General features: G+C 35.9%; 1 protein-coding gene across 1 annotated transcript; it reads right to left on the bottom strand.

Annotated features, from left to right (window-relative positions):
- Nucleotides 1-18435: 18435 nt before the first annotated feature.
- NAF1 (nuclear assembly factor 1 ribonucleoprotein) lies at nucleotides 18436-61013 on the bottom strand. Its single transcript, XM_063108389.1, has 8 exons — nucleotides 60476-61013; nucleotides 56825-56996; nucleotides 43167-43260; nucleotides 40140-40222; nucleotides 27838-27998; nucleotides 24934-24985; nucleotides 22635-22737; nucleotides 18436-19266 (listed from the first exon to the last, which is right to left on the bottom strand). Exons 1-8 carry the CDS (start codon nucleotides 60835-60837, stop codon nucleotides 18809-18811), a joined length of 1485 nt encoding a protein of 494 aa, XP_062964459.1. The 5' UTR covers nucleotides 60838-61013; the 3' UTR covers nucleotides 18436-18808.
- Nucleotides 61014-144179: the final 83166 nt, after the last annotated feature.

The following is a 144179-nucleotide window of genomic DNA, read 5'->3' on the forward strand; positions in this document are numbered from 1 at the left end:
ATGCAGAGATGTAATCCTTACATTACTTTCACACATTTCTCATTTTGCCTTTGGTTACTTCAAGTAATATGTAAAGTGGCATCCTGCCCATTAAGTCTGCAGATATACAGATCATTAAATAAGAAAGAAGACAGCTTTTCATTATTTATTTAGCAAGATCATAGAGTACTTGAAATTTGTGGGTTGCAATGGGGTTTCCATGGAAACTATTCTTTATGTAAGAATGCCTGACTAGTTTGGCAGACTTGCCTTTACCATTAAGAGCCAAGGCATCATTTGCAAATACAACCATCTTAATGTTAAAAGTAACATGCGTGGTAAATATATTCTACCCTCTCACTGCTCTGGAAATCTGAGGTCAAGCAAAAGTGATGTATATATGTTTCAATTCATTTCTACTGGAGGAGGAAAGGAACTAAAGAGATTTTAAGCTGACTTTTAGTTTTGCTTTGGTTTTCCTACTTTTGTTTACATCAAGTTAAACTCTAATACGGATTTTTGGAACCCACAATTGATGAGATCTAGTGACTTTATAACATAGATTTTTATATTTGTAGTCCCAGGAATCAGGAGCCACAATCTCTAGGGATTTATTTATAGTTAGAAAAACTTTTAATTCATGAAAATTTATAGAGCTGCTTGAGTTTGTTTCTCCCTCTACAATAACTAGAAATTGTATTTCTTTTCACATACTAAACCCCAGAAAACATTTTAAAATGTTAAAGCCCAAAAATTACTTTTTGAAGACTCTTCACAAAACTCTTTATCTAAGCATATCTGGCAAAAATTTCTTTCTTTCTTTCTTTTTTTTTTTTTGGTAGATGTATGGATACAACTCTAGCTGTTGCGTACCCACCCTTTATTGTTTTTCCAAAGTGACAATTATCGAATATATTCTTCTACATATAAAACTGTAAGATTATTTGATATTAAGCAATAGATGAATATGAGTCAAGTGAGGAAGGAATGAATATCAGGGGAGACAGAGAAAGAAGAGAGTAAATTCCTTTGGTAGTTATCAACCCATTTGAAATATTTAAATTTAGAGAGTTATCCCTAGAAAAATTGGAAAGTAGGTTAAGTCTCTACTTTAACCATCACTATTTTCTCCCCATCTCCAATCGTAAAGTAAAAGTAATACACAACCTTCATTGCTTTTCTATTTTGTTTTGTTTTAATCAGGTATCTAAGGCTTGAGCAACTGGAAGGATGAAGTTCTAATCAACCAAGAGAGCAAAAACGTCCAGTGGAGAAAGTTTGGAGTGAAAGTTTAGAATTCGGTTTTGACATATCATATTAGTCATCTACTAGTCATCGAAGTAAAGGTGTCAGGTGGTCTGTGGATTTCTGAGTCTGAGTGAAGTCTGGAAGAGAGATTTGTACATAAAAAACAGAAATGCACCAAGCACTGAGCCCTGCAGGACTTCTACATTAAGAGACAGGGGAAAGAGAATGAACTAGAAAACGAGACTGACAAGTAGAACCATCTCACTGCATAACTCCAGGGGTACCGTTTGAATTTTGGTCTAGGTAAACGGCATCTCTTGGAATTATGCAATAGGTCACCATCTGAGAAAGAGTGACCAGTGAGATAGGAGAAAAACAACCAAGAGAGTCTAATATCCTGAAAGCCAAGTGTAAAAACTTTCAGGGAGTAGAAAATTTTATCAACCATGCAAAGAAAGTAAGTCTGATGAAGACTGAGATCAGACCATCATAGTTTGCTCTGTAAAAGCCACTGATGAATTTGACAACAGCAGTTTCCCCTAATCAGTGGGAGAAAAATTCTGATTACTATAAAGTAAAGAGAAAATGGAAGAGGATTTAGAGACTGGGATTATAAATATTTTTTAAAGTAGTTTTTTGGGGGGGTTGGATTTTGTTTGTTTGTTTGTTTTGTTTTTTTCCAAAAGAGACCAGAGAAACAGTAGTTGGTGAAGTGGACCAAAGGAAAGATTTATTTTTTTTATTTTAAGATGGGAGAGATAATAGAAATTTTCCAGTAAGAAAAAAATGATGACATAGGAGGGGAGAAGGGAGAATTGATAGAGTGAGTCTTTCAGTAAGTAAATATTACGCACAGTGAAGTGTTTGGCTTTAAATCAAATCACTCTCTAGAGAAGACAGTAAAAAGATATTGGAACAATGGCAGGTTGGTGGATGAATATGGTGATGGGAGTCTGAATGTTTTTAAGGTGTCACAGGTTGGGATATTCTGGAAACAAGCACTGAGATGGAGTATAGAACACTGAATATTATTAGGGATCAAAACCTGTGGAAAGAAGAGCGAGGAAACAAATGGATAGAGGAAAATTCAAACCACAATATATGCCTCCCGAAGCTTCACCAACCCCAGAAAGAGCTCTGGATTTGTCCCTCACTGCCTTTGTTCTGCCCTCATCCACTCCAGCTGGAAACAGACATTAGATTTGGGCTTCCCTTGGAGGGATGGACTCTTGGGCTCTCGCTTACTGAGGTGGACCCTAGAGTTGCTAAATGCTGGAAGACATGTGGTGACCCCAGTAGCTGGGGTAGCAGCTCTGCCTTCAAAGGGAATGCAGATGATGCATCTCTGTATCCACTGAGCAGAAATGTTTCCCTCTTCTCAGTACAAAGGGGAAAGCAAAATTGATATCTTGGAGTGAGGAAGAAAAGTAAAATTGGGGGCCAGGAGAAGTGGAGGTCTTGAAGATAGAGATGAATTGTGAAACTGTCACCTAGGTGAGTGACAAGTGAATGTTCTAGAGATACACAGTGTATGTCGATTCTAGGTTTAGTAGTTATGAACTCCAAGTTCATAACTTGATATCAAACAGCTTGGTTGTTGGGTTGTCTCCAATCACGTTCAACTATATACATGTAGTTGAAGGAGCAGAGTGAGAGAAGAGAATAATTGAGAAATCAAACAGTTGATACGGAGCCAGATCATTTAGAGATTTGCGGGCCATTTAAGGACCTTGCCTTTTCCCTCTGAGTTAGATGGCAAGACCTTTCAGTGTTGTTCATTTTAATCCTTTTGATTCTGAGAAATGATACACATATAAAAAATTGTACAGAACAGAAATGTAAAGCTCAGTAAATTGTCACAAAGAGATTATCCTTGTGATGGAGTTTGGATGTGTTGCCCCCTCCAAAACTCATGTGGAAATTTGATCTCCAATTTGGCAGTGTTGGAAACTGATTGAGTCATGGGGGCGGATCCCTCATGAATGGATTAATGCTCTTCCTGGGGGAGGGGGGAGTAATGAGTGAGTTCTCCCTCTATTATTTCCCATGAGAGCTGGTCGTTTACAGGAGTCTGGCACCTCCTCTGTCTCTCTCTCTTACTTCCTCTCACCATGTGATCTGCTTGTACCCACCGGCTGCCTGCCACTTTCCACCATGAGTAGAAGCAGCCTGAGGCCTGTGCCAGACACAGCTGTCCCAGAATTGTAAGCCAAATAAACCTCTCTTCTTTATAAATTACCCAGTCTCAGGTATTTCTGTTATAGCAACACAAAACAGACTAAAACAGAAAATTGGTACTGAGGTGGGGTGTTGCTAAACAGATTCCTGAAAATGTGGATAGATCTTTGGGTAATGGATGAAGGTTGGAAGAGTTTGGAGGACTTAAAAGAGAAAAAGATGAGGGAAAGTTTGGAATGTCTTAGAGACTTATGTGGTGGTGAGTAGAATGCTGATAGAAATGTAGACATTCAAGGCCATGTGGATGATGAGGTCTCAGATAGGAATAAGGAACTTATTGGGAATTGGACAAAAGATCACCCTGCTACACCATAGCAAGAAAAGTGGCTGCATTGTGTCCATGCCCTTGGACTTTGTGGAAGTTAGAACTTAAGAGCTGTGAATCAGAGCATTTGGCCAAAGAAATTTCTAAGCAGCAGAGCATTAAGGAAGCTGCATGGTTGCTTTTAAGAGCCTACTCTGAGTTATGGCTGCAAAATCATGACATAAAGCCAGAATTTAAAAAGGAATCAAAGTGTAAAGATTTGGAAAATTTGCAGCCTGACCATGTGGTAAAGAAGTAGAGAGCCCATGAACAATGGAAGGGTGAAGCAGATAAACTGGTTGCTGAAGGCATTATTTTGGCTGTGAGGCAGCCAGATGCTAAAAGTGGAGAAAGTGAGAGGAAAGCCCCACAGGCATTTGAGAAGTCTGGAAGGTTGCCCCACCCATAACAGACCCTGAGGTCTAGAAGGACTGAGTTATCCTGGATGAGAGACTTGGAGCACAGCTGCCCTTGGGATCCTGCTCCCTGCATACCAGCTGCTCCGGCTGGAGTGGCCCCAAGTGGGGTTCATGCAGCAGCCGTGGAGAGCAGAGGCCTGAAACCTCAGTGGTGCCCATGTTGTATTAAGTCTGCAGGCCAGCAGAACATGAGAGCAGTGGAGGTGTGGCAGCCTCCACCCAGATTCCAGAGGATGTATGGAAAAGCCTGGGGGCCCAGGCAGAGACCTGCGGCAGGGGTGGAGCCACCACAGAGGACATCTACTAGAGCAATGCCGAGCTGGAAAGTAGTGTCAAAGCCCCCACAGAGAGCCACCACCAGGGAACTGTCTAGTATAGCCAATGCAGCAGGGCTGCCACCAGGACCCCCAGAACTTCAGGGCTACTGGTAACATGCAACACAGGCCTGGAAAAGCCACAGGCACCAACGTGGCCCACTGGGCTGTGCCTGGCAGAGCTATGGGAACAAGGCTGCCTGATGCTTTGGGGGCCCAAATGCCCCATTGGGCCCAGGATGCAGGATTTGGAATCAAAAAAGATTATTTTGGAGCTTTAAGATTTAACATCTGTCCTGCTGGGTTTCAAACTTGTTTGGGGCCTGTTTCTCCTTTCTTCTGGCCTATTTCTCCCTTTTTGGAATGGGAATGTGTAGCTAATGTTGGTTCTACCATTGTATCTTGGCAGTAGATAAATTTGGTTTTGTTTTTCAGGTTCACAGCTGGAAGAACTTTTGCTTTTGGTCTAGGATAAGACTTTGGACTTTGGACTTTTAAGTTGGTGCTGGAGCAAGCTAAGATTTTTGGGACTGTTGGGATAGAATGTATTTTGTATGTGAGAGTGACATGAGTTTTGGGGGGCTGGGGAAGAATGATGGAGTTTGGATGTGTTGTCCCCTCCAAAACTCATGTGGAAATTTGATCTCCAATGTGACAGTGTTGGAAACTGATTGATTCATGGGGGCGGATCCCTCATGAATGGATTAATGCTCTCCCTGGGGGAGGAGGGATTAATGAGTGAGTTCTCGCTCTATTAGTTCCCGTGAGAGCTGGTTGTTTATAGGACCCTGGCACCTCCTCTCTCTCTCTCTCTTGCTTCCTGTTACCATGTGATCTGCTTGTACCTACTGGCTGCCTGCCACTTTCCACCATGAGTAGAAGCAGCCTGAGGCCTGTGCCAGACACAGCTGTCCCAGAATCGTAAGCCAAATAAACCTCTCTTCTTTATAAATTACTCAGTCTCAGATAATCCTGTTATAGCAACACAAAATGGACTAAAACACCTTGTAACCCTAACCAGGCCAAGAAATAGAGTATGGCCAAAATAGTGGAAGACACCCCACCCCTTTTGTTTTTCCCAATTATTATTCTCTTTCTTGCTGTTAATGGTAATTACTCTTCTGGCATTTGTGGTAATCTCTTTCTTGCCTTTTTAAAAAAAGAATTGTGCCATGAAAACTTATAAAATTTGCTGGTTTTACTTTTTTTATAATTTTTTAAAAAAATTTATTTATATTGATTTTTGTGAAAATACATGCATATACTGCATAATGATTCACTTAGGGTAGGTAGCATAGTACCTGCCAGTCTACCATTTTTCTCCTCCTATTCCCCCTACCCTGTCAGCCTCTGGTAATCATTATTCTACTCTATTTCTATAAGAACCACTTTTTTTTTTTTCTTTAAGACTTTCCAAATGAGTGAGATCATGTGGTATTTGTCTTTCTGTGCCTGACTTGCCTCACTTAATGACGGTTTCCAATTCCATCCATGCTGCTGCAAATGATAGGATGTCATTTGTTTTTATAGCTGAATAGTCCATTGTGTATAGATACCACATTTTTTTATCCATTAATCCATTGATGGGCATTTAGATTGATTCCATCTCTTGGCTGCTGTGATTAGCGCTGTGGTGAATATGGGAGTGTAGGTGTCTTTTTGATATATTGATTTCATTTCCTTTGGGTATAGACTCAGTAGTATAAACTAGGTCATAAGGTAGATCCACTTTTAGTTCTCTGAAGAGACTCCATACTATTTTCCATAATGGGTGTATCAATTTACATTCCCACCAACAATGTAGGAGGGTTCCCTTTTCTCTGCAACCTTGCCAGCATTTGTTAGCCATTCTAATAAGAGTGAGATATCTCATTGTGGTTTTAATTTGCATTTCCCTGATGAGTAATGATGTTGAGCATTTTCTCATGTGTTTGTTGGCCATTTGTACATCTTTTTTTATTTTTTTTTGAGACCTTTGCACATTTTTTTTTTTTTTTTTTTTGTGACCGGTAAGGGGATCGCAACCCTTGGCTTGGTGTCTCACGCACCACGCTCAACCAGTGAGTGCACCAGCCATCCCTATGTAGGATCCGAACCTGCAGTGGGAGCGTCGCGGCACTCCGAGCGCTGCACTCTCCTGAGTGAGCCATGAGGTCGGCCCTCCTTTGCACATTTTTAATTGGGTTATTTTTTTGCTCTTGAGTTGTTTGAGCTCCTATAGATTCTGGATATTAGCCCCTTGTCTGATGTATAGTTTGCAAACACTTTATCTTATTCTTTAGGTTGTCTCTTCACTTCATTGATAGTATCCCTTGCTGTGACGAAGCTTTTTAGTTTGATGTAGTCCCATTTGTTTATTTTTGCATTAATTGCCTGTGCCTTTGTAGTCTCATTCAAAAAAGCATTGCCCACTCCCATATTGTGCAGCATTTCTCCTATGTTTTCTTCTAGTAGTTTCATAGTTGCAGGTCTTAAATTTAGGTCTTTAATCCATTTTGAGCTGATTTTTGTGTATAGTGAGAGAGTGAGGTCTAGGTTCAGTCTTTTGCATGTGCATATCCAGTTTTCCCAACACCTTTTGGCTGTCCTTTTGCCACTGCATACTTTTGATGCCTTTGTTGAAAATTAGTTGGCTGTAACTGCATGAGTTTATTTCTGGGCTCTGTAGTATGTTCCATTGGTCTATTGGTCTATTTTTATTCCAGTAAAATGCCGTTTGGGTTAGAATAGCTTTGTAGTATATATATATGTTTTTGATTTATTATTATTTTTATTTATTTTTTTTAAATTTTATTTTGTCGATATACATTGTGGCTGATTATTGCTCCCCATCACCAAAACCTCCCTCCCTTCTCCCTCCTCCCCTCCCCCCCGACAATGTCCTTTCTGTTTGCTTGTCGTATCAACTTCAAATAATTGTGGTTGTTATATCTTCTTCCCCCCCCCGGTTTTTTTTTTTTTTGTGTGTGTGTGTGTGAATTTATATATTAATTTTTAGCTCCCACCAATAAGTGAGAACATGTGGTATTTCTCTTTCTGTGCCTGACTTGTTTCACTTAATATAATTCTCTCAAGGTCCATCCATGTTGTTGCAAATGGCAGTATTTCATTCGTTTTTATAGCTGAGTAGTATTCCATTGTGTAGATGTACCACATTTTCCGTATCCACTCATCTGATGATGGGCATTTGGGCTGGTTCCAACTCTTGGCTATTGTAAAGAGTGCTGCGATAAACATTGGGGAACAGGTATACCTTCGACTTGATGATTTCCATTCCTCTGGGTATATTCCCAACAGTGGGATAGCTGGGTCGTATGGTAGATCTATCTGCAATTGTTTGAGGAACCTCCATACCATTTTCCATAGAGGCTGCACCATTTTGCAGTCCCACCAACAATGTATGAGAGTTCCTTTTTCTCCGCAGCCTCACCAGCATTTATCGATTGTAGTATATTTTGAAGTTAGGAAGTGTGATGTCTCCAACTTTGTTCTTTTGTTCAAGCTATACAGTGTCTTTTGGGTTCCATAAAAATTTTAAGATCATATTTTTCTATTTCTGTGAAGAATGTCATTGGTATTTTGATAGGGATTGTGTTGAATGTGTAAATTTTGGGGATAATATGGACATTCTGATAATTCTTCCAACCCATAAACATGGGATATCTTTCCATTTGTGTTCTCTTCAGTTTTTTTCACCTATGTTTTATACTTTTCATTGTAGAGGTCTTTTACCTCCTTGGTTATATTTACTACTTGATTTTTTTTTTTTCTTTTTGTAGTTATTGTGAATGGGATTACTTTGATTTTTTTTTCAGCTATTTAGTTATTGACATATGGGAAGGTTATTGATTTTTGTGTGTTGATTTTGTATCCTGCCACTATACTGAATTTATTAATTCTAGTAATTTTCTGGTGAAGTCTTTAGAGTTTTCTGTGTATATGATCATGTCATCCAAAAATAGGGATAGTTTGACTTCCTCTTTTTGATTGGGATGCTCTTTATTACTTTCTCTTGACTTTTTGCACTGACTAGAACTTCCAGTTCTATGTTGAATAAGAGTGGGAAAAGTGGACATCTTGTTTTGTTCAGATTTTAGAAGAAAAACCTCCAATTTTTTTCCATTCAGTATGATATTAGCTGTGGGTATGTCATATATGGACTTTATTGTGTTGAGGTACATTCCTTTTATATCTCGCTTGTTGAATGTTTTTATCACAAAGGGGTGTTAGATTTTATCAAATGCTTTTTCTGCATCTATTGAAATCATCATACTTTCTTCTCCTTCATTCTGTTGATGTGATGGATCATGTTTATTGATTTGCATATGTTGAGCCATCCTTGCATCCCTGGAATGAATCCCACCTGATCACGGTGAATGCTCCTTTTAATGTGTTGTTGGATTCTATTTGCTAGTATTCTGCTGAGGATCTTTGCATCTGTGTTCATTACGGATATTGTTCTGTAGTTTTCTTTTTGTTGTTGTTGGATCTTTTTCCAGTTTTATTAAGAGGTTAAAGAATGTTGACCTCATAGAATGAGTTTGGAAGTATTCCACCCTCTTCAATTTTTTGTAACAGTTTGAGAAGAATTGGTGTTAGCTCTTCTTTAAATGTTTGATAGAATTCAGCAGTAAAGCCATTTGGTCCTTGGGTTTTCTTTGCTGGGATAAAGATCAACTTTATCTTTTCAAAAAAACAATGTTTCATTGATCTTTTATATGTTTTTAAAATTCCTAATTCATTTCTTTATGCTCTAATCTTTGTTATTCCTCTCCTTCTACTGACTTTGGTTTGTTCTTGTTTTTCTAGTTTTTTGAGGTGTAATACTACATTACTTGAAGTCTTTCTTCTTTTTTGATGTAGGCATTTATTGCTATAAACTTCCTCCTTAGAAGAACAGCTTTTGCTCTGTCCCACAGGTCCTGGTATGTTGTGTTTTCATTTTCATTTGTCTCTAGGAATATTTCAATTTTCTTTCTTTTTTTTTTTTCCTGACCCATTTGTTGTTTAGGAGCATGGTATTTAATTTCCATGTATCTATATGATTTCTAGTGTTCCTTTTGTTGTTGATTTCTGATTTTATTCCACTGTGGTCAAAGTACTTGACAGGATTTCAACTTTTTAAAATTTGTTGAGACTTGTTTTGTGACTTAGCATATGTTCTATTCTAGGGAATATTCCATGTGCTGCTGAGAATTGTATTCTGCAGCTGTTGGGTAAAATGTTCTATGTATGTCCATTAGGTCCAATCGGCCTAGAGCAGAGATTAATTTTGCTGTTTCCTGGTTAATTTTCTGTCTGGATGAATTGTCCTTCGCTGAAAGTGTCCTGTTAGTCCCCAACTATTACTGTGTTGGAGTCTATTTCTGCCATTAGGTCTAGTAGTAATTGCTTTACATAACTGCTTGCTCCAGAGTTGAGTACATATATATTTAGACATCTTATCCTCTTGTTGAATTTTCATTTTATCCCTCCGTATGTGTTTTTTTACTTTCCTTGGCTTTAATTTTATTTTATCTCTTATAAATACAGCCACTTCTGCTTTTTTGTTTGTTTGTTTGTTTCCATTTGCATAAAATATCTTTTTTCCATTCCTTCACTTTCAGATGGTGTGTGTCTCTGTCAGTGAAGTGAATTTCTTGTAGGCAGCATATGTTGGTTCTTGTTTTATAATCCATTAAGCCACTGTATCTTTTAACTGGGGCATTTAATCCCTTTACATTTAGAGTTACTGTTGATATTTCAGGACTTGTTACTGCCATTTTGTTACTTTTTTTCTGGTTGTTTTGTTGATCCTTTTTTTTTTTTCCCCTGATCTTACTGTCTTTTGTGATTGAGTGGTTTTCTCTAGCAGTGTATTTTGATTTCTCACTATTTACTTTTAGTATATATCTTCTAAGTTTTTGAGTTATGGTTACCATGAGGCTTACAAAGAATATCTTATAGTTATAACAGGTTATTTAGACTAATAACTCTGATATCAAAGAACAAAGGAAAAATCAAAGCCAACTCTATGCTTTGGTCTCATTCCCCTCCCCCCCCCCCCCTTTTTGACTGGAAGAGGAGGGTTAGGCAACAAAAGCAAGTCACTAACATGATAGTGGGTGGGTAGGTAGAAGGATGAAGGAAAATTCAAGAAGCTGTGTGTGCCTGGTCACTAAAGTATTACCACAAATGGGTGATTGCTGGTAAGGTCCTGGAGAAACTGCAATAAAGCACTTAGTGGTCAGTAGGGCTAGGAGCTGAGTAGAGCTAGCTGAGGCTACCTCTGTGTCTATAACTATGTCAGAAACCAGGAGCTTCCAAGAGTGTGTACCTCTCCTTTGCTTTAACCTGTCCAGTCTTGCCTGAGTGCCTTCCTTGATTAACTTTCATATAAAAAACCAAATAGAAGAAGGAATTCTGGAAAGTGTATTTCTCAGGCTTAGCTAGGAGTGAGAGTGCCAAGTTGTCAAGTTCACTATATCCTGTTCACCTGATGACTATAATTGATATTCACACTAAACCAACCTTCTATTTCTGGAATAAACCCTCCTTGACAGTTGTATCTTTTTCTAATATCTGCTGGACTCATGTTGTTAATTCACTTTGTGAGTACTGTTTTTAAATCTATATATAAGTGAGATCTTTTTTATAATGTCCTTGTCAGATTTTGGCATCAAGTTCACGTTGGCCTCATAAACAGGTGACATTGTTTCTTTTTCTGTTTTCTGGTAAAGTTTGTGTAAAATACCATATTTGTTTCTGAAATAGTTAGTAATACTCAATGGTAAAACTATCTGGGCCTGGAGTATTCTCTGTGGAAAGATTTTATTTTTTTTCATATCGTTTCCACTTAATTGTTGAAGAACTATTCTGATATTTTATTTCTTCTGTGTACATTTTCATGAGTTTATTTGTCTACAAATTTGCCTATATTATGCTCTTTAATTTATTAGCATGAAGTTATTCATAGAATCCTCTTATTTACCATTGCATTATGGTTATTTTAACTATGAATGTAATAGTCAAGAATTTTTTTTCATAATATCATCCTAACAAATTTCAAAAAGTAGAATTACTAGGACCAAGGGCATGAAAGACTATGTACACTTTACACAGTTACTTTCCATAAAGTTTGATAATATCAGTGGTATAGACAATGATAATTTTTTGTAGCCTCTGCCATATTTAGTATGATAATCATTTTTTTAATCTATTTGATATACTGAAAATAGTATTCTTCTACTTAATTTTATTTGCACTTCTTTATTTGGAAGTGCTAGCAATTTTTTTTGCTAATTTTTATTGTTCATATATATTTTTTATGAATTGACCAACATTCTGTGGGTTACATTTTTTATTTGTATAAACATTTTTAAACACTTTTTTCGACAGTTTTTTATTGAAAGATAATTGATTATATATATTCATGGGGTTTAAATGACTAAACACAAAATCTTCAAACAGGAAAAAGTCAAGTTCTTCACACCATAAGTGATAAATACTGTTTCTTTACAGATGACCCAGTTACAGGTCTTTCTGTTACAAGTAATGAAAACTGACTAATACACAAATTATACCTTTTCCAAAAGGAGAAAACCTCTCTTGAGAGGGAATCTTTTCCTGTCTCTAGTCCTCTTCAGATATTACTTTGAATACGATATGAAAGCCAAGAACTCTTTCCCCAATAAAAACATACATCTCCCAGATTCTCAGTGGGTTCCGAAAACATGGAAACATGTGAAAAATTCCAGGTCAGGAACCACATAGTCTACACTAAAAAACAGCAGTTTTCTAACCTAATACAGAAGGTTTAATACTTCTTCTGGCCACATGATCTTCTAATAATTGTCTTCTTAGCAAAACTTGAAGTATCTCTGAGAAACACGAGCTACCATGAGTTTGTCAGCTATCCTCTATGACAGTATTTCCCAAAGTGTGTTCTGTGGAGTAATGGTACAGAGAAATGTTCTATGAAGAAAAATAAATGTAGGAATATATTTTATGATCCATATACTAGATTGAACCTATTAAATTGCAACCTTACAGACAATTTTATATGGCTCAAACTAACAGGATTTGAATACATTAATAAAATTAATGCCCACAGCTATTTTCTTCTGTTCTTAAGTACTATTCTGCCCCTAATCTTGCTAAACAGAATTCATTTGAACTTATGTTGTCACCCACAAATATACCAGCATTAAACTTAGTCAAAAACAAAACTTAAGCTAAAAAAAAAAAAAAAAATCATTTGCTTTGAATAAATCAGCTACTATAAGACAGCTTACATAATTAAGTCCGACAGTGCCAAATCATGACTGAGATGAAACACTGCATGATGCATGATCAAACAGATATTTTTGCAAGAGCTGTGGGATAAAGGAGAGAGCAAATGCTTTCCTAGCACTCCTGTATGACACAGGAGCACACAATAAAAGGTTTCAAGAGCTGCAATAACAGGTTTTGCACACTGTAGTAGCTATTGATAGAGAACATTTTAGAAGTTCATCTCTACCATCCAAACACTACAGACCACCATCACCTATTTACCATATTTTAATAGGGATTCAATGCTAATAGATTCTATCCGTTTGTATTTGTTCTATTTTATTATTTGGGACATAACTTTATTAGAAACAATGGCCCATCTATCTTCAATATAAATAAAAGCTTCTACCACATAACCAAGGTCAGTTTTTTCTGCTTAGGGGATGGAATAATGCAGCTAACTACAAGATAAAGCAATTTTAAATTTCTTCCCATTTTATCAACCTTATGTGAGTAGAAATGAGAAGTAGTAAACAACTAAAATGTGTATAACACTCAGGCTTTTTGTACTAGCCTTTAAATATACATATATGGATATATACACATAAGTATATCTAATATATACATAATAGTACATACGAATACCTTTAATGAATGTGCAGAAGATATTTTATATTTTTCTTCTTTACCTATTTTCATTATTAAGTGTTTTAGCATTGAGACACAAATTTGTACCTAATTTCCAGGACAAGTTATTTTATATATCTAACCCACCAATAATAATTTAGGTACAGAGTACACACAGAGTCAAAAATGAGATGTAATTCCATTTCTGCTAGTAGCTCAAAGTAAGTACTTTGGTCTGATGGATGATATTAAGGAGATACTTGTCAACCTTAATTTCAGCCACACTACAGTAAATGTTTACTTGGTTTCTAGAACATAATTGCATACAATTTATATCCATATAAGATATTATCCACATCCTAATTTATATCCATATAAATTTAAGATCAGACTAGGTCACAAAATAAGAAAGATTTTCAGAATGCTGGCAGTTTATCTGCAGAAAAGATACAAATGTGTGTATTTTTTCATTTTTACCCTGAATGTATTAAATCATAAATAGTATAGATGCAGCATTATCTGACATGAATTTTCATGAATAGTCCAATTCTTTACTTTTTATATTTTCCAACTTTCATTCTACTAAAAGTATCTACATTTTTAAATATTTAGACCTAGATTGTATCATGTGATGTCAGAATATTTTATGAACACATAGTATGAATACATGAATTAATTCATCATATGGAATGTTAAACATTTTTGAATTTTTTTTCCAAAGGATGTAGTATTTGTAGAGGGTTAAAAATCTTGATTCTCATTTGATTTTTAGTATAGGGCTTTTAGGTAATTCATGGGACAAAAGGCTTTGCTTAGGGGGCAACAGCCTACAGCTAGAGGGCAGTGGCCTATTGAGTCAACTCTAATCACTGTTTAGGGAATGGGGTTGTATACTTTAATGATTTTAGAGCTAACAGGTGGTCGACATACCAATCCTATTAAGAGATTTTAAAGAATTGCTATAGGGAAAAATGTGAAAAAATGTCTGCTAAGGGCAAGCTGCTTGTTGGTAGAAACTTTAGAGACAGTTATACTTAGATTTAATCATAAGAATGTAACTCTTGCTTAAATCATTAAAGGAGCAGTTATATTTTAGATTAGATAATGATCACAGTTTGATCAACTTAGCTTTTCACAAATTGTACTTTGGCATGTCATGTTCTTGATTTAAATGATGTTACTAGTTTCCATTATTTAAGCTATACTTAGCCATAGATAACTTTTGTCACATTGCCAATGTCTTTGTGTCCTTACAATAAAAACAGAAGCTAACTTGGAATCAGGACGTACTCAGGTCTCTCCTTCTAACAGAGGACTTGCTGAGGTGCAGTCCCTTTGGGCTTCTCATTGCATTCATGGTGCTTTGAGTAATCCTTTTTTGCATCTGTTACACAGTGAGACGTGTAACAGAATTTAACAATATACTAATTTACTTTCTCTAGTACTTAATTATAGAAGTTCATGACTATTTACGTCAAGAAATTCTAAATACACGGAGGATGTGAAGATAACATCCTAAATAAAAAATTTTCTCAAGCCTACCTTAGGTACCTTAGCCAAATAGATTAGAAAAGAGTGAGAAACAGACACATAAGACTTGTTTCTTTTCTTTTGTTTATATTCCCCGACTTGAGTCATCCAGAGGTGAGAAGAACTGCCTTTTCTGCAACAGAACTCAACAATGGGAAGTTGTATATAAGAACTAGTAGAAAACGTTGAAACCAGTTAAACACACAGTCTCGATTTTTTTGTTTGTTTGTTTGTTTGGAGGCTGGCTGGTACAGGGATCCAAACCTAGAACTTGGTGTTATAACACCACGCTGTAACCAACTGAACTAACTGGCCAGCCTTGTCTTAAAATCGATAATGTAAACTTATAAAATCAAATCCCAATGCCAAACATTACTGTTAAAAAAAATACATATAAATGATGTATTATGTCTGAGATTCTGTCTCCCCAAATCACTATGATTGTTATCTTAAGAAACTGTCTTTAAAACATACACTAAGATTTTTAGCACTTGGGGATTTTAAATACTGCTTCATATTTATTAAATAGCTTAAAATTACAGAAAACTGGAACTCTGATTCTACTCATTTATTATTTATCAAATGGCCTGGATCTTTTTTTTAACGTACTTGGCATTCACCAGCTGTAAGCAAGCAACAAAAAAAGCAGCACAAAAAGGAGGGATGGAGGGGTGGAAAGTGACAAGTCACAATGTGGGTGGAAAAAGAGGAAAAGAATGAAAAAGCATTCTATACTCCTCATTGTACAAAAACGATGAAGACTTCTGCACACAGGTGCCCTGTCATTGCTTATTACTTACATATCCCTTATGTCCAATTAGTATTGATAATTTAGGTTCTGTTACTGATTTAGCTACACAGAAAGAATGGATACATTTTGAAATTTAACCATATGACAACTACATGGCTTTTAAGAAATATCTTGCTATGGTTTGAATGTTTGTCCCTTTCAAAATCCATGTTGAAATCTAATGGCCACTGTAACAATATTAAGACCTGGGACCTTTAAGAGGTGATTAGATCATGAGGGCTCCACTCTAATGGCTGAGATTATAAAAGGGCAAGTTTGACCCCCTCTTGTCCTCTCATCCACTCACCTTTGCCTTGTATGATGATGCAGCAAGATGCTGAATACATGATATTGAACTTCCCAGCCACCAGAACTGTGAGCCAATAAATTTCTATTAAGTTACCCAGTCTGCGGTATTCTGTTACAGCAGCACAAAATGGACTAAGGCATGTCTTTGAGTAAGTTCTAAAACTGCATTCTATTCCAGGTCTCCACTAGACAATCTCAACCCAGTTCTTACAGTATCTACTTCTAATAAGTACGTAAGTCATCCAATTACCATGAACCTCGCTCTTTCAAGTAAAAGACATAGTTGTTGTCTTAGTCCCTTTGTGCTGCTATAACAAAACACCACAGACTGGGTAGTTTATAAACAATACAAATTTCCCACCGTTCTAGAGACTGGGAAGTCCAGGGTGAAGGTGCTGGCAGGTTTGGTGTCTGGTAAACAGTTCTTTGCTTCCAAGATGGCACCTTGTTGTTGCATCCTTTGGAGTAGAAATGCTGGGCCTTCATTCAGCTGTAGGGACAAGGAAGGGCAAGAGGGACCTAAAGCGAGTTCCCTCCTGCCCTTTTATAAGGCACTAATCCATTCATGAGGATGGAGCCCTTAATCACTTTCCAAAAGGTTCCTTCTCTTAATACCACCACAATGTGTATTAAGTTTCAACAAATTTCGGAAAGGACACATTCAAACCATAGCACTTGGGTTCCTCCCCTTAAACTCCAATGATGTAGTTGACAAAATACACCTGTGAGACCCAAGTGAGATGCTAAGAATACAGTTTAAGTAGCTACAGTTTTCTTTTTTCCTTGCCACCAAACTACATCCTCACCACTACCACAAACAGAACTCCCTGAAGTTCCAGAGTGAATGGCCAAGAAGTTGGAATATATTTGCCCTGAAATATTTGCAGACTAAGAATAAACCCTGAAATTAACCACCTGGAGTATCTGTTAATAGTTCTCTAAGTCTGTCTCTGATCTTCTGAATTCAATCTTGAGATGAAGAATGTACCTTTTTTACAAACTATCCAGGGCCGAGCCCATGGCGCACTCGGGAGAGTGTGGCGCTGGGAGCACAGCGACGCTCCCGCTGCAGGTTCGGATCCTATATAGGAATGGCCGGTGCGCTCACTGGCTGAGTGCTGGTCATGAAAAAGACAAAAAAAAAAAAAAAACCTAAAAAAAAAAATACAAACTATCCAGGTGATTCCTAGGCACTTCAAAGTTTCAGAAGCCCTGAATTAAGTATAGGGAGGAAAGCAAATTGGACCTAACTGGTTAAGGTATCAATTAATTGAAAGCAGGGATCAAATGGTATAATTCCACCTTACAGTTCTTTGGATATTAAATATCCACTGTCAAATACCAGTACCTGAGGTACAGAAATAGAAAGATTTAAAAAATGCCATGGTGATTACAACAGCTTGATGACCTACCATAACACCTTATTCTTCCATTCTCTAAGTTTTTTTTTACTGCCTTTATATAAATTTCATTTAAGTCTTAGAATAGCCTACCAACCAGAAAAAGACCATTAGAACCTACTAAGGTAACTTCTAATGAGAAGCTGCAAACACATTTCAGAAAAAAATAATGAAGCACACACATGATAAAGAAAAGGTATATCAAGGCAGAGCTTCTCAACTTATGTACTAAGACTTCTGCAAAGCTCCTCAGCCCATGGGGAGACAAACTGGAGGTTGGTGAAACCAGGGTTCATGGTCCTATGATAAGTGGTCTCCAGGTTATTCAAATGTGCCATACAAACACTATTTTCTAAGTACGTCAAGAAGTGAAAATTGGGAAGTACCAATTTAGGGGAAAGTGCTGGTCTGAGGATCAAGAGAAATAGTTTCAATTTTTGCCATCTCACTAGCTGAATGACCAATGTAACCTCATTGGAACCCTTATTTAGGCTCCTCATTTATTAAATGAAAACTAATTTAGACTATTTCAAAGGCATCTTCTAGTTCTAAAACTCTGTAATTTCCCTTACATTATTTATATTTCATGATGTAAAATAAGTCACTGTTCATTTAATCAAAAAAATTTAAATTCATGCCATCATCCCATAAGTATTTACTAAGCACCTAATCTGTCCTAGGCATGTGAGATACTGGGAAACAGATACAGAAGACATAATCCCTAAACATATCTTATTGTGAATAATTGCTGTGTCCCTTTTAAGTGGCTAAATAGTAAAGCCTTCTAAATAGTGCCCAAATAATGGTAATCTGCATATATAATGACAGCATGCCTAAGCATAACAAATAAATATTAACTTTAGCTACAGTCAGAGCTTCTGCCAATATACAAGGCTTTTCTCCTCCATACCCTTCATTTGCTTTAAAAAAAAAATTAGGGTAACTTAAAGTAAATTGCATATATAATCAAAATCAATCTCCAAAGTATAAGTTTATAAAAACAGTTTATTTTAAAGACTCTCAAGAGCACTTCTACATCTTATTTTCAGATTATATGAAGAAGACAATATATTCAGTGTATTTTCATCCACGATGAAACTTGTTCCATACCCATTACTATATACATATTATTTAATGGAGTGGGGGAAGGCATGGATTCAAAGTTTTAATTAAATACTACATAACTGGATTGCCCCCAAGAATTTAAGCTGAAATTTTCATATGAATACAATTTGACAAAGGTTCCAAATATATATTAACTTACAACTAAAGGAATCACTTAGTATTTTACAGTGGTTTTAAAAATCTAGCTCCATAATCACTTTCTTATAAAAAAAACCAAATCCTTTCCATATAATATGGAAAGTCCACATTTCTCAGGAAATGCATACATTCATCTAATAGTAAGGTCCAAAATGAGAGTTACTATCTCCAGAAGAGGGTGCGGGAGGCAGCGGTGGAGGGGGAGGAGGTGGGGGTAGGGAGTATGGTAAATTAAGTAATGGATGAGATGCCATGTTAGGTGCAGCCCAACCCATGTGCATAGATGGGGGTGGCGGTGGTGGTGGCGGTGGTGGAGGGATTGCAAAATTATGCATGTCAAACACTGGAGGAGGAAAAAGATATTGTGGCATAATAGTATTATCTTGTCTCTGTGGAGCAAATCCTGAAGTCTCCTGAGATACCATATGTTCTGAGTTATAAAACTGCTGAGGTGGAGGCCTGCCACGGCAAGACTGAGGATATTTACCCCTGGAAAATCCTCGTGTGAATTCTCTGTTGCAATATCCTTTTGCATATTCTGAAGCTGAGCCATGAGCATTCCAATTCTGATGTACTTCAGCAAAATCTTCACCTTTGAGTGGGGGAAAAAAAGCATAAAAACAAAATGAGTATATCAGAATGCACTGTTTGAAATTTCAATAATGTCTTTTCTTTAATGCCTGGTATATCTTATAGCAATTAAAAAAAACTGCTGATCTTAAATGAATTGAAAAGAAGAAAATTAAAGCCAAAGGATCAGGAAAGAAAAGCCTAGCAAGACAGCAAACATTCAGATAACCACTCTGCTCCAGCCAAACACCACAGAAAAAACTGTGGCATCATCCCCACCCACACTCTAAATTTCTACCCTTGAGAGGCTATAATGATGTGCTCCAATCCTCCTGCCAGGGTAGTGTCAATAGCAGGTTGAGTAGGATGCCAGTAACAAGGCTCCCTGCAATGACAGTGGCAATCACATGGGGAACCTAGACTTCCACCTCTACCAGTAGTAGCACAGTGTTCTTTCCACCTCGTGCACTGAGGTGGTGTCAGAGAAGACTGAGTGAAGAGTCAGGAATTTCATCACTGCCCAAAGGCCATGCAGCACTTGTGTCAGTGGGTGCCATATGGTGAACAGGGATGAGGTACTCCTACCCCTATCAGGCACAAAAGAAGACTCAGTGGGGAGTCAGAACTTCTACTCTCGCCCAGCAGTAACAAGGCACCCCTTGGCCTCAGGTGTCAACAGAGGCTAAGAGGAAAACCTGGACTTCAATCTCCCCCCTTCCTTTCCCTGCCAGAGTGATAATTTAAACAAACAATCAAAAACCAGCTGAAACAAAACATTTACATAAGATCCAAAGTTTCAAAAACATATGTCCAGAGTTTCAAAAAATATACCCAATATATTTAGGTTTCAATAAAAAATCATTCATAAAGAGAACCAGGAAGATTTCAAATTAAATGAAAAAGGGAAATCAACAAAGATGTTTGAATTAATCAAGAAAGATATTAGTACAGTCATAAAAATGCTTCAACAAGTTATTATGACTATGCTTAAAAAATTTTTAAAAGTCTCAGCAAAAAGTAAAATAAAAGATATAAAATAAACAGAAATTTTAGAACTGAACATTACAATAATTGAAATAAGAAACCCAATAGGACAATATTAAAGGAGAAGAACAAAGTTGGAGGACTAAAACTGACTTTAAGACTTACTATAAAGCTACAATAACTAGAACAGTACAGTATTGGTGAAAGATCAATGGAACAGCATTTGGATTGATGATAGGACTACAAAGGGATGATACATGAAAGAAAGAATTAGTAAGCTGAATTTCATTAAAATTAAAATTTTCTACTCTGTGAAAGACACAGTCAAGAGAATGAAAAGAAAGCCATAGACTGGGAGAAAATATTTGCATAACACATAGCTGATATAGGACTGTTACAACCCAATAAAAAAATGGGCAAAAGGGCTGAACAGATACCTCACCAAAGGATATACAGATGGTAAATAAGTAGATGAAAAGATGCTCCATATCCCATGTCATCAGAGAAATGCAAATTAAAACAATAAAATACTATTACACACCTATTAGAATGGCCAAAATCCAGAATACTGACACCACAAAATGCTGGCAAGCATGTGGACCCATGGAAACTCTCATCCATGGCTAGTGAGAATGCAGAACAGTACAGCCACTTTGGAAGACAGTTTAACAGTTTCCTTCAAAACTAAACTTACTTAGTATGTGAAACAGCAATCTTACTCCTTGGTATTTACCAAAATGAGTTGAAAACTTATGTTCACACAAAAACCTGCACACGAATGTTTGTACCAACTTTATTTGTAACTTCTAAAACTTGGAAGCAATCAAGATGTCCTTCAGGAGGACAAGGAATAAATAAATTGTGCTACATCCAGACAATGGAATAATATTCAGTGTTAAAAATAAATGAGCCCTCAAGCCATGAAAAGACATGGAGAAATCTAAATGTATATTATTAATGGTAATATAAAATTGGGTGATGCATGGGTGGAGCACAGAGTAATTTTAGGGCAGTGAAAATACTCTGTATGACACTATAAAGGCAGAAACATGTCATTACACATTTGTTCAAACCTATAGAATGTACAACACCAAGAATGAGCCCTAATATGAACTATGAACTTTGGGTGATTACGATGTCAATGTACATTCATCAGTTGTAAAAAACGTACCACTCTGAGGAATGCTGATAATGAGAGAGGCTATGCGTGGTGGGAGTAGAGAGTATATGGTATATCAACTTTCCTCTCAATAAAAAAATAAAAAACAAAAGCCCTAAAAAAACCTCAATAGATGAGCTCAACAACCAAATGGAAGGAAGAGAGGAAAGAGACAGAACAAAGGAAAATACCTAGAGACAATAAACTGGAAAATATATAGAAAATTTATATTCTGAAAACTACAAAATGTTGCTGAAATCAAAGAGGGTCTAAATAAATGGAGATGACTACCATGTTCCTGGAATGGAAGTCTTAACATGGTTAAAATGTCAATTCTTTCCAAACCCATATACACATTTATCATAATTCCTATCAAAATGTAAGCAGGATTTCTTATTGACATAGAGAAGATTATTCTAAAATTTGTACTGAAGGACAAAGGAACTAGAATAGTTAAAATAATTTTGAAAAAGAGGAATAAAGTAGAAGGTTATCACTCTACCTGATTTCAAGACTTATAGCTACAACAATCAAAACCGTGTGGTATAGACACATAGATAGATGAAACAGAACAGAGAACACAGAAATAGATCAACACAAATATAGCCAACTGATTTTTGACAAAGGTCAAAATCATTTCATTGGAGGAACTACACCTTTTCAATAAATGGTATGGGAACAATTATACATTCATAAGCAAAAGAATGAAGATTGGCCTAAACTTCACATCCTATACGAAATCTAATTCAAAATGAACCAAAAATGTAAAATGTAAAAAAGAAGACTAAAAAACTTTTAGGAAAAAAATTAAGAGAAAATCTTTAGGATCTAGGGCTAGGCAAGAAGTTCTCAGACTCTCCAAAAGGAAAACTGATAAATTGGGCTTCCTCAAAATTAAAACTTTTGTTCTGCAAAAGGCCCTCTTTTTTTTTTTTTTTTTTTTTTTTTTTGTCTTTTTCGTGACCAGTACTCAGCCAGTGAGTGCACTGGCCATTCCTATATAGGATCCGAACCCGAAGCTGGAGCGTCGCTGCGCTCCCAGCGCCGCACTCTCCCGAGTGCGCCACGGGCTCGGCCCCAAAAGGCCCTCTTAAGAGGATAAAAAGACAAGTTACAGACTAGAAGATAATGGCTGAATGCAGGGAGGTAAATAGAGAGAACCCAGTTGTTTCCTTCAGTTTTATTATTGATGAACTTATACAGATGTAAATGAAGATTAAAAACGACTATATATTGTATTCACTCACCTGGCTCATTAAATTCAGACTTGAGTTTTTTCCGGCCTTGAATCTGAGATTTTTTCCTTTGTTTGGCTTCTTTTTCTTTTTCATCATCACTGAAATCTAAGGCCTTGCAGAGAAATGTATATGTTAGAAGTATTTGCCAATTCAATAGTACATAGTTGGAAGTGAGGAAAATAAGCCTATTATATTGACCCTGAAAAAAAGGTACCCTTTTCAGCACATAATATTTTCTACTAATATCTGGATTAGTTAGACATGGTAGAAAAACAAAGTATTTTTTGATAATTGTCTCATGATTCTTAATTAACACTGGCCAGTAATCAAGATGAGTAAGATCTTGATTTTTGTTTGTTTTTCTAATTCCTAGAAAGTTTCAGGTAGGTAACTTTAAAATGCCAATTTTTAACCACCTTCAGATATGGGTGTTCCCTGGCTAGAAGTCTGACTTCCAGCTTAGACTTAAGATTTGTGCCAGCTGCCAAAGGAAGTAGTCAGGACTTAGCAAATTACACACATTATCAGGTCCAATATAAAAATAAAATAGAAAGTCCTATGAGTATTCATTCAAAAACACACATACCCATTGTATGCCAGGCAATGTTCTAAATACTTTACAGGTTTAATTCTTTACAAGTTTACAGTATTAACTCTTTCAGTAATATAATTTCAGGTATATAGTAGGGAATATAAATCAATAATAAGACAAAGTAAGGGTATAAAAAATCATGAGGATGTTATTTAGATAAGACTGTAGAAAAGGGTTTTATAAGCAGATACATGCATGACCCAACTTCTAAGAAAAAAAATCATTTAAAATTACAAGTGAAAATTTACAAGTAATTAAGAATTAGAATTCACTGTTACAGCCCACTAGAAAACCAAGATGTATGAACTGTATATATTATGATTGCCATGATTTCCTGAATGGCATTTTATTATTCTATTTATACCCCAAAACAGAGATTATGTTTCATATAAAAACATATAAAAACAGACTCACTGTGTACACATATGAGCACATTTAAAAAGAAGAAATAAAATGAAATATGAAAGTGTTTCTATGGAATTTTCAGAATGGCCTTGCTGAAATACATTCTAGATCAAATCCTCCACCAACTAAGAGCCTATATACCTCAGTATCTATAATCAAATTAAAAAACACCAACTAATTTTAGTGTCTTCAAATGCAAGGTTATTACTGATCTTAATGTACTAAGATTTTTAAGGTCAAGTTAAATCTGGTACCTGCCAGACACTAGAAAGTACTGAGTTCACATAAAAGACATTCCTTTCTCTGAAACTATTCAGTCAAATGAGAAAATAGATAAACCAAGAATATAATAAATAAGTACTATTAACGCTATGGGCATATGGGACAGATATCAAAAATTTACAGTACCAAAAAACTTCATTAGAACTGCTGAGTACATTTAAAAACTCTTACATGTAATAATTATATTTTTTCTTTTAATACTATATAAATTCATACTATTTTCAAGAAATGAATAAACTCATTGCTGAAATTTTTGTACTTTCACGCACAGCTTAACAGGGATAAGTTCCGAGAATTGTGTCATTAAGCGATTTTGTGGTTGTGCAAACATCAGAATGTATTTACACAAACCTAGATGGTATAGACAACTACACACCTAGTCTATAGCCTATTGCTCCTAGTCAGCATCACCACAAACATGTAACACATGTGAATAAACATGTGCGTAACACTGAGATGAAACATGACATCATCACTAGGCAAAAGGAATTTTTCAGCTCCATTATAATCTAATGGGACCACCATCATATATGTGGTCTGTCATTGACTAAAATGTCATTACACAGCACATGGCTGTACTTACAATGCAAAAAATGGACAGGTAGGTAGATCCTAATAATTTTGTAACCTCCCAAAGAAGGACAGCTTATTTTTTAAAGTACCATAATAAATGTCTTCATGTTGTATATGGTGAATTTACTAAACTGAATACAATTTTTTTAAATAATGATATCCTACCTTTACTAGATGTCAACAAAGCTCATAAAAATAGGAAATTATAAGGTAAATAAGCTGATAAAGTGTTTAATAAAATATAACTGAAAAAAATTTTCTGGTCTAAAATGATCAACCACTTTTACTGAAAGGTATAAAACAGTCATCTAGGAAAGCAGGAGAACGCATGGGCTAGGGGAAGACAGCATGACTCTGAGGAGTATTAATGACCTCCTTAAGGTCAAGAATGATGAATTTTTAAGATTAAGTCCTGCTCTACTTTCTAAAATATTGTATAAAAAGGCTTATCCTTACATCTGGTGGTGGTTCCTGATCATTCTTCCATGATGCATCTGATCCCCTATCCCTAGAAAAAGAAAAAATGTCAAAGAAGTTATTTATTAAGATTCTATTAAGAGTTTATAACTTAACAGTATGGAAAACAAAGTAAAAGCCATGAGCTCAACCTTTAATTCTGCAATATCATGAAAACACCAAAAAATAAAAGACCAGTTATGTGTCCTTTATTTCAGAAGATGTGAGAAGCACATTTTAAAAAAACACAAAACTTGGACACATAAATAACAGGATTAGGGAATTAGAATGAGAAGCCAAGGCTGTGGTGTACAGATGAAAGATAACATAAATTCTTTCCTCCTCAATTTACCTGCAGAGTATTAACAATCCTCCTTAGTAAAGAACGCTTATTCCAACAGTGATTCTCAAAGCAGAGATGGTGAAATAAAGTTACTATTTTGAGGAGGAGGAGCTTTGAAGATTCTGAAGGACAGTGTAATCGCAGGTTTATGTGAAATGAGTAATTACAGCTGGAAATTAATTACCAGCACCACACTCTCCCGAGTGAGCCACAGGCCGGCCCTGGAAATTAATTACCTTTGGTGGGAGTTTTTACACTCTATGACCAACAAAAGTATATACATGGGTAATTCAAAAAGTTCGTGGAAAAACAAAATCAAAAGATAATACAAAGCTTTCCATGAATTTTTGAAGATCCCCCATATATCTAAAGCTCATTTTTAATCTTATTTTTATAATCATATCAACTTCATAGTTTTGGATAATGTCTTGTTATTCAATTACATTAAAATATTACAAAATATTAAGACTAGATGTCCTCACTGCTTTAAACCAAATCTCAAAAATAAATGAGATGTTCAGGAATCAATGCCATTAAAATCAATGTACAGATGTCAGTGTGCTGGCACAAAATGAAAATAAATCAAGTTTGCTTTAAATTTTTGATTCAGAACACTGACATTATATGAGGCATTATCAATGATTTTTCTATTACTTAAAATTAAAAAAACATTTATTCAATTGTCATTTTACACCTGTACACTTAACATAGCTCCAGTACTCCTTTTTGCATGATGATATCTCATGACCTGCATGCCCTTAGCCAGGAGTTTAATGACATAAATGGGAAAAATTCTGCAACTAATGCATTTACTCAGGAAATAAATATCTATTAAAGGAAAGATCAAGCAACATTTCAAAATACACTTTTAACAAGACAGCAAGTACATGGGAAGCCTGGAAAGGAGCTGAATTTCCCGACCACAAAGGCAAAGAATTCCACTGAGTTCCCATGACAGACACCAAAATACAGTAAAGAATAGAATAGTCTTCATCGGGTCGGGCTTCTGCATGATAGACCTAATTTTTCAGTTCTTTGGTTTATTCTTATTTCTTTCCAGAATTACAAATCAAAAACAAAGACTGTGTCTATTATTTAAAAATCTATTTAATGAACCTTTTCAGAAAAAACATTTTAGTTTATCTCCTTAAAGCTAAAATATTTTGTTAAAAGCTAAATATACAGCATATCCACAGCAGCATCCCAATATCCAAAGCAGAATGAAATGCCACTTATTTAAAGCATTATTTTAAAACATATTAAAATCTTTATGACTTAATGTCTATTTAATTCATCCTTCTTATCAGCGGTTATTTAGAAAAATTAATTTTACTTAGCCTGAAGAATAATTTAGGGAAAATGTTCCTTCAGATAATTTCATGAATTCTTAAACATAAGTTTAATCAATTATCAGCACCAAAACTTTCACCTCTGAAATAATAAATGAAATTCACAGACTTGATTTAATATGTAAGTGGTATAGAAACCTTCTTATGCCATGCAGCTAGGACTAGTACTTTGAAGTACTACCAAAGCTACTTACTGACTGAAGTTCTTTTTTATTTCCTGCAAAAACCACATCTATAAAAATGCATCACCCGTATTTGAAGCTTTCAATAAAAGGAGAGCAAGAACTAAACAGAACTCGTGTGTCAAACAGTGCAAAGCCTTTTTGAATTTAAAACCCCCCTTTCCACCCCAGTCATTTGCAGTCTTTTCTTCCACTCCTAATTTGACAATATTTTTAGCGGCACATATTCATTTCATCTTTCATAAGCATTCAACTTATTTTTATTAAGAAAATCTATTCTACTTGAACTTATATGCAATTTGTTTAAATAAAAAATTAAATTATATAATTATAATAACAAGCTTGATATAAACAACTCTATAGCTAACACTTGGCAACACAACTAACACTTGAAAAATACACAATTAACCAGCGGGAGCACAAATATGCAGAAATATCACTAGCCACATGCCACAAGCTTCATTCAGCATTTTTACAGACAAAATGGAGAGCACTAGTTTGTTGGTTATGCCAACCTCATTTACCATAATTTTATCCATAAACTTTCAGGGATACATTTTAATTGTTTCTTCTATAAATTTGCAATGTTTAAGCAACCTGAAATTTATTCATTTTCTTTTTCTCGTGAAAATTATAAGGTTATTAAATAGTTAAGTCCATGAATGCAATCCAAAATAAATTTTATTTAAAATTAAAAAGAAATTTTTAAAAAATGGTAATACTAATAGTGAAGTAGCATGTTTATAAGAGAAAAATATAATGGATAAAACAATGAAGTGGAATTCAGAATATTTATATGGTCCAAATACGCTCCTAGTGCCTGATCATGTCATTTTGGGCAAAAGATATAATTTCTACTTGTAAAATCTGATAACAAATTGTAGCTTTCAGAGATGTTATTAGGAACGTACATAAACTCTTTGGAAGACAGATACCATTTAACAATAAGAAACTACTATTATGGAGAATTATTCCCAAATATAAACATTAGATAAGTGAAGAACTACTAACATGTCAGTAAAGTACTTACTGTTTAAGTGTTTCTGTGAATATATATTGGGTGAAGTCTTTCGTTGAAGGAGCAAAATACAGAGTCTCCTTTATTTTAATGCCTTTACTCTCAATGTGATCTGAAGAATTAAACCGTAACACATAAAATGGATGTGCAACAGGTCCAAATATCTCAAATATCTATAAAAAAGAAGAAACATAAACATTTATTCCTTGATTGAGCAAGCACTTACAGAACACATCCCAGGATCAGGTGTAGAAACCAAGCACAGAGGTGAAGGTTCAGCTGCTGGAGACATGCAGGAGGGCTGTAGATGTCAGTGAGTGGGTCTACCTATATATAAATATTTTACATATATAAATATATTAAATAAATAAATATATAAGTATATAAGGGCCTATATATATATATATATATTTTTTTTACATATTTAACATGTAAAATAATGATTCAAAAAGTTAGCAATATTTTAAAAAATAAGAAACACTAATATTGCTAAAACAAGGTAATTTTGTCTTATGTTAGAGCAATAAAATATATTTTTATTTATATTTAAGTCTTGTTTATATACTCAAAGTCTTCATATTGTGATTACAAATGTATTTGTTCATTCTAGATTTCTTTTTTAGGAATTTAAAACAACAAGTTTGCTCCTTGCCAAATTCAAATCTTTTTGTTGGTACCAACTAGATGAAAATTATGATTTTTTAAATTACTGCTCATTAAAGTACAAATAAAAAAATTACAACTGGTAACTTTTGAGAAATAAGATGCTGTCTGGGTTTGGAATCTTATGACGGAAAACATAAAAGCAACCTTCTGCTTCAATAGGTATTAAATCACTTCTGCTGTTTCCATAGTGTGTTAACATTTCTGTGAAATTAAACTACAACTTTTTCTAATTTAAGAAGTAGTAAAGTCGATTTTAACTTAAACTTACTTATTTCTAAAAAAAAAATGTTATAAGCCTTTAACTTTTAAGTAAAAGAACTGCTGTTTGCACAGACCCATATTACTTTATTTCTGAAAATGTTTTACAAATGATGAAAAGAGACTTCCCATTTTCAAACTCTTCTCAAAATAAATACACGAATTTTAAAAAATGGTTCTGATAATAAACATATATTACAGGAATCAGATCATAACCAATGTCAGCGTAGATTTTTCTAGTGTTTTTCCTATAAATAGTTTTTTTGAGACTATATTGTAGTTTTGTATACTGCCCCCTTTAAAACCTAAACTTGTATTAAATTATTCTATTTTATAAACATTCTTCATGAGCATAATTTTAATGGCTATATATATACTCCTTTGCAGATTTGGCACAATTTATTTAACTTATCTTTATGGTAGGACATTTAGGCAGCTTGTAATTTGTTCAGTATAATACATGACACCATGATGAACATCGTTATATGTAAATTTGTGTACTTCAGATTTCCAAAAAATTGATCTGTAACAGGCAGGATTATTGGAGCCAGAAATATATAATTATTAAATTATACTGATGTAGCTCTCTGCTCCTGACTTTCTTGCAATCTTATACCCTGTGGCAGCACCAAAGAAGCCCTTCACCAGATGGGTTCCCTGGACTTTGGACTTCCCCATCTCTGAAACTAGTTTTGAGAAATGATCAGGGCCAGATGACTGGAAGCTGACCATGGGCACCATCCAAGTCAACAGATGCTCTGCAAAGTGAAACTACGCACAAGACTTTGCAAAAGCATTGATTCTACTCCGGAGCAAATCAAAATCTTGCAGCATCTTGAGATAAAAATGAAGATGAAAACAGAAACCAGATGAGGGCTTCATGAGACCTTGTGCCTGACTCAAAGACACGGACCCCTTAACAGCTCACATCTCCTTCTCTCCTGCTTTTCACTTCCCATGCTCCATTCCCTCACCTCCCCCCACTTTTAAAAACCTCTCAGTAAATCTAAGTCTTTGGGATGCGAGAGCCTACCATCTCCTTCAGCTAAATACATCTGTTTTTCTAACACCAACATACATTACATACATACATACATACATACATACATAATCCTGATGTAAATTACTAAATAGCATTCCAGTTTGAACCAATTTATATTAACTGCATTGAAAGTGCCTGTTTTATCACATCCCCAGTTCTTAATTTTTGATAATAAGTGTTCTACTCATTTTATGATTTTTAGTATAGCATTCAAGCTTTTATTACTTCTCACAAAAACATAAAACGGCTACCCATCAGGATACCACCGCTCTGAAGGTTACTATTACTTTAAAAACAAGTAGTGACATTAAAAACAATTAAAATGCCAGTGTATTCTGGAATAACGCTAAACAGCATTCAAATTTAAAGCTATGTTTTTACTTTAAAAGCAAAATGAATAATTTGAGAAAACGGCAAGAAATGTGCTTTGAAAAAGTTTAGATAAGAACAGTAGACTTCTTCCAATGAGAATTACAAAGGATGGAAGGGATGTACTGCAGCACCATGTTACATATATTATATTAATACATAGTCTTACTTTCACTATGAAAAAGTCTTAAAAACAATTCACAAAATTTTAACTCCTTTGATGAATACAGACAAACCCAATTCTTAAACTTTGGGCAGACATGCATCTGTGGGGAGGGGTCAATATGGTGGACTAGAAGCGCCCAACATGCAATACTCCCACAGAAGAGGTCCAGAGCAGGAAGTGAATAGCTGGTATCAGGTCAGGACAGATTCTCTCTTGCAACGAGAAGAGTCTATACAGCTGTGAGTACTTCCCAGCAGTAACCTCCAGTTTCTCCTGCCCTAGCTCACCCTCACCACTGCTGAGGTCACCAGCACCACTGTCTGGCTCAGGACAGGGAATCCATCTCACCCTATAGGAGTTCCTCGTGCTGCCTGCAACAGCAATCAGCCCATCTCTATGCATGGCCCATGCCACTGTGTGGTCCCTAGCCCCAGACATCAGAATGCTGCACCACCTGCTGCAGCCTCCAGAGTCCCATCCTACGTGGCTTCCATTGCAGGAGGCTGAAGCTGGTAGGCAGCAGTCCTCAGAGGACTTCCACTTGTGGCTTTCGCCACTAGAGACCATGATAGCCCCAGAAGCCCCGTCCCTTACAGCTTTTGCTGCAAGAGACTACAGCAGCTCTGCAATAAGGCTGGGAGCCCTACCCTTTGTGGCTCCACCCCCCAGGCTTGAGACACTGTGCAGCAATCTCCAGGGCACCATCCCTTACTGCTTTTGCCGAGAGAGACCTGACTGGCTCTCCAACAGCTCCTGGAGCCCTGGCCCTCACAGCTCTCACCAGGAGAGGCCAGAGCACCCCGCACCAGCCCTGGGAGCCACACCCCTTGAGGCTTTTGGCACAAGATGCTTGAACAAGCTGGACAGCAGGCCCAGGAGCCTGCCCTCAAAGTGTCTTCCATTTGAGCCTCCTGGAACCAGCCTCCAGAACTCCTCCCATTGTGGCTTTTGCCCTGGGAGCCTTGAGCCACTAGGCAGCATTGCCCAACATGGCTTCTTCTCAGCCATACCCTCTGTAGTGCTGCATCATACCTGTCAGTGCTCTCTATCTGCTGACTCTACCTGGAACGCCTGAATCTACCTGAAACTTCTGGGACTGACTATAGAGTCTACTTGGAACAAAAACTGAAACATCCCACACAACAGGCAACATAAAACAAATCTACAAGCAGGATTCTCTTTTCTCAAAAGCTATTTGAGTAACTAAAGAAGCAACTGCTCCATTGGATGACCAGACATCCATGTAGGGATACTAGAAATATGAAAAACCAAGTAACTGTGACACCCTCAAAGGAATGCAGTGACTCTCAAATACCACATCCCAATCTACAAGAAACCTTTGATATGTCTGAAAAAGAATTCCAAACAACAATCTTAAGGAAACTGAGATACAAGAAGTGTCACAATTAAAAGACAAAACAATTAAACATGAACAACAATCCAAGACATCAAGGAGGAAATTTACATTAAAAAGGAAATGAGATTAATGCCATAAAAAAGGATGTGGTAGAACTCTTGGAACTGAAGGACTCATTCACAGAAATAAAAACTACATTTGAGAGCTTCATAAGCAGGTAAGAGCAGGCAGAAGAAATAATTTCTGATCTTGAAAACAGTCTTTGAAACAAGCCAAGCAAACAAAAAAGAAAAAAAAAGGAAAAAGATTATTAAAAAATGAAAAAAATTTCCAAGAGCTATCAGACAGCCTCAAGTGTACAAACGGCAAATCACGGGTGTTCCAGAAGGGGAGGAAAAAGAAAAAGGCATTGAAAACCTATTCAACAAAATAATAGCAGGAAACTTCCCAGGTTTGGCAGAGAAATGGATTTCCAGATTCAAGAAGCTCAAAGATCCCCAAACAGATTCAATCCAAAAAGGTCCTCTCTGAGACACAATGTAGTTAAATTGGCAAAAGTCAAAGACTAAGAGAAAATCCTAAAAACAGAAAGAGAAAATCCTAAAAACAGAAAGAGAAAAATGTCAAGTCACCTATAGGAGAGTTCCTCATTAGACTAACAGCAGACTTCTCAGTGGAAACCCTACAGGCCAGGAGAAAATGGAATAATATATTTAAATTACTAAAAGAAAAGAACTGCCAGCCAACAATACTACACCCAGCAAGGCTATCCTTCAGATATGAAAGACAAATAGTGTATTTTCCAGATAAACAAAACCTATGTGAATTCAGTGCCACACAACCAGCCTCTATAAGAAACCCTCAAAGGAGTAAAAAAAATTACCACGATGAACACATAACGAAGAACAAATCCCACTGATAGAGCACACACGCAAAAGAGATAGAGAAAAAAAACTATGCCATACTACCTCAAAAACCAACAAACTCTAAAGTTAACAAAAGGGAAAAAGAGGAAAAAAGACAGGTAAAACAACCACACGAAAGCAATTAAATGACAGGAGTTAAACAATACCTTTCAATAGCAACACTAAATGTTAATGGATTGAAGTCCCCAATCAAAAGACATCAAACGGCCAAATGGATTAAAAATCTAGACCCAACTACATGCTGACTACAGGAAACCCATCTGACCTGTAAAGACTCACACAGACTAATAGTGAAAGGATGTAAAAAGATATACCATGCAGATAACCGAAAATGAGCAGGAGTAGCTATTCTTGTATCAGATAAAATAGACTTCAAACCAGAAACTACAGGAGACAAAGAAGGCCATTATACAATGATAAAGGGATCTATCCATCAAGAAGATACAGCAATCATAAATATGTAAATACATATAAATGGATAAATTCCTGGATACATACAAACTACCAAGACTGAACCAGGAAGACAGAGAAAAATGGAACAGACCAATAACGAACAACGAGATTGAAGCAGTAATCAAAACTCTTCCATCAAAGAAAGTCCAGGACTGGAGAGTTTCACTGCTGAATTCTACCAATCTTTTAAAGAAGAATTAATACCAATTCTTTCCAAACTATTCCAATAAATTCAAACAGAGGGCATTCTCCCAAACTCATTCTATGAGGCCAGCATCACCCTGATAGTAAAACCACACAAAGATACAACAAAAAAAGAAAATTATAAGCCAATATCCTAGATGAACTTCGAAGCAAAAATCTTCAACAAAATACTAGCAAACAGAATACAGCAACACATCAAAAAGATTATACACTATGGTCAAGTGGGATTCATGCCAGGGATGCAAGCATGGTTCAACATTCGCAAATCAATAAGCATAATACACCACATCAACAAAATCAAGAACAAAAACATTGTGATCATCTCAATACAGAAAAAGCATGTAACAAAATTCAACATTCCTGCATGATAGACTCTCAACAAATTAGGTATAGAAGAAAGGTATCTTGACACAACAAAGCCATATGTGACAAACCCACTGCAACTATCATACTGAAAGGGGAAAAGCTGTATGTTACAAACAGGAACAAGGAGGCCTGCTGTCACCACTCCTATTTAACATAGTATTGGAAGTACTTGCCAGAGCAATTAGATAAGAAAAAGAAAAAAAAAAAGGGCATCCAAATAGGAAAAGACAAAGTCAAATTATCCCTGCATGCAGATGACATGATTCTATATATAAAAAAACCTGAGAGACTGTCGCAAAAAACTCTGAAAGCTGACAAACAAAATTCAGTATGGTTGCAGGGTACAAAATCAATATACAAAAATCAGTATCATTTTTATAGTCCAACAACAAACTACAAGAAAAAGAAATCAAGGAAGCCCATTTACAATAGTCACCAAAAAAATTAAATTCCTAGAAATAAATCTAACCAAAGAGGTGAAAGATCTCTACAATGAGAACTACAAATCACTGCTGAAAGAAATTAAAGAGGACACCAAAAGGTGGAAAGACAATCCTTATTCATGGGTTGGAGGAATCAACATAGTGAAAATGTCTATACTATCCAAAGCCATCTACAGATTCAATTTGATCCCACCAAAAAACCAATGACATTCTTCGGGGAAATAGAAAAAACAATCCTAACGTTCATGAGGAACAACAAAAGACACTGAACAGCCAAAGCAATGCTGAACAAAAAAAGTAAAGTCAGAGGCATTACATTCATTGACTTCAAATTACACTACAAAGCTACAGTAACTAAAACAGCATGGTACAGGTATAAAAACAAACATGTGGACCAATGGAACAGAACAGAGAACCCAGAAATTAACCCACATATTTACTGACAACTGATCTTCAAAAAAGGCACCAAGAACATATAATGGGGAAAAGAGAGCCTCTTCAATAAATGGTGCTGGGAAAACCAGATATCCTTATGTAGAAGAATGAAACTTGATCTGTACATCTCGCCATATACCAAAATTAACTCAAAATGGATTAAAAACTTAAATATAGGACCTGAAACTTTAAAACTCCTTGAAGAAAACATAGAGGAAACACTCCAGGATGTAGGACTGGGCAAAGACTTTATGAATAACACCCTCAAAGCACAGACTACACAAGAAAAATTAAACAGATGGGGTTATATCAAACTAAATAGCTTCTGCATAGCAAAGGAAACAATCAACAGAATGAAAAGACAACCTACAGAATGGGAGAAAATATTTCCAAACCACGCATCTGACAAGGGATTAATATCCAGAATATACAAAGAGCTCAAGCAACTTGGCAGTAAAAAACCAAATAATACAATGAAAAACTTGGCAAAGGAGCTGAACAGACATTTCTCAAAGGAAGACATACAAATGGCCAATATGAAAAAGTGCTCAACATCATTAAACATCAAGAAAATGCATATCAAAGCCTCTCTGAGGTATCAACTCACCCCAGTTAGACTGGCTATTATAAAAAAAGAGAACAACAAATGCTGGCAAGGATGTGGAGAAAGGGGAACCCTTCTGCACTGCTAGTGGGACTGTAAATTAGTACAGCCATTATGCAGAACAGTATGGAGGTTCCTAAAACAACTACAAATAGAACTACTGTATGATCCAGCAATCCACTATGGGTTATATATCCAGAGGATTAGAAATCATCATGTTGAAAGGATACCCGGACTTTCATGTTAACTGCAGCTCTATTTACATTAGCCACACTATGGAAACAACTTAAATGTCCATTGATGAATGACTGGATAAGGAAAATGCAGTATATATACACAACGGAACACTACTTAGCCATAAAAAAGAATGAAATGCTACCATTTGCAGCAACATGGATGATCCTTGAGAAAATTATGCTTAGTGAAACAACCCAGGAGCAGAAAGAGAAATACTGCATGTTCTCACTCATAAGTGGAAGCTGAATCCACAAATAAACAAATAAACAATAAAGAGAGACAGAGAGAAAAGAAGAAACAACAATCACAACAGTATGTTGAAGTTTTAGAAGGAGAGAAAAGAACTGTGGCTACTAGAGGTGGAAAGGAGGAGGAGAGAGTTAAGGAGACACAAAGAAGGATTATGTATTGTAATGATCAATAAGCTAACTATCCTGATCTGAACATCACCCATTGTACACAACTATTGAAAGTCAACTTTGTATCACACACATATATATATAATAAATTTTCTTAAAGAATAACAACAACAACAAAAAAGCTTTGGACAGAGATAAAAAATATCTTTCACAAAGTTTCCTTGGTATCCATTAGTACAAGGTAAAATAATCACTGTTTGCAACCTGGTACACGAGACTGTTTCCCAGCGACTTGTTTCCTGGATAGTATGATAATATTTCCAAAGTGTGAAAAATGATTTCATTGGAGAAATTTCTTATCAAGTTCAGGTTTATGCAGAGCCTGGTTTGAACTAAGTAAGTGACATTTAAAATTCTTAGACAAAAGTAAAGCATATTTTTTTAGCTGCCTATTCCTAAATCTAACTGTTTATGAGCCACAGCTACAAAGCAATCAATACAGAGTTTTAAGTCAAATAACACTACATACAGCAGGTAATGGGATGCTACGTGATGGAGTTTGTACTTGTATGTGGCATGCACCAATATCAATAGGTACTATATTTATGGTCCTACCTCAAACGGTCACAGGAAAACTTGACTAAGTCTACGTAAGCAATTTAGCTAATTCAGAGCTACAGAAAAGAAGGATTTAACAATATTTAAATAACTACCAGCCTCAAAGTATAGATTTTATGTTGAGTAATACCTGAGAGCTAAACTGCGAAGAGTCAACAGCTCAGGCCAGCTCATTTCTCCTACAATTCCATATAAGGAACTTACATCCCTGCTCAGTCAGTCATTCCACACAACTCTGAGGATTTTGTAACTTCCATACTACCTGACTCGAGATAAAAGCAAAGGAAGTAACAGACTGCAAGGAGAGTATAAGAAAAAGAATTTAGGATAGTAACATCTGAGATATCTACTTTAAGGTGGGCAAGCAGCTTTCTTTATACCTGAAATAACATTCAATATTTTGTAGAATTTTCATATAAAAGTTTAATCCAAACAATGTTTTATACTTGCCCTGTCATTTGACAGGTGGTTTTCAAAGTGTCCTTTCACTTGGTTCTAGCTGAAAATGCTTACCAACTCTTATTCAAAAGCATTATCTTCCTGCTAAAAGACCCCAAAAGATTCCTGTCACATAAACACATGCCACTACAATAACATTGTACAGATATAACATACAGTCTACTGGGAAAAAAACAAATACACAGAGAAGTTAACAGAGTGTGTGCAGTCCCCCAAATTCTCACTCTACGGCATAGGCTGTTACATGTTCTGTATGCAACATGGCAAAAATTCTGAGTGGGGTGGGGCCCTGCCTGAGCCAGCAGGCTGGACGTGCTCAGACAGCATTCCAAAAGGGAGAATGACTGCTCTCTTCTCCCCTCCCACCTCCATACACCCCATGTCTCAAACTCATGGATTAGTCTAAAAGGGAGTAGGCATTTCCTAGTTTCTCTAAGTAACAAGAAATATATCAAAGAATCTCCAGGGCCAGGAACAATGCTGGAGGGCTGTGTGTAAGAAAGGCTAAGATCTGCATGCTGCCACGCAAGAAATAGCCTTGAAAGAATGCCATTAGCCAATGCCTTACTGTCTCTCCAGCTGAGTCAGCTTTTGGCCAAACTACCAAAAGGGGAAAGGAAGTAAGGAAATGAAGGCAAAACAACACTGAATCAATATCATATGGAGACCTTCAGAAAATCATCACACACTAACAACCAGTATTACCAGTATTACTTTATACTAAATATAACGATTTTTTTTTTGGCAGCCGGCCGATAAGGGGATCTGAACCCTTGACCTTGGTGTAACAACACCATGCTGTAAACAACTGAGCTAACTGGTGTGACTTTATACTAAATATAAAGGAATGTTTTTTAAAAAAGGATGAGTAAAAATACCCTATCCAATGATATTTGAGAGAGAAATAGATTTCACTACTTATCAAGAAGAACTAGTCATTATTAGGATTAAAGGACAAGCGTAAAAATACAAACCTGAGCTTGTCTTCCCTAAATCAGTGGGGAAGGCAGAGGGAGATGGAAAGGAAATGAACCTGGGTTATAATCTCAATTTTGTTCCACTTCAGCTTTGTGATCTTTTTAGCAAGTTTTCTCAGATTTAAAATGTAGATAATTCTAATACCTTGCAGGTTTTCAGAGAATTTAAAAAGATAAGGAATACAAAATATCACTGCGGCTAATTATTATAGTGGTTTTTGAAGAGCAGAGAGAAAAGAAAGAATGTGCAATGGTTTGCTATTGAAGGTTAAACTAATTTAGTGTCTACATAAGACATGGTAATGATTTAAAAAGATTTAATTTCATAATGTGGTCTCTAGTTTGTTTAATAGATATTCTCTAATCCTCCCTACCACCATCACTATTTTGGGGAATCATTTCAAAGGTACTTAAACTTATAATCAAATATTTTTAAAAGACTGCACTTCTTGAATTTACAATGATAACAGATTTAATTTTTGCCTCAAGGCTTATGACATAAAGTTAGAAGTATAAATGCTTCATTTTATATCTAACTCCTTTCAAAGCCAAATGACAGAAGAGCTGAACATTACTAGTCACCTTAAAGACCTAAAAATTCAAATGTATTGAGGGATATTAAAAATATCAGTTTAGAGGTCTTAATTAGCAAAAGTTGGGTATTTTGAAATTAAAACTATCTAAGTTAGCTACTAAGAGAAAAAGGCAAGTGCCATGAAAATCATAAATAAATCAAGGAAATAATCAGTTTTAATACCTTTACTTCATATTCAAAAATCAAGAAATGTTTCCATTGTCTCTTCTCCCTTCCTCTTCTCTCTGCTACTACTTGAGGACAACAAGAAATGTTTTGTTTTTGCCAGGGTAGAAGATTGGTTACTCCTAAAGAAGACCAATGAGCATGGAGAGTCATCTACAGGTTCCCAATTCCTTTTTTCGCTCAACTCCCTCTGAGGTTAAGCCCCTAGCATATATCTCCAATCCTTACAAAGGCAGTGGCAGTAAATAGAGTTTGTACTACATTACAGTACTTCTTCCTCTGAATCCCACACTTGTGCTTCCTGAGACTCACACTTGTACCTTAAATACTAAACATAGGTATTTTAAAGGGAAAAAAAGTACAGCACCATTCCTCAGTCACTAACAAATCTTTCTTCCCCTGCCTTCACAAACTTCCTTAAGAATTGCCAAAAAATATTAGTTCTAGACTTCAATTAGTTCTGCCACTGACTGCTTTGCAATCCTAGGTGACTCACGGTTCTTTGGTAAAAATGTCCTGTCAACCTAAAAAACATATATAGGTAGTGAAAGGTAGACCCTGATAAAAACTTGATCCCTTTCTAATTTGTGTTAGAATGGAACAGTAGGAAAAGGCAGAGAAAAGGTAAGGTTATGTGATTCAACCCAGTAACTAGCTTAAAAAATTGCTTTTACCTGATTAAACATGATTTAATTATATCTCCTGACACACACACGAAAGAAGTCAACTGCTGCTCATCTGGGAAAAACTAAAAGTCCAGTAAGTTGTTTCTCCAAAGATAGCAGCTGGTTTCTTATTTATTTGTCTGTTTTCAATGTGCATTTACTTAGCACATATAATTTACAGAGGACTATATCACATACAGTGAGAAATACTGAAATGATTTAAAAGACTGTCCCTATTGCCAGGAAATGAACACTGGGTTAGTATTTACATTATTGATTTTAGGTTTTATGTCCTCTGCTGACTGCTCAGAATTGCCTACCTGCTGGGTAAAGTGTGTGGTTTTCTGCATTAAGGATGGATATGCAGGGTTGTTCCATTAGAGAGATGTTAAAAGAAACCCAACCTCATGGTCATTACTGAAGTACACATATTCATAATTCTCCTGAATGTGCTTACAGTGAGACTTCACTGCTGTCACAAATATTTTCCCACTTGAAAAAGATCCCACTCTGAACTTCCACCTGAGGAAACCAAGGTCTAAAAAGTTTGAGAGCCGCTACTTGAAGGAAACTTACAAACCAAAAATAGTTAAGAACTGCTATACTGTGCAAAGTCTTCACTCAACTCTTAGTACCTGGACAGTAGGGAACTATGTAGTATTCAATATGTTGACCTATTACCTACAAAATACCTGACAAACATTAGGAAATAATTCTATTCATGTGTATTTAGTGGCTCGTGCAGCAAACAGTAATAAGCAGTATTAAACCAATTTATAGACAGACACAAAGTATTGAAAGAAATCAAGACTGCACTAAAACTTGAGAGCTCTAGACTGCTAGCCTACTAAAATTAATAAACTCATCTTAGGACAAACAAAGAAAAGTCAGCAAAACCTTTTAACGAATAAACAGAGTAATCTGTGGGAAAAGAATTATTTTTTACAAACCTTTCCTGCTGCTTGTCGATCACTTTTAAAAATCACAGTCTCTTCATTAACTGGAGGTAGGTTATTCATAGATTCAATTATTACTAAAAAATAAAATAAAAAGATCATTTCAAGATTTAATCAGAAGATTATGTAAAATTTTAATGAGAATTTAGGCTTTAATTCCAACAAAATTTAAAAGAAAATTTAAGGTGAGATAATATATCTCAGTAAATATTCTTCTTCAGTAAACAAAGTCTACTTATTACCAGATAGCACAGACAGATGAACTGTATATATTTTTAATACAAAAAGCTACAATTCTAAGAAAAAAAATTAAAATATAAATTCTCACAGAAAATTTGGATCACCCATTAAAGGGTCAACAAATTCAAGCTGTACATATTTCTCAAGCAATTTTTATCAAAAATAATATAATTAATCATACCTGTAAAACTCCTGTTTTATAAATTAGTCTTTTTCACTCTAGAATTCATTTTTACAAAGTATTGACTACTTACTGATATATGAAAAAGTTAAATTAAAGGCTTCACAAAAGCATCTTCCTCTGAACAGATGAAGTAAGAATTATAGAGCTCACAGTAATTTTTATTACATTGAACTTCCCTTTTTAAAAAGCAAAAGCATTATCCCACTTGTCTAGCAAAATCTCCAATTCTTATAAGTGCCACAAATGTAAAACAACTGACCTATCACAACAAAGAGAAAAAAAAAAAACACACAATAAGTCCTTAGAGAAAAAATTACAGCAAAAAGAAAGAATACTGTTACATTATACAGATAATGCTATGTCCACTTGGAAAATAAAATGTATTAGCTCAGATTATTGAAATCAAAGAATTCCTTTGTATCACAATGAATTTCAACAGTTAGTTCTTCTACATCCTAAACATACATTTAAGCGACAAATCATGGGTCAACATTTTTTTAGTTAAATATGTTTTTGGGATAAAAATGATAAGTAAAGGATGATAACGATTGTGAGCACTAACAGAATTCATTCATGATCATCACCTTTCCCTAATGACCTCCAGAAAGAGTCAAATTACATGAAAACTAAAAATCACTAATCCAATATCCTCATAGAAATATGAGAAACAAAGACTCAAGAGATTAACATTAGCACACGGCAAATTTCAGACAAAGTTATCACCAGAACCTGGATCCCTAGTTCTAATGCTCTACGACAATGCAAACTGATTGTGTTTCTACAGATCTATTCTCTTATTATGATTCTGGGTGGCAGGCAGTTTCAGGTAATTAAATACAAATAAACTTAGAGTTTACACCATACACCAATAAAAATTTTCAAAAGTTCTCAAACTAATATTCTGAAACTATGGACTAGGACGAGATCATTAATTTCATGACATCTCTGTACTTTTACGTAGATTAAAAAAATATCAAAATACCCTTTGTTTTTTCCAAATTAAAACATAACACCAGCATAGCTTGTAGAACTGGAGTGCAATGCCAAATCCTTTCTTTTCATATTTAGGTTTTCACTTGAATTCATAGATTATTTCTGCCTAATATACTAACATTTATTTGTTCACTTTTGTAATTTGGTCCAAATAGTGTTCAATATTTTAGGCTTTAAAACATAGTAGTATGCAATAGCTGATTTTGACTCATTTACTCTTTATATCCACCAGGTTGAGAATTTTGTTAGTCTATTACAAATAGTAAGCCAAGAGTATCTTTAAAAAGCATTATTCCAGATATATCATATAGTTTATATTTATTTCCCTGAGAATAACACATTATGACCTAACATTTTTTGGTATACATCAACTCTAATAAATGCTCAATGTATAGAGTTTTAATAATTATGATTTGGGGGGGGAAAAGTTTCACTTAAATCCCAATTCTGATTAATAAGCTGAAAAACTACAAAATTATGTAAGTATTTATATATATATATTAATATGGACACTGATAGAAAAAGGTCAAAAGATAAAGTCCCAGTTCTGCCACTGACTCACTATACAACTGATCATAAGAGCAACTGACTTAAATTTGTCTGTGTCCCTTAGGTCCTGCAAACTAAGGGGGCTGGCAGGCAATCTAGGTTCTTTTCCCAGTTCTAAAATCCTATGCTTTTGTCAGCTCTGAGTTCTATTCTCAGGTTTATTTTCCTATGAGAGTTAATGGTACCCATATTAATGTCAAGGCCTCTCACATCTTCCTCACATTTTGCAGCTAAAGAAATCTAAAACCTCCAGTTTTCATATAATCCAAAAGCTTCATATCTCATGCTATTAAAATCAGTATTAAATCACAGAACTTAGTAACGTTACATTTTTATAAGAAAATCAAAGATGATAGGCAGAATGGCTCCCCCAAAGATATCCGCACTCTAACCCCTGAACCTATGAATATGTTACTTTGTATTTAAGAAAGAGACTTTGCAGGCATGATTAAGTTTAAAGACCTTGAGATGGGGCAATTAACCTGGATTACACAGGTAGATCCAATCTAAGGTGTCCTTAAGAGCACAGAACTTTTCCAGGTTATGGTCAGAGAGAGATGCTACATTATTGGCTTTGGGGATAAAGGAAGAGAGCCATAAGCCAAGAAATGTGGGGTAGGCTCTAAAAGATAAAAGGAACAGGAAAATAGATTCACCCTTAGAGCCTACAGAAAAGAACTCAGCCCTGCTGGACACCTTGATTTGAGTCCACTGAGACCCATATCAGAATTGGGGCCTACAAAACTGTAAGATAATAAATGTGTGCTGTTGTAAGCCACTAAGTTTATGGTAATTTGTTATAGCAGCAATAGAAGCTAACACACGAAAGCAAATTCTGGAGAAAGTATGTCAGCAAAAGCAGACTCTTAAGTTTATACAAAGAAAATGTATTGATGTATTATTTGTGTAAGTAAAAACTGAATTTTATGCCTTCAAACTTAATGACTATAAAATGAAGTGTTACTACATATATCAAAAAAAATTATTAGTCATAAAGTCCCTGATTCCATTATTATTAGTGCATGCTTATAATTTTAACAAAATTATTTACATACCTAATTGTTCAATAATACTTGAAACCATCCCAAGAGGCTTTAATTCAATGTCCTCAGGTAGAGTAATAGTGAGTTCTTCAACAGAAGGTAGTTCCTATAATATAAAAAGAGCTTTAATCTTCCTCCAGCTTCAAGGACTTAAAAAAAAATAACGTATATTTCCCATTTGAAGTGCTATAAACATCTCTGAAGATGTAACATTAAGTGCTTAAAGCATCTCTTTAATGTTATCCTTTTTAGTATTTACATGGACTTCTAATAACACTTCTCCCATCTCCAACATCTCTGTACCTACATGACTCAGTAAGTCTAGAGCATATACCCTAAATCCAGTCAGACTAAGAATACAGACCTAAGTACCACTCTAAATTTCTCCAATCACACTTGAACAAGAGAACAAAAAAGAAAAAAAAAAGGGATATTATTGAGGAATACAGAGACATTCCAGTTGAAGAGAAATAATTCTAGTAACTATAATTTCTCCACAGAAAGAAAATTCTCTCTCTTAGCTATCTTATTAATTTGGTTAATTAATTAATTTGACTATAATTAAAACAGTAGAACACAGAAACAGCAATCTGTCCTGGGGCTACATGAAGAAAAGATGAATGTCTGACCTTTTTGGTAAAAAAGGAAATTACACCTATCAGTCAAATATAGAATTTTGGGAAACAGAACGTAAGCTTCAGCCTATAAAAGCTGTGATTGTGTTGCCTGATAACTTCTCTCTCTAGGTTAAAAAATACATTTCTTTACACCTAAAGATTTCTCTTTTCTGACCCAGTTGCAAGCTGTTCTTCAGTTGCTATAGAAACTAGATATTGAAGTAGGGATAAGTTGAAGAGAAATCTAAGAATAAAACTGAACTTAGCCTTCAGACTCAATAAACAGGGCTTCCTGTTCTTGACCAAATGATATTAACTCTCAGAAGGAAGTTTTTCCTCAAGAAGCCTTGAAAATGCAAAGACCTTATCAATGGTATGTTAGGAGTTAGTTTGGGAATAAACGGTAACTTTTGAAGAAATGTTTGAAAACATGGGAAAATCTAAATAATACAAAATATACTGCAGATGAATGTATTACTGGTGATCCTATAATCATATTCTCCTATTTGAACTGTAACAAGGTTTTTAAGAAAATCTTTTAACTAGAGTTGAGAAGCAGACTTCTAAAATATACTTTGCTTCTGGGACATGCTATTTTCTGATCAAGGATTACTTACAAAGAGCCACACTAAGGGTCTCAACCAACTCAATGCAGAAGAAAGTTGGTTAGTCTGCCTGGTGTTGGAGGAAATGATTTTATCTGTCAGAATTCTTTTGAGCACTTTGAGGAAGAGGACAACTACTTGCCATTTTAACTGCCTTCCATGTTAAATATGGAAAGCCCTTTTCTGACAAGACCAGGGTTTGAAAGTGGTCAGTGTGTATATCAGAATAGAGAAAGGAGTTCAGTTATTAGAACAAACTATTAAAGAATAAATGACATGGAACAGCCTTTCTTAAGAAGTTCTTAGTTACAGAAACTTCCATTCCTTGTAGAGAGACTGGAGAACTACAATGCTGTGGGACTGCAGAGAAGAGGGCTTAATGATATTTTACGGGGCAACTGTGAGATGAGTCTCACACTGATTCTGGTTCTGGAAGTAGCATCTATTACAAGTGGCAAATGACATTTGCTAATGCAGAAGTACAGTGATGAAACCTGTTTTAATGCCTAACCAAATTATGGTAAGATCTATAGCAATTTTTTTCATTACTTTTGGATTGCAATAAAGCCCACCTGTTCAAGTCAGGAGTGTGCAGGCAGAAGAATGGGTAAGGAAGTCTCCAAAAGAGGAAGTGCTATTATATCTTTCGTGAAAACCTCTGAACTGGGTGGGAGGGCAGACCATATGCACAAAATTAGCATTATTCTCATAAGTGCTATTTAACCACAATGAAAGGCTCCTGGTTTTGTATTTTTTATTATGAAGGATAAAGGCCCATGTAATACAATCTCTATGCTTTGACACAAATCTAAACTAGAATACTGTTTTGGGGTTTTTTTGTTGCTGTTTGTTTTTAACATATAAAAGTAATACATGTTCCTGTTTTTTAAAAAAGGAAAAACTCAAGTAGTACAAAAAGATACAAAGTAAAAAGCAAAAATTCCCCTACTCTTTTCCTTTCAACCACCCAATTCGAAGACCCAAAGATAGCTATTGTTGTCAGTGTTATCTTTCAAATACATGTACTATGCAGATATAAACTTTACATTTCCAATCTTAAAATATTTTTTACTTAAATGAAACATCCATATTGTAATGCAAGCTACTCTTTTTACCTATCATATCCTGCACATCTTTCTACACCAAAACATAAATATCTATCTTATTTTATTTAAATACTTATGGTATTCCACTGTATAGGTGTATTACGATTTAACACACCACTCACCTGATACAACATTTGTCCTGCCCTTTTAAAATTTTTGCTGTTATGCACAATGATACAACATTCTTTACATATGTCTTTGTGTAACTCCTGTGATAAATTCCTTCAAGTGAACCTGCTAGATTAAAAGTTATAAATATTTTAAATTTTGACAGATATATCTAAATTTCTTTTCAAACATGTTACATCAATTCATACTTACACAAACAATATATGACAGATTTTCCTACACCCTTGCCATTACTGAGAAGTAAACTTTAAATCTTTGCCAGGCTGACTGGTATAAAATAGTGTCTTACTTTAATTTGAAGTTCTTCATTAATAAGGAAGACTGAACTCACTTGTATGTTTCCTGGCCACTTGTACGGGTTTATGAATTGTTTGTATACTTTACACACTTTTCTTTTGGATGGTTGAATCTTCTATTAATTTATGAGAGAACTGTGGATATTTAAGAACATTTGCCCTTTATCAAATATGTAGTAAATACCCACACACTTACCTCCCCACATGCTTTTTGGCATTTGTTTAATGAACCTTTAGCATTTTAATTTTTATAGCCAAATACATCAACCTCTTTTTTTTTTTTTTTTTTGGTTTTTGAAACTTGCATCACATTTAGAAAGGCCTTTCCTATACCTAGATAATTTTTAAAATTCAATGATGTTTTCTTCATTTTTCTAGTTGCATTTTACATATTTGCATATTTGGTCCATTCACAATTTTATTCTTGTGTAAAAGGCAGAGATTGGAGTTATATTTATCCAAATTACTAGTCAGTAATCCAACTTTTCCCCCACTGAATTGAAAAACAAACAACACATACCAAACGTACTTATGTATTTGGGTTTTTAACTGAAATCTCCATTCAGTTTCACTGACCTATTTCAGTGTCAGTACTTAACTATTTTAACTGAGGCTTTCAAGACACATTTTAATATTTGGGAAGAAGAGCTAATTCCCCAACCCACTCTATCAATATTTTTAACCTTAGAATTTTTCTAGCTTTTCTCCCATGCTTAATTTACTAGGTAAAACTTTAGAACCATTCTATCATATTAGTGTTGTTTGTATTGAGGTCACATTTAATTATTTGTCTTTGAATAGGTACTACATTAAGTGCTTGGGCTTGGCCCAAACTATTTTATACCTTACTTGCTAGTATAAATGCCTAGATATGTAATATCTTTTATTGCTAAGGTAAATGGATTCTTTATAGGATATTATTTGAACGAAAGAAAGCATCATGCTGAAATTTATTTCTAGTAATTTTCTTGCATATCCACCACATAACCATATTTTCAAAAAATAAGTCAGCCTCCTTTTCAATATCAGTACATCATGTTTTCACTTTTCAAATTATATTGGTTTGTATTTTCAGAATCTCAAGTGTCAAGCAATTGTGATGATAGTGGCATGATGTCTGATTCTACTGTTGAACATGATGCATTTTGATTGGAATTTCTTTTTAATAACATTAAGAAAGTATCCGCATATTCCTATTTTATAAAGTTTTTAAAATCAGAAATGACTGTCTTTTCATCATCTTGAGATCATTATAACATAATTTTCTGTAAGTTGAGCAGCTCAGTCTGATGAAGTCCTGATGCTCTGCTCTAAGGAGTACCATGAGACATCCAGTGCGAAGATGACAAGGGAAGATATACAAAGCCAGAATATTTGTAGTAAGGCAGGGACTCACCCTTGTGGTTAAAAACAGAGACTGGCAGGTCCCTTTAATCCCTGTGTCTACCTAGTTTCCAACCTATGTATATATTAGAAGAATGAAAAGTTTTGCCTACAAATGTGGAGGATCTTTGATTTCATGTAGAACCAAACTTAGGGATAGAAGTAGACACAGACACTGCTATGTACAATGACTACCATGCTTCCAATTCCAGTTCAGTGATCCTGGTACCATGTAACACAGGAATGTATACACAGTTTCCTGAGCATTTCTTTAAAAGACCAAAGAATGCATTCATTAAGTTGTTTGTTGACAGTAAAAGGCCTACCTATAAAAGTGAAGTGCATGAAATCTCCATCTCAAAAATTCCACAGAACACAGAAGGTATATGAAAAACTAAAAGCTGCACACAAAACATGAAAGAGATAAGTGAAACCATCCTTGTACAATACCAGGTTGAGAGTCTGTTACAGAGTTTGCCTTTCAAAGTCCAGCTAAGTCAAGCAGTATATACCTGCTTTGAGAATGGCAGATATTTTGGGGACTAAATCAAGGGAAAACAGATTTATTTGCACATTTTAGATAAGCATGCTAGGAAAGGAGGATAAAGAGGGGAAAATATCTCAAACTCCATCAACAAGACTTCACCCAAGAGATGTGCTTCCCATGAAGATTTGTGGCAGGTTCAGAGACAGAGCTTTAGAAAGTTCAAAGGGGAAGTTCTTTGGATTGCCATGTCTTAATGTCTCGATGCCAAATATCATCATCTCTTCCCTATCTACTAAATCTAAAGTACTGCCTCACTACCGAGTCTAGTTATTCTATATCAAATTATCCTGCTACTTTTCTTTCTTCTAAACACATTATTGTCCAACATTTTGTTTGCTTAATATCCATTTCCCTAACTAGACGATAAATCCAGTAATAACTAGGACCTAGTTAGGCTTGCTCATTGCAATGGTACCCAGAAAGATCACTAGCACATAGTAGGTATTTAATATATATTTAGTAAACAAATCAACCTACCTCATCAGTCAAAAGTCATAGTCTTTTTCAGTCAGAGAAGAAATCAGATAATAAAAATGTAATCCAACACAGAATCCTCAAGGAATAAAAAAGATCTGAACCCAAGCTTCTTAAACATAAAATGGCAGGCTTCCAAGGAAGCTTAATTGTCTAGGATTGATGCACAGATGCTTCTGGTTTGCAGTAGCAAACATTATTACAATTATTAGATTAACACGTGGCTCCCTGATAACAAAGCAGCTGCCCCTTGTAGGATAATGAGTAAATCTCCTCAGCTGCATAAACTCCTTTAAAGAAATAAAAATCACTTTGTTAGTCCATGTGTGAGGAAAGGGTGTGTACACGTGTGACAAAGAAGAGAAATATACAGACACTCTAAAAAAAAAAAAAGGCCAGAATACATATTGGGGGCTATTACCATTTTGACACCGTATACAGGCTATAAAGAATCAGAAGTAAAAGGCATACCGATAACCTGAAAAAATTAAAGGTCAAGGTTATGAAGGAGGCCTGGGATAGAAAGACCTTATTCATCATATAATAAGCAAAAAAAAAGTATACTGAAAATAAAAGACAAGAAGGCTATTTAATATAGGTTAGGAAGATTTCAGTATGGGTCTGGTTTACACTACAGCCCTGTGGAAAGAAGAATGAGTGGCTGGGAAAGACCCCTTTCATTTACTTATTCAATACTAGACAGTAACTATATTTGGCTATGCAACTTTATATATAATTGGTTAAAATTAAATAAACTGAAAAATTCAGTGTTCAGTCACACTAGCCATATTTCAAGTGCTCTCAGTGGCTACAGTATTAAGACAGAATGGATATAGAACATTCCCATCACTGCAGATCTATTTACAGCACAGCTTTACATCACACATCAAAAGATCCCTATAGTACAAAACAGATACCCAGGTATTAATAGCATCAATCATATTACTATGAAGTCTTAATGCTAACCTGAATACTCCACTTGGGAAATGATGATTTGTGATAAATCTACATTTTCATCTTGTTGTTATTTCTAAAAATTAAAATGAAACTAAAAACCAATCTTCGATGTACATTACTTACAATTAGGGATAAATATCTATGTTACCATTTATATAAAATTAATATTAGAAATGTTCACTGTCTCAAAATCAAAGAATAAAAATAGTTTTTCTGGACATATTTATTCAGTACGTCTATATGTAATAAAAATGAGTAGTCAAGGAAAGGAAGAAAAATATTTCTTTCATATCATCATCTTAATCAAAAATAGAAAAAAAAAAAAATGGCTGCATGGAAATAAAAATCACCAGAAACATCACAGAACTTGGCAAATGAACTACTAAAATTAAACATACTAAAGAAATTCAATCATTTATTTCCTACACATTCCACGGTTCCAAGTCAAAGGCTTTAGTAAGACATAACACAGTCCAAGCAAATAACAATTTAAGAATGCTTACATTAGATGATACATTCATTCTTCACCGTGGCAAAATATGCTACATTATTATTATTCAGGAACCCAATAATCACACAGTTCAAATGACCAGATTCCAATGTTGCTATGCACATCTCCACAAATTCTAAGAACAGCAGCCTCGAATGTACCTATTACTGGTACTGAATCTGCTCCTCCCCATTTATACGAGCTCAGGAAAGTCACTTTCTTTCTGATATCATTTTTTTTTTAACCTATAAATTGTGAGGAAACTGAGAAAAAGTTCTAAGCAGTTAATGCAAATCGTTAATTAAAAAAATGTTAAAAAGACAGCATATTAATACAGAAATTATATACTAGACTCAAAATACTTACTATGAATCTGTGATAACAGATACTCATAATGACAGCATTAAAGAAATCCAAGATCCTAACCACACTTCCAAAATATCCATGAAAGAGCAATTATTGTTTGTGTTGTAAGAATACTATTATATTCTGATTCTCTGACATCTGTATGGCCTACAAGGTTACTCAGTTCAGCAAAATAATCAAATAAGTAGCACATGACATTAAAAATCCATGCTATTAAAAATTAGATTATAGACGTACCAGTCAAAAAATGGGTGTCTAAAACCTGAAGTGCAAAAAATGGAAGGAGCTGATGTGTCAAAAGTGGCCCTCTGAGAAGATGGCATTATCACTTTACAATGACCTTGACTTCTCTAGCTCTTTTGAAGTCTTATTATCAGGCAAGAAAAAAGAAAAAAAAATCAGTAATTTGATGATCTTCTAAGGCAAAACTATCTAAAGAACCTTGATGTGGACTTTTATTCACAATACAGAAAAAGGGCAGCAAAAAGTAGGGGTGGGAGGTGGTAAGGAATCAAATATTCCAAATGGAAACTAATCCTTTTTGGTGCTGGTTTGGGAAGAACTGAGAAAAGTGAAAAATGTAGAATAAAATTTTCTAGTCACTTTTCTCCTATTATCCAAAAAGACATGCACATGGCAGCCAATTACCTGATGCTATTAGGTGAGCCTTCACTTTTCAGATATAGTTGGAAAGTAGGATCCAATCCCTGAAGTACTGAGAGCCACAATTGAATTTTATTTTATTTTTTCCCTATAGCTGGTAAAACATATTGGAAAAAAAGAATGGGTTAGATCTGTATACTCTGTGTCACTTATGACCACATATAACATTCAGTATAATTCATTAACCTATCCACAGAAAATAATTTCACAAGCTTCAACGGAACTCAGCTGTTTCTTTTACTATTACCAATAAGAATTAATGCCCTCATTCATTATCCTATTGTATGACGCTAAACTCAGACTAGACCATTAAATATTTTCACCTAATATATGAAAGTCAACACTTCTTTGAAGTGTCTTATTGTTCTTTCTTTAATGAATACAATGTTCTCATTCTATTTTTCTCTAAAATTACTGTTGCAGAAACCAAGCTCATAAGAATACTTTCAAAAATTGACTCAAATACATATAAAACTGAAATAAAATTATAATTCATCTCAATAAGAAAAAAAACTTCCAGCAAGGAATACAACTCTAAGCATATCTTTTATGTTAACTGAGGAATCCATTTTTCAGCAACTCTAAGACACTGATTTTATATATCACTAAGACAGATGCAGTGCCAGATAACTGCAAAAAGCTATAGATTATTAGCCTCAATTTTTCAAAAATGTTAAAAGGTGCAAAAGTGTTCATTTTAGAATTGACAATATTAGCCATATGGGTGATGGACGAATGAATGAACAAACATTCTCTGAGCCCCTAATATGTAACTGACAGTAGGAGTACAATTGTCATGGACAGACTCGGTCCTTTCCTTGGGAAAATTCACATGCTCTTCACTCATTTACTCTTCCATATATATCCTATTCAACTTTCAACTTCAGTTCAAGCCATGATGCCTTCCTTGACCACTGCAATGCAAGTTATCTCCCCTTCTACTCAATCCTATGACTTCTTATATGGTACTTCATTTATCTGACATTAATCATTAACTCCCTGGAGTTACTTTGCTTTCAGCTTAAATGTGTAGGCTAACTCTCTAGCTATTTACCTCTTTAACAGTCATTTGTCTTTATCCCCTAAAGCAATCCGCAGAACTCACTTATTAAAATCTACTGGGGAATGAAAAAAATCTAAAAAATGGAATGTTTCTGTGTAGTAATAATCACATATATGTATATACACAGGACATATACAGATACTCTAATGAATAAAACAGTATTTGAAGTTTAGAGGATCATTCATGTTTCATATGAACTTTATTGAAATAATTTTGTACAATACAAAATATTTTTTAAAAATCTCAATATTAGTTATTTTTGAAGAGCACCAGTATTAGTGAAAAAACTCTCTCCTTTCAAGTATATAGGCCACTGCTTAGATATCAGGCATTTTAAGAATGTTAATCAATGCCATTAGTGTTCTAGGATAGAATGCAGTAATTCCAGACATACCTAGACTCATGAAAAGTTTACATAAAATGTTGAAAGAGGCCTACATTTAGGACAAAACTCATAAAACAAGTTAGGCACTGAAAACAAGATATTCAATTAATAATTAGTATAGACCAAGGTTCAGCACAATTTCATAGGTGATGGGAGATCAAATAGGTACGAAACACTCCACTGCAATTTCTAACCAGTTGAGGTGGCCCAGATATTTCCATATGCTCCTGTTATGACATTTTAGGATATGTATCTGCACCACCAGAATCAGAAAAATAATATAGTGTACTCAATGTAACTACAAAGTGCAATTTTATATAACATAGTCTTCAAATTATGAAGGCTAAATTTCCCAAGATTTATAAGCCTTACATTTTTTTCTTGGTCATGCTACATTATATGCATAAAAATACTATTAAATATTTATAACTACTATCTCTACAAAAATATTAAACATTTTTTATCATCATATACACTATAGTCACAATTTTAAAATGTTATGTAAAGTCAAGTTTTCAGAAGAAAAAACGAACACTAATTTATAAAACTCATTTCCGATTAAGACTTTGATATATCACAATCCTAAATGTTTTCATAACTCTAAACTTTTAATTGCATCTCATGTATCTTAATGAAGAGTTCAGGGCATAAACTGCTGAGAAATTTTTTCAAAAAGAACCTAATTTTCCAATTCATTGAAACATTGAATAAATAATGTGCAGTTTAATGTAGTTCCAAAGCTGTAATATGCATGCTGCTTTAGTTATGGGGTAGGCTACATATAAACCTTCTCAGCTTTTAAAGAAGGGTTTAGGTTGAAAAGAATAATTCCACTTGATTAACTTTAACATCATATTATATAACTGTGACCTTATGAAGATAACCAATTAAGACTCTCCTGTTACAGTGCCTCTTTGGCTCACTAATCCCTCTTTTTTCTCTTCCCCTACCATCCCAACTCCCATTTTTTTTAACTGGATTACAATCAAATATTCTTAGGATAACAAGATTTGGTTATAACTCAGTTCAAAAAAAACTAATTGCATCTCCCTACAGTTTAACTATAAAAGAACAATCTCAAAGTTACTTCACTGTAGCTCCCATATACCTATAACTAAAGAGCTGCATGGTTAGTAGATCATGGGGGATCTAAGTTTCCAACAGTAGAAAAGACTTAAAGAGATAGACAAGAGCTACAACATTCCTGCTTGACAGAGGAGACTAACAGGAGGTAAAAATTAAGCTCAGCATGCCTGAATGACAATAGAAAACTGCCTAGAAGAGGAAACACTTCAGAAAGAGATGGGACATAAAACTAGGTTAACTAGGCATGTGCTTTTTTCTAGAGATCCATGAAAGTCCAGCACAAACTCTAAAATTGGTATTAACTGTTTGGCACATTTTAATTCATGGATAACTTTTAGCAAACACAACATCTATGTTCATTGATTTTCTTCAATTAAATTAATAGACCATATAGAGCTAGCAGCTCCACACTAGCTAAAATGCACAACCCCTGCTGCGTAAGAATCCCAAGTGATGTATCAGGAGTCCTGAACAAAACAGCACATACCACACCAGCTAGATTCAGTTATAGCAAAAGAAAGGACACTTCCTAGGAAGAGTGGATTATCATTTTCCTAAAATAACAAATCTAAGCTAACTAATAGGATTGGTCCAAAAGTGAGCAAAAAAAATATAATACTAATTAGCTAGTCCATGGGGAAGCTGAAAGAAAAAGATGCCATATTTAGAGCCAGGAACACAGAAATCCATGTATAAGGTAGAACTAAAGATAAATCTACAGGAAAACAGAGGAAGCCAGTCAGTAAAGAAGTAAAATGACACTTAGAAAACTATAAGAATATCCAAGTGGTACTTGAAAGAAACAGCTTGACTAGCCCTAATAGCTACCTTAGTTGCCAGTGGTTTTCCAACCCAAGCAATTTTACAGTAAACCCTCCTGTTCTCTTGAAGTAATTTGAGTCTTTGTTCCTAGCAACCACAACAGTCCAACATAAGTGATACATGATAACCACTTCCAAGTATTTCCCTCTTTCCCTCTACAGAGTATAACTATTATTGCTGACTATGCAGCATCCCCTTCTGGAAAACATATAAACTTCCCTTTCCCATGATAGAGAACCCATCCCATGTAGTTTATAAGGGAGCTGATACCACACATCCAACCCCCACTATTCTCTAAATACATACAAATTCACACTCCTTTTCTGTCAACTGGCTCATAGGCGCTCTCACTCTCTCACACTAGCCCATGTGCTCTTTCAAGCATTCACTTTCCTACATGAGTTCTCACACTCTCTCCTACATACTCGCCCACACAAACAGGAGTGACTATGTGACTCATGCCCAAGCAATCCAAATACCCATTCTACTAGCTTCAATGATTTGTTCAAGGCTGTATGCCAGGACCAGGTAAGCCAAAAAAAGTTTTCTCCATGACTTTCGTGTAAGAGTATCAGTGGCCAAACTGCCAGCCCTACTAAGCAATGAAGAAAGAGGCAGAATCCTAAATATACCAAGTACTTATAGCCATACCATCCTCAGTATCCAGGACCAAGCCATTCTCTTCCCTTGCACTTCAGAGCTGAAACCCTGAAGGAGTCCTAATATAGTATATACTTTCAGAGCCATTAAATCAGAGATTTAGGGCAGACAGGAAACTCATCATTCCTATACTTTAGCAACAGAGTGGTCTAAAGGACTGAAAACTTCTAATAAGTGTCCTTCCTAATCTTGTAAATATAAAATAAAGTCAACAGCTAATCAAGAATCCAAAATTAAAAAATAAAGACTACAATTACCTCTTCCATTTTTCCCAAAGATCTCTTGGAAATGACACAAAAGGGAACAGACCAGCACACTGTTCCAAGTTTTAAAAGCTAACAATGTTCTTTTCCAATAAAAATGAAATTTTCTGATACAAGTCAAACATACAGTCACATAATTCAATAGCACTTTCAGCAATTACATTTATTTGTATTTGCTTTATTTACTGGTCTGTCTCCCTCCACTAGACACTGTAAGAGCAAAAACTGGATTGGTTTTGTTTACAACACTTGGTATATGGCAGATGTGTTACAATAATTTCTTAAAAGAATGAAAGAATATAAGATGGCTATTCACACACTCATTCTATAATCATGTATTAGTTTTGACTGAGAACCCATTATCTGTAAAGTACTCTATTGGGCACTATGGGAGCTACATAGACCATAAATAAAATCATCCTCAAAGAACATGGTTCCTTGCCTCTTTGTGGCCATATTTTTTTTTTTTTTAATTTTCTCATAAAAATACTCATATGAGTAATCTATCAAAAAAAAAAAAAAAAAAAATACCAAAACAAATATGGTAAGATTTTGCATTACATTTAAAGGAATTCCCAAGGTAAGAATTCCAGATCTAGTAAGGTACATAAGACACATACATTTACAAAAGTATTGCAGTCTTTTATATGTTGGTTTTTATAATCTAAGGGGGAACTTATGTAGAAAGGTGATCAAGATACAGTAAAAGAAAGTTCACCAACACTTTCAGAAAATAGTTCTAAGTTGGGAGCCTTTGTGTAAAAAGACTATTAAGAGATATTAACACATCTGTAGAATGAAAACATGAACTACTGATGAAGTTGCATACAATTCCAAAGGTTTTCAATGCATAAAGCATAAGTGAGACAGGAAATTTGTTAAAATAAGTAGAGTAGGAAAAAATAAATAAATAAATAATATTGGTAGAATCCAAACTGTCATGAAAAAGACACCTCCTGATTGCCTCTAGGTTTTCAAAATTTTCAAATCTTGCATTAAACTATCTCATTGATTTAAATATATAATAATTATGATTAGTGATTAAATTTTTAAAATGCATTAATAACAATTAAAAGTACACGGGAAGAGGAGATGGAGAAAAACACATGTGGCAATACAACTTATATTCTGAAATTCTGAGAGATTTTTTACCCTTGGGTCATAGGTTTCAACTAGACCTCCTAGGGATAGTTTACAGTTTAAGAGGAAAAAACCTCACAAGAATTAACTTTGCAAACCAAACCTATCAAGTGTCCATAAATACCAATCTACAATAAACAAGTTTACTTTAACTGTAACAATGAAAACACTCCAAAAATTTCAGATGACTTGGAATCCTAAGAAACTCAACCCATTTAATTTCACTTTCTACTTCTCTAAATGTAATCAATTTTAAAAACTTTCAATTGCTATTGAGCAAAATTTTCTTACTTGTGGGCCAAATAAAACAAAACAAATAAACAAACAAATAAAAAAAGCAAGACCTTCTAGGGAAGATAAAAAATGCAAAGTGCGAAGCTAAAGTTGATGCCCCAACAATAACAATTATCAAATGACAGGGTTAGAAGCAACCTTAGAAATTTTCCAGATCACTCCTCTCTTTTACTTAAGAAAATCAAGGCATAAGTATGAGTATGCCCAATAAGTTGAGAACAGACTTCAAACTTATGGAGCAAATATAGACCAAATGAGATCAATATCAGTACCATAATGTATTTTAAAACGTGCAAATTAAACCTAACAAATCTAAGTACTTACGTTAAGAAGTAACTCATCTTTCGTTTTAGGAGGAAAATTCTTATTTTCCTTCTCAATTTGTAAATCATCTTCTCCATCTGACAGCACTGGAGGAAGCGATATACAAGAGGCAGAGGAAGATGAGGATGATGATGAGGAAGAGGAGGAGCTTGAACTATCTGAATCTGTTTCACTGTAAGAAAGAAAAAGTTGATAACTTAGCCAAGTATTACTATAATGGTATTAAAATAAGATTATTCAACTAGGAAATATCTACTTTACTACATGTTTACTATTGCTGCTCTAATTCAAAAGCCAGCATTTCAAAGCTGACTATGGTATTGGGAAAGTAGTCTTTAACCCACCGACAACATTTTCAAAATCCCTGCTATAACACAGACGCTCTTATTACAGTAGTCTCACAAGACACAAATCAGAGTACAATTAAGTGTGTGACAGACCACTGACAAAAGAGAGCTCTGAGAAAGGCACCTCTTTTAGTCACCAATGACCAGATCACTTAATCGTTAATAAAAGGTTTTTCTCAGTTTTCAGATAACTTGGGAACTCATCAGTTCCCAACCATGTTGACCACCCTACTCTCTGAAAACTACTTTGGTCCTTGAGTTCCACAGAAACTCTTGTAACCAGTAACCTTCATCTCAGTTTAAATTTTGTTTCCTGGCTCCCCCCTCCAGCTCGTTTTCTATCTTTAAGGGTTCCATCTTCAGTCACTTTCTCTCCTCTTTCTGTACTCCTTCTGTGGATAAACTCATCCACTCCAATGATTCCAATCATCATCCAAGTAGATTAACTCCTAAATCTTCAACCTTGATATCTCTAAACTGCACCACTGCTATGGGTCAATGTGTCCCTCAAAAGTTCAGGTACTGGAAACTTGATCTCCACTGTAACAGTGTTAAGAGGGTGGGAAATCCAATTATGGTATTTGAAAGGTGGGGCCTTTAAGAGGTGATTAGATTGTGAGCACTGTGCCCTCCTAAATGGACCGGTCCATTCATGGAGTAATGGGAATGGCTCTGATGGCTTTATAAGGAGGGCAAATGAGGTTAGCTATGTCCTGCTCATGCCATTCCTTGACATATACTATGCTGCTACACAGAAGAAGGTCCAGGTGCACCCCCTGCACAATGACTTCCTGGCCTCCCAAACTGTAAGAAATAAAACTCTTTTCTTCATACATTATCCAGTTTTAGGTGTTCTGGAATAAGCGACATAAAATGGACTAACACAATTCCTAATCTCCAGGAGCATACTACCCACCACTGTATGAATGCCACATACATACCTCACACTCCCAAGTTAAAACACATAAAAAAGTGCACTCTACTTACTGAACTTGCTTCTCTCCCTGAGTTTATATTTTAGTTAATTGCTTGGTCTTCAATCCAGTCTCTACAGGTTGAAACCCTGGAATCATTTTGAGCTACTGCATTCACACGTCAATGATGAAGTCCTATCTTCAGATTGGTAAATATCAGTACTGCCCTACTTCTTGATCTTATTTCCACTACTACTGTGACCCTCTTTCAGAGTCTCATTTTTCACCTCGTTTTCTGCAATAATTGAACAACTGATGACAATACTAACCTCTCCCCACAACCTCTTCATCCCACTGCTGTTACCTTCATCTTCTCATGCATTACCTTCCATCCTAATCATAATCTTTCATGCTTTACGAAAACTGCTTACGACTGGACTTTAGATGTGAGATAATTATTAATTTTGTTATGCATGATAATAGTATTATGTCTATGTAAGAATGTTCACTTTGAGAATGCATGCTGAAATATTTAAAAATAAAGCATCATGATATCTGTAAATGACTTTAAAATGGTTCAACATGCACATATATACATATATATAAAACTAATAGTTCCAAAACATTAATAACTATTAAATCAAGGTGGTGGCTATATGGGTTTGTACTATTCTTTCCACTTATTAAGAAAATATTCAAACATACAGAAGAGCTTAAAAAGTTTCTCCATAAATCTATACTGTGTACAAGAGAAAAGCTGTGCTCCTCAGCATGGTATCTCAGAGCCCTTTTCAATCAGGTCCCGGGTAACCTTCACAAGTCCCTTTCCTACTCCTTCTCACACAGAGCCTACATCTAGCATACAAGCTTATACAACTTTCCAAATCCCCTTTTATGTTCACTGTCACATGCCATTGTGCTATTCCTTTGCCTGAAATGTTCTCAACCCAGACAAATTCTATTCCTTTTCATGAGCTCAACTTGAATATTACCTCCTCTGAAACCACTCCCCAACCACCAATAGAATTTACTTCCTTCCCTAGCTACCACAGCATTTCTTTCAAACTGCCTACTAGAGTCTGTCTGGTACTACGTCATAATTCCTAGCATACCACGTCTTACCAGCTGGATTACCAGAAGCGAGAGACCAAAGACGATGTACATGTGTCAAATCATTGCCCAGCTCATACACAGAAAAAAGTTGTAGTCCTTTTCATTTTTTCAAATATTTGGTACCCTCTGCCATCATCCACAAAGGGTCAGAAGAAGAGGCCAGACACTAAGTTGTCGTCTCTACTATGACACTACATCCCAATGTCTGCCTTCAAAATTTGTCTCCAAATCATCTATTACTTATTTCATATACCTAGTAACATGGACTCTGAAATCCATCACAGACAAGGTAACTGTAATCTAAGACTATGGAGAAATCCAAAAGTATTTACTTCCCTTACTTCCTCCGCCTAAGTCTATTTCAAACCTTTTCCCTCTACTCAAATCCTTCACCCTTCTTCACTCCCACTCTTAGTTGATGACTTCCCTGACAAGAGAGAACTTCTCATCTCCCCACCACATGTCTATCTTGTTCACCTGTTCAATATCCCACATACCGTAATCAAATATCCCACATGCTGGACAGAGTCATCTCCTGCCACAGAGGTTTCATATTTAAAAGACACAAAGATGAAAAACGACTCTTATAAAAACATGTGCAGAGCATAGAACAATACTGAATAACAACGTTTAGCTATTTTCATGAACACATACTCCCTACAAGGATCCAACAAAATTAATGTAATGGTAAATAGCCAACTTTGAAACGCATAAAGTAATCCTTTTCCTAATCCTCAATTCATCCGGCTCAAAACACAAAACCACACGTTAAACACAATATTAAAAAAAAAAAAAAAAATCAGATCTGACACAAAATTCAACTACCACTAAAAAGATACATGCCAAACCCAGTAGTTATGGCAATAACCTAACATCCTCAGGTTTTCCATATTCTAACTAAAAATGATATGATTAGAGCGCAGCCTTATAACACCAAGGTCACGGGTCCGGATCTCTGTATCGACCAACTGTCAAAGAAAAAATAATTAAAAAATAACAAAGTAAAAATGATACGAGCTATACACAGAATCTTTCAGGCTACCAACTTAAGAATGACGTGAGCACTGATCACTAAACTCAGATTCACAACGCGATGTGAAGTGAATGACTGCGAGGAAGGGGCGGTCCAAGCTCTGTGTCAACACGTGCGCCCCGAGCAGCAGCCACCTCTGTGCCTTCTGGGGCCCACGCGGGTACCTCTCGGCTCCTAGGCCCCGGCTCCCCCCGCCCGCCATCCAAGCCCTCTCCCGCAGCTCCAGGGCCCTTGGGCACCCGACCTGTCCGAGTCCGAGTCCGAATCCGAGTCCGAGGTCTCCAAGGAGTCTGAAGTTCGCGCCGTGTCTCCAGCGCCCGGGTCAGTGACGCAGTCCCCGCAGGGCGGCGGTTCTGTCTGAGGCTCCGCAGCCGCGCTCCCGCCCGCGGCGGCGCTCAGAGCGGGCTGCGGCGGCTGCTCCCCGGCAAGCTTAGCCTCCACGGCCTGCCCAGGGTCCGGGGACTCCTCGTACGACTGTGGCGGCAAGGGCTCTGGCGCAGCAGCTGAACCCGGACAAGACACCGCCGAACCTTCGCCAACCCCAGAGCCGGTGCCACTGAATTTCAGAGTTTCCAGCTGAGCGGCGGCGGCCTCTACTACCTCCATCGCGCCCCGCCAGAGACCGAGTCTGCCTCACCCTCTGGGCCCGCGGACACACTCGCGGCTCTTGCAGAAGAAAAAAACCACCTCGGCAGGAGATGCAACAGCTACCGATCTCAACTTTGCGCGTTTCTCAGGTAACTACACGAGGAAGGGCCTGGAGCCACGCCCCCGCCGTTTACTTCGCGGCGCTTCCGGAGAGCGTGTGACGTCACGTGACGCGACGGCGCGACGGCGCGCACCAGGAGTAGGACCGATCCGCAGGACCTTTGGAAGGTCGGCTTTGGGGGGCCTTAAATCCCCCCTTTTCCCCGCCTTATTTGAACCACGTTTCACACCGGGGGTCCGGACTTTCCTGTTCCTATGTCTGAGCCAGTTCTAGGCTAAGCGCCGATATGAAGCAGGGACTATAGGACAGGGAAGGAACCCAAAGAGTGGCTCTGTACATCAGAAATTTGAGCCAGGAAGTCTTGAAAAGACATTTCTAGTAACCTTATTAAAGTTAAATGAACTTAGATCACTGGCCATCTCAAAAACAAACAAACAAACAAACAATGATTCCGTTTTTCTTTCTCCACAGAACTCTCAAAGAGAGCAGTAATGATAGACGGAATTCTGCTGCTTGTTGATGTAATGGTAATGTAATCGTAGCTGACACTGCTTCATAGAAAGGGTGGGATGAGAGTGAAATATACTCGTAATAACTTAACCTGGGAAATCATTAGTCTAGACCGTAAGAAGGGCAAGCAAAAAGTTCTTAGGACTGAGGAAGAGATCAGAATTTTCTGGCTTCTTATTAGATCTTCAATTTGATACATCAGTTTCTAGTGATAGTGAATGACAGTCATTGGTATCATTTTAATCATACATATATGCCAAGGTCTGTGCTAAAGATTTTGTAAATTATTCACTGGGAACTTACTGTGTACCAGCCACAGTAAGTATATCTTTATAGAAAGTCAAGGGAAATATAACGAGCTTACACCCTAGTTGAAGTAAAAAAAGGTCAATCAATGCACAGGAGATGACTAGAAAGATATTTTAAATATGGAATAGAAGACACAAGTGCGGCAGCAATGGAAAGTTAAGTAGGAATGGTGGGCTATATCATGGAAATCCTCCAAAGTGAATCAGGAATTCAGACTTGAGATATTACTAATGCAGTGATTAAGCAGAGCTGATTCCCAGCTAAATGTACCTGTGTTCAAATCTCAGCTCTGCCGTTTTGTTGTTGGTATTAACTATGACCATGGGCAGGTAACCTAACATACCTAAATCTCAATTTCCTTATCTTGTTTAGATCAGTTGAGCATTAAATAAGGTTTTATACAAACCTTACACGTCATACACATATTCAGTGTGGAAAAATACTTGAAATATAGAACAATTCATGACCTTATGGATAAAAGGATATTTCATTGATAATGATATTGTAGAGATATGCAGTATGAATTTAAGGAAGGAAGAAATTTGAGCCAGAATGAACCTCCAGCCAGCCAAAAGTCTGTTACATTTTTCCGGGAATTGGATAATGAAAGTCTAAAACAGGGCAAGAATCAATGAAATAGAGTAAAGAAAATCCTGACCATCAGGAGAAGAATCAAAGTAATCTAAAATTTCTGACCAAGGAAGCTAGAAAGAAGTTGGTATCATCAATGAAAAAGGAAAAGTTAGAAAAAGATATTGAGTATGAAGTTGAGTTTGAAGAAAAACTGAACAGTCAATTGAAAATGCCAATAGGCATTTGAAAATAAGAGACTAGAATTCAATAAAAAGTTTAAGACCAGAAGCATAAGTTTAGGTATAATTTAAATACCTATTCATTCATTCGGTAATCATTTACTTAACATTACTATGTGATATGCACTGCACTGTGAACTTTGCATACAGGATGGTGAATAAAACTCAGTCCCTGTGCTTAAAAAGTTAACAGTTTAGTAGAAAAGAAAAGTTGAGAAACCTCCACATGTGCTATAGTAGAGAAAAGTACTATAGTAGAGACATGTACTATAGTAAAGTATAGTAAAGGAATGTACTATAGTACACATGTACTATAGTAAAGTACAAATGGGAAAACTAAAGAGAGAAGCTACTAGGAAAGTTAAGGAAGATATATTATGAGACATGTGGTGATAAGATTAATGATAGCCATAAGGACCACTCAAGTGTCTCACAGGGCTAACGCTGTGTGTCACCTAGCAGTATAATGCAACCTGGCTCTGGGGATTTTCAGTCCCGGCCTAGAGAGGCCACTTCACCACAAATATAACTTTCATGAACCTTAAAACAAAACTTACACTTACAAGAATAGCTTAAACTCCCTTTTTGAAAGAAACTGACCCAGACTGAATACAGGTATAAGAAAGCAGGAGAAGATCCCGAAACTATAGGAATGTTTTTCAGATGGTGAGTTACCTGCTCAGTCTGTCATCTGACCGCCTAACCTGCTCGCTCCCACTATCTGTCTTGTAAGAGTGCTGCCAGAATAAACTGCTTGAGCAACAGATGGTGTCTTAGATTCATCTTTGACTTGAATGGAACCAAAGGGGAGAAGTCACCCCTTGGAAAACTGGTTGACTAGGACCACCCAAAACCTCCGAATGTGACAGAAGGCTTTACAAAGAGTGTGACATTTGAGTTGGACCTTTAAAGAGAACCATGAATTCTTAATCTGAGAAAGTAGGAGAACTTCACAAGAGAGAATAAGATCATGTAATTTCCAGCATAAAAATCTAAATATTTGTAATAACACTTAGAATATAACCCAGACCCCATGCTTTGGTTTTCAAAGATCTACCTGATCTGACTGCTACTTACCTCTCCGTTGCTGTCTCCTACCATTTTTTCTTGTGTTGTGCCACATGCTCACTGGTCTTCTTGATCTCGCTTCCGCTCACCAAGTTTATTCTCCACATGTGGCATTTTCACTTTATTGATCTCTCTTCATAGCAACATGGTGTATTTACTCATTTTACTCATATGTCTGCTTAAATATTACACATTAAAGGTAGCTTTCCAGACCACCCAATCTAAGAGTACCTCAAGACTAGTCACTTCCTAGCTAATTTCTCTTTATTTTTTTAAAATAGTACTTACCTTCACATGAAGTTATATTTATTTACTTCTTTAGTGTCTCTCTTCCCAAAATTGTCTCATGTACCCAGGATCTTTGTCTAATTCACAGCTATTTCCTCAGCACCCAGACCATAACAAATTCATTAAAGATTTTTTGGACAGAAAAATGAAAAATAAATAAATAAAGCTTTATGGTACAATCACAGTAAGGAAGATGTCTTACAGATAAAGGTATAGATGATACCTAAGTTATTAATTATATTTAAATTCATCTGGTGATAGCTAAGAAAGGCAACTGGTTTCAAATAAAAATCTTTATTTATTTATTTGTTTTTTAATTATATGTACTTGTGGGGCACAAGATTGATTTTCAGTAATTGTGTACAACCTGTGGTGGTGAGATCAGGATAGTTAGCTTATTCATCATTACAATATGCGATCATTCCGTGTGTCTGTTGACCAATCCCTCATTAGCCCCCCCTCCCCTCCCCTTTCCATCTCCAGTTTTCTAAAAGTTCAACGTATTACTGTGATTGTTATTTCCTTCTTTCTCTCTGTCTCTCTTTATTGTTCATTTGTTTATTTATGGATTAAGCTTCTGTCTGTGAGTGAGTACGTGCAGTATTTCTCTTTCTGTACCTGGTTTGTTTCACTTAGAATAATTTTCTCCAGGCTTATCCACATTGCCACAAATAGTAGAATTTTATTCTTTTTTATGGCTGAGCAGTATTCCATAGTGTATATATACCACAATTTCCTTATGCAGTCATCCAGCAATGGACATTTAGGTTGGTCCCTTCACCTAGCTATTGTAAATAGAGCTGCAATAAACATGGGAGTGCAGGTATCCCTTCAACCTGATGTTTTCCAATACTCTGGATATACTGCAATGGTCACTGGAAGTTCTATCTGTGGTTGTTCATGGAACCTCCATACTGTTCTCCATAATGGCTATACTAATTTACAGTCCCACCAACAGTGAAGGAGGGTTCATCAGCATCCAATCAAGGTGAAGGATAGAGAATGGGGATATTGGCATTCTGGATCTCCTACACATGTTGGATTTCAAGTAAGGTTTTGTTTGAAGAAAGGATCTAGTGAGGAGAAAGGATAAAGAGAGAGAGAGGAAGAAAGAAAGATAGAAAAGAAAAAAAAAGAACACTAATCAGCTGAAACCTAAGGCCTTTTCTAGAAACATCATTTCATATAGTCTTTGATTTTGTTTTGCAAATTTTTTGAATTCAGGAATTTTATTTTAATGTTTAAAAAGACATGAATAGACACATGTACAGTTCAATAAAAGCCTACAATGCCCTTGTTAAATACAAATAAGTGGATGTTCTAATATTTGTCACATAATCATTAGAAGCAAGTTATATGACTGTTTAGGTGAGTGGTTACTCCTATTTTCATATACTGTAGCATCAGGCTGAGTTGAGGTCTGATTATGTATTGCAGACAAACATAGTAGGAAAAAGAAAGGTGTAAGTGCTATTTCAGCCTAAAACATTTAACTGGACTTGTTTGAGAGTGTGAACAGAAATAATAGAAAATATATATATATATACAAAGAATAAGCTTGTTGTTAGAAGGAATACTTATGGTCCACTTCTCATGTTTCTATAGAGGAGTGAAGGTTTCCATTCCATACTCAGGACTAAACAGTATGAAAGTAACACCCCTAGCTGCCTAGTCTCCTCTCACACTCAACTAGCAGAGTAACTTATCTGATTGGTGAACTTGGAAAAAAGAATTGAGTACACTTGGCCCAGTACCTTTGGGTGCTCCTTAAGCTCTGCCTACCTGAAGAGAGGGTGCATCCTGAGCTATCTTCCATTTGTACGAATTAGTGCAAACGTATAAACAGCATTTATTATGTGCCAGGCACTGTTCTAAGTACTATATAAATGTATTTACTTCTCTTCACAAAACTTTGAAGTACAGTAGATATAATTATTATCCCCATTTTATACATAAGAAAACTGAGGCTCAAAGATGTTTAGTGTGTTTCTAATGGTTCCACAGCTGGTAGATATTTCTATATGTTCCTCCAAAAAAGGCCTGAAGATTCCAGCTGAAACAGTGACTGGGTGGGCAAGTCCATCTAGTTTCAAAAGTTTGTTTTGCTACAGATTTACAACCATGTTCTTTAGTCAGTTGTAGCAGTAGTGAAGGCAATATTGTTTATTCCATCTATCTTTTGAGTCTTATTTCTAAATTTCTCTGTACTCAGGAGGAGATAAAAGGGATGTTATTTATTGGCTACCCAAAAGTCTGACATTTAGAGGTCAGAGTTCAGGAAGAGCAACATGCATAGAAAATGAGTTTTCAAGGCTGAGTAGCAACATCTCACTCATCCTTCCAAAAACAAATGACCCGTTCTCCAAAGATAATATTTTAAACCAATTATGTCCTACTGAACTCTCTGAAATGACAGAAAAATTCTATATTTGTGTTGTTCAATGTAGTCACTAGCCACATATGGCTACTGAGCCCTGGGAATGTGGCTAAGACAACTGAGAATCTGAATTTTACTTTTATTTAATGTTAATTAGTTTTAATTTAAATGTTTCTCCAGAAGAGGGATGAAGACTGCTAATACAGTCACTGGATAAACAAGTTTGTCAAGACCCCAAAAGTTAATTTTGCTTCAGCAACTACCATATGGATAGTGCCATTTCATACCTTCATCATCCCTCTCAAACTCCTTTTTGTAATCCTTTTACTATCATCAAATATGCATTAGATTATGAACTCCCTCACTTTTGTGCCTATAGATTTATAAACCTCATCCAGACCCATTTTTACCATTATCTCTCTGATCTCAAAAACCAAGGGGTCACTCCTAATCAAAATCTAATTTTTTAGTTGTGCTATGGATTAGCCTCCTCAGAGACCTTTCTCATACACAGTGATGTTCTGCATAATGACGTTTCTGTTAACAACAGACAACATATGCGATGGTGGTCCCATCAGATTGTAATGGCTATACCATATAGCCTAAGTATGTAATAGGTTTGTGTAAATACAGCATATGCTGTTTGCATAATGACGAATCACCTAACAACACATTTCTCAGAATGTATCCCATTGTTCAGTGACACATGACTGTATTTTCTCTCTGTCTTATAACATAGGTGTTAGAGATGATTTTAACCAAAGCATAGAGACAGGAAATGTTAGGCTGATTTACTCTGTCTTGGGCTGAAAATCTTGTGATTTCTCCACTCAAACTACTGTTCTCAGATATGTCAAAATATATGGGATTTAAACTTCTAATAGCTGAGTGCTCTTGAGAATTGGAACCATAGACTTTATCTTAAAATGCTCTGAGAACTCCACATACATTACTGTTTACCCTTAAAAATGGTGATCTCTCCATTGCGTTATATCATCTTCTGCTTGAACTACTAGAACCTTGTTTTTATGGCAGGTATTTTAAAGAGCCCCTAACCACATTGAATCTGATTAAGAACAACAGTTGATGTCAGTCTTTCAGGAACTCCTCAAAGTTCTCTTAGGGCAAATATATCTTCCCGTTGCCCATTATTTCTAGAGAAAAAAACAGACAGATCATATGAATCAGATCCTTGAAGAATGTCTCCAGAAAAAAATGCTCGAGGCAGGATTATAGAGTTATCTCTTTTCCTGAGGCCAGAGTTCATATATAACCAACACCCCATGACATGGTTGTAGCAGGATATTAAATTGCAACTTTTCAATGAAGCACCAGAGCACATTAGGTGCTGCAGTGAAAGAAGTTCTACACCATATGAAGAATTTCAGAGAAAATAGCCAAAACTTATTTATAAAAACCTTAAACTCTTTCACTCACATCAGGATTATGAAAAAATAGAAGAATGGACAGTCAGAGGATTTTATGAAGAAGGTTTGGGGACAGAAAGTTGAAGGATTGTTCTGCTTCCCTCTCACTCCCTCAGTTCCCCTTACCTCTCCTCTCTGCCATCTCCCCTCAACACAAGAAGGGCCAAAAAATAAAATAACAGGCTGAGGAAGGAGGAGAAACAGCAGGGCAGAGTCAAAGAGAAAAGGGAGACTACATTCCCCTTCCCACTATCCATTTGCCACTTTAAAGCTCAGAGGACTTTCTCTTGTCAAAGAGTGACCAAACAGGTGGTGCCATGGAAACTGGGTTTCATCCAAACACTGTCAGACATTTCTGTTAAGATCAGTGCCCTTCGCAGTTTGTCGTGGACAGTTCTATGGTCTACAATTGTGCCTGTTGTCCCGGTGTAATCACGGAGAGCTCTGCCTTTCATTCTCAAGAGTGTCCCATGTTGGACAATGAATTTTGTGCTCTGTTTTTGGCTTTATGTTCCATGGAAGCAGGTCAATTTGCAAAACGGCAAATGCATTGTAAACCAAATGGTCAAATCACCAATTTAACTTTTCCTTTTAACTCTAATTTTATTTAAAATTTTTTTATTATATTTTTATAACAGCAATGAAATCTATTTCACTTGGGGGGGAAAGAAAAAGAAAAAAAAAAAAAAAAGAGTGGCCAGAAAAGTCAGAGGGATGGAGTTTTCATGACAGGGTGAGGATAACTCCCACTGGGCAGATGTAATGGGGCAACAGAAGACAAAAGTAGAGCTGTTTTTTAGATTACATGGCAAGAGTCTTCCATATTCAAAGTACCAGTTACATGGTCATCGTCTGCAGACTTTTCCAGCCATCTTTCCATCAAAACCTGGAAGAATTCCCCACTACAGCATGATCTTTTATAGCCAAGGCCAAGCACCCCGTAAAGCCTCACAGAAAAGCATGCTTCCTGGACAGCAGAAGGTAATTCAAGCAAAGATACAAATTGCTGCAAAGTAGACTATGTTCTTGACTCACACCAGAGATACAATGTTATTGATCTCATCAGTTTCTTGCTTAAAATCCCCCACTTTTTATATTAATCTTGTTTTTCTTCACTCTATATTATACCTGTCTTGGACACTGCCTCATACATTGTGTCCCAAATCAGTCCTGACACTCAGTGTTGTGGATTGAATGTCTGCCCAAACTCACTGAAGTTTAATCCCCACTATAACTGTTGAGGGTAGGAAATCTTATTATAGTAATCGAAAAGTGGGGCCTTGAAGAGATGATTAGATTGTGAGGACCATGCCATAGTGAATGGATTATTCCATTTGATGGTTTAATGGTGATCATGGGCATGGTTCTGTTGGCTTTAAAAGGAGAGATCATGAGAAGATCTCTGCTCCTGCCACATTTGTCATGTGATACCCTGAGCCACAGTAGTCACCACCAGGACAAGGCCCTCACTAAATAGGACTTTGGACCTCCCAGCCTCTGAAACTGTAAGCAATAAATATTGTTTCTTTACAAATTATACAGTGTGGAGTATGCATAAAGCAAATATACTTCACAGGGCCTGTTTTTCAAAAGCCTTGCAGTTTCAAATATTGGCCTTGCAAAGACAGGAAATTTCCCCAGGCTATAGTCTCTGTTGTAAGATAAAGAATTGTAACACAGCAAGGTTGCTGGCTCAAAGGACAGACAGGTTACTGATTGATATGTAAAGATACTAGGAAATTGCTGTAAGAAGAGAATGCTTGCTAAGATCAAGCTTTTGTTGGTGGATAAACTTAACTTCTTGAAAATTACATTATGGAATGTCACCTTGCTTGTCTTAGTGAATGTTACCAGCTTCTATTGTTAAACTTGTTTAACTATACTTAGCAAAACCCTACCTATGTTCTCTTCGTGTAACTTCCTGGTCTGGAGAATAAGTGCAGGAAGAGAACCCCAATTTAGTGGTTAATTTCCCAAATGGAAGGAATGCCTCTATCTTGCAGGTTCCGGGAGATTAACCCCTTTTTGAGGCTTCTCACTGCTCAGAAGAGATGGGTTTTGAGTAATCTTTGGCAGTTGCATCACCCAGGGGAAAAGGGGTGACAAATCCATGGGAGGCAAAGCAACAATACAGTTCCAGAGATTTTATTATAAGGAACAGAAATGGTCTAATATATTTAGTTTCAGTGCCTGGCTAGATTATGGTCCAGTGGAACATACCATGGGCTGGCTTGCCTCCTCAAACACACTGCAGATCAGGCACAGCTGTAGAGGAGCAAGATAGAGAGAAGCAAGTGATTGAGCCCTTCCTGGCAAGCCAATTTCCAGTGGGCTCAGGGCTCCAGGGTAAATGGGGTCTCTGAGACATACGAACTGCTAGACCCAAGCCATACTCTATGGCCATATTTGTTTAACTCTTTATTCATCTGGTAACCTCTTTGTCATTTTTCTCCAATCCTACCTCATCAGATTTTGCATTCATTATTATAAATATATATACATATATTTATACTTTTGGCTTTAAATGCCTTTTTATCCCACCTACACATCTGAGAACTCCCTTGGCTAATACTGCTTCAGAATCTCAACTTACTCTCAGAGAACCTCTAATCCAGGTGTGCATTACTGTGAGCAGTGCTGCACCCACTTGGCTCACCTATTCTTCAAGGGCAGGATGTGAACCCAGCCAGGCAGGAATAGCAGGCAGAGAGTCATACAAGAAGACAGCATCAAGAAACTGGGAATTTTTGGAACTACTGTAACACAGACTAGATGCAAAGATAATACGTTTAATTTATTTCTTATACTTTATTTTTGTTCATTTTCAGTTCTTTCTGAAGCCAGGCTTTATTTCCCCCTTTTCTAAATCCTAGTTTACAGGACAATTTTGAGTATTTCTTTCTTTTTGTTGCCTATAATTCAATCTTGATGTTCCTAAAATTGATTTTACTTTTCCAAGAAAAATGTTTTCTCTTTAATAGAGCAATATGAAATTTAAACAGAGGTCAATCAATAATTTAATGGTTTCACAAAATAGCGAGTCAGAATGTAGCAGCTGTCATCATTTCCAATTCCAGAAAAAAGTTAAAAAAAGTAGATGTTTTGTGGTTTATTTTCTGGATCACAGAAAATTATTTTCACACTGCTTTGTTGAGATTTACTGATTATTGAGGGAAAGTTTTTATAGGACATACTTTATTTCTCTCTAGATTCCAAATTCAAATATATCAAACTCATTTCTAGTTCAATTCTTTGAATTAAATGTTAACGGCAATGAATGGATTACTTACTGCATATGTCATTGGAAAGATAGCACTTGAATGACAGTGTTAGGAAAAGGGATTTTGGCCTAATTCACCCTGAAGTCTTTTTATAAAAGACAATCTGGTGCTTTGATTAAATTAGACAAGAGTATTTCAGTATTTTTCAGGGATCATGTGATTAACTCACTGCACAGCACTTCTGAATCATGCCTACAGATGAAATAGTGGCCCTACTACCTCTGTTTGTTCTTCACCTCTTACCTGGTAAATGCCAATTTAAGGAATGTTTGCTTGTTTGTTTCCTTGTTTACTGCAAACAACATAATTCAATTTTGTAGCCAGCTTCTTTATAAAGTGAAAGTCTAAAACTATACTAGAATATCTTGAGTAGAGGCTAAGAGAATATTGAAGAAAGTCTTATATTAAGCTGGAAGGTGGACTTCTAGGGCAGTGATCTCCAAATGATTTACAATTTTGGGGGGTGGGGAAAGGGAGATGTGTACAAACATTATCAGAAAATGATTTATTAGCACGCACTCTCAAAATATGCAGATTCACTTATTTATTAATCATATGAATACACTGCATTAATACTATATTAAGTGTATTCACATTCATGATAGAGATAAAAATAGGACATGATGAATTTTAGGTGAAACTTTAGATGAAACAGAGCATACTATTAACATAATTCAAATATAAAAAAATAAACTTTTAAATTAATAGCACAAAAACTGTTTGGCTCTTATTGAATACATATCAGTTTTTATAAATGATCAATTTAAGAAGCAGTTTTCAAACACAATTCAAGAGAAATGATTATTTTTCATAGTAATATTGGAATTTCAAGTAATTGTAACTACAATATAAAATTGATTGCTAAAAAACTCTTTTCTAAGATCTAAGTAATGTACAACTACATATATTTCACAATATTTTTAGACAGAAGATTTTTTCTAATTTTTTTTAATTGACAAAAAAAATAAAGCTGGAGGCATAATACCACCTGACTTCAAATTATACTACAAAGCTATAGTAACCAAAACAACATGGTGCTTACATAAAAACAGACACTCAGACCAATGGAACAGAATAGAAAACCTGGAGATCTATCCTCAAACTTACAGCCAACTGATCTTCTGCAAAGGCACCAAGAACACACATTGGGCAAAAAAACTGCCTCTGCAATAAATGGCTGGGAAAGCTGGACATTCTTATGTAGAAGAATGAAACTAGACCTGTTCCTCTCACCCTAAACCAAAGTCAACTCAAAATAGATTAAAGACTTATATATAAGGCCTGAAATTATAAAACTACTAAAAGAAAACAAAGGGGAAACACTTCAGGAAGTAGGACTGGGCATTAATTTTATGAATATGACCCCCAAAGCACAGGCAAGAAAAGGAAAAATAAACAAATGAGACCATATCAAACTAAAAAGCTTCTGCACAGCAAAAGAAACAATTAAGAGAGCAAACAGACAACCTACAGAGTGGGAGAAAATATTTGCAAACTATGTATCCAACAAAGGGTTAATATCCAGACTGTACAAGGAACACAACTTTACAGTAAAAAGACAAATAACCTGATTAAAAAATGGGAAAGGAGCTGAACAGGCATTTCTCAAATGAAGATGTATGAATGGCCAACAGACACATGAAAAAATGCTCAACATCACTCAGCATCAGGGAAATGCAAATCAAAAGCACATTGAGATACCATGTCATCCCAGTTTGACTGGCTATTATCAAAAAGAGAGAATAACAAATGCTGGCAAGGATGCAGAGAAAGGGGAATCTTCCTGCGCTGTTGGTGGGACTGTAAAATAGTGCAGCCATCATGGAAAATGGTATGGTAGTTTCCTCAACTACAGATAGAACCACCATACAATCCAGCAATTCCACTGCTTGGTATATACCCAAAGGAATGGAAATCATCATGTCAAAGGGACACCTGCACTCCCATGTTTATTGCAGCTCTATTTATAATAGCCAAGAGTTGGAACTAACCTAAGTGTCTCTTGTCAGATGACTGGATGAGGAAAATGTGGTATATATACACAGTGGAATACTACTCTGCCATAAAAAAGAATGAAATACTGCCATTTGCAGCAACATGGCTGAACTTAGAGAAGATTATGTTAAGTGAAATAAGCCAGGCACAGAAAGAGAAATATTACATGTTCTCACTCGTAAGTGGGAACTAAAAAAATAAACAAATAAATTTTTAAAAAGAAAGAAAGATACAACAATCACAATGATACATTGAACTTTCAAAAGGAGAGAACAGAACTGAGGTTACTAGAGGTGGGAAAGGAGGAGTGGGTATAGGGGACAAGGGAGGAATTGGTAAAGGGCCATGAAAATCAGTTAGATTATATAACATTGAATATACTAGTTATCCCGAATTGAGCATCACATATTGCACACAGGAATTGATATTCAACTCTGTACCCCACAGATATGTATAATCAACTATGTTTCAATAAAAAAATAATTTATTAATTAAATGCAACACACACACACACACACACACACACACACACACACACACACACACAAGAAAAATAGCAAAACTTTTCCATGCACAAATTCATGAAAAATTGTAAATTTACTGTTTTTATGTGCATTTTTAAAGTTTGACAATTCATTTGCTGTGTGACATTAAGAAAAATACTAGACATGCTTGATTAAAATTCATTCACCAAATTAAAAAGACATGATATGGAAACTAAATTAACAAAAATCTCAATTGCACCTTAAATTGCACTGCTGATGTGCATATAAGTGATATCATAAACTGATTTAAGCTTATTCGATTTAAATTCTAAATGGAGAAATGTATTTGTGTGGCAGACAGAATATTAACTCTCTGAGTAGAATTGCAGTAATTCCTCCTACCCCAACTCCAAGACCTAAATTGCTTCTAATAGCCAGAAGGAAGAGGTTGCTGGAGCTGGAAAAGCTTTCCCTAAGACTGGAGGGTGGAAAAGGCATGTTGGTTTTGTGAGTAGCTGCACAGGGTTTTCAGAGGAAATAGCTACGTAACGAACCAAGAAAGGTTTGACTTGAGGCACAAGGACTCCCACCCTGAGCACAGACTCTCATAACCCAGCACACCTAGGAAACAACAGCGCTTACTGCCTGAGATACTCCATCACAGAAAAAGTTTGAATACCAGGCTGTCCCATTCAAAACCAGATGCCCAGCAACCCTTTTGATCAGCAAAATGGGATGAAGTTCTAACATATAAACTTGTATTTAAATTTTAAGATCAGAAAACTTATTAGTTTCACTCTGAACAACTTTTATATTGGATAACATTACCAATATAAAAAAATTACCACATGAATTCATTTCAAATTCTCAGCGATTTGCTGCTGTGCCTATTTTTTTCCCACTAATTCTCTCTCTATTATCAAGCTACTCTCAGTCCCCACCTTATCCTAAACTATCTACTGGCTCCAGCCACAGTTAAGGGGAAGAGGAATAAAGGCGAAGAAAAACTGAATACTTAGCGATAAGTGAACTTTCAAGTGATAAAGAGTGTGGCACTTGAGCTGAGCTGGAATGACAGACAAAAATTTCATAAGTAGTGGGAAAGAGAAGGACATTCAACTTGAAGAAATGCCACTTATGTTTTCATTTATTCAACAAATATTCATTGAGCAGCTATTGTGTACTGGAAACATTCTAAAACTAGGAATAAGGTATTGAGCAAGAAAATATCTCTGCTTTCAAAGAGCTGTTATTCTAGTGGGAAACAATCAACCTACACAAGGAAGCATTTGTCAGGATTCATCACTCCCTCCTGCATTCCTCTCTTGTGTTCTCTGAGGCCAGACTCACCTTGTGTACTTCCTATTATGGCCGATGTTCCTATCTGGCTTGTTCTTTCTAATCCCATGGACTTAATCCTTGTATCTCTCTATCTATATTTACTCTTTTTGGTGAGCTCATCTAGGTTCACATTTAAATACCATCTATTTGTAGTTACCACCCATGTTTATTTCTCCAACATTGAATCTCCTCCATGAATTCCAACTCATATTTAACTGCCTACTCCACATCTCATCTTGGATGTCTAACAGGCATCTCTAACTTAACATATCCAAGAAGCTAACTCCTGATTTCTCCTTCAAAATATGTCTTCTTGCCATGTTTCCCTCTTTATAAGAGACAACCACAATCTTTGCAGTTTCTTTATGCCAAAATTATGGAGTATTTGTCACTTTCTTTCCCTCTCATCTCACAGTCAATTCATCAGCAAATTCTACTTCTCTATCTTCAAAATATATCCAGAATCTCACCATTACTCACCATCTCCCAGCAGGACTGTTGCTATAGCCTCTTAATTTGAGGAAAATTTTGCCCGGCCCTCCTAGAGCCTGTTCTCAAACAAAGTACAAAAAAAAAAAATACTTTTCAAGACTTAAGTTGGGTCATGTAATTTCTCTATCCAATGTCCTGTACGTGTTTTCCATCTCACTCAATGTAAAGCTAAAGAACTTGCACAGGCCTACGAGTACTACTGACTTTACACAGTCTGGCTCCTTTCTACTCTATGACCTCATCTCCATTACCCTCCCTCTTTTCTGCTCTATCCACATTGGCCCCCCAAGCTGTTCTTTGGATATGTCAGCCACGCTTCCATCAGAACAGCTCTGTTCTTGCTCTTTCTGTTTGGAAAGCACTTCCCCTGGTTTTTCGAATGTCATATCAATTCTTTGCTCAGATCTGATGTTTGCAGTGAGACTTTCTATGGCAGAACATGTTTTTTCCAAAATGGCACAACAATATTTCCAGTCCCGCATGCTCTTCAAGAACCTTGTCATTCTCCAGTAAAGGAGGGGAACCTATTTTTCAGCACTGAAACTGAGCAGTCTTTGTAACTATCTCAACAAATAGAAACAGAAATTGGGACTGTGTGATACTGAGGCTAGACCACAAAAGACTTCTGTTTTGATTTCTCTCACTCTGGGGACTCAAGTCCCTGGCACCCAGCTGCCATTTTGTGAGGAAGCCCAAACCATGAGGAAAGTCCTTACTACGTGTAGGTGTTTTATCATTAACTTCTAGGTATTTGAGTGAGCAAGCCTTCGGATGACTGACAAGACTTCAAGTCTTCCAGCTGAGGCCTCGGACCTTTGTGGAATAGAGATGAACTGACCCTGCCACGCCCTGTCCAAATTCTTGCCTCACAGATTGTTGAGATAACAAATGGTTGTTTTACATCACTGAGTTTGGGGGTCATTTGTTAGGCAGTTATTGATAGCTGGTGGGGCTGCAAGTAGCGTGGGTGGGGCCCTAGGCAAATATTTATTGTGGGGTCCCTAGTTATATAAATTATCTGATTAAAAATATGTTACAAAAGTCATTGGTCCATGTGAGGTAAAGTGATTTAAAGACATGAAGATTCTTAGTCATATGTCTGACCTGAGTTAGAGTCACATCAAATCAGCAGGTCAGTACTATTTTGGCAGTGCAATATCTCACAATTGTGGAAAAGAAATAATATGCTGGCCAGCAGAAATGACGCCATCTTTCTGGAACTAGTGCCTGGTCATGGGACTCCAGGATGAGCCCACATGCATGAGTCCCAGAATTTTGGGAGGCATCTAGTCAACCCCGTGCATAAAATTGAAGGTCAGAGATGCCCCCAGAAGGAGATACTAATAATCAGAGCACTTTCCTTAACCTCCTTATTTTAAATTTCTCCCTTTGCCCCTTGTACTCCCTATACACTTTTTCAGCTTTGGTTTCTTACATAGTACTTACAACTATTTGATATAATATATATCTTTTTTAAAAAAATGTAATATTTGTTTTCTTTTTCCACAATGTAAGCTCCAAGAAGACAGTGTGCTTTTGTCTGTTTCATTCACTTTTGTATTCCCACCATCTAGAATAATGCCTGGAGAATGGCAGTTATTCAAAATCACCAGGCAGTGATACCTGTTAAGAAGAAAATCGGAAGGAAGAAGGGGATAGAAAAGGGTTGAGCTAGAGAGCTACTTTAGATAGGATGGTCAGGGAAGATCTCTCTGATGAAGTGACATTTGAGGAGGAGTCTGGATGAAGGGAGGCATAGATCCAAAGACGTGGAGGGAAGAACAAGCCAGGCAGAGGGAGTAGAACACAAAGACCCTGAAGTGGGGTGTGCTTAACAGTGTTCGAGGAACAGTTGAGGCAAGCGTGATTAGAGCAAGAGAGGTCAATGGAAAGAAATGAGATTGTAAGATCACTGGGATCGAGAAAACAAAGAGCTTTTTAAACCAACCTAAGAAATTTATATTTTATTCTAAAGCAATTAAAAGCCTTTGCAGAGTTGTGAGCAGGAGACAATATCATCAACAGAAAGTGAATGAGCAGGCAGTGAGAAGACTGACCCAACTATTAATAAGAATACTTTGTAAGGAGGATATACTGGAAGCATTTTGATGGAGGCAGAGTAGTTAAATTTAGATATAGTTGGAAAATAGTATCATTAAATAAGCATTTTTCAATTACAAAGTGCTTACTTATAGTATGCTAGATATTAGAGATACAGAAGTCAATAAAAGAGAATTCATAGTTTAGTGGGGGAAAAAAGCAAAAGCTAGATAATAATCATACCTTGTGCTATTGCAGCAGTCATCACACATGGTTGTAATTTCATTGCCAGCTTTCCCCCTGAACTGAAAGGAGCCCTAGCTCAAAGGCTTTGCCTATTTTGTCTATCTCTGTTATCTCCAGCTTTGAGTAGAGTGACTATAACATAGTGGACATTGTATAAATACTTGATGAATGAATAAGTAAATCTGAAAGCAATGATGAAGATATGGATGGGTCGTATGAGAACACAAAGGGAGGGACATCGGGTAAGATTTTGCTGGAGACGATGCTACCTGAATTAGTAGGCAGCAAGCTTGGCATTCCAGGAAAATAGAGCTACTTAGAAAATTCTGGGAACAATTGGTTTGGGGTTAAGAGTATAACTTGACATGTAGAGAGAAGAGCAAAATAGAATATAAGAAATAGAAATGTATCATGTCATAAATGTATCTGTAAACCACCTTAAGATCTATTTCGTACACACTGGGGAAGCAGCAAAGAGTTTCCAACAAGAGAGTAATGTGCTTGGGCAGATGTGATATGACACCAGTTAGAAGGATAGATATGATGTAAACACCAGATTTAGGAAAATCAGTCACTGGTTAGTTTAACAGACAAGTGAGAAAACTTCCATTAATCTGGAGTTTTGGAGTGAATGCAAACTATAATGCTGACATAATGACCTCCCTGATTATACACTCTCTCCATTTCCTTAGTACTTGTACTGAAGCCATTTGGCTCCTACCTGCAGTTTTGCCCTTGTTCAGGGACTTAGGAGCAAACCTGTCCGTAGTCAAAAGTAATTAAGAAGGGAGATCTGAAAGCCCAAAGGACTCAAAAACCAGGTCAACCTTGCTGTCATTTTGATATTATGTCCAAAGTTAAGTAATCTAGCTGTTGCCTTCTTTCTACAATCAAGCTCAAAGCACTACCCATTTATCTACCAAGATTGGGGTCATGTCTCATTGTTGTTAATTGCCCTTATTGCAGAGCTAACACCATTCTATAAAATATTTGTTTGTGAATAAGGAAAAGATATCCTCACTGGGAAACAACAGCTAGGGCTTAAGACTCACAGGATTGGAATTTAGCCCTTATTTGATTCCTTTGCTAGACAACTTTGTGTAGTTCACAGACTGTGCAACTGTACATTTTGGTCCTGCCTGAATCCTGTGCCTTATCCCTGAACCTCAGACTCATGAACCTCATTTCACTACTAAACCTCTAATACTGTATTGATCACCTGCCTGGATTTCCAACCATCGCCTTCGCCTTGAAAACCAGCTGAGTTCCTCCTGGCTGCCAGCACAATTTAGGATTTTAGGGGGGAAATGGTTTTAGCTCAAGTTTTAATATAGGGGAATATTTAATCTTTTTCAGTTAGGTTTAGAGATCATATATTAAGAGTTTAAACTTCCTTCTTTTGTAAATTTTTTACACGTATTGTCAGAAAATTAAAATTTGATTTCATCATGTGCTGTTGATTTTCCTTCTCAGGAGTGGAATTTAAATCATAAATTAGGTATTCATATATGAGTGGATCTCTTTGAGTAAACTTTATTTTGTTTCATTGTCCATATGTATGTTACATCAATACCACGTCATATTAACTACTCTTGCTTTATAAGAATTATTGATACATCTATGCATATCTCCTCTTTATTTGTACTAATGTTTTGTAGGTTTTGCCTAAAAGTCTAATAGCTTGATTTTAATATAGCCACACAAATTTTCTTTTAGGTAACATTTGCATGGTATATCTTTTCAATTCTTTTTTTCTTAACCTTTCAGTATCCTTATAATTTACATGAATCTCTTGTAAGCAGTATATAGTTGGTTTTGTTGTTGTTGTTGTCCAATATGGTAATCCTTATCTTTTAATTACAGAAATTAGTTTATTTTTATTTAAGTTAGTAACTGGTACATTTAGGTTTAAATTATTCATTTTTCTATTTAAGTATTCATCCTGTTTATTCTTTGTTTTCTCTCATTTAGGTCAATCAGTTGATCCAAATATATATAATCTAAGTTAAGTTACCTTAGCTGGGTCCCTTCACTAAAATACAAATATCCCCAGAAATACAGAACTTCAGCAAACATAAAAACACGCCTTGAACAATAGTCATTGGTCTGAGGAGACAAGAATTGGAGAAACAATGAAAGGGCAGCTGTTTAGAAGAAAAATAAATCTTAAGAAAATGTTAGCATCTATTCAACCCTGGTATTGGAGGGGCTTAGTCATAGCAGAAAGGATCCAAGGATCAAGGGTGTGGGGATTAAACACTGAGCATTCTTATTAATTCCTATAGTCATCGGGTATCTGTATTCGTCAGTTTCAGCTGCACATAAAGCAATCTTACAGTCATATAACAATAAATATTTATTCTCACACATAAGACCATGTGGGTCCACTTCTGTGGCTCTCCATGAGAGGTGGCTTCACTCTATGAATGTTCATTCTGGGGCTCAGAAAAGAGTAGTAGTGGCCACTTTGGGAGAGGTCTGAATCGCCCAGAGGAATAAGTGGAAATAGACAATGACACTTCAGATCTGAAATAATACTGAATAATACTTGCACACTGTCACTTCCACCCACATGCCATGGACCAAAACAAGTCACATGGAGAAAGCCAACATTTAAAAGGGTGGGGAGGTGTCCTCTTCTTAAGGAGGTAGGGGGTTAAGAAATAAATATTTGGGGAACAATAGTCTAATCAATCTCAGTATCTAACTGGAAAATGCTTTTAAACCACCCATCATTCCCTTCAGTGCTTTCTGCTCATGCAGCAAAAATGTCATCCTTGAGCTTCTCTGTCTTCTTATTTTGGTCTTAATAAATGTTTAAATGAAATCTGAAAAGCACCTGGGTCCTTTCTTTATAAACTCAGCTTGCAGTGACCTACCATATATTTTAGAACTTGAAAAAAATTACATAAGATATTTGACTCCTTTCCTCTTCCCCCAGAAGGAAATTCTGTAGTGCTCTTCAGTTGCAGGAGACATCTATTTCAATAGGCAATTTCAACTAGGTTCTGTTAAATGCAGGAGTCTGTTCTTGGGCTTTAGGGTATTTGCAATTATAGTCTGAAATTTTACTATTGTATTAGAATAACAGAAATTTAGAATGTGTACACATAATGCTTTTAATCTTTTTATAATTTTTAATATTAGGGAAATATAATAAATTCCCTATATATTAGAAATATATCCTAGAGAATAAGGTGAAGGTGCTTCCAAGAATGTACTCACATAAATAATAATGCATAACACTTTTTGCATGGTAAATATACAGATATAAAACCTCCACATACAAGAAACACTTGAATCAAAGATGAAAACAGTGAGATACATACCCAAAAGAGGATGAATAAAACAAAAACCTCCAGTCCACTGAACATATGTGGCAAAAATAAAATTATAAAATGAGATGGCAGAATATTGGAGCAGCTGTTACCAGTGGTGAAAGTTTCATCATTTCCTAATATCTTCATATAAAAGAAGTTCATAGTAGGTACTTCAAAAGAAATAGAAGAATTAGAATAACTGCAAAAACAGATACGTGACAGCAACAGAAATGGCATTATATTTTTTTAAATTGTGAAAAAACAAAACATACTCAATAAGAGTTTTAGTGGGTTTTGTATTTCAAAAGTATATTCCAGAATGGCAAAGCATCATTGATGCTGAAAAGTCATAAGCAGCAAAGACAGAGTAAAAGATTTTTTTTTTTTTAGCAAAATATATAAGAGAAATCCAACTTGCAAAAATTCAGAAGTTTCAGAAGAAATAGATAGGACAAGAAGGAAGGGAGGAAAGAAGGGAGAGAGGGAGGGAGGAAGGAAGGAAGGAAGGAAGGAAGGAAAAATAGAAGTAAGGGAAATACCAGTTATATTCAAGACAATTGCCAGCTTTAACTTCCATGTGCCCTATGGATTGTTGCTTTTTTATTGTTTTTATTCCATAGAAGTTTTCTTTTCTTTTCTTTTCTTTTCTTTTTTTTTTTTTTTTTGCTAAAAAGAATATTTCAAAAATATATCTAACATTTTATATGTGCTATACTGAAAAGGTTTCTCAGAATATTTAAACTCTTTATCACCAGAAATAAAAGTCCCTGCCTGTGAAAACTTTAACCAAGTCTAAGGCAGAAATGAGACTCCGACATTATTACACAGTTTTCCAGATCTTGTTGTTAATCTGAGATGCTCAGTATTTTCAAATCAAAGTCTTTTCTTTCAAGATAATTTACACACATCAGTTTGTAAAATACGTTATAATGAAAAAAAAAATTCTTGGTTTTCTGTTTCTATGGTAGCATCCATTTTTTGAGGTAAGATGCACTTGTCAAGCAACCTGAAATGTGGGGAAGGACCACAGGGTGCAAAACAAGGAATTTGGGGAGAAAAATTTAAGTTAAAATTTTATTCCACCCTGTTTAGTTTTGAATCACATGTTTATGAAGGACAATACTCAAAATGCAAAGCATGTCTTGATCTCTTTTGTGCATGTGCCTTAAGGTCAGGATATGGGAGTGAGTAAACTTTTTTCTTACTTCTACTTTCCTTTTTGAAAAACCATAGCTTCTTTGAAGGTTATCTACTTTGATATACCACCCACCAAATCTCTTCATTTCTATTACACCATTTTCTATGTTGTCGTCCTTCATTCACGGAAAACTTGAAATCCTCGTCTTTTATACTGATCATTTTCAGGGTGAAAGTGTTGGCCCCTCAGTCCTTTGTTCTCACTGTCTTCAGTTTTCTCCCTCATCCTGGCCAGCCATTTCCACAGTTCTACTCTACCCTAGACTCCACCATTACCGGTAGTGACACCATCACAGAAATTTTGGTTCAAGCATTTCACACTCTGCTCTGTTCGCCTAGCTCTGGCAGCTTCTACCAGCCCAATTACTCTAATAGTCCAATCTGCCCCAATTCTTAGATCTCAGCTAATCCACCCTTTCAGTATCACTACTCCCTTTTTACTTTAGTTTCCTTTTTACTCATGGTCAATTGTCATCATATCACTCTCATACAAACCCCCCAAAACTTTCACTTTCTCTCTCTTATGTACACACTGGAAAATAAAAATCCTATCCATTGTTGAACCCAGCAATCTTTTCTCCATTTGTACCAGATCATGACAGAAAAAAAAAAAAAAGCATATACTCACCTATCTTGTGATTGAATGATTAAACATGCTATAAAAATCAAAACTAAAATCTGTATTCAAAAGTCCCCAGAAATCCTTTTACGTTTAGCTAGAAGTTTCACTTTTATCCTTTCTTTTTTTTTTAAGATGACCGGTAAGGGGATCTTAACCCTTGACTTGGTGGTGTCAGCACCACGCTCTCTCAAGTGAGCCACGGGCCGGCCCCTCACTTTTATCCTTTCTGAAATGACTATTTTATAACTTCTCTTAAACCTCTCGTACCTTTTTTCCACTGCCTTTAGTGATAACCCCTCTTCACATTTTATTGTAAAAATACTCAAAACCAAATATAATAGATAAATCAATAAACCCACATGCATTCATATCCGTATTATATGTATCTTTCTACTACAAGGGATAAGTGTTTCTGCTCTTCCCAAAAGGCCAACCCCTCCATAATGCTTTGGATTCTGTCTCCTCTTCCTTTGCCTCTTTCTCCTGCAGCAACTTCTTCCTATTTGTTGGATCCTCCCTATGTTCTTTAGCACATGTATGCTACCTCAACACTATCTTCCCTTGACTCCACTAATCCTTCTTTGCCTTCTATCCTGTTTGTCTGCTCCCTTTTATTTTTTTTTTCATGTCCTGCCTTCTCATTATTCTTGAATCTACTCAAATCTGGCTTCTGTTCCCATCAAATTAACTAACATTGTTTTTGTCAAGGTCTCGAGGGGTTTTCAAAGTTAATAAATTCAATAGGCTATTAACTAGTTCTACCTTAATTGGGTTCTCAGCAGTATTGAACATCATTTACTATTCTCTGCTTCTTGAAATAATTTATTCTCTGCTTCTAGAACACAATTCTCTTTTGTTTTTCTTTTTGTTTTCTGCTTCACATGCAGTCCCAGGATGCTTTGCAGATGTCAACGTCCCTAACTAACCTCTTATATTGGAATTCTCAAAGCTGAACCTTGAGTCTAGTTCTCATCTCTAAATGCACACTCTTTTTAAGTGGTATCTAGTTGCATGACTTTAAAAACATTTTATTTGTTAATTTCTATTTTTTGGTCTCTTGCCTTAACCTCTCCTCTGAGCTGTAGACTCATATCAAACTGCCTGCCTGGGATCTCCTCTTATGTAATGTATTAGTTGGGGTAATATTAGCTGCTTTAACAAACTAAACTTCCAAATTTCAGATGGCTTAATATAATGATGAAAGTTTATTCCTCATTCACAGAAATGTTGCATTATTGGGAGGTTCCAAAGACATCCTTCCTTATTCCTTAACGTATGTCTCAGACTCCTTCTTTCTTGTTTCTCTTCTAATCTAGGGCCTGAGGATATTCTGCATGCAGTTGATGGGAAAACAAGAGTGGGTAAAACATATGCATTTCTCGGTCTCCTCTGCACAGAATGACACGTAACATGTTTACTACTGTTCCATTGGTGAGAAACAATCATATGGCCCCACATGGATGCAATACAAGCTGGGAAATACTATCTCTGGCTGAAAAGCTGCTCACCAGCAATGACTATACTATACCCAGGGGAGTATAAATCTTTGATAGTCAGCTAACCATCTCTGCCACACTCTACCTTTATTGCCACCAAATAAACATCCAAACCCATTCTTCTCTTACGCAAAATACAATCATTGGCTTTTTGAGGGAGACGATCAAAAGTTTCATACAGCTACTGCAAACAGAGAAGAGTCTGAGATCTCTTGGTGATGTATGATTCTCTCCAGCAGCAATGGATATGGTTCCTCATGCTCTTGAAACATGAACTAAAAGAAAAGTTGTCTGTCTACTCTACCGCCGACCCTGAAAACATCCAATACATGGTGGTAGAACAGGGGCAAAAAAAATGCAACAAAACCTCACATTCTGAAAAGGGAAGCTTGGGAAGCACAGTGGTCACTGGTCCACAGTAACGATGAAAACCTGAAGGTCAGGTACTGTGAGTTCCTTCACCCAGGTCAGGGGAGAAATTTCTTAATTAGACTCTAATTCTGCTTTCTGGGAAGAACTCATTTGTTCATTGCTCTCCATGGCCCCTGTCTCGATGGCCCAGAACTAACTTCTGAGATGTTCCCTCTTGATGTTATTTGATGGCCACATCTGAAGCAGATTTAGGGATATGGCACATTCTTAAAGGTGCACTTCTTTTGCAACCTTTTTCCTATTTACTGAAGTTTGAGAGCCCAATGGCTGTTTGAAGGCTTAATGAGTCAAAGATAGGCTACTGGTTTTGTTAGCAATACAATTTCTCAAAACTTTGTAGGCTTCTGACTTATTTGTTTCCAGTTCCATGTACCATCACAATATCCAAATTTCTTTTTTAGATAGTAGTTCTCAGGTCAGCTTTATTTATTTTTTTCTTACCCAATGCTTCTTTCTTTTAACTTGACAGTGTCTACTTTGAGGCAATTCAAAACCATATGATTGAATGGCAAATCTATATATTTAATGTCTCCATTGCTCAGACTTTTTCAATTATAAGACTGGTGTCTGCAGCAGTAGATTTTTTCCAATTCTGGAAGTTCCAAACTCTCTGGACTCTATTCACTTTCAATTCTGCTTGCAAATTGACCAATTCCTATCTAAGCATGTCCCTGTCTTTAAATACCATGATAAACACAGCCAAGAACAACCAACTCACATTACAAACATGCCTTTTCTATTATTTTCCCCAAGAAGAGAGGTTCTTAATCTTTTTTCCCCATGGATCCTTTTGGCAGTCTGCCAAAACCGTTTCAACTTCTTCTCAGAATTTTTAAAAAATATATAAACTAAAATGCAGGAGATCAAAATGAAAATAAACTATGTAGAAAAACAGAAAAAAACATGTAATTTAGTATTATATGTGTTACTTTATTAATACATCTAATAACAAGACAATATATTTAAAATAAAGACAAGTTAAAGTAAATTTTTTTAAACATGTAAGTGCAAGCTGTTGCTACGTGGTTTATATAAGAGCATGAAACAGCAGGTTGACTTCTGATTCATTTCTTTTCACATGCAGGAAGTAATTTGTGCTTCAATGAAAACCTGTACATTGCTGTATAGGAAACATCCTTCCAGGATATCTAATTTCAGACTTTCATTGTCTTTGAGCTGCTTTATATTTCTTAAATTGTAGTAACTGATGAACACATAAATTCTGTTCTGTCTGTTAGAGATTTAATTGACTTTTTTAGCCTCCTTCTTCTCCACCTAAAAACAATTCTGCCTCCTTTTTCAATTGATTTCAGCATTTCCTTTACTTCATATACATACTTTTTTTGACTTTTCCTTTGAACTGATTATAACATCTACACATTTCCCTCACTGAATGAATAAAATACAATTTTTACCAAGTGTTCAATTTTACGTCTGTATAGAATCATAATTTTACCTTTATTCTGAAAATTATTTTTTTAACACATAAAATGGCCAACAATTATAGATAGCAAACACTGGAAAGCAACATGGATGTCTGTGTCACAAGTGACACATACAACTTATAAGGTGAAAAGTTGCCTGATGGGGTCACATGGGGCTCCAGCGAGAGAAAGACGCTTGGCCTGGAAGAGACACATATCTCACATCATATCTCATATTCTATTGGCCAGAACTAATGAAATGGCCTCACCTGGATGAAACGGGGGTTAGAAAGTGAAACCCCTGAATAGGCAATTATTTACCAGCAAGAACTCACATTATAGAATGAAAGGAAGTATATTTAGTGGACAGTTAATATCTTGAGCAAGACTATATAGTGGACAATTAGTAGTCTTTAACACATATCATTAGTAGACATCTCAAACTTAATGTACTCTACCTGAGAACTCATAACACTTGCATTCGGTAAAACAAATGTTCTTTCAAGGTTGGCAAATGTTTTTGTTTTAAAGGGTCATTTTGGTTTTTTACCTTTCTAAAAAAAATTAACTTTGCCTAGCCTCACTCACTACTGAAGCTTTAAAAACTTTCTATTACATTTCAGTATAAAGAGATGACAGAGAAGAAGACATATAGGTATTTTACATTGTTAATGAATTTGTAAGTACTATAATTATAGAGTAACCCATGACAGCATAGCCAACTGTAAAAATAAACATAATCTTTGCAGCTTTATTTTTAGAGAATTTTCCAAACTATAAAAATGAATAGCAGTGAGTCCCAGGTTGCATCATTACTCAGAGCCATAATTAAAAATCACGTCAGGAGGGCCAACCCTGTGGCTCACTCGGGAGAGTGCGGCGCTGGGAGCGCCCAGGCCGTGGGTTCGGATCCTATGTGGGGATGGCTGGTGCACTCACTGGCTGAGCGTGATGTGGGTGACACCAAGCCAAGGATTATGATCCCCTTACCGGTCACAAAAAAAAAAAAAAAAAAAAAATCATGTAAGGAAAGTTTCCCTATCTACACTGATCTTTTAAAAAAAATGTATAGATATTTGTTTTCTTAATTATATATGCTTGTTCTGAATATACTATTTTTCTTGGTTTAAAGTTGGTCTACTCAACCTGCAGAATGGGAGAAAATATTTGCAAACTATGCATCTGATAAGAAATTAATATCCAGAATATACAAGGAACTTAAACAACTCAACAGTAAGAAAATCAAATTATCAGATTTAAAAATGGGCAAATGAGCTGAATACACATTTCTTAAAAGAAAACATACAAATGGCCAACAGACTATGAAAAAATACTCAACATCACTAATCATCAGAGAGATGCAATCAAAACCCCTATGAGATATCATCTCAACCTAGTTAGACTGGCTATTAAAAAAAGACAGAAAATAAATTCTGGCAAGGATGCAAAGAAACAGGAGCTGTTATACATTGTTGGTGGGATTGTAAGTTAGTACAGTCATTACGGAAAACAGTATACTTTCTCAAAACACTACAGATAGAACTATCATACAATCCAGTAATCCCACTACTGGAAACATATCCAAAGGAAAGGAAATCAGCATGTCAAAAGGATCCCTGCACTTCCATGTTTATCACAGCTCTATTCACAATACCCAAGATTGGAACAAACCTAAGCATCCATCAACAGATGATTGGATAAATAAAATATGGTTTATATACATAGTGGAATACTACTCAGCCATAAAAAAGAATTAAATTCTGCCATTTGCAGCAACATGTATGAGCTTAGAGAAAATTATGTTAAGTGAAATAAGCCAGGCACAGAGAGAGAAATACCACATGTTTATTCTCATATGTGGAAGCTAAAAAAGTTGATCTCACAGAAGTAGACAGTAGAATACTGGTTACTAGGACTGGTAAAGGGAGGTACTGGGAGGATGGGGAGATGGTGGTTAATAAATACAAAGAGATAGGAAGAATAAGATGTAGTGTTCTATAGCAGTACAGGGAAACTAAAGTCAACAACCAATTACTGTATAACTTCAGGTAGCTAATTGAGAGGATTTTGAATGTTCCCAGTACAAAGAAGTGGCAAATGTTTGAGGTTATCAATATGCTAAACACCCTAATTTGATCATTACAAGCTGTATAAATGACCCAATACCATACTGTACTCCATAAATATGTACAACTATCATGGGTCAATTGAGAAAAAAATAAATTAAAAAGAGAAAAAAATTTTCAGAGACAGAAGTAGATTAGAGGTTACCAGAAACTGGTGGCAAGGGCAATTTCATATTTTTGACCTCATGGCTAAGAAAAGCAGTGACATGACAATGTAGTGGAGTATTGACTGCACACTATATGTCAGGTTTTGGTTTTTTGTTGTTGTTGTTGTTTTGTTTTGCTTTGTTTTGTTTTGTTTAACCAGAAGTAGTTGCATATACACAAGTGAGCAAAACAGTCCTGGACCTTACTTAAATTAGCCAAAAAAAATGAGTGCCTAATCACAAACTAGGCTAAATACTAAGAAAAGTTGGTGCTAAGTGAATAACAAAGTGACCTGATTTACTGGGGTGGAATTTTTAAAAATTGCCTTAAGGAGAGAAATTTGAGTTGAAATCTGAAGGTTGAATAGGAATGAATAAAGCTGCAGTTTGGGGGGAAAGGAAAGGAAAGAAAGGGAAGGGAAAGAAAGAGAAAAGTGAGGGTAAGGGAAAGTAAGGGAGACAGGAAGGACTGACAAGTAGAGGTGTAAGTAGTAGGGAAAGGTTTTCCAGGTAGAACCAATAGCACGTGCAAAGATTCTGAATTCAGGAATACACATGTGTTTGAGGGACTGAAAAAAGACCAACATTTCTGTAGTGTGGAAAAATTTCAGAAGATGAAGAATGGGTTTGGTTAAGGACCTGGGGCTCTATCACAAGAACAATAGGATATTATTAAAGAGAATTAGGAAATCAAGTTACATGATTAAATGTATACTTTTGCAGCATTATAGATGAATCTTGTAAAACAGACTGCCGTCCATTGGAATTGTAACAGAATGATCAATTCCATTCCTGATTAAGGACTCAGGATCAAATAAATCATAGAAATGACTAAAAATATATCTTAAATCACAAATTTGAATCTATTTACATAGTAAATTTGTTCTAGCTTCTATAAAATAGACATATACATGATACACAATAATCAAAATATTATAAATTTTGTAAAAAGAATAGGTTTCTTTAAAAAGGTAAAATTATGACTCATACAACTATGAAATGAACACATGTCAAAGATTTTATTTAACTCATTAACTGATGATGGGATCAGTAAGATGCTGCATCCAATTTCAAAGGACCATTCAAAGAACAATACATATACAAGAAAATAAGGAACGGTGAAATACATTTTACGAACAGATGCACAAAGAGTCTATTCAGAAGCAGTAATCTCATTCTATTTAATGCAACTAATTTGCACTTTTATGAAAAAGAATTTTAGCATTGTTATCAGTTACTACCCATTTATAGGGTTGTAAAATGGTAAAAAGACAATGAAAGAGTGAGAAAACATGGAAGAGTATGCTAGAGGAAAATATTTTTTGTCAATTTCAAGTCTCTCAGAATTGTTTTCCTATGTGTGTATGTGTGTGTGTGTAAAATGAGCGTGTGCTTGCATGTGTGTATGTATATATATACACACACAACAAATTTTATGGTCTATAAAAATTCTGCTCTAACAGTGTTCTGAAAAATACTGCCCTGTAATAGATTCAACCTAAAATAAATGCTTTTATTTTTGGCAAATCTCTATGGGCTCCTGGAACACTTCCACTTTAATCTTGATGTGGGTCAGCCTCAAAACCTATAAATCTGGGCAGATTTCTGCTGTGTGAAACCCTAAGCAGAGACTCATGCAGGACTTTTGACTCAAGGAAACTGCAACATAATAAATTGGATTGTTTTAAGCTGCTGAGTTTGTGGAAAATTTTAACACAGAATATAAAACCAATGTAAATATAATCATATACTGTGTGATTCCATTTATATAAAATTCTAAACTAGGTAAAACTGAACTGTGATGTTAGACACTAAGGTAGTGATTACCTCTGGGAAGGAGGGAGGGGGTAATTGGGCGGAGGCAAGTGCTGGCTTCTGGAATATGACAATGCTCTATTTCTTGATCTGGGCAGGTGTGCTCACTTTATAGAAATTCATTAAGCTGTATACTTAGAATTTGTGTACTTTTCTGTACATATAGTTCAATTAAATATTATTGAAGAAAGGTGTAATTTTGCTTTCCTATAAGTTTATATTTCCAATTCCATTATCAAAAAATACCTGATATTATCAACATATATTGAACCCTTGCAATATGTCAGGCATGGTCCTAAGGGCTTTATGTGAATTAATATGTTTTAATATTTTAATTTTGATTTTGGTATCCTTTTCAATATGGGAATTTATTAATTTGATATAGTCAAATGTAAAAATATCTGCCCTTTCAGGTATATTTATATCTTGCTTAAGGAATCTTTCCCTACCCTGTAATGTTTTTAGAGTTAAATCAACACAGAATTGATTAAACTACTTTCAAGAGCAAGTAAAGTGTTTCAGACATACAATAATTAACTTAATATACTCTGTTTTTTAAAAATAAAGTCTTTGATGTTTACGAAAAGCAGTTTCCCCTCCCACCCAGAAACCCATAATTAAAGAATATTTTATTAATTATATTTAACCTATTTTTTCTGCTCATTTTTGATAAGTAACATCATTTCTCAGTCCCAACATGAAAGGAATCTATTGTAAAACTAACCATGGTCATAAAAAGAATGGGATATCTACTTATTGGAATTTTTCTTCTATCGCAGATAGAATTCATTTGCAATTCTCTAAGAAGATTCAAGTATAAACTCATGGTTACCTAAGCAAAACATCCTTGCAGTGGGCCTCCCTCTTTGTACTATTAAATACAAACAAAAGCTGATTTATTGTTTAAAAATCATTAAGTAAGATCCTCTTGAAATTATTTTTTAAAAATCACTTATAGGTGCACGGTGCATATAAGAGGAAACAAACTGGTGATTTTTGAATGGACTCTGCATTGGACTCTATAGTAACTTATTTCTTATCTATATTATATTGACTTACTGTTACTCAGAAATAATTAGACTGTTTCTAACACTTACAGACAATAAGCTCCTTACGGTGAGATTCTGTGGCTGATTCATCTGTATGGCCTCCCCAGCAAGTTTATGTATATGTATATTCTGCAGTATATTTTGTTATTGTTGTTTTTTGGTTTTGTTTTTGCTTTTTAGATAACAGCATTTCTGGTAGTAAATTCCATCACTACGTAAAGCACTTTCTCTTTTATGGTATTACAGTATTCCTTTGTATAAATATATACGAGGGTACTTCAAAAAGTTTGCAGAAAAATGGAATTGAAAGATAATAAAATCTTTCCACAAACTTTTTGGATTACCCTCATACATATATGTATGTATGTATATATGCATATTTATGTATCTAAAACTAGTTAACTTCATTTGAGCACTTAGTGTAATTTCAGCAGCATGTGAAGTGCTTTATATACATGATCTCATTCAGTTCTCAAACTAACTCTACGAGACTAGTATTTTTCCTATTCCTGCTTTACCGGTGAAGCAAATGAGAGGTTGACTAATTTGCCTAAAGTGAGAAAATGAATAAGTGAAAGATTCAGAATCTGATTGTCTGCATGTCTCCAAAACTCTTATCAGAGAAACTAATTATTGATAATCTGTCTCCAAAACTCTTATCAGAGAAACTAATTATTGATAATCTGTAGGTATGCAACATGCTGGGGCCACGACACAGATGAATCAGACACAGACGTTCACCTTAAGGAGCTTATTCTGTCTAAGTGTTGAAAGCAGCCTAATCATTTCTGAGTAACGATAGTCAGTTGATTATAGCAGATTTCAGTATAGTGACTACAGGTCAGCAATAAAGATGTTCTGTGTACACAAAAATTACAGTTTAGAATCATATTCTCAATTTCAAGGCTAATAATTTAACAAAAGAATGCAAGATGTATGAAGAAGTAATGACAGAATTTAATAAAACTCCAATCTGCTTCTGGATGTAATCACAGTAGGTGTAAGCTTAAGAGCTAAATTTCAAAGATGACCACTTTTTAGAACAAGGAAACATTTCTAAATTACTAATTACAGCTAAAAATAAATCTATTAAGAAAATGAATGGCTTAGGAAGAATTCTGAAAATTGTTTGCCTAATTCTAGGACAGAAGTTAAATTTAACTTGATTATTGAATTTTGAAAATTTCCACTTTATTCCTTTTCCACTGCCAATTTACTTCAGGGACAAAGATAAGAAGTGTCAAAAATAACATAAGCAGACATTTTTTTTCCCAAATGTTGGGGTTTGGGTAGGGATGGAAAATATTATGAAGAAAACTGCTTTCAAATTTTCAGCCTAGATTGGAATGTTAAGAAAGAAAAAGAAAGAAACCAGTGTAGTAAGAACAGAAAACATGTTTGCAGAGAGCCACTTACATCTGAAATGCAGTCTTGGCAATTAAATTTCTCCTCTCACTCTAGTTCAGCAGCTGCCCTAGAGTTTACTCAAGAGTTCAAAGTTTGTCCATAATATTCCTCATCTAATAACTCCTGTAATTTGCCAACATAAAATTAAGGTAGAGTTAGCATACAGGAATATTTTTAGTTTTTGGTCTTTGAACTAACAATTGAATCAACAGATTGACTATTAAAATTATCCATATTCCTTTGTCCCAATTCTGATATTTAGTAACAAAGAACACAGGGATCTGCATTTTGGTAATTATCTTACTTTATTTTATTTTTTATTTTATCATTATGCCATGTAAACATTTTTTGCGGCCCTTTACCAATTTCTCCCTAACCCTTGTCTCTCTCCTCCTTTCTCACCTCTGGTGGTCTCAGTACTGTTCTCTGCTTTTTAAAATTCAAGAAATTATTGAGATTGTTGTATCTTTCTTTTTCCTTTCTTTTTGTTTATTTCTATTTCGGCTCCCACTGTGAGTGAGGATGTGGTATTTCTTTCTGTACCTGGTTTATTTCACTTAACATAATTTTCTCTACGTTTGTCCATGTTGTTGCAAATGACAGAATTTCATTCCTTTAATGGCAGAGTAGTATTCTATTATGTATATATACCACATTTTCCTTATCCAGTCATCTGTAGAGGGGCATTTAGATTGGTTCCAATTCTTAGCTATTGTAAATAGAGCTGCAATAAACATGGGAATGCAGGTATTGCTTTGACACAATGATTTCCATTCCTTTGGGTATATACCGAGCGTTGGAATTACTGGATCGTACGGCAGTTCCATCTGTAGTTGTCTGAGAAACCTCCATACTGTTTTCCATAATGGCTGCACTAATTTACAGTCCCACCAACACTATAGGAAGGTTACCCTTTCTCCACATCCTCACCAGCATTTGTTATTCTGTCTTTTTGATAATGGCCAGTTTGACTGGCATGAGATGATATCCCAATGTGGTTTTGATTTGCATTTCCCTGATGCTGAGTGATGTGGAACATTTTTTCATGTGCCCGTTGGCCATTTGTACATCTTTTTTGAGAAATGCCTATTTAGCTCCTTTGCCCATTTTTTAATTTGGTTACTTGTGTTTTTACCGTTAGGTTGTTTGAGTCCCTTGTATATTCTGGATATTAATCCCTTGTCAGATGCATAGTTTGTGAATAATTTCTCCCATTCTGCAGGTTGTCTTTTCCCTCTGTTAATTGTTTCTTTTGCTGTGCAGAAGCTTTTTGGTTTGATATAATCCCATTTGTTTATTTTTTTCTTTTGTTGCCTTGCATTTTCATAATTCTCATGTACTCAACCACTTCACCGAGAGGAAGGAAGCCACAGAGATGACCTTATGACTTCTCCCTTCTCTCAGGACTTAGAGATAAGACAACAAAATAGCAAGTGCACCAGCTTAGAGTCTGAAAAAGTGTGTGTAATACCTGACTCTGCTACTCCCTGGAAGATTGACCTTACATGGGTTACTGACCATCTATGAACCCTAGGTTCCTTCTGTGCCAACAGGCTATTGTGGGGTTAAGATAACACATGTAAAGATTCTTATCTCCTGCCATAAGAATGTATGATATTCATAGTGTTAACCTTAAATGCTCAGAATTAGTTAAAGAGTATTATATTTTTAAAAATCCATTCCCATTTCCAACAAAAAGAGGAGTACATAAAAATGAAGGAAGGGAACAGATATTTATTAACTATTTGTAAATTTGTGGCAAAATTAAATACCCAATATATTTGTAATTATTATGATTCTTAATTTAATAGCTACTACTGTGTTACTTTTTTACATGTAAACCAAAAGCACATTTGCTTTCATTGATTAAAAATACAGGAGCTTTACAATACAAAGCATTGCCTATTTTTTGATAAATTGAGTTTCCGCCAAGTTCCTGAAAATTTTTTTTTGTTATGAAGCATGTATGCCATGGGGATTATAGTATCTCTTGCTTTTTATTTTAGAAAAGAAACATGACAGTTTGAGATGTGTGACTAATAGGATCATAACCCTTGGGAAATTGTACACTTTTCTAGAGACATCATTAAAGAAGGAATAATAAGATGAGTATCTTTAGCTACTTGCTCAAATGGGTCAAATCACTGATGACTCAGTAGACCAGTCTGAGAATTGCATAAGCCTCTTAACATTTGGGAGTCTCAAGATCCTCATAAAAAATGAGGAAACAGATTCAGATAGCTTCAGCCAACAGCAAAGGGTTGAGAAGAAAAATAGGAAGGAAAAGTCTAAAACTGTAAAGAAGCAAACAAAAAGATGTGTAAACCCAAAGAGCTGAATATCGCTACAACTAAAGAGAGAGAGAGAAATGCAGTGGGTTTAGTCTGAGGGCAGAACAACCTGGTGGTGAAGTAGAAGGGCTTCAGAGCCAGATTGTCTCCATTAGAATTGCAGCTTTGCATTTCCAGGTGTGTGGCCTTGGGCAAGTGATTTAGCCACTCTGGGTTTCAGTTTCATTATCTATAAGAAGGGGATAGCGCTGGACAGTGCCTGCCACATAGAAGCACTCAAATGTTAACTATCATCAATATTATGAAATAGATCCTGCAGTTGATGTTCAAAGTGACCCATGAATAGTATCTGACATAATAGGCACCCGACAAATGATTATTGAATTTAATTAGTGAGCGATTGAATGAATGAGTGAATATGTTTCAATATCTGTTGATGATTGCGGGATTTGGTATGGCTATGGATAGCTATGTTTTTTTTTTATTATTATTACAGCATTTTACATGTGGAGTTACAGGATCTTTTAATCTTTGTTCTAAAGTTAGTCTACTACAAAATTTAAAAATAAATCTACATTTGAATTTTTAACAAATCTAGAATGGGAAGAAAAAAATGTGTTTCCTATACTGATCTGCTTTATTCTTATTCAGAATTAAATTACGTTTATATTTCAGTGTAATTACTCTTAACTTTATTCTAGGATTACATAAATAAAATTTTTTGAATATTGAAGTGTTTTTAAATTGTGGTAAAGTTGTTGGATTTATTGTTCTATTTGTTTAGCTTTTTAAGGTTAAGGTCATAATTCAAAGTCCTTTGGGTGAATCTGTAACATTTAAAAGGTAGCTAATTAAATTAATCAACATGGGATATGGAGACTTGTGATTACCCAGGCAGGTTCAAAAATAAATAAATAAATAAATGAGGTTATATTGTGAATCCTGCATTTCAGTCTATATAATTTTGCAGCTGAAATATTGAATATTTCATCAATCTGGTTCATTCGGGGATTTGTTAATGAAACCCTAGGAGAGGAATGAGGATAACCACCTTGCTGCCTGTGGATATGCTGTAGATTCAGAAGAGAAACAAGGAAAAGTAGAGCTTGCTACCATCTGATACATATTTTTATTGTACTGGCCACAGTTTTGTGAGCACTGCAGTAACTCTGCCATTATACGTCACAGTATTATTTAATGACTATGGGCTAAATTCATCAGAGTTAATGGAAGAGACTAACAGAGATACAAAACATGATCTATTTGGCAATAAGACAATACCAAAGGAACATTGGCATGGCACCTACTACTCCTTTCCAAGGACATAATCAAGAGATAGATGGAGAACCCACACCACCCACAGTTCCCAGGTGGCTAAAAAGTAAATGGATCATTATTGGATAGCTTAGCAGAGTTTCATTAAACAAACTGTCTATGACTATTTTTCAAGTTTAGAAACATCTAGGAGCTCATTCTTTGACATTTAAAAAAGAGACTTTAGTTAAATTATTTCCAAAGGAAGAAAGTAACCTAATGTGAGGCAGAGGCAAAACAATTTCTATTGTTTTTGCTGCTGCTGCTGCTGCTGTTTTCGCCTTGCTCTTGGCAAAGCAAATGCTTTTATTTTGAAATTTAGAGTGACTGTATTCTTTCTTTACATAAGGAGTTATATAACTTGGTAATATACATTTAAGTTTAACAGAATCATGTTTCCAGTGATATAAATTTGTTGCACTTTTCGTTAAAGTTAATATATTTCAGTCTGTTTACACATCTATTTGGTCGTGGTTTGACAATTTTGATTAGGCGCAACTGATTTTGATATAACAGAATTAAGAGAATAAATTAATTTATTTATTTTGAAATCACTGAGACATAACTATATAGGCAAACAGTGATTGGAATAATCTGTAGTGAATAAATGTATGGCAGTTTAAAGTTGAAAAGGATACAGTATTCAGCCAAAAATTTTTTTACAGAGATATAAAAGTTTTCTTTCCTTTTCAGGTCTATTCTATGTTCCACAATTCAATTGTTTTTTAAACAACAGCTTTATTGAAATATAATTTACATATAAAATTAATCCTTTCAGCAGTCTAACTATATTAAAAGTTGTGCAATCACTATCACTACTATATAGTTTCAGAACATTTTCATCACCGTTCAAAAACCTCTCACACGTTAGCAGCCATTTCCTATTTTCTCTCCCTCTGTCGTTGTTGGGTCCACCGCCGGCTGACCCGAACAGCCCTAGCCTCGTTCCTTTCGGTGGGTGAGCAAATGGCCCAGGATTCCTCTTTCCCTCCTGTCCCCTTTGGAAGGAGACGGGGGAAGAGAGCCGTGAAGAGAGGTGAGCACAGCCACCGGCCCCCCAACCAGCCCGGTTAAAGGACACTCAGACGCAGCGGGGGTTCTGTCGAGCAGTTCCGTTTATTATCACACAAGCACTTGCTTTTAAAGGCAAATGGGGAAGGGAGGTTTTTTACATAATCTTATCAGCCTAAAGGTCAAGGGCATGCATCCTGTCTCAATGCCTAGCTATTGCAACCACGAGCACGGAAGCGCGTATTTGGCCAATAAGGGCTAAGGCAAGGTTCCTGCAGACACCCCCACCCTACTTCCTCCTGGCGCCGTCTTAGGCTGCCACGTTAATACGCCCTTGTGAGCCCATAATGGCACTGCTTGTAATGTCACTTAAGGTGGCGTTAGTTTTTAAGGCCCGACATGTCGTTAGGAACCACTATCTACTTTATGTCTCTATGTTTTTGTCTATTCTGATATTTCATAAAATGGAACCATACAATATGTGAGACTGTCTTCTTTCACTTAGAGTAATGTTTTCAAGGTTTATCCATCGGTAGCATGTATCAGTACTTTATTCCTTTTTATCACCAAATGATTCCTTTTATTAACAAATAATAATCCAATGTACAAATGTACCACATTTTGTCTATCCATTCATCAGCTTATCAGTTGATGGACATTTGGTTTGTTTCCACCTATTGGCTGTTATGAATAATGCTGCTATGAACATTGGGTGCAGGTTTTCAGGTATGTTTCCATTCTCTTGGCACATATCCAGGAGTGGGTCTTGCTTGATCTTATAGTAACTCTATGTTTAGCATTTTGAGTAATGCATAAATTACTTTCTAACATGGCTACACCATTTTACATATGTGACAGCAATGTACAAGTGATCCATTTTTTCACGTCCTTGTCAGCATGTGTTACTGTCCATCTTTTTGATTTTAGCCATCCTAGTGGTTTGAAGTAGTATCTCATTGCCATTTTGATTTATATTCCCTAATGACTAATGATGTTGAGCATTTTTTCATGTGCATATTGGACATTTACATATTATTTTGTAGAAATGCCAATTCAATTTCTTTGACAATTTTTAAATTGGGTTATTTGTCTTTTTATTGTTAAGTTGTAAGTGTTCTTTATATATTATAGATGTATGTCTCATCAGATATATGATTTGAGAATACTTTTTCTCATTCTGTGGATTATCTTTTCACTTTCTTGTCCTTTGAGAAGGCTTTGATCTTGATGAAGTCCGATTTATCTATGTTTTCTTTCATAGTTCGTACTTTTGGTGTTATATCTAAGAAATCATTGTCTAATCTGAGGTTACAAAGATTTACTCCTATGTTTTCTTCTAAGAGTTTCATAGCTTAAACTCTTACATTTAAATCTATGATCCATTCTGACTTAATTTTTGTATGTAGTGTCCAACCTCATTGTTTGGTAACCTTGTCAAAAATCAATTGACCCATAAATTTAAGGGTTTATTTGTGAATGCTTAACTCTATTCCATCAATCTATAGGTCTAGCCTTATGCCAGTATTGCATTGTCTTGATCGATGTCTTTGTATTAAGTTTTGAAATCTGAAAGTACAAGTCTTCTAACTTTGTTTTGTTTTGTTTTGTTTTTTTCAGTATTTTTGTTGTTGTTGTTGTTATTATGGGTCCTTTGCATTTCCATATATGGATCAGTTTAGTATCAGTTTTTCAATTTCTGCAAACAGCAGCAGGGATTTTGTTAGGGATTTCATTGAATTTGTAGATCAATTTGGGTAGTATTGCCATCTTAATAATATTAAGTCTTCTTTTCCATGATCATGGTATGTCTTTCCATTTATGTAGGTCTTCTTTAATTTCTTTCAACAATATTTTATAGTTTTCAGTGTGTAAATTTTACACTTCTTTTATTAAATTTATACCTAAGTATTTTATTTTTTGTTGCTGTTATAAATGGAATTGTTTCCATAATTTTATTTTTGGATTGTATACAGAAATACACTTGATCCTTATACATTGATCATATATCCTGAAACCTTGCAAAACACATTAAATAGTTCTAATAGTTTTTTAGTGGAGTCCTTAAAATTTTCTATGTAAAGATAAAATCATATGCAAATAGAGATTGTTTTAGTTCTTTCTTTATAGTCTTTTATTTCATTTCCTTGCTTAATTGACCTTCTCCATAATGTTGAATAGAAGTAAAAGCAGACTTACTTGTCTTCTTCCAAAACTTAGGATGAATGGATTTAATCTCTCATTATAAAGTATGATTTCAGATGTGGGCTTTTCATAGATGGCTTTTATCAGGTTGAAGACTTTCCCTTTCATTCCTACTTATAATGAAAGGTGTTGAATTTAGTCAAATGCTTTTTTTGCATCTTTTAAAGTGATCATGTGGTGTTGGTACTTTATCATTTTTTTTTCTTCTGCTTCCTTTTCATTTAGGTTGCTATTCTTTCTGTAGTCACTGAAGGCAGAAATTTATCTTATCAATTTTAAATGCTCCTTCTCTTTTTAATATAGTCACTTACAGCTGTAAATTTATTTCTAAGTACTGCTTTAGCTGTATTCTTAAGATTTACTGTGTTGTGTTTCGCTTACAAGTATTAGTGTTTTCTCATTACTTATGTGAGTTCTTTTCTTGTCTACTAGTTCTTTAAGATAGTTGCTTAATTTCCACACATTTGCAAATTTCCCAATTTTTCTCTGTTACTGATTTTTAATTTTATTATATGTGTTTAGAGAACATTATATCTCTAATTTCAATCCTTTTAATTTATTGAAGCTTATTTTCTGGCCTAACATATAGTTTTTTATGATGATAATCCATGAGTACCTTGGAGGAGTGAACTATGTTTTGTACAGTGTTCTATACATGTCTATTAGGTCTAGGTGGTTCATATTGTTGTTTAAGTCTAATATTTGCTCAAAAATTAGATATCACGGATTCATGTAAAAACTAAAAATCTCTGCATAGATTAGTGACTATTGTTAAAGATAATTTAAAATAAGATTCTTTTAAAATAAAAAAAATACTACATTAAGCAGCAGCTTGGGCAGTCTATAAATACCTTCGCTATGAATTTTTTCTCATTATCGAGCTAAGACTTTTGGTAGTAATTCAGAAGATAGAAATGAAAGAGAAAAAAGAGGAAAGTGCACTATAATCTTGGACTTTCTGACCATTTAATCCTGGTCTCTGTTCAACTCTGGTGACTTAAGTCATAACAGATTTGAAGTCTTTTTCTCTCGTACTCAGTCATAACAGATTTGAAGTCTTTTTCTCCAAGTGACCCATTTCACCTCTTTTGTTCCTAGAAATAAACATGCATCATTCACTCACTGTTTCTATTGCTTTTTCTACAATTGTTTCCATTTTCTATTGTGCATCCTGATTAAAACTGTGACAGCTTGCCCCCTGCCTTTATTTTGATGACTCATCTTAAGGAAGAATAGGATTCTTAACAAGAATTTCCTTCTTAAATTAATTAGAACATGATAATGGAAAGATTTATTTCCTGTTTGAACCTAACTCTGTTTTCATAGGAGGTCTCTGTCAGAAGCAGTGATACTTCTCAGATCATCATATTGGTTCTCTCAAGTTTTAGGGAGTGGTTTTTACTTGATTTGGTTTAGGTCCTTCCTCCAATTTCTAAATCCTTTATGTAATATATAACACTCTTTCTGCCTCTACTTTACCAAAACACAAGTATCTTTGCTTTTTTTCTTCCAGGAAAGCAGATTATGTCAGACACCCATATAAAGCTGAAATTTTCCTGTCCTATTTCCACATATTTTTAAAGCTGCAATAATTTGGTATGTAATCAGAATAGGGGTAGATGGAGAGATAACACAGATAATACAAAGTTAATGACCACTTGACTTTGCTATGCCATTTTACACTTTGGAAAAAATAACTTTTTAAAAATATGTATTTTCTTAAGCTCTTAATAATATATGTACATTTATTAACCTGTGTGTGCTGCACCAGGTAACTATGAGGAATGACAAAGAAGAAACTTCCTATTGCTTAGGTGGGTAGTGAAGTATTTACAGTGATTATTATCAGAAACTGATATTACCACTGTGTCAATTTCAGGAAGCCATGGAAAGCTTTCAGTTGCCTGACAGAAAAAAAAAAAAATTCATATGCATTAAAGTCACTCTACATCTATTCCAGCAAGCAGATTGAGATCTATTTTTTAACAACTTCATTGAGATGTAATTACCATAGAATAAAATTCACCTTTTAACGTGTGAAATTCAGTGGTTTTTTAGTACATTCAGAGTTCTACAACCGCTATCACTATTTAATTTTAGAATATTCCCATCACCCCACAAACACCCCATACCCATTAGCAGTTATTCCCCATTTTCCCTCTCCTTCCTGCCTCTGGCAACCACAAATCTTTCTGTTTCTTTGGATTTGCCTCTTCTGAACATTTCATATAAATGGAATTATACAATATGTGATCTTTGAAAAGTTCATCCATGTTGTAGCACGTACCAATACTTCATTTGTTTTTATTGCCAAATAATAGTCTATTGTGTAGCTGTATCACACTTTATCTATTCATGTATTAATGGATATTTGGATTTGTTTCACTGTTTGGCTATTGTGAATATTGCTGCTATGAATATTCTTGTACAGATTTGCTATAGACATATGTTTTATATCTTTTGGGTGTATAACTTGGAGTGAAATCACTGGGTTATATTGTAACTCTATGTTTCACATTGTGAGGCACTGCCAAACTGTTTCCCAAAGTGGCTGCACCGTTTTGTATCATCACCAGCAATGCATGAGTGTTTCCATTTTCCTACATCCACTCCAACACATAACTTCTGCCTAAAGGACTCATATTGCTATTTCTTGTGGGGCACATATGATAGCAACAAAATCTCTCAATTTTTGTTTGTCTTGGAATGTCTTAATTTCTCTTTTATTTTTGATGGCTAGTTCTGATGGTTATAGAGTTTTTTAATGTCTTTCAGCACTTTCAATATGAAATTCACTGCCTTCTCTTCTCCATGGTGTCTGATGGTTTGTAAGCTCTTAATGTTATTGAGGATCCCTTGTATGTGATGAATCAATTTTTCTTTGATGAATTCAAGATTCTCTCTTTGTCTTTGTCTTTTGACAGTTTGATTATGTTGGGTCTAGGTGTGGATCTCTTTGAATCGATTCTACATGGAGTTGATTGAACCTCCTGGATTTGTGCATTATTTTGCTTCAAATTCTGTAAATTGTTAGTCATTATGTCTGCAAATATTCTTTTCCCCCTTTCTCTTTGTCCTTTTCTTCTTTGACTCCCAGTATGCATGTATTGATACACTTAATGGTGCTTCATTGGATTCTGAGTCTCTGCTCATTTTCTTTATTCTTTTTAATTTTTTTCCTCAGATTTGAAAATCTCACTGACCTATATTTATTTTACTGATTTTATCTTCTGCCATCTGAAATCTGATATTGAGCTTCTGTAGTGATTTTTTTATTTCTGCTATTTTACTTTCCAGCATTAATATTTTTATGTGTTTCTTTTAAAATAATTTCTATTAATATTCTCTGTCAGAGAGTGATTTCATATGTTCCTTCAAACCTTTAGATATGTTTTCATTAGTTTGAACATATTTATAATAGCTTATTTAGAATCTTATTTTGATAAGTCTAACTCTGGAATTCCTCAGAGATAGTTTGGGTCCTTCTTTCTTCCTATGCTTGAGCAATATGATTTTGTTTCTCTGTGTGTATTGTGATTTTTTAAAATTGAAAACTGGGCATTTAAAATAATATGTGTCAGCACTGGAAATAAGACTGGCCCTTCTCCCAGGATTTGTTTTTGTTTGTTGTCAGTGCGATTTGTTTACTGTCTTCCCCTGAACTAATTCTATAAAGTTTGCGTTCTTTATCATATGTAGCCACAGGGTTCTATTTTTTGTTAGTTTTCTAGTCAACTAATAATTGTACAAAGATTCTTTTAAATGCCCTGAACCAATAGTCTCCTGGCCTGTGACAAAGGTTATGTGTGCATCTTGGGTCATGCCTTCCATGCTTTGCCAGGAAACTTACAACTCTGCCTTAACCTTTACTTCCTGCTTGTGCAAAGCTTCAATTTCAGTTAGAGGTGAGAGATTAAGACATCCTTAGGTATTTTCTGGCATACATACAGCTCTGTACATTTTTTTAGCCTTTTATATACCATAGAATATATTGGAGCTTTACAAAGCCCCCTATGAACATCTCATTGCCTAAATTCTCTTTTCTTAAGCATTTTGTGTGTGTGTGTGTGTGGCATAAACAAGAAACATTTATTTATTTCTCACAGTTCAGGAGGCTGGGATGCCCAATGTCAAGGCACTGGCAGACTCGAGGTCTGGTGAGGACCTTTTTCCTGGTTCAAAGATGGCTATCTTCTCACTGTGTCCTCACACGGTGGAGAGCAAAGCTATCTCTTTAGGAACTCAAATAAGAACTCTAATCCCATTTATGTGGCCTCCATCCTCATGATCTTATCTAATCCTAATTACTACCCAGAGGCATCTACTGCTATTACCATCGCATTAGAGGGGAGGGTTTCAACATATGAATTCAGGGGAACACATAGGCTCAGTCCAAATATTCCTACCCTTGGACACCCCCCAAACTTCATGTCCTTCTCACATGTAAAATACATTCATTCCATCCCAAAGGCCCCCCAAATCTTAATTCATTCCAGCATCATCTCTTAAGTCTAAACTCCAAAGTGTCATCTCAATATCATGTAAATCTGTTATGAGGGACACTTGAGAGTAGATTCATGCTGAGGTAAAATTCTTCAGCTGTGACCCTATGAAACCAAACCAATTGTGTGCTTCCAAAATACAATGGTGGGACAGGCATGGTACATTCCTATTCCAAAAGGCAGAAAACAGGAGAGAAGGAAAATGTGATGGTTCCCTAGCAAGTCCAAATCCCAGAAGGTAGGCTGAAGACTTTCCACATCCTTTACATTTATAGGGTTTTCCTCCATTAAGCATTTTCATGCACACTCAAAGGCTGTGTGATAAATGAAAGAGTTCCCACATTCCCTACAAAGGGTCTATCTCCACTATGAGCTCTTTCATGTCTTTGAAAGGAACTGTGATAACTGAATGTTTTCCCACACATCTTGCACTCATAGGGCTTTTCTCCAGTATGAGTTCTTTCATGTATTCGAACAGAACTGGGATAATTGAAGGCTTTCCCACATTCTTTACATTCATAGGGTTTCTCTCCTGTATGAATTCTTTCATGTATTCGAACAGTACTGGGACACTCAAAGGCTTTCCCACATACCCTACATTTATAAGGTCCTTCTCCAGTGTGCAACATCATATGTTTTCGAACCCTTTTGAGAGAAATGAATGCTTTCCCACATTCCTTACATTCATAGGGTTTCTCCCCAGTGTGAGTTCTTTCATGTATTTGAAATGAACTGGGACAGTCAAAGGCTTTCCCACACAGCTCACATTTATAAGGTCCTTCTCCAGTGTGCATAATCATGTATCTTCAAACATTTGGGAGAGAAATGAAGGCCTTCCCACATTCCTTACATTCATAGGGCTTCTCTCCAGTGTGAGTCCTTTCATGTGTTCGAACATTACTGGAATAACTGAAGGTTTTACCACATATCTCACATTTATAGGGTTTCTCTCCAGTATGAGTCCTTTCATGTTTTCGAACAGAACTGGGAAAAATGAAGGCTTTCCCACACTGCTGACATTTATAAGGTCCATCTCCAGTGTGTCTAATCATGTGACTTTGAAAACTTGTGAGAGAAATGAAGCCTTTCCCACATTCTTTACATTCATAGGGCTTCTCTCCAGTGTGAGTCCTTTCATGTATTCGAAATAAACTGGGACGGTGAAATGCTTTCCCACATTCCTGACATTTATAAGGTCCATCACCAGTGTGCCTAATCATGTGACTTTGAAAACCTGTGATAGAAATAAAGGACTTCTCACATTGCTTACATTCATAGGGTTTCTCTCCAGTGTGAGTTCTTTTATGTATTTGAAATAAACCAGGTCGATCAAAGACTTTCCCACATTCCTCACATTTATAAGGTCCATCTCCAGTGTGGGCTATCATGTGTCTCCGAACACTTGTGAGGGAAATAAAAGCTTTCCCACATTCCTTACATTCATAGGGTTTCTCTCCAGTGTGAGTCCTTTCATGTCTTCGAAAGGAGTTACAATAACTGAAGGCTTTCCCACATTGCTTACATTTATATGGTTTCTCTCCATATTCCTGATACTTATATGGTTTGTGTCCAGTGTGAGATATTATGTGCCTACTAAGGGATGAATGATGCATGAAGACTTTCCCACACAAACTACATTCATATGGTTTTACTACAGCAGGGATTTTCTTGTTCAGAGTAAAATTTGGAATTTGGTTGAAGGTTTCTCCAAATTGACTTCATTCTTTATTCCCAAAGAGTCTCTCCAGCATATGATTGCTTAAACTTTGCCCCTCATTTTTGTACCGATCTTCCATGTTCTGGTCTTCCCATTTTTTCCTGAGGCCAGGTTCCTGAAGGTTTCCCGCATCACATCTCTGTAGAGTTTCTTCTGGGAAGGATGCAGCAGAGCCCACTCTTCCAGGGTGAAGTTCACAGCCACATCCTCAGAGTCTACTGGGTCCATTTCCCGGCTTCCGGGGTGTCCCCGCGTCCTCCCTACGGCTTTCGCGGTCACTGGGGGTTACAGCGCACCAGAGGCTGCGGCAGAGCCACGTGGGACCTCTGAGGACACAGGCGACAGGTCCTGGGCACCCGGGGCTCGAGAAAAGAAGCTTTCTTAAGCATTTTGGTAAGCCTCTTATTAGTACTAACTGATAATGCTTCTACTGGCAGCTATAATGTTAAACAATTGCTGATGATTGTTTTTAGCAGATGCTTCAGGGAAAAGGCTTTTTGCACTGAATGAGTTCCGAGAGAGGACAAATGTTGACTATCTCTGCAAGTGGAGGTTTCCAGGGAGATACCAGATGAATCAAATAATAAAAATTATCTGGAGATGAGACTCTTTGGGCTGCTCCAAACCAAACTTGTCCCCTCCAGTGGCTACTAGTCTACTGGTTTTCCCTGCTACCATCATTACCAGGCTGTTTGTTTTTAAGGCTACCATGGAGATGGAAATACGGAAATGCAAACAGGACATGTTAAATTACTTTTCTTACTGAATTTCACTCATTTTTCATGTATCAGCACACCACAGATTGTTGTAATTCTTTGGTCAATCTTCAGAGTTCTAAAAAGTTTTTTTTTTTTTTTGTCAATTTTTGCCTGTGTTCTCATTGCTTTTGTGGAACAATGGAATTTTGGAGGTTCATAATCCACTATTCTTGGAAATGTTTTCTAAAAAGATAAGAGCTACAATGCCTAAAGAGAAATTTATTATTGTATCAGTTTTTGATATTACAATTATATGCTCAGAGGCCCCACTATTTGGTTTATAATTAATTTCTTAGTATATTAAAAATCAGAAATATATTTTCTGCTCTGTATGAATAATTCAGAGATAATTTAACAATTTGTCATCAACATAACATTAATTTGCTTTTATTCTTATCAAACTAACAAAAGAAATTATATACCTTAAAGGACAAGATTCAAATTTGAGTCTTACAGTTTCATGGATTATTTCACATTGGAAATAAAGAATCTGTGACCATGTAGATAAATACTAGATTTAAAGTTAATAAGATAAAATGAATATTTTGTCATTGGATGCCAGCTACCTGGCATCCAAATGCTTTCCTGTTTAGGGCAAATTCAATAGGTGATTATCAGAATCTTACATCCCAGCAATGAAGGAGACCAAATGACCTGAGCTTTGTCAATGGAATGCTATTGCCTGGGATTCTGAATCTGGGGTAATAAGGCAAAAACATAGAGGCTTAAAACTGACTATGTTGGGAGTGGCTGAACATTAAATGAGTGACTAGAGTGAGGCTGCATAATATTTCTAGACATTCAAGGTACTGGGGAAAATTGGGTAAATATGAAGAAACATTAGTGGGGGAGAATAACTTTGTTTATATCAAAGTTTTCCAAATAAACTTGTCTAATTCACTTATTGTGTTGAATTTTGGTCTAAATTCACTCCTGTTGTAGGATTTTCATGAAACATGAAGGTTTTTTCATAAAAGGAATGGGTATTCAAGTCTTCCAGTTTACAAAGGGATTTGAGTTACTCAATACCCTGTAAGAACTTTGTGAAAACAGAGAATTTAGCAAATAGGTATCATGATCTGAAATAAAGTATCAAGCGTGGGAAGCTACTTTTAGTCATCTGTGACAATTATCAGGCTAGTTCGTTGTATCTTATTCAACTTACACTGGCCCCATGATTTGTTCTAACACTTTCTTGATTTATCTGATCAATACTCAAATTTTAGACAAAAGTCTAATTTTTTGGTTCAACATAATGAATTTTTACTGAGCTTGTAGCCATTGTAGGAATAAAATAATTAACAACAGAATTCCTAGCATCAAATAATTTATTATCTCGTAGGAAAAGATATGCACAAATATAAATCGACAGAAAATTACCACTTCTATAAAAGAAGCATAATGGAACAGGATCAGATTTACAGCTACGGACACTTAGAAATAAATTCTGGAAAAGGTGGTATTTGAGTAGACCTTGATGGATAAGTAAGGTTTTTTTAAATTAAACTTGAAAAGAGGAAATATGATGAAGGTAACTGCATATTCAAAGAAAGGAGGCTTTGAGAATGACCAAAGACTTGGGTTTATTGAAATTCATGACATGTAAGTAAGAATAAAAATAATTAATTTTTATTGCAGATATACTACATACCAGGTGCAGTTTTATTATTGATACATATAGTAGCTGATTTACTCTTAACAAATTTATGATGTAGTAACTATTATTATCTTTGTTAGTTTCTCCATTTTGCATATTGAAAAATACATGAATAAATTAAGTGACTTATTTTTGTGGACAGACTCTTAGATAGTGTCCTGTTATCCTCAACTACTGTTATTATGAGTGTGGTGGGAGCTGTGACTTGCTTCTTGTCCTACCAGGGTATGGCAAAGGTGATGAGATGTCACTTCTATGATTATGTGACATAAAATGATAACTTTGTGCTAGCAGACTCTCTCTACTGATTCTTTCTTACGCTGGCTTTGATGAAGTAAGCTGCCATATGGAGAGGTCCAAATGGCAAGGATCTGAGAGAAACCTCTATCTAACAGCTACCAAGAAGCTGATTCTCTCAGTCTACTCAGTCTAACAACCTGTAAGGAACTAAATCCTGCTAACAACCACACAATCTTGGATATGGATCCTTCCACAATTCAGCCTCAGATGAGACCCCCAGCCCTGGTCTACACCTTGGTTATAGCCTTGTGAAAGACCCTGAAGTAGAGAACCCAGGTAAGTCATACCTAGATTTCTGACTCAGATAAATTGTGAAATGATAAATATGTGTTCTTTTAAGTTGCTAACTTTGTGTTAATTTGTTACACAGAAATAGATATTTAACACACTTGCTCTGGGTCATATCATAGTAAGTTGAGGAGTAAGGATATGAAACCTCAAAGTCTGGCTCTGATTTGGGAAGTTTATGCTGACAGCTTCAATTTTAGAAGTTTTTTCTATAAGAATGCTGTTATTTTCCATGTTTCAGTAGTCATTCCTCTAATACCAGTTTTAATTATAAAATTTATCATGATAGAAGCAAAAATTAATGGGTTATCTGGGAGTAAGATGCTTCTATCTAGTGTAGTTATGGGGTATGTATTTGCATCCATTGATAAACAGAGATTCTGAAGAGTATTCTGGGTGGGGCAAGACTTGGATTTTGAATATCATAAATGATATTCAGACAAAAACAAGTTTGATAGAGACCCTGGCAGCAGTCATGTGCATGGGACATGGTGGGGCTTCTGATCTTGGACTTGCTATGGGAGAGGATAGCATCTAGCACAATCATCTAGACTTTGAACAAGGCTTCAAAGTTGAACTAAAGCAGTAGCTCAGAGTACAGCTTAGAGGCAGGTACCAGTTCTAATAGCATCTGTGTGCTTTGTGCAGAAGAGGACTGTGTGAGAGTTGAAAGAGCTGTTTCTTTAGATGGTGCAACCCTCTGGCACTTAAGCAAACTTGCTGTGGGACCCAAATGAGTGTAAGACAGAGGACAGGATTTTTCACACTTGGCAAGTGTGGTGGGAGAGCCCCAGCTCCACGGTAGCAAGGCTCAGATAACTCTGTCACCAGTGGCATCTTCACTTGGCAGCAGGAACAGAGGTCCCACTCTGTCTATGAACTTGTCTGTGTCCAAGGCAGGGGAGCCCAGCCCACTGAGGTGTGGCAAGGACCAGCAAGAAGGACTCATACATATTTGAGTGGAGATGAGGATGCAGAATTATGCAGCCAAGCAGATGAGGTTTTAAGGATTAAAGTGTTAATGCAGTTTCGATGATATTTCATGTGTAGGCTGATGAAGCTGGGAAATTTAGGTTACATAAAGATTTAAAAAATAAATAAGCTATGAAATCCCACAGTGCAATCAGTCACTTGCCTGTGCAAAATATCTTCTGTGTAAAATCAGTGATTACTTTCTGAAGAAACTTGTTCCTGAATATTTTATGTTGCCATAGAGTTATTTGAAAATACCAAGTGAAAACTTAGTCTTCAAAACAAATGTGTTCATTAAATCAACCTACAATCACTACTAATTAGGTGCCTCTTTGGGGAAGAGAGAGACAACTGAAGATTGAATAAATGTGGAAATATCTCCATTAAGAAGTTACAAACCCACTGAACTAGACTGAGACTGATGACTTGATCATGATATTTGTCAAGTTAATGTCTAAAGTCTTTAGTCTATGAAAGATAGTGAAACAGTTATGCAAATTTATGCATAAAAATAAAAAGCCCATATGTGCCTAGAGGGAGAGGTTTCTAGCCAAAATGCTAATGATATACCAATACTTAGCATTCTTCAGATTTTAATTCAAAGAACTCAAAATGTATTACAATGTATTATCTGCTAAATGAGAGTAGACAATATTATTTTCCTCTATTGTATATTTCAAACATTACTACATTTTAATTGAATAAGAAATATAAACATAGTAATAAAATCTTGAAAGGGAAAACACCAGAAAACACCTAAATAAGCTTTTTAGGATTGTACAACATCTTACTGGCTCAGCTGAGTCAAATACATAATCAAAACTGCATGCAGAACAGCCTTACAACACCAAGGTCGCATGTTCAGATCCCCATATCAACCAGCCACCAAAAAAAAAAAAAAACCAAAAAACAAAAAACCTGCATGCAAATTTAAACATTATATACATTTTAAAGATGATTCTATTCCACGAGAATTTAAGTTTTTACTATATAGCTATAACACATTATTTTTTTAAATGGTGTGAATTCTAGGTTATAGGAACAAAATAAGACTGCCTTAAGGCAAACTGATAGGCAAAATAAAAGAAGTGAATGGCTCTAACATTACCCAGCTCTTACATGCTAAAGAAAGGAGGTTCCATGAGGAAACAGGAAAAGGAAAGGGGAAACTAGAGGGGGGTTAGTGAGAAATTAGTTAATGGATACAAATAATGATTATGCTTAGTAATGATGAATACACTAATTATCCTGATTTGATTATCACATATTGTACGTAAGTACTGATAGTCAACTCTGTACCCCACAAATCTGTATAATCAATCATGTTTCAATAAAAATTTTTAAAAAGAAACAAAAAAAGGAATAATTATCTGGGCAAAGCAATTAAGCCAGATTTTGAAGTAATATAGAATTTCCCAGGTCTGTATTGGAAGAAATGAATTTAAGGAGTAATAAAATAATGCTAATGGAAGCCAAAACTGATGAAGGGGATCAGATATGCCACACCAAACATGTCACTTTGGCCTAAGAATTATCTTGAGCTAAAGGCACTGAGTTCCTGATATCCCTTATCTGCCTAAAAGCACAGGCTCCCAAAAGAACAAAATTGTCATAAATGCCCTCCCCAGGAGCAGCTCTAATCTCCTCATCTCAGAGACCAAACACACATTGTCACATGACCGTCTTATCTCCCATCTATTCACATAAGGGTGCATTTATCTTTCCAAAAAGTCATTTACTTTTCCATAAGTTCCTTTTCTCCTTTCTCTCTTTATTGTACTAAATTAGGTATACAGACCCCAAATTCTAACCACCCTTTAGTTACTCATCACTGAGTGTTTCCATGTATATGCGCAATGCACATGTTAATAAATATGTGTTTGTTTTTAATCTGTTTTTTGTCAATCTGACTTACCAAGCCCCAGCCAGTAAACCTAAGAATGGTAGAGGGAAAAAAAACAAAAAAAAAGTTTTCTCTTCTGAGCTGACAAACTGCCAGAATGTGACATGCAGGAACTTAAATGGTGGGGGCTATTCTAAAAAGGCATATTGTTGTCAGACTAAGGGAGGATTGTTTTATTCAGGCAATGAGAAAAAAACCAAAATTTTTTCAGCATGAAAGTGACAAAATTCTGTTTGATTTTTGATCTGTTGTCGTAGATCCAGTGTTATAAATCTGAGATAGAAAAGACAGGAATAGAAGCAGTTTGCAGAGGGATGGGGGCAGGGAGGGGGGAATGATAATGTTAGCCAAACTGTTAGAGCAAGGTCTTCTTAGAAGTTATTTCCTTAACCAACACCCCTAACTCTTCCATCCTATTTCTTTAATTCAAAAAACTGAGAACCTCAGATATAACCTAGTTGTTAAATAGTCCCATACCCACACAGCAAATCAGTTGTATTTTAAGTTGCTGATGAGATGTTCCAATGGAAACATCTAGCAGAAGGCTGGAATGTGAATATAAACCCCATAAGAGTTGTTAGACCTACAGATTTGGGATTCTTTCTCACAGAATTTAAAAGAGCATTCAATTAGTGATGGGTAGGATAGGCAAGAACAAAAGATAAAAGGTAAATTCTTTAATGAAAGGTGGGCACACCATGCAAATAAGAAGGCATGATTTTAATCAGTTGAAAGCTATTTTTGCATAGAAGACTTGTGGTTAGATTGGAGAGCCCAAAATTGAACCCAGATGCTTCATTTTTCCTGTAGTTTATTACCTGGGAGCTTTGAGACATATAACTTCATATTTGGAGTTTTTCTAAGAATATTAAATTCATTTTCTCATTTAATTCTCACAAAAATTCCATGAGATAGGTACTTTTATTATTCTCATTTTATAGATGAGTAAACTGAGGGAGAGTTAATTTGAAGAGCTTGCCTAAAATTGTAAGGTTAGTAGGTGAAAGAACTAGGATTGCAGTATATTTATTCTTATCCTTGGGGCAAATCTTTTTAGATACAAGTCCCCTTTCCCATCACTACCTCCACTCTTCCATTTTTCTCCTGGTATTTATTATATCTATGCTTAAACCAAGGGACAAGAATCCTTTCTACGTGAAAGATATAAGAGGAAAAAGAATCAATGTCACTTAATAAAATATATATTGAGTTTTTTTCTATTCAATTTTTCTGTTTTTATATAAAGATAAAAGAACACAAAACTTTGATTATGTTAAAAATGTTAACACATTTTATTTCTGTTCTCTGGGCAGAAAAATAAAGAGGAATAAAATGAAAAATAGGGATGTAAAGAAGAAATAAAAACAAATAAAGAGAATTAGAAAAATAAAAACAGTGAAACCAATTGAGAGAGAATGAAACAGACAAAAAGGGGAAATTTGAAATCCCTACTATGTGTCACTACATATAGTGGCAGCATTGTTGGTTTTTCACTTAGAACCAACCCTCCTGTCCTTGCTTTCATAGTTTACCCCATAAGACAGAGATGAAAATTGACAGATACTAAGATTTCCAGGTACTCTATGCAATGGCATGGGTATGTGACCCAATCTTGGCTAGAAGGCCAAAACATGCAGAGATATATGAGGAGAAACCATCCTTCCTGCTTGGTTGCAGTTGTGTGGGAGATTGTGCCTGGCATTTTGGCAGCTATCTATCATGATGGTTCATGTCAAAGGATGAAAGCCAATCTGAAGAGAAATATGAAAAAGCCTCAGTCCTTTATGACACTACAGAGCCACTAAATTAACCAACCAGTTGTTATCCAACCCCCAGGCTCCCTGTCTAATGAGATCATGCATGTATTTATTGCTTTAGCCTCTTTTAATTAAGTATTCTGTTAATTGCAGTGAAAGGATTTTAATGAATACATACATTCATAGCAAATCTACAAAATAGATAGCATCATCACATTTTTATCTAAGGAAATTGAGGTTCAGCAAGGTTAAGATATGTGTTCATAGATATACAACTAGTAAATGGCTGACTATGACTATGAGCTCATAACTCAATGATGCCAGAATTTATGTTCATCTTATCCCATGCTGCCGTATTCAGAATGACAAAGACATTGAAAGACAGAGGAATGGAAAGAGTCTCAATGGGTTTGAAATAGGATAGCTCAAGATGACATGGGTAGGCTGTAGGTGTCAGCACCCGAACAGCTGTTATTAAATATTGGTTAACCATTATTCAAAGCTCTTTATTTTAATAATTACATTTCTAGTGCTTACTTAAAATAATGCAACCAGAGCAGCTTACCAGCAGAAATCATACTTTGAGCTTTCCTGTTAACTATTTTCAGAAGAGTATTACCCAGTCTGGGTGAAATCAGGTAAAAGGAAATACCTGGTTTCTGCAACCAAGTTCTCCACCAGCTATTAAAACAGCCTCAGTACTGTTGATTTGAACAGCACTTACAATGTCTAAAGGGCTTTTACCTAAATTAATAATTACAGTGAGAAAAAAATGAGGCACCAAAAAGTTAAACTACAGTAGCATGTGACAAAGGCTGTTTTCTCACAGGACTCTGAGTGGTCTCTCAACGTGACAAGTGTAGAGCTATAGCGCAAATGTCATGTACAAAATGGAAAATCTTTTGAATTATAATAGTCAATTATATAAGGTGATGTTAAAGAAAAAGATATAAAAAATAAAGAATGGGGTAAAAAGGAGGGGGAGGAAACAAAGAAGTCTAAGACTGCAGTGAAATTTAAAAGGCAATAAAGAGAAAACATACTGGGGAGCCACTGGCACAGAGACGTGGTAGAAGGTGGTGGTAGGGAAAGGCACTCTGGGGAGATGGTTAAGGTCAGAAGGAAGTTGATGATAGACAAATCTGGTGGCCCTCTAAGTATATTTCCTTTCCCTTTTTGGAAGTTTAGCCAAGAGTTGGCTCAGTTGCAGTCTGCAGAGAGATGAAGCTTAGGATGAGGTTGGCATCTCTAGGCACGGTTGTTCCCAGAGCTTACGGTGTACAGACCTTGGTCCTTGGTATGTGCCTTGCCTAGTATCATTTCTGGAGGTCCCTAGATATATTTCTTATTACTTAGAGAAACTAGATGTTCCCTAGACACTCTTTGGTAACCTATAAATATGCAACACAGTGTCCGGGATGAACTCACTGTCACTCTTAAGGGGGTTCTCCATGATGTGTCCAGCTGTGTGTCAAGCCTGCCAGCCCAGGCAGGCCCCTCTCTGCTTGTACTTTGCTCATGGTGCATACAGCACATCTAACTTTAGTCTATGCTGGGGAACAAAAAGCATTAAGGTGGGAAAGGGGGAGGATGATGGGGGTAAGGGAAGAATTGGTAAAGGGAAGCGAAAAATGATTACATTGTATAATGTTGAATTTTAAAATAAAGCATTTATAACAAACAAACAAAAATAACCCCAAAAAGAATTTAGGGCATTGCATGTACTCTGTTACTTCTCTGCTTATATGTTTTGCTCCAATAAACCCTATGTTACACCTGCATCAGGTGGTCTTAATGTGTGTGTATCTGTGATCCCTTTGCATGACAGAAGTAGTGGTAAAGAATTGATGACACCCTTAGTATAATGTGATAAGAAAACAGAAAAATATGAAAACTGGCAAAATGGTCAACACGAAACTGCTGCCTATAATGACAAGTGAAGTTTGAGAGAAAGATGACAAAGGCTATGTATATGAAGAATTAGCTTTCAAAATCAGTCCATCTCATGTTATTCCAGTTACATAGTTCACGGTAAAAGTAATGTCTCTATTTTTGTCATAAATTTGAGGAGATTTACCCTGCTCATTGATCACCCCGTGAAGGGACATAAAGCAACACTACTTTATTAAAGATCTCACTATTTCTGGGATCTATAAAAATCCACTTGTTGATTTTTTTTTTTTTTTTGTCATCTCTTTGGATGACAGAATTGGTAGCAATTTCTACAGCACCAACCAGGGCTGCTTGGGAGCAGAGGTGAGCTCCTGCTTAAATCCATTAGGATCAGAGTCATTCCTTCTTTCTTTCCTCAGACTGACACAGTCACTGCCCTCAGGAGGCACACACTCTAGTGGAAAGGACAATCCATTATCAGAAAATTATTTCAATAGTACATTACCTAAATTTGGAGCTCAGAGAATGGTGCAGGGTGGTTTATTCTCCTTGCAGCCTATTAGACATCTCAGAATCTACCTTAGGTGTATATTAAGGAGGGCTTCCTTGTTATTTTACCTCATCTTCTTCCTGTCCCTTTAACCTCTCTGACCTTTCTCAGGATCCTGGATTACAGTGTTTTCCTCCCACTGATCCAAGAGAGAATAGGTGGACACTCACAGGTCCCTCAAGTTTCTCAGAATGAAACCTCTAAAAAAACATTCTTTCTAACACAGACTGCCTCTTATTGCATAAGTCTTTCATGCCTGTCAATAATTTGTGCATTTTTGTTTTTACAACAAAGACACTTCAGAGGAAGGGGTCTGTGATAGGAGAGGAGAGACATCATCTGCCCGATACAAGCAAATATTTCACAATAATTGGGATAAATGTTATGTGAGCAAATGCCACGGGGACCTGACCTACTGTGATAATGTGCTGTACTTATTCAGGACAGAGGACCAAAAAAAAAAAAAAAAAACCTCATTCAGGGCAGAAGAACTGATTCCCCCTGCTGAGAAGGCTGCCTCATTTGGAGTTGCTGTAGGTGCCTTGCTACAACACCAAAATGGGGGTTGGGAAGAATATTATTGGCACTGAGGTTACTTGCTTGAACTTCTCTTGCTATTGTTTTGCCCAGTATTGATGGACAGTGCAGCAGCCATAGCCCAAGAAGGGCGCAGTCCCCTTAGGGATGAGTATCTGTGTCACAACAACAGACTCTGAGATAGCTCAGGGTGAGGGAATCTCAACTAAATTGTGGAGGAGGAAAACAGTGACTATCAGTTGCAATCCTGAGATCTGCTATAGCAGCAGGGTCTACAGTTTGTCTCACTGATCTTCCTTTTATGAATTTACTCCAGGAAAAGAATCCCACCAGAACTTATATTAATAAGTGGGTGAGTGGCCCAAGAGGTGAACTGCAGGGAATGTTTCAGTGCGCTGCCTAAATCCCCCTTCAAGACTGAAGGACTGATTTCCCTGGGTTTTTTCAAGTGCTGCTGAAACGCAGACCCAGATCTCATCCTTCCCCAGGCGGCATTTGGCAATGTCTGGAGACATATCTGGTTGTTACAACTGAGGGTTGCTACTGGCATCTAGTTGACTGGAAGCCAGGAATGCTGCTAAACATCTCAACGATGCACAGAGCAGCTGTCCAGAGAACTATCCAGTCCAAAATGTCAATAGTGCCAAGGCTGAGAAACACTGGACTACAGAAATGGTATATGGAGAGGCTCTGAAGTAGGAAGGAGCGTGGAGCATTTGATGAGTTAGAAGAAGTCCAATGTATCTGGAACACAGAGAGTAAGAGGGAATGGAGAGGAAGGGAGGGTGGCTGCAAAGCAGTCAGTGTAAAGGAAGTTGATTTTTATGCTAATGAAAAACTGTTGAAAGTCTCTTCACTGGGGACCAGTATGACCAGATTTATGTTTTTTAGAAATAACTCAGTTGGGTCATGGGTAATGGACTAGAAGGAGGAAAAGAGAACGTCTAAAGATCATGTGAGACCTGGTGGTGGCTTGGATTGGCATGATGCCAGGGGAGATGGAGAAAAGCAGGATTTAAGAGATATTTATGAGGAAGAAGTAACAAAACTCATTCGTGGATCGTAGAGGCAGCATGGTGTCATGTGTAAGCGCACAGAGTCTGGAGCCAGAGGACATGGGTTCAAATTCCAGCTTTGCCATTTACTAGTTTTGCAGCCTTGAACAGTTATATTTAATGTCTTTATGCCTTGGATTTTGGCCTGTTGTTATGATTATGGTATGAGTTAATTTTCTAAAATGCTTAGGAGTGCCCAGCACATGGTAAGTGCTTATTAGTCCTCTTAAATAAATCAAATAAATAAAAAGACACAAGCATGTCTCCAAAGGTTCTGGCTCTTCTGGTTTATGTAGCTGGTAGACGATTGTGCCATTCACTGAGGTGAAGAACCAGGATGAGAGGCTTTTGGTTTTGTTTATTTCCTGGGGTTTGGAGGATTGCACAAGGCCACAGACAGGAAAGGGTTCCATTACAGAAGCATTAGAGAAATGGAGTTTTTAACATGGCCAAATCTGCTGAGATGTCAAGTAAGATGAGAGGAGAATTAGAGGGCAGTTTTTACAAATACATCCAGGACATATTCTAAAAGAATGTGGTCTGTACTGAACAAATTGTCACTTTACTGTAAACCAGGAACTACCAGTAAATATTGCCTCACTAACCTTGCATTGCACCAACGAGATATCCTAGACTTGATTCACCTTCCTCCTTGGAGGTAATTAAGCAGTGAGCTAAAGACGGTTTAATTATCTTTCACCACTTTGTGACATTAACTGTTTCTAGTCTGGGTTATCAAACAAACTAAAGAAATTCTACCAAAAACATATTGAGAATTTCATACGTTCTGAAGACAGTTTTAAGTCTCCACATTATCTTGTTCTTACTAAAGAATTATTGTTTTAATTTTTCCTTTTCTTCAGATGTATAACTACCTTATACTCTGCAAAACCAGGATTGCAACAAAATAATTTTTTAAACAAATTCTTGAGTATTATTTTACCTGGGTGCTTGGAAGAAAATCTAAATTTGCAAAAGTGTCTACCTATGTGGAGACATGAAAGAAAGATACATTTGAGGAGCAATTATCCAAACTATAATGCTAAGAACTAGATAAGTAGCCGAATTTAGTCTGAATTTTTTTAGCAGAAAGAGCTAATAATCTTTCTGATTTCCAAGTTTTTATTTTCAGCATGGTTTTTCAAAGCAAGGAAAAAGATTAACAGGAGTATGGTCTCCGGCAACATGTTCTATTTCTCTACTTTAACAAACACGTTTGGTTAATTGCATGGACTATTGACATGAAAGATTTTTTAAATAAAAGGATGTCATATAGGGCTTTGGGAGCTGGTTTTGTAGACTATAATCCTAGAATAGAAAAAAAAAGTGGTAGATCTAAAAGTGTTAATTAAAGAAAAATAGGTATTGTTTTATTGGTATAAGGAGTCTAATTCTGTAATTTTGTGAATTTGCACAAAGTGAGAAAAAGAAAGCTGATTTCAGTGTTCCCTTGAGGAGAAAGTGGATCATCAATGCACAGGCCACTTATATCTCAATTTTAAGTAGATTTTATACTTGAACAAATGGTTTTATAAATATTATCTTACTCGGTTCTCAGAAGAACCTAATGTTGCACGTAGGACAAGGCATTACAGCTGTGTTGCAGATGCAGGAACCAACAATCAGATGTGAAGGTCACATAGCGAATCATAGTCACTGTACACACTTGAATACATCTGAACTTAAGTCCTCCGATTCCAGGGCCAAAGCTCTTTCATTTTATTCTGATTCCCATTATGTATGTTTTCTTCATTTGATTCAAAAAGCTTGAACCTTTGAAAAGGAGCCCAAGGACCTGATTAGGTTGCTATCAACACTGTTCTTATATTTTTTGAAAACATCCCAGAGCTAAATATAGTGGTTCAGGGGCAGTTAAAGTCCTTGCCATTCTGCTTTCAGATCATCTTTGTTTTTTTCAAATAGCAAAGATATTGTTTACATTTTAATTGATTTTCCAGAAAGGCATATCTACATTGTACATGGGTACATTTAGCCTGTTCATAAGGCAGCAGTTCATGAGGCCACAGCAAAATATTTCTTTACCAACTGCATGAATTGAAAAGCCTATGCCTCAGGTTTGGGGAGGGTACAGGCCTGCCACTTGTAGCCCAAAGGTGAAATAATGATTATATGGGTCTGAAGCCACTCTGATTTTTAGGGTCATTTGAAAAACCTGTCTATAGAGGGCAGGGGCCATATGTAGCCCAACATTGAATATTTAAGCTGCATACAGTGCCTAGGACAAAATATGTCCTTAGTAAATATTTGTTTAACCAGTGAATAAATGAGCTTAATAATCCTCAGCAGGACTCCAACACTCATAAAAGACTATGTAGCCTTTAACATCCAATTCAGCAGTCATCCATTCAGTCAGTCAACAAATACGTACTGAGTACCTTTTACAGGACAGACTACTCTGGGTGCTGGGAATACATAAACAACAATAACAACTTACTGAACTTATATTCTACTGACAAGAGGAAGAAATAACCAAGATAAGATTTAAAATATACAAAATGTTAAATGATGACAAAAGTTAAGGAAAAACCTAAGTCGAAAGATGGAGATAAGGAATGTTGGGTTACATGTGATAGGCAAAATAGCCAGGAATGTCTTTAATCTATGGAAACTATTATTATCTCCATTTCATGTTTTCAGCTACTAAACAGGGTATCTTGAAATTCACATTCTTTTCTATTCTATTTTACAGGCTTATAATTTACTGCTGATTTTTTTTTGCCAGGCACCATATACATACATAAATGTTACAGAATTTGTCATCAAAGAGCTTCCATTTTTTAGGGCTGCCCCTTATTATTGGTGAAGGCTTTGTAGGACACACATGGTACACATTAGACTGACTCCTGATGTTGGGATGGTGTCCAGATTAAAGCTTTAGAAGCTCACAATCCCAAACAGACAAACCAAATCCTCTGACAATAAATAGAAGTGGTTTAAACCCTTCACAGAAAATGTTTCCTACATAGCAAATCAAGTCACGTAATTTTATCAGGCAAAAAACTGTTTTCTAATTTTGAAAATCTTGGATTTCAAGACAACTGCAAAAAAAAAAAAACTAAATGAGGTTTTAATCAGTAGTTCTTCAGAATACAGAGATGACTTAGCTGAATATTCTACAACACCAGCAATCAAACTGCATGAACCCACTTGCTGAGTCATTGCAATCAGCAAGAATGATTTTTTGAGGCAAGTTTAGAAAATAGGACTTGAAAGGGAAACTCACAAAACATAGAAAATAATATACAAAAATATTAATTTGAATAGTTAAGAAAATATTACTTATTAAAAACTGATTTTAGGATTTAATGTAATTATGATTAAAAATGAGAAAAACACAGAAATGACTTTTTAAACACATTTTTTTTTCCTTTAGGGAGGCAGAGTTGGAGATGTTTATATTCAAAATGGGTTACATGAGGGTTCTCCAAGGTTTCAGCAGTGTAAATTATTGGTTAGACAAATTTAAGCCTTGACCTCTATACAAAATTATTTGTTGTACTTTTGCATTATATATTAGGTTGAATCATATGAAACAGGTGATACGCAATTTATAAAAAATGGCTATTTTATATGGTTCTACCCTATACTAATATACCAGGAACATTATAGATATTTTTTAAAAGAATATGGCAAAAAATAATTATGAACAGCTTATTTCTTCATGTATTCTAATGAGTAATCCTCCAAATCGTTGGATTTCTTTAGAATTTGATATACTGGACTGCAAAACTTTAAATACAGTACAGTATGGCAGAAACAAATAGTGCAGGTAAGTGAAGCTAATTACATTTTCCTCCTAGGTTTTTACTTATCATATTTTATATCTAAATGTCCTCCACTATTTAGTTTTCACGTGTTGTCTCTTGTAAACTGTAGTTAGTAATTAAATTCGGTTCCCTAGATAGATTATACACATGTACACTTTCCTCTCTACCCTCACCTTTTTGTTTTGAGTAAGGGAGAGAGAGTACAGTGTTCAGTTTATAACAGCTTTCGCCTTTTGAAAAGAATTTAGATTTTAACTTTGAAGAGATAATTTTGAAGCGCATTTTTAACTTTGAAGATTTTAACCATTTTGAAGAATTAAAAGATTATCAAAAGAATTCAGAGTTTAAATTTTTGAAGTTCCATCCTCACAAATATATTCTTGGTTACTGTTCAGTTTATTGTTACCCTTCTAATAATTCGGGCTATTTAGTAAATTCACTTTGATTAGCATTCATGGTCCTAGTATATCAAATATATAAATAAATCTTTTTCAAATTCATAGGGAAAAATTTTGATCATATTATTTTTAAAAAGAATGCATACAATTTATTCAACCAATATTTATTGAGTATTTCTAATGTGCCAATCACTGTTCTAAGCACTTGGGTTATATATGAACAAAGCAAAAATTCCTGGCATCATGAAATGTATATTTTGGCAGGTAGTATTTTCAAATGGATCTGAAATATTTAATTTCAGATAATAGTTTTGTATCTTGTACTTATGACGTGTTAGAGGCTGAGCAAAGCTAATGCCATTTTGTGCCCCGTCTGCCATATTGACTTCAGTTTTACCTCATTTCTCTTCTTCAATGTCTAATTACACCTTAACCTCAGGGCAAGCTGTAATAGGAACATGGTTTTCAGGGAGTGAATGATTTATTACAGCAGGTGGCATTGGTGGTCTGAGCACTAAGATTACGAGACCCCCCTACCTCTTGTATCACAGGACATCTGGTGAATGATGTTATCAACTTATTTTTTTTAGCCTGTTCCCTTAAAGTTATTTTTAGTAACTGAGCTTTTTGATATATAACAACTTTGCCTAAAATGTAGAGAGCTAGAGGCTGAATGCTAACATCTGATTCTTTGTTACATGCAACTTTCATGTGTGTACATCACCCCCATTAACAAATATCTTTGAATGAAACTGTCCACTTCCTTCTTTGGAATGAAAGTAGCTTCTCAATTTGGAGGGCATTATACTTTAACCCCCTTCTTGTGTAACTTGCTTGTTAATGAATAATTTCCAAAACACAGCAAAAGAGAAAAATCAGACATCTTGCAGAAAGTCAGGCTTTACTAAAAGTACCACGCAAGATATGGTGACAAGATATTAAGAAAATTTGCTAAATAGCAGAAATCATGTCAACAGAACTTCAACAAAATGAACTGAATTTATGGAGCCACATGTGAAAAAAAGAAAAAGTGCTTCTTAGTGTACAACTAAACAGTGTTTTAGAGCATTTCTCCAACAGGCACAATTAGTATTAGAAAGTACTGGTAGGGACAGGGAATAAATAGCAATGAACTGTTATATGTAACAATTATTGTGCTGTTCTAAGAATAACAGTGAAATAGCAAGGGAAACTTTAAAGTATTATTTATTAGGGATTAAAAACATTCAAATGCTTAACTTATGTCATGAGGACTATAAGGAGGTGTTTAATTTGGCAGAATTAAAATTAGAAAGAATAAATTTTTTCCTAAGAAAAAAGCTTTTTAAAAATTAAGTTGTATTATTAAAGATTGCATAGCATTTAACAAACAATAATTGGCAAAAAAACATGTATTTAAATGCCATAGTATTTTGACATTCATTTCTAAACATAGCCGATTAAACAAGAGAAAAATGACCAGTTTGTCAAATGTAGCCTCTGGTGGCAGTAATGGATTTAAGATTTGGAGAGTTTGACTGACAGTCAGTCATATTTTTCTGTTGGAAGAGCTCCTTTCTGGGCACAAGATCTGTTCCTGAATGTCTGAAACCTAACTGCTCTGAAGACCCATAGCACTGGGTAAAACCCATTGTTTAAAAGTGAAAGAAAGAGAGGGTGGTCACTTGGGGATGTCCCTGGTGGGAGACTGAGTAGAGCTGCTAGGTGGGAGGTCTGGACATCCTTGCCCTTGTGGGCCCAGCAGCAGGAAGTGCTTTCACCTCCCCACGGGTCCTGCCTCCTGGGATCCCACACTCTTGCTTGTCTGAGGGGATCCTCTCCCCTGGAGCTTGGAATAACCTGCTTAAGATGGTGGCTCAGCAACCACAGCAAGTACAAGACCTTTGTTTCCATCAGGACAGACCTGAAGATGCACTGAAAAAGATTCTGTTTGACTTGGGTCATTTCCAATGGGAAGAATACATTCCTGGCCGTGGCTCTGAAAGATATACAGAGAACTAAGAAGCTTATGCACAGTAAAAGAAACAATTAACAGAGTGAGCCAATGGAGACCACGCACCCCGTGGTGCTAGTGCGCAACCGAGCAGGTAGGCCTCGCTGCCGCCGGACCCCATCCCCAGCCCAGCCAAGGGCACGCTGACCAGAGAGGTGTGCCCCCAGAGAGGCCCGATTCCCATGGAGACCACTCGCCCCATGGCATCAGCATGTGACCTAGCAAGAAGGCCTTACTGCTGCCAGACCCCATCCCCAGCCCAGCTGATTGTGCACTGACCAGAGAGACAACCCTCCTGGAGAGGCTCAAGACCCACAATTACCATGCGACTGAGGTGCCCGTGGGCGACAGAGCAGACACTGAGGCAGCTGTGCAAAATCGGCAGCCCCAGCAGGATCCTAGACAGACAGTAGTGTTGAAACAGTGGACCATGAAATCCCTTGCCACAATGACAAAATGTCAAAGGAAAGATACCAGAAATATGAAAAATCAAGAAAGTACTCGACCAATGTGCAATAACTCTCAAGCTCTAGATTCTATAGAACAAGGAGCCCTTGAAAAGTGTGACAAGAAATTTCGACTGATATTTCTAAGGAAACTGAATGAGATACAAGAAAACTCAGTTAGACAACATGACGAAACGAGGAAAAGTATACAGAACCTGAAAGAAGAATTGTACAAGGAAATCAATGCCCTGAAAAAGAATTAGCAGAGCTTGCCAAGCTGAAGAATTCATTCAACAAAATAAAAAGCACAACAGAGAGTTTAACCAGCAGGCTTGCAGAAGCAGAAGAGAGAACTTCTGACCTTGAAGATGGGATGTTTGAAATAACACAGTCAGACAAAAAAAAAATAAAAAAAGAATTAAAAATATTGAAGAAAATCTAAGAGAGATATCAGACAACCTTAAGCACTCAAATATCTGAGTCATGGGTATTCCAGAAGGGGAAGAAAAAGGAGATTGCATTGAAAACATATTCAACAAAACAGTGGCAAAAAATTTCCAGGTATAGGAAAAGACACAGGACTTCTGATTCAGGAAGGCGAAAGATCCCCAAATGTATTCAACCCAAAAAGGTATCCTACAAGACATGTTATAGTCAAATTGGCAAAACTCAAAGACAAAGAGAGAATTTTAAAAGCCACAAGAGAGAAGCATCAAATCACAAATAAGGGAGCCCCAATCAGACTAACATCAGACTTTTCATCACAAATCCAAAAGCCAGAAAGGAATGGGATGATATATTCAAAATACTAAAAGATAGAGATTGCCAGCCAAGAATACTCTACCCTGCAAGGCTATCCTTCTGAAATGAAGGGCAAATAGTATATTTCTCAGACAAACAAAAACTGTGAGAGTTCACTACCACACGACCACCCTTACAAGAAATTCTCAAGGGAGTACTGGGCTTGATACCTGAAAAGTAACTACCACTGCCATAAAAACTCAAGAAAAATCGAAACCCACTAGTAAAATAAAAATGGCAACAACAAAGAGAAAACCAAAAAGAAAAGCTTATCTACAACCCAAGAAACCAACAAATACAGAAGACAAACAGTAAATTAGAAAGAAAGGAACAAGATACTTAAGACATCCAAACAAAAATTGATGAAACGCTAGGAGTAAATCAACACTTTTCAATAATAACTCTTAATGTAAAAGGATTAAATTCCCTAATCAAAAGACACAGACTGGCTGACTGGATTAAAAAGGAGGACCCAACTATATGCTGCCTTAAAGAGACCCACCTCACCTATAAAGACTCACACAGATTAAGAGTGAAAGGATGGGAAAAGATTTACCATGCAAACAGAAATGAAAAACGAGCTGGAGTAGCTATTCTTATATCTGATAAAATAGATGTTAAATTAAAAACCATAAAAAGAGATAATGAGGGCCACTACATACTGATAAAAGGATTCATCCATCAAGAAGACATAGCAATCACAAATATATATGCACCCAATGTCAGAGCAGCCAGATGTATAAAACAAACTCTATTAGACCTAAAGAAGGAAATAGACACTAATACCATAATAGCAGGGGACCTGAACACCCCACTGTCAATATCGGACAGATCATCTAGGCAAAGAATCAGCTGAGAAATGCATGATTTAAACAACACTCTAGACCAATTGGACTTAGCAGATATCTACAGAACATTCCATCCAACTACTTCAGAATATTCATTCTTCTCATCAGCACATGGATCATTCTCCAGGATAGATCACATGTTAGGTCACAAATCAAGGTTGGTTCAACATACACAAATCAATAAATGTGATATACCATATCAATAAAATCAAACCCAAGGACCATATGATCATCTCTATAGATACTGAAAAAGCATTTGATAAAATTCAACACTCATTCATGACAAAGACTCTCTATAAGTTACGTATAGATGGAAAGTATCTCAACATAATTAAAGCCATATATGATAAACCCACTGCCAATATCATCCTGAATGGGGAAAAGCTGAAAGCTTTTCCCTTAAGAACAGGAACTAGTCAAGGATGCCCCCTCTCACCACTCCTATTCAATGAAGTGTTGGAAGTACTAGCCAGAGCAATCAGAGAACAGAAGGAAATAAGGTGCCTACAGAGTGGAAAAGATGAAGTCAAACTGTTCCTGTTTGCAGATGACATGATCCTAAATATCAAACAGCCTAAAGCCTCTACAAAAAAACTCTTGGAGTTGATAAATGATTTCAGCAAAGTTGCAGGATACAAAATCAACACACAAAAATCAGTAGCATTTCTATTCTCCAATCATGAACATGCAGAAAGAAAAATCAAGAAAGCGTGCCCATTTACAATAGCCACCTAAAAAATAAAATACTTAGGAATAGAGTTAACCAAGGATGAAAAAATCTATATAATGAGAACTACAAACCACTGCTGAGAGAAATTGAAGAGGACCCAAGAAGATGGAAAGATATCCCATGCTCTTGGATTGGAAGAATCAACATTCTGAACATGTCCATACTACCCTAACTGATATAGAAATTCAATGCAATTCCCATCAAAATTCCAATGACATTTTTCTCATAAATGGAAAAAAATTATCCAGACATTTATATGGAATAACGAAAGACCATGCATAGCAAAAGCAATTCTGAGCAAAAATAATAAATAAATAAAGCTGGAGGCATAATACTCTCTGACTTTAAACTACACTACAAAGCTATAATAACTAAAACAGCATGGTACTGGCATAAAAGCAGACACACTGATCAATGGAGTAAAATAAAGAATCCAGAAATCAACCCACACACCTACAGCCATCTGATCTTTGACAAAGGCACCAAGCCTACGTACTGGGGAAGAGACTGCCTCTTCAGCAAATGGTGCTGTGATAACTGGATATCCATATGCAAGAGAATGAAACTAGACCCATACCTCTCACCATATACTAAAATCAACTCAAAATGGATTAAAGAATTAAATATACACCCTGAAACAATAAAACTTCTTAAAGAAAACATAGGAGAAACACTTCAGGAAGTAGGAGTGTGCACAGTTTTCATGGATACGACCCCCAAAGCACAGGCTACCAGAGGAAAAATAAACAAATGGGATTATATCAAACTAAAGAGCTTCTGCACAGCAAAAGAAACAATTAACAGAGTTAGAAGACAACCAACAGAGTGGGAGAAAATATTTGCAAAATGTACATCAGACAAAGGATTAATATCCAGAATATACATGGAAGTGAAACAACTTTACAAGAACAAAACAAGTAACCCAATTAAAAAAGGGCAAAAGAGCTAAATAGGCATTTCTAAAATGAAGATATACGAATAGCCAACAGACATATGAAAAAATGCTCAACATCACTCAGCATTCGGGAAATGCAAATTAAAACCACACTGAGATACCTTCTCACCCCAGTTGGGATGGCTAATATCTAAAGACTGTGAATGGTAAATGCTTGCAAGGTTGCACAGAAAAAGGAACTCTCATACGTTGTTGGTAGTACTGTAAAATGGTGCAGCCTCTATGGAAAACAGCATGGAGGTTCCTCAAACAATTGCAGATAGATCTACCATATGACCCAGCTATCCCACTGCTGGGAATATACCCAGAGGAATGGAAATCATCAATCGAAGGTATACCTGTTCTCCAATGTTCATTGCAGCACTCTTTACAATAGCTAAGATTTGGAACCAGCCCAAATGTCCATCATCAGATGAGTGGATATGGAAAATGTGGTATATCTACACAATGGAATACTACTCAGCTATAAAAACAAATGAAATACTGCCATTTGCAACAACATGGATGGACTTAGAGAGAATTATATTAAGTGAAACAAGTCAGGCACAGAAAGAGAAATACCACATGTTCTCACTTATTGGTGGGAGCTAAAAATAAATAAATAAATACGCAAATAAACTGGTGTTGGGGAGGGAAGAAGACACAACAATTACAATTCCTTGAAGTTGATACCACAAGTGAACAGAAAGGAGGTTGTTGTGAGGGAGGGGGGAGGCGGGGAGGGAGGGAGGTTTCAGTAACGGGCACAATAATCAACCAAATTGTATACTGACAAAACAAAATAAAATTTTTTTAAAAAATGAAAGAAAGAGAGAGAGGGGGGTGAGGAGGAAGAGAGAGAGAGATAGAGATAGAGATAGAGAGGAGAGAAAAAGAGAGAGAGAGAGAAAGAGAGAGAGAGAGAGAGAGAGGGAGGGAGGGAGGGGAGAAAAAATGCGGTCAACATTCTCTAATCTTTTTTGAGATTTTTTCTAGCCTTCCCCCCTCCCCCCAACCAGCTTTAATACCATCAGTGCTATCCAAAGAAAGCTGGCACAGATGCTTGTGACACAGTTACATCCTGGGGTTAGGGAGTAATTGGGTAAGGGACACAAAGAATAGTTACGATTTGTATTGATGAACATGCTGATAATACTAATTTGATCATCACATATTGCACGCAAATACTGATAAATATGTATAATCAATTATGTTCCAATTCAAAAAGTAAATTAAAAAATATATATCGTAAGTTGAAAATTCATTTAATACACCTAACCTACCGAGCATCATAACTTAGCATAGCTTACATTAAACATACCCAGAGTAGTTACATTAGCGTACAATTGGGCAAAATAATGTAACACAAAACCTATTTTATAATAAAGTGTTGAATATCTCGTGTTGCTTATTGAACACTGTACATAAAATGGCAAACAGAATGGTCGTATGGGTGCCCAGAGTACAATTTCTACTGAATGCATATGACTTTTGCACCTTCATAAACTCTGATCATCCTCGGTTGAACCATTGTTAAATCAGGATCCTCTGTACTTGATCAGCCGTATTAAAAACTATAAAACAAATGTTTTCATATTCTACTGTTTGCACATTAACGAGAACTGTAATGATGCTGGTGTTTATCTCTTCCAATCCTAGCTCGTATGAAATGATTGGCTTATTTTATTTGGAAGGTTACTAAAGTCTCCCCTTCTTTTCCAACTCACAGCATTTTGTCTTTAGAATAAATATTGAAGGGTCTAAAACTTTCCATCATTTAGGGAATTTTTAAAAAAAGTTTTAGTTTATTGCCTCTTCTGTATCTCTTAAATCCTCACACATTACTCACATGGCAGCCCATACTCTGAATAGAGTATTAAAAAAAAAAAAAAAAAAAAAAAAAAAACTTAGAGCCTGACATGTTTATTTGGTATTGTTTCAATTATACACTTTTCAATAAAATTTAAATTTCAGATGTGGAATGACTGAGACGTTTGTCCAATGGAATTTTATTTAGTTCTGAAACCATTTCTTTAGCACAGGCTTATTTTAAAATATGAAATCAAATTTAAAAATTATGTTGTGAAAAAGTTAACTCGACTTCATCTTATTTTTAAAAAATCCCTTGAGAACTAACAAAAAGAAATGTGATGTGATTTTTCTGTCAATCAGTTGCAGTGTATTTTCCAGAGAATGAATAATTCAATCTCAGACCATGAAAACAGGCAGAGAATTATGAATTAATTAATGAAGACAATGTTCTAAAAAAAAGTTGCTCCTATTAAAAATTAAATTTTCACTAAAACTTCAGCCAAGATGGTGCCCAGATTGCTATTAACATATTAGATGACATTTGGCTCTGCCAGAAGTGATGTACCTTCTGGTGGTGTTGGAACCAAGCCCAATAATGACTTGTTTGCTGTGGTTTAAGAAGGGACAGTTGAGTGCTTCTGGATGTGTTTTTATAAATTAATTTTAGTGTACTGTTTAATAGCATTGCTTTAACAAATTTTATTTATACCATCACAGACCTTGTATATTTCAAATTGAATTGTTTTGCTTACAAACATTGCCTGCACCTTTTTACTCCATAAGGTGTTAAACTGAAAACATAGTCACTTAGGAGAATGATTTAATTCTATTGAGATCCATATTTTCCAAATTTCTTCTACCAGTCAGGGCTGGCTGGTTAGCTCAGTTGGTTAGAGCACAGCCTTGTAAATCCAAGGTCTCTCTCTTTGATCCCCATACCAGCCAGATGCCAAAGAAAGAAAAATCAAATCTCTTTTACATTTTTTTCCTTAAATTTTGTTCTTTTATGCTAACAAAGAATTTGTCTAGGTTCTCATCATTTCTAAAATTAATAAAGTTTATTCAGAAACACTGGGAATACTTGATTGATGGAGTTTAATTATACCAATGGAGGAAAACAAAATAAAACACAACCTGAAGCAACAGTAGCTGATGGCTGGTTTGGAGCAGTGCTAGCCAGAGCATGCAGCAGTCTGGGACATGCTGATTTTACAGTGTGGAAAATAGCGGGCACTCTATGCAGGGAGAAGGGGCACAGCTGCAAAGAGTAAGGGCACTGGGAAGAGGTGGCTTTAGTGTCTGTGCTGTGGGGAGGAAAAGCTGTTGGCCATCCAAGAGACCCTTGTTTCCACATAGCAGCAATTCCAATTGGCAAGGTTATTTCTGGATTAAAAAACAAGCAAAAAGCAGTGAAAAGGATAAATTACATGCACATTCATTTTTATTCACTGCCACGCCAAAAATATTTGTTTTCTTTTTTCCTGAAGAAATCAGTACTAAGATTATTTTGTTTGTTTGTTTGCTTGTAAAGAAACTGGGGAAAGTGAGCAATGTGTAATTTAGGTGGACTACTGAATAGAACCATGACCTTCTATCCTGATCATTTTTAGATTCATGTTTTATGATATTTACCAATTTACTCTCATCATAACCTCTGTTACTCTGTGGAAAGTTATAAATAGAGAAGTCAATTGCCTTTACAAATATTGCAGGCCATTCTAAGGCAATCATCCTATAAACTAATCTGTAACATGTATGAAAGTGGAACAATACTGGCAAAATATAAACTCCTAAATCAAATTTCTGAACTTTGATCGCCCGCTTTTCTCCATTCTTTCAAATTTTCATATTCTTATTCAAATACTCAGCTTAAATAGTTCTTCCTCTTTGTACTCTTCCCTAAGTTCCCAAGTCAGCATTATTCCTCCCTCCTCAGTGTTCCTGGAACTTAGTTTGAATTTCTATAATAATATTTATTTAATTCTGTTTTAACTATATACCATATTAAAAAAACTCTACTCTTACACAAGTAACCAATGGCCTGTCTTTGATAATACTCAGAGTCATCTTCATGCTTATTTAACTCAAGGACATTTTCTCAGGATTTGATCTTATTCATCACCTTTAATCTGAAGTCTTTGTCATCATTATTTTTGCTCTCTGTCTAATTTACCTGATTATAGTATCCAACACTTATTTAAATGTTTGTGATAAGTGGTTCTTGGGACTATCATGCGGAATTCTACTCATATATATCACATTCAAAATTCAAAATAAGGTGTAAAATTTCCCTTGGCTAAAAGAATATACAAAAGCATTGACTGTCTACTGGAATTTTCTAGACAGTCTCCTAAAAGTGCCACAACGATAAAATCAATATCAAATTCTTGAAGAACTAAGTTGAAAACTCAAAAAGTACTGGCTAGCAAATAATTATCTGGTCTGTAAGAGCAACAGAAAGAAAAATAAATGAGGGCTATAAGAAAAGACATCACTTCTAAAACTTCTCATCTGTGTATAATGTCAGTGAAACCATAGAGGTGCTGGTTTATATTGTACGCAACAGTCCTTAACCCTGAGAGGCAGGCAGCACTGACTCAGAAAGACATTTAAAAATGAAAGGAATGAGAAGAAAGAAAAACTGATATTGTTGCAATTGGCATAGATATTGACTAAAGGGAAGATTCCCACTTGTTTTCAAAATGTATTTTGAGTCTGTATATTATATGAATATTATAAATAATGGTTTCGTATTTTGGCACCAATGGCATCATCTGGAAATGATGGAACTTCACAGTCAAATGGTCTGTATGTGATTATTACTGAAGTGATTTGCAGAAATAGCATGGTGACAGCTATCACATCCCTATGCTCTTGGTTACTTTTTGTTTAAACATTTTTTGTTTCCTTTGTATCTAAGAATTGAGGGCACCAGATTGTACAAGACACAAATAAACAGATAAATACACACGCTGTTATGAAGAGCTGCAGAAGTGATCGATTTTGCTTCTAGGGATAGAGAAAAGGCTGGGAAAAGTGGGAGCAGTCTGACCTAGTTTCAGGAATGAGTAGTTTGTCAAGTAGATGGACATGGGTGGGGAAAGAGAGATCTTCCAGACAGAGGGAATGAGTGCAAAGGCCCAGAGATGTGAAAGAATAGGTGTGGTCGGATAGCTCTAAATAGGAAGATTTTTCTGGAGAACAAAATTCAGTGGAGGAAATTGCGGTTAAAATAAGCTTGAAGAGGTAGGCAAGTGCCAAACATAGAAGGCCTTGTATTTGAAGCTGAGGAGTCAGACTTACTTATGCTGGCTAGTGCTTCCTTTCGTGTGTGTGAGAATGACCAGGGAAGCTGTTATAACGCCCAACCCTGAAATATTCTGACTCGGTCTAGGATGATATTTGGAAAGTCAATTTTAGCAAAAACACTGGATGACACTTTTTAAGGTATTTTTTGTTCATACCTTAAGGAAAGAGTAATTGTGGAATATGGAGGCATTCTAACCAGAAGCACAGAATGTACAAGATAATTTGGGATGGGAAATAGAAGAAAATTGGAAACACTTGATTTGATTTGAGAGCACAGTTTTTTGTAAAACTCGCAGTCTGAGATTAAGGAGACCTGGATTCCTGCTTTGGCTTCATCGCTGACCAGCTGTGTTTCTTCAGCGTAGTCGCCTAATTTATCCAACTCTCATTTGCACCTTCTTTCCAAGTAGATAAGTAATAAGGGTGAAAAATACTTTTAAAGTATTTGCAGTACTCAAATGGAAGTTTTATAATGATCAACTATGCAAATGTTACAGACTGACCAAATCAAGGATAACACCCAAATTAGATAATATGAGGTATTAATGGATGCCAGCTCACACTTGAGTTTACGTTCTTGAAAAACTTATGTCATTACTTTGTATTCTGTAAATATCAATACAGGCTTTAAGAAAAAGAACCTAACTGCTTGTTCTAGTGAAAAATCAAGGTAAACTTTTTTCCTCATTTTCTTTATTTTCTCTACTGCATTAATAACTGTCAAAGACATTCATTTTAATTATTTGTAATAATTTTTAAAAACCTGCAGTAGCTTTAGTGCAACAGCTCTTAATGATTTATCAGTAATGCACAAGCATACAAAGAATATCTTACCTCATTATCAAGATGGCTTACCCCTTTCATATTTTTGGTTCATTTTATAGATAGCTTAATAGTCAGCAAAATAGTGTTTGATTTTGGCCTTGGCTGAACATATATGAAAATATTGGCATCTTCCATGCCTGAATAAAAACATAAAAATTTAGACTTTTCATTTAAAATTTAAGTCACTGATAAAGTGATGATGACTTTAATCCATTGTTGACTGGGTTTTTTTTACTTAGAATAAACGTTTAACCTCCCAAGACTTCAGTTTCTTTTATCACTTAGTTGTAAATAAATAAACTTCCAGTACTTTTTATTTGAAACTGGCTGATTTGGTTATTTGAAGATCACATTAATGGGATTGAAGGCATGGATTCTTAAATCATGTAGAAGGTAGGGTTTTTTGGTTTTTGTTTTTTTCCCTCTGTTTCAAGACCTGGTTAGCCATTTTGCCGATGAATCTATTGGTTATCAGAAGAATTAAAACAAAAACAAAACCACTGGGGAAATGAGTGAAAAAGTTTTGTCATAATTTGTGAAACAGCCACAAGAGTATTCTTACTATTAAAGCTAGATTTTTGGAATTTGAATGTAGGTTCTCAGACCAAAGGAAGAAAAATGTAGCCAGAACTTACTTTTAGTATCCTAACAACTTACCATTACAAGTTACAAAATTTAACATGTATATTTGTGCTATTTACTAGGAACTGTTACAAGCACACAAGTTATCTCATTTAATTTTCTCCATAATCCTATAAATATGAATGTACGTCAGTTTTTTATCTGGGGGCACGGATGCACACAGGCATCAGGCAACTTTTCCAAGGCAACATTAGAAATTAGAAAGTAGAGTAGGGATTCAAACTGAAGCTCTCTAACTCTAAAACCAGCACTATTAACAGCATCTCACTAAACTGGACAAGTGTTCCTTAATTTGGACATGAACAAACAAGGAGATTTTGTTATTGATCACAAGCAATCACTTAGTTTTTACTATCATGTGGAATTCTCAGTTTCAATGAACTCTGCAAAGGTAATAACGGTAGGCTGTGAATTATGTAAACTGGAATTATTATTTTTTTATGTCTTGCACAAAAAATAAAAGCTTTTGCAAATCTATATTTGTACACGTTGAAGTAATCTATTCAGAAGGCCATTTTAAAAGTGATAATTTAAATGAATCCATGTGGAATAAAGACCAGGTCAGTGTTCTCATACAAAAGTTACTGGAGTAACTAAACTAAAGTCAGAAAACCTGATTTCTCACACCAGCTCTTCTACTTTGTCCTCTGAGGAAAGCAAATTATCCTTTCTTTTTCTCACCATTTTTTTTTTTTTACCCCATTATAATATGAAAGGGCTGGAGTAGGAAGCCCACAGTATCCCTCTAAAATTTTATGATTCTGTAATTATGAATAAAAAGTGTTGCCCATCCCTCAGTTAAACATGAATAATAGATCACTTCAAGTCTGAAAAATATGCCTTTGATCTCATATAACACCTTAGCCTCACAGTATCACAGAACTGTACCAATCACATTTGGCTGCTTTGCTTATATAGTTTATGGCTAGAATTGGTTTGCTTTAGATAACACACTCTTGTGCTGTGCCACTGTTGCTAAGATACAGTTTTGTAAATAAATGTTATTTTAAATACATCCTGGTGTGGAGAGAAAGAAATGTGGAAAGCAGTTGGTCAATGATTCAAACTATCTTTTGAGAGGACTGAGACAATGCTTTAGATGAATCCTTAAAAGACCTACTTTTGAGTGCATCCTAAAATTATTTCGCTTGACACTGAAATTGGGTGAAGAAAGGTGAAGGGCCTAAGAGAGAATGATCAAGTCTAAGGTTCACAACAATAATGAGCTGTTTTGCAACCCTAGTGATTTGGCTAGTTTGAAAAGACAGGTGTTGTTGCTACAGGGCTCTGTAAGCATACTTTTTCCTTAACATTTGTTTTAGTCTTTTCACTAAAAAAAAAAAAAAAAAAAGTCTCATCTGAAGAGATTTCAACTAGACAGCCCTGATCCTGTTTCAGAGAGCAGCTGGCATGCAGGCTGCCTGACAGAGACCCTGGAGTAATCGTTCCCTGGGTGCTTGCTCTAAGGGGGGCAGAAAAGCCTGTTGCTCCCAGATAACTCGTCCATCACAACCTGAAAACCCACCATTAGACATCCATATCTTAAAGCCCTGTGATTTTCCCTCTTTCAGGAGCCTGCATTGAAATGTGAGTGCTTCCAGGAGGAAAGAGGAAGCCACAAGCACTCTTCAGCTTATGCTTTAGAGGGGCATTTCTGGGTAACTCGCTGTCAACAGGATAAAAGGGTGGTGAGAGATGAAGACTCTAAAAAGTACCTTGGTTGCCAGGCAAGAGAGAAAAGGAACTGGAAGTGTGATGTGGGGTTTCAAAGTCGGATTTTGTCTGCTTCAACCACTTTGCCAAAAGCCAGCCCAACTGCCCTAGCTCATACTTGGGTTGTGAATGAGTCCTGTTCCATTGGCCTATTTCATGTTGTTCTTATAACCCTAGACGAAATTCTTGTTAGCCACATTCAGATGATCAGGCTTTGCCTAATATACTTCTTTCCTTCTTCCCCAAGACTGAACTGACTTGTCCTATCTCCCAGCCTGTGTGTATTCAAGAAATACTCATATAACTTAATTTTATGTTTATTAATCATAAGTTTTTTAGCAGGTGATAAACTTCTTGACTGGATTTCAAGTGTCACCCTTACTGCTAGGCCTTGTTAAGTCTTCATAACATTGAGTAATTCAGCAGGGCCACGTTGAGAAAAGCTCCATCATCCACTCACTTACTGACGGCAGCACCAGGAGCTCTTCCATAATCAAGTCACCACAGACAGCTCTTGTCTTTCCACCCCTTGGATCACTGCTTTCTATTATCATTATTATTAGTACTACTATTATCACATGTGTAGCTTCTTCACCAGACTATAAGGTGTCTGCAGTCACAAGCTGGACCTCACATATTTCAATATCACCTCTTCCCCCATTCTCACCCCATCTATCCCCCGCCAGTGCCTGGCTCCGTACTTGGTACATGGTTAGCTTCTAGTGAATATTTATTAAGTAAATGAAAGTAATTTAGAGCAGCAGATCATTTCATTATTATCTGAAATAATATCTGAAGGCAATGAGCATTCTTGGTATTTCCTTCAGTTTCTTAGAAGGGAAAGTAGGGCTGAAAACTTAGACCATGTTTGGTTGCTTTTGTATGTGCTGCTCTGAGTAATGAGTGAAGATCCTTCTCACAGTAGCTCAAAAATGGTAGGTGGTGAGTGTTATTATTCAAGCCCATAGGGGTTTCCTTATCATTGTCTTTCACTATTAAACTCTGGTTTTACCCCAGTCCGTACTTTTCCTTCTGTTGCTTTTACCTGACTCAAAGTCATTTACCATTTTGTCCTTCTGTTCATCTTCTCTCTCCAAGTTGAAAACAAATTAATAAAAGAGAATAGTAAAGAAATTACCCTGATAGCAAATAAAAAGTTAACTTGGAAATTGCTGACATCTGGACTTCCTGGCTCATATAAGGATAGAAATCACGTACTTTTCCTGTACATGCCCTTGGGAAAATCCCAGACTGCAGAATTCAAACTGTTTCACAGAAATAGAACTAAAAACAAAACAAGTGGCTCTCACAGCCAAAGAAAAATGAGGAATATAAAGATTGCCAAAAAGGGACACTAAAAAACAGGCCAACATAATAATGATGACAAACTCAGGAGTTCAAACTTAACCATCTTCAGATAATCCTATGATTCTAAAGATTTGGAAATGTTCTCTATAGCTATCTTTAGGATTTTCAATAACCACATATCATGGCTATGCAAATTTAAAAGACAAGCAATCTTTAGTCAGCCATACCTACAAATCAGGTGTTGCTCCACAACTTACTAATTTTCTGATTTGGAGTTTTCGAGCTCACTGAACCTTATTTTCCTCATTAGGAAAGTTAAAATCAACTCCAAATAGTTGTTGTGAAGAATAAAAGAAATGAGTGTGTCAAAATTAGCACAGTGCCTGGTGCCTAATTAGAATGAAATAAAGGATAGTTTTTTTTATGTACAATATACTTGAATATTTATTGATCCCTATATGTGCCAGGCACCATCCTGTTTACTATATACTTATTGCCTCATTTAATCTTCACATTACCCTATGAGGTAGAGACAATCCCTTACTCATTTTTCAGAGTGGATAGCTGAGATACATAAAGTTAAGTCATTCACCCAAAGTTGGGATTCAAGCCCAGACAATGGGCTGAAAAACCCACACTTTTAACTACTATTGTTTAAATAAATACAATTGCAAAGGCTTAGAAATGAAACACACTTTAGAAATAGTTCAGAACAACCCATTGTTTACAGCTGAGGAAGTTGGGCTCCAATGACTGGGCCAGAGTCACCAGTGAGTGACAGACCCAGGAGAAGGAGTCAGCTCTCCTGTGTCCGTGTCCCTACTTGCAGCCTCACTCTGCATGGAAAGAGCTTTCCTTATACACAGTACACACTCACTGGGTTGTCCAAGCATTTTCAAGAGAGTAAAAAAAAGCGTATTTGTTTTAAGGAATAATTTTTATATGGTTTAGGTAGTTTATATAAACTAATAAAATAAATTAAACCTGGCCACAGGAATTTCATTTCATCTGCAGCATTAGAATAAGAGTCAAGAAAGCAGAATGGAATAAAGAAGAGGGGAAATGAACAGAATTAAAGCGACTTTTGATTATTATCATGTCTCCAAACATAAGAATGTAGGGCCATTGGTTTTTTACCCTCAATACATCATTTACTAGAACTTCATCTATATAAAGAAGCAAAAGAGAGTAAAGAAACTTTTAAATTTTTGGACTCTTTTTTGCTTATGTGCAGTTTGGAGGAAGTGGGTTTAGTTCCCCTAGTTATCACTGGTTTCCAATGTGATGTGTAATAACACTACTAGGGTCTCTTATAAGAGTAGCTCAGAGCTGTTCTCTCTGGGTAATTTCTTCCTCACGACCATCCGGGGAGAGATGCAGAGGAGATTCAATTATCTCCTTTTGTTAAAGAGGAAAGTGAGGCTCAGAAAGAAGGTAAATGGTATACATGACAAGTGCCTGCACTGACATTTTGATGTTCATGCTCTCTTGGAGGATAGTTTCACTTACCACAGCCTCTTTCTCTTTCTCTCAAGTGTGGTGGCCCATGGCCCAGGAATGTACTGTGATTTATCTACAGCTATCTCTGTAGAGGTCAGTGTAGTTGTAAATTGCAGTGTAATCTTTACTATGGTTGTCTCTATCCTATTGGTGATAAAGACAGAAAAATTAAAGAGATGAGAACCATTCCTCCTAAAAAGGGACTTTTGAAGTTTTGAAGTTACAGATTTAGAATATACAGTTACTAGGGAACCTGTCACAATGGCTGTCAGCTGTCCATATATATCCAGAGACACAAAGACTCTTCCTCGTCCCTCAAAAAAAAAAAAAAAAAAAAACCCTCAAAATTTCATCTAGTTTCTTCAAAGGCAGGATTTCTGGGTGATATTCTGTCTTCTCCATCAGGTCTGGCTATGGCTTCTCCTATCTGGCAGACAACAGACAAAAAACAAGCAAAATGTGTAGATGGCAGAGCTTCTCGATTGTTTCTGGACAACTCACCTCTGGCTATTACAAGAAAGAGAAATAAACTGCTATCCCCAGGAAAAGAACCAAAGCAAATCTGACATCGTTACTGTCTTTTCCACTTCTTCTTGCTTTGAAAGAGAAATATCATTATAGTTAGTTCTTGGAAATTATCCTACAGACTTGGTGAAACCCAAAGGTGTTCTGAGACTGAAAGCAGAAGGAAATCCTCTCATTCTTATCCACTCCTTATTCTATCAACTAATGAGGCCACCTGAAAATTGCATGTGGAATAATTAAGTGAGGATATATATCCATGACTGATTTCTGCAGCTCCTATTCAACCCCTATCTAGGGACAATTCAGACACTGGGGATATGTGGCAAACTTAACATTTATTTTTTGGAAGTATTTAAGTATTTTTTTATTTTTTCTTTCTAAAGTTCTCTATGTTTATTTTAAAATTCTGAGACGAAAATGATAAGGAACATCTCGGTTAGTCAGATTGCTTGGGTAAGGGATAGTCCTGTTAATTGGAGTTTGATAAAAATAAAACATTATTTTCATTTCAAATATTGTCACTGAAAGATATTTAGAAATGTATTAGTGAATCAAGGTTCAACAATTCCAGGAACCCTTCTTTAAACCTGCTTGGACTAGTGGGTGGGTGAGTCCCGAGTCTGGCTATATAAAGGACCAAGGTGCCTCACTGTGAGCAACTTATCCCAGGTAGAAGGACCAGCAAGAAGCTCAGGCCAAGGTCTGAAAAGACGAGTGTTTTTTAATACAGTTCTCAGATTGTCCTTTAGTTCACTCGCAATGAATTGACACCTGAGTCCACAGCAAGGGAATTGCAATAAAAATAGGAAGAAAAAAAAAAAAAAAGAGTAAGGTCTGGGAACTGTCGAGTACATGTTTGGGTTTCAAACATGAAATGATGCCAGCAGCACAGACATCAGCATCCTTCACACTGGGCAACTGCAGTTACTGCCTGGATATCAGGGGACATGAGTGCCTTGAGATTTTTGTACACCCTGAGACCAAAATATTATGAGGATTCTCCCATGTGGAAATTCAAATGTAATAATTCCAAACTGTTAAATAAATGTAAGAAAATGTAAATAGAAGTTCTACTTTTGCCATAAAAATTATATCAATAATTTTTTTGAATAACAAATTTTTAACAGAAAATTATCAGATACCTATTTTTTGTTAGTGTCCTAAGCATGTGCTTATCCTGCCTATTGGGCAATCCAGGCTGGCTTTAATAATTGTCCCTTTGGAGGGGAGAGAGTTGTGCATTAGTACTTTTCACACAGATACCATTTTGCTCAAAACAAAGATCTCTATGCCAACAGAAGGCACCAGCAAAGACAAAAAGCACAGGCAGGACAAGCTGGAGCAGAAGAGGAGAAGCATAACAGGTCTCACGGGTCATCAGCAGTATTACTGTATCCAGCATAAGTGAGAACCTGCCCAGAACTATTTGGGAGGAATTTGGGAGGAGTCTAGAGTTTCTGAAGGGCAGTTTAGAAAAGAGAGAAAAAAGAACTTATAGTAATAATTGTGTTTCTATTTTCACTTTCTGGTTGATACGATCTGGGCTGTGTCTTTATAGATATGCATAAAATATATGTGTATGAGAAAAGATAAATTAAGTTGCAAATAATTGAGTCTTGGTGATTGAAAGTCTTGAGGTGCCATAATCAGACATCTTGTAAATTGCTTGTATCATAAATTAGCATAGATGTATAAAAAGCATAAGGAAGCAATTGGATTTAATATGCAAAGTGCTATAATGTCCTGAAAGTTATTTTTTCTTATATTCAATTTTCCATCATTTTTCTTTTGTTCTTATTATTCAGGGTAGCCAACAGTGTTTCCGTTTATTGCCAAGTAAGTCTTCGGCACTGAGGTAAAAAAGAGGAAAGAATTAAAGTATTTTAGGGGAAACGTCTGGAGCAAGGAGGAAGAAAATTAAGATAATTCATTTTTTTTTTCTGGAAATTGGTAGTTCCACTAATTGAGACAAAGAAAACTAAATGGAAAAGCAGATGTGGGTTTGCATGCAAGGTGGAAGCTCATGGTAGCTGTCATGGAAGGTACATTTGCAAGGCTTGTGAGATATCCATGTGGAGTTGTCAGGGGCATTCAGAAATGGAGATTTAAAGACAATAAGACTAGGAAGGAGAGAGATATGAGCATGTTATAATTCTTGTTGTATTTCATATAGGTCATCTTATGCATAATAGTCATCTGTTATCAAAATGTAAAATTTCCTTACTCCTTGTTTTATTGAGTGTGAAATGCCATATCATGCTTTTATAATATGAGTAAGAATGAAATAAATGTTATATAATGAAAAGGTCAATTTTAGAAGTCAAAAATGGAAAAGCAATGGCTGAGAATGAATCCTCCAATAGCCATATTTAAATATAATATATCCTTAAAAGAGATATTTTTGATTAGTCTATGCATTCCCACCTCATCAAAAGGCAGTGTAGGACTGAGGTGGAGGGTGTGTTTCCTGTAATGAATGTGTGCTTTACTCCTGGTTTGGCCTCTTAGCTGTGTGATCTTGAACAATTCACTTAAGCTCTCTGTGCCTCAGTGAACTCAGGTGTAAAATTAGAATAATAATTTGGGGATAACCAATCATACAGGATTTTTGTAAGAATTAAATGAGATGTTAAGCACTTAAAAGAGAGTTTGGCATATAGAAAGTGTTCAATAAGCATTAACCTAAATAAGTAGTAGTTTTGGTTATTCTTCTGACATGAACTCCCCAGAATGACTGAAAGAAAGGTCTTGAATTTCCTCTTATATTTATAGCAAGGGAACCCAAAGTTGGTATATGACCAAAGTAGAAATTCTGTTTATTTCAGGAAGAATTTTGATATAAAGTGAGTATATATGTTTTTTCTTCTAGAGAAATACAGATCTTTTCTAGCATTAAGGAAAATAAAAGTATGTTCAATATTTTTAGAGTATATTCAGTTGGGAGGGAATTTAACTGCTTGGCATTATTTTCAATAAACTGAGTTTTTTTCCTAGTAATGCTGATGCAATGCTAGTTTCACTAAACCAACTGTGTGAAAGACAAAAGGGAGAGATCATAAAAGCTGGAAATGGAAACAAAACTGACTCAAATGTAATTAATAAGCCTTCATTGCAAGAAACTGAGGGAGATATTTTTCTTTTGGCTTTCTTGTGATGCATCCTGAAGCAGAGCAAATTAGCTTGGAGAATCTGCTCACCATGTGCAGGAGAGGATGTGGCAGAAACCTGCTGCGCCAGAGGGAGGGAAGGGGAATTTCAGAAAGGATTAAAAAATAGAAGACACTAAGTCCAAAATTTCAAATCAAAAACAGAGAAATAATACTCTGGTCCCTTCACTCCAAAATAAGAATTTTTGTTTGTTTGTTTGTATATCTTGTGTTAAAGAAAAGAAATAAGAACTGTGAGAAGATAATTTAGGAGCCGTATCACCCGCTGCTATGTGATGCTCAGTTCAGCTTCTGGGCTACAAAAATGGCCTAATACTTTCTCTTAGTTTTCCAGATATTTATATGTCTTTCTCTGTATAGCCTCTGCATAGTCAACAATTCTTTCTTAAAGCTTTGTGGCTTAGGTTACAGTTTTCTTGAAATAAGCACTGCATTGAGTATTATGTACACCAAAACGCAGCAAGGCAGCCCTCACATCATTTTCTTCTCTACGTACATATGTAGTATGCATTTGGTAGGTTCAATCCTAATTGAAATTTTACTAAAAAACTATGAAAGATAGTGACAAGATACAATGTGGAGGATATGGAAGTGTAAAAATATCAGAGGACACTAAAGGTGTATGTCAGTCTATTTAGTATAACTTCCTATATAATGCAGAGCAATTAGATACAATTTTTGAAGAAAACAGCATAAAAACAAAGAAAAAACCCACCATGCAGCAAATTTTGCTACCGGCAAATCGCCCACGCTTCTCAATTCAGAAATATATCCTTAGGGCATTTTTGCCAGAAATAATTTATCCTTCTCCATGTTCACATGTTCAAAGAAATCTTTCTCTTTTTCCCCCCTCTACTTTAGAGGCAAATCTATGCTTATGAGACATACATCTGACCTAGTCTAATGTTCCAATGCGTTTTTCTGTTGGCAAAAATACAAACTCAGTACTTATTATCTTTGGTCTCACAGAAAATTAGCGTAAGTGGAACAGGGAATGTTAGCTAAAAGTAACTTCTGCATGGTGACAGCCTTGGCTGTTAGGTTGCTATGTCCTCAGGTTGACTAGCATGTCCTAATTCAAATTCCAAATTCCTGTGAGAGATAATAGAAAGGGAAGAGCTGAGGTCACACATTTATCTCTGGTCCATCCACTTATGGGCAAGGCTGGAGTTGGGAGTGGGAATCATAGGATCACCCTGAACACATGGCAGCTTTCAGGGAAGTGTGGCTATTCACTAAGAAGACAACTTCGACGATTCAGGGAAAGAAATTGTTTGAAAGAGATATACTTCGGATGTGATTTTAAAAAAAGAGAGAGTTGTCGAATTGCTCTCCAGGTTTGAGGACATGGTATTGTGCAATGAAAAAACAGAAAATCCAAGGGTATCTTATCTCAGCTAGAGGCTAGATCACTTGTTTTCTATCTCAGATCAGGGAAAGGCAGGCTAGCTTTGATGCACCAGGCCTCTCCCAAGGCTACTGTAATCTGAAATAGAAAAATGACAGTTTTGAACAACTACATTCTTCTACCAAATTTTTCTGTGCTTTTCTGAGTATGATGTGTGCACATGTGGCCAAAACATAATACCATGATTAATCTGTTCTGTATCCAATCTTTCTCATATACATAGCACTGGATATACAATGCAACCAAAATTATACATGTCCCCAAAAGCTCCATTTTTAATGGCAAATCTATAATAATAGTATCACAAATTTTGATTTTAGTAAAGGTGATCATTATTTTCTTAGTTGTAATATTTATTGTAATATTTATTCATTACTATTTAATAATGATAACTATAAAAAAGCGAAGAAATATTTTACTTTTAACTATTATTTTTACATAAACATTCTCAGCATGTAAAAATTTATAATAATACGGGCAAGCTTATTTTAAAATTTATATGGAAATATACAGGCCTAGAATAGCTAACTCAATCTTGAAAAAAAAGAATGATGTGGGAGGAATCACTTTATCTTACATTAAGCTTTACTATATAGCAACAGTTTGGTCTTGGTGAAAGAATAGGCATCTAGATCAATTGGACAGACTGAAGAACTCATGGACAGACCCACACAAATATA

The sequence above is a fragment of the Cynocephalus volans genome, chromosome 9 (assembly GCF_027409185.1).
Source record: "Cynocephalus volans isolate mCynVol1 chromosome 9, mCynVol1.pri, whole genome shotgun sequence".
Lineage (NCBI taxonomy): Eukaryota > Metazoa > Chordata > Mammalia > Dermoptera > Cynocephalidae > Cynocephalus > Cynocephalus volans.

Coding starts and splice junctions, on each gene's coding strand:
- NAF1 (XM_063108389.1), bottom strand. CDS start 60,837: ATGGAGGTAGTAGAGGCCGCCGCCGCTCAGCTGGAAACTCTGAAATTC. Junction 43,261..56,824: donor AAGATGAGTTACTTCTTAAC/GTAAGTACTTAG, acceptor TTTATATTATAG/GAACTACCTTCTGTTGAAGA. Junction 22,738..24,933: donor ATCAGGAACCACCACCAGAT/GTAAGGATAAGC, acceptor TTTCTCTGCAAG/GCCTTAGATTTCAGTGATGA.